General features: G+C 42.5%; 4 protein-coding genes across 7 annotated transcripts; 2 read left to right on the top strand and 2 right to left on the bottom strand.

The window, feature by feature from the left end:
* Positions 1-31,556: 31,556 nt before the first annotated feature.
* On the top strand, positions 31,557-32,561 carry LOC128843771 (P2Y purinoceptor 3-like). The gene has a single exon (XM_054040874.1). It carries the CDS (start codon positions 31,557-31,559, stop codon positions 32,559-32,561), a length of 1,005 nt encoding a protein of 334 aa, XP_053896849.1.
* Positions 32,562-38,814: 6,253 nt separating this feature from the next.
* MFSD1 (major facilitator superfamily domain containing 1) lies at positions 38,815-69,597 on the bottom strand. Of its 3 annotated transcripts, XM_054039543.1 has the most exons (17): positions 69,355-69,596; positions 67,296-67,348; positions 62,555-62,667; positions 58,639-58,681; positions 57,245-57,312; positions 56,240-56,348; positions 54,885-54,987; positions 53,774-53,872; positions 52,379-52,490; positions 51,459-51,515; positions 50,424-50,580; positions 47,783-47,880; positions 47,115-47,227; positions 46,461-46,508; positions 45,132-45,192; positions 40,525-40,636; positions 38,815-40,258 (listed from the first exon to the last, which is right to left on the bottom strand). In XM_054039543.1, the coding sequence occupies exons 1-17, from the start codon at positions 69,503-69,505 to the stop codon at positions 40,199-40,201; spliced, it is 1,557 nt and encodes a 518-aa protein (XP_053895518.1). In that variant the 5' UTR covers positions 69,506-69,596; the 3' UTR covers positions 38,815-40,198. The 3 variants fall into 3 exon arrangements, with proteins under 3 accessions (XP_053895518.1, XP_053895517.1, XP_053895519.1); XM_054039542.1 differs by having other exon boundaries at positions 38,815-40,636; positions 69,355-69,597; XM_054039544.1 differs by lacking the exons at positions 38,815-40,258; positions 40,525-40,636 and adding an exon at positions 40,822-41,724 and having other exon boundaries at positions 69,355-69,593.
* A 17,238-nt stretch (positions 69,598-86,835) lies between these two features.
* On the bottom strand, positions 86,836-119,983 carry LOC128843494 (uncharacterized). 2 transcript variants are annotated; one of them, XM_054040364.1, is made up of 4 exons: positions 119,853-119,983; positions 118,096-118,155; positions 88,333-88,435; positions 86,836-87,456 (listed from the first exon to the last, which is right to left on the bottom strand). In XM_054040364.1, the coding sequence occupies exons 1-4, from the start codon at positions 119,910-119,912 to the stop codon at positions 87,074-87,076; spliced, it is 606 nt and encodes a 201-aa protein (XP_053896339.1). In that variant the 5' UTR covers positions 119,913-119,983; the 3' UTR covers positions 86,836-87,073. The 2 variants fall into 2 exon arrangements, with proteins under 2 accessions (XP_053896339.1, XP_053896340.1); XM_054040365.1 differs by lacking the exon at positions 118,096-118,155.
* Positions 119,984-126,509: 6,526 nt separating this feature from the next.
* RARRES1 (retinoic acid receptor responder 1) lies at positions 126,510-141,488 on the top strand. Its single transcript, XM_054038866.1, has 6 exons — positions 126,510-126,812; positions 135,889-135,951; positions 136,806-136,980; positions 137,686-137,822; positions 140,742-140,804; positions 140,890-141,488. Exons 1-6 carry the CDS (start codon positions 126,588-126,590, stop codon positions 141,052-141,054), a joined length of 828 nt encoding a protein of 275 aa, XP_053894841.1. The 5' UTR covers positions 126,510-126,587; the 3' UTR covers positions 141,055-141,488.
* The last annotated feature ends 2,691 nt before the right edge of the window (positions 141,489-144,179 follow it).

The following is a 144,179-nucleotide window of genomic DNA, read 5'->3' as shown; positions in this document are numbered from 1 at the left end:
TGAGAGATAACTCAGTAATTCAGCACGCTGAATCCTACCACAAGCAGCTCAATCACAGCCATTTGATTCAAGCACTCACAAACGAACTCCACTGGTAGTAAATCCTTAGATCTCCATGCCCCAGAGAAAGGAGTAGGGCTGGTGCTGTGCTCGGGGAAGTTAAAAATGCCAGTGTATGATTTCTGACCTTGTGGCATTAATCTATTTTGTTGCATTATGATAATGGTCAGTGTTGAATAGTGTTCTGCAGTTAGCAAACTTCTGTTACTTTTCCATGATATCAGGTCCACAAGATTATTATGTAAACCATCAGATTGAGAGCATTTCCAGAAAACCATGGCTAAAAATGAGTTAAGTGCAGTGAATTCTAAACATTATCAGTTACAGTTTCTGTGTATAGAGTAGCTTACTTTAAAATCACTACAGCTCTAAATGTAGAAGTGCTGTGTTATCTTTGCAAACCGAAGCAAGGTTTGAACTTTAGTTATGTTCTTTTTTTAAATAAAATGTAGATTTTGTTAAACAAATACTGAGTCATAAGGAAGCACTTTTTAGAGAGACTTGTAAACACACACACACACACACCCTTCCAGGCTCATCAACACCTTTTGGTGTCTTTCCCTTTTATATTTATAGACATCAATGTAGAAAGCTGTAGAGAACACAAGGTTGCTTCATCATGAGTAATATGAGCTCAATACCTTTTACACACAAAAAAATGCAAAAAGAAACATGAAAGCTCTGCACAAACACAAATTTCCAACATCTCCCAAACCTCCAATCATTTATTACTGGTTGTACATTAAAGCAGCAGGCATTTGCCAATCAATCATTCACTTTAGCTTTCACAGGTATTTTTGGATAATTTAAACCTGTTTGCAGTGCTTAATTTGTAGTGAACAAGGTGCTGGGGCTCAAGCAATGTTTTTACTTTCATAACTGATGCACCAAGCCCAGAGGTGCCAGGGCTATGAACTGTCAAGGCTAGAGATGCCAGAGCTCAGCCCTAGGAAGCCCTGGCATAAATTAAGCATTGCCTGTTTGGGATAACAAGCATAGGGTCTGATTTAGTATTCCTAAGGCACCCAAAAGTCCTGCTGAAGTCACTACAATTCGTAATCCTCTGTCCAAGTGTAACCCAGGCAGAATTCCCCCTAAAGGTGGGTGATACTTCCAAGGCTTCTGCTCTCAACTTTGACTGACTCCACTTACAGAGGCCACCCGTGAGATGTACTAATGTTAATGGAAACTTTGCCATTAACTCCAATGAGCACAAGATCAGTCCCTGCCTTGCCTGACCCATCTCCTCTCAATCCAACTATATTCACTGTGGGGGCTGCAGAGGCCAGCTCCACCCCTAACGCCCCCAGACTGTGGTTGTGGTGTGTTTGAGCCACTAAAACCCATGCAGGATCTCTGCAGCTAGTTTTCACCACTGGAATCCATGGAATGAATCAGGCACACTGAATACAGGACTGTGCCTATAAATTATGTGATTTTTAGCATTTTGTGGCAGATAAACAGGAGTCAAGTCAATTTAGACAGATGTTCTCACTAACAAGCAGACATGCTGAGCAATAAGCAATGAATCTGTAGTGACTATGTGCCTAGCAAATGCAAACTAAAAATATTGATGTAACAATAATTCAGTTACCAAGGAAATTTTTATGATTTCTCTGATTTGCCACAGTGATAAATTGTGCCTGATCCTGAAGAGCCTGAGAGGAATTTAAACATTTGGAAATGTTAAGCATATGTGAGTAAAACGGGAAACAGAATGTTGATATAAGATATTGAGAAACCTCCAGAGTGGGAACCTTTATGTGGCCTGTAGATTGCCTGGAACACCTTAGAATACTGTAAAAGTGATAAAATTGACCTATAATATTCATTTGATAGCATTTGTGCCCTATGCTGTAAGAAAAATAAATGAAATTTTTTCAAGTTTCCCTTTTTATAACTAAAGACAACAAATACCAACTACAGATTTTTTTTTTTTAAATCAGCACTCCTAAGAAAGATACTGAATAATTCTGTTTTCTATAAGGAAAATATTTCTGCTTTCTGACACTGCATTTCCTACCACAATTTTGTCAGTCAGAATCACTACAGCAGTACAATATTTGAGGGGGGAAAAAAAAGTCAGTTCCCAGAGGACTTGGAAAGGAGAGCGTTGCTGACCTTACAGTAACTTGATTTCTTCAAGATGTTTTGTCCCTGTGGATGCTCCATCATTGGATGTGTGCACTCCCATGCACACTCACCCAGAAAACACAAAGAAGTCTCTGTGAGCCCATGCCTGCGCAGAGCAGAGCAGCTCCTCATGTTCCCAAATAAGGACATATATCTCTACCCCGATATAACGCTGTCCTCGGGAGCCAAAACAAATCTTACCGCGTTATAGGTGAAACCGCGTTACATTGAACTTGCTTTGATCCGCAGGCGCGCACAGACCCCTTCCTCCCCCCCCCCCCCCCCCCCGGAGCACTGCTTTACCATGTTATATCTGAATTCGTGTTATAGCGGGTCGCGTTATATCGGGGTAGAGGTGTATAAGCAGGTGCAGACCCATCACCACTCAGTTCCTTCTCAACCATGAAGTAGAGCCTCCATAGCTAAGGGAAAGGAAGATAGGAAGTGGAGCAGCTTTAGGGACAAAACAGCTTGAAGATCTCAAAGTAACCTCTCCTTCTTCAAGTATATGTCCCAATGGGTGCTCCAGCATAGGAATTCAGCAAGAAGGTGGGCACTGAAGAGGCAAGTCAAAACACTGTTTGGAGGACTGTGTTACCAAAGCCAGTATCAACCCTGGAAGCATGTAAGATAGCGTAATGCTTGACAAAGGTGTGAATGGAAGATCAAGTTGCAGTCATACAAATTTCTGTTAGGGGGAACATCTTTCAGTAGAACTTCTTCTTGTGTCGTTCCACCGCTGAGGAAGCGTTGTTCCAGGTCAGCCATAAAAATGTTGGCATATTGTGGGGCCATGCGGGTGCCCATAGCGGTGCCACTGGTCTGGAGGTATAAATGGACACAAGTCAGATATCAGGAATGGCAATATACAAAAACCTGTAGGAGAACACTTCAACCTCCCTGGCCACACAATAGCAGATGTAAAGGTTGCCATCTTACAGCAAAAAAACTTCAGGACCAGACTCCAAAGAGAAACTGCTGAGCTCCAGTTCATTTGCAAATTTGACACCATCAGATCAGGATTAAACAAAGACTGTGAATGGCTATCCAACTACAGAAACAGTTTCTCCTCCCTTGGTGTTCACACCTCAACTGCTAGCAGAGCACCTCACCCTCCCTGATTGAACTAACCTCGTTATCTCCACACTGATATATACCTGCCTCTAGAGATTTCCATTACTTGCATCTGAAGAAGTGAGGTTCTTACCCACGAAAGCTTATGCTCCCAATACTTCTGTTAGTCTCAAAGGTGCCACAGGACCCTCTGTTGATATATAATACACACTCAGTAAAGCCCTGCCACTGCACTGGGCTGCACCACCACTCCACCCCTGCTCTGCCTCTTCCAGGGGTGGCAGGTTTGTAGAAATTTTGGTGGTGCCCAAAACCTGCCCCCCCCAAACTCCGCCGCCACCTGCCCAAGTCTCTGGGAGGGAGTTTGGATGGGGAAGGGGGTCTGGGGTGCAGACTCTGGGATGGAGTTTGGGTGCTGGGTGCAGGCTCCGGGATGGAGTTTTGGGATAGGAGGGGGTGCAGGGGTGAGGGCTGTGGGGCTGGGAATGAGGGGTTTGGGGCATTGGAGAGGCTCAGGACTAGGGCAGGGGAAGGGCAGCCTGAACTGACCCTAGTGAAGGGGGGCACTAGGACCCTGCAGCAGCAAGTGATGCCAGAAGCAGGCAGAGCAGAGGGTGAGCTACAGGCTCCGGGGCAGTGAAGGGGCAGCAAGTGAGGCCGGGGGACACTCAGGGGAGGTGCGTGGGGGCAGCAGGCAGGGCCGGAGAAGAGACCCAGCCCCAAACATTGGGGAGCTTAGCTGCCACATAAAATAACTCGGGGGGTGGGGGTGAGGGGAGTTTGGCGGCGACAGGAAGTAACTGGGGGGGCGCCGGGAGCTTGGCGGGCCGCAGGGAAGAGGTCTGCAGGCCGCATGTTTGAGACCCCTGCCCTAGACTGTGGTCCTGTAAAGGGGAGACCGCCATCCAAAAAGAGAAGCATCTGTAGTGAGGATCTTTGAGGGTGGGGTATGTGAGAATGGCACTCTCAGACCTTCAGTGGGTCCTTCCACCACCTAAGAGAGACCAGAACTTTGAGGTATGGTACTGTGATGCATTTGGAGAGATTGTGTCTATTTGGGGTATAAACGGTCCTTAGCCACATATGAAGGCACCTGAGATGCAGTCTTGTGTAAAGTGTGATGAACATGGAGGCAGGCATGTGCCCAGATGTGTCCTTGCAGTTGTTTGAGGGCTGCATGGTGTTGTTGAGCTTAGATTAGACAGAGTAGAAAATCTCTCCTTGGGGAGGTAGGTTTTAGTGGTTAGGCTCCAACATAAGCTATTCTTTGGACTGGGGTCAAAGTAGACTTCCAATTGGCACAGCAGGCTCAGGGACTAAAAGTCTTGGAGATTGCCTACTGGACTTCTAGGGCAGATTGATCCCTAAGGAGCCAGTTGTCCAGGGATGGGAATACTATAATTGATGTAAATATGTCGTCATTGGTGAGAGAAGCTTTGTAAAGACCCTCAAGGCTATGAAATGACTGAAGGGAAGGACTCAGTATTAGTAGTCTTCTGAGCCAATTATGAAATGTAGGACAGTGTTTGCATGATGGGTGGATAGCTACATGAAAGCAGGTGTCCTGAAGTCAAAGGGGACAAAGCAGACTCCCAGATCTAGGGATGGGATTACAGTGGCTAGCATCACCATCCTGAAGTGCTGCAAAAGGATATAGGTGTTTAGGTTTCGGAGATCAGTGATAGGTCTCCATACGCTGCATTTCTTGGGACCGAGGAAATAGTTGGAATAGAACCTTCTTCCGATGAGCTCTGGGGGAACGAGTTCAAATCACCGCCAAGAGGAGGAGAGGCTTGTTTTAAGAGCTCTTTGTGAGAGGGGCCCTTGAAGAGGGGCAGAAATGAGGGGAATAATATGAAAGTAGATGGAATATTGCTCACTTCCAAGATCCATTTGGCACATGTTTCCAGGCAGGGAGGAAATGGACAGAATTGTGCAGTGCAGGATCTCTGAAAGTAGGTTGCTCGAGGTCCTCAACCAAAATGTCAAAGCTGTTTCTTAGAGGGAGGTGCAGATGATGTTGAAGGGGAAGGTCCTCTTTTCTGAGGTCTGAAAGTTTATGTTGGATGGTACTGAAACAGTCTAGAGCACTGTGACATTTGGGACCTACTAAACCATCTCTTTGTTGCAGAGAAATAAATTCCCATAGAATGTAAGGATGACCTTGAGTCCTTCAGGATGTGGAGGAAGGTATCCATGTCAGCACTGAAGGGCTTGGCCCTTAAAAGGGAAGGTCTTCAACCATATTCTGCACCTCCTTTGGGAGACCAGAAGATTGGAACGAGGACTGCAGTCCTCGTAACTGCAGTCATGGTGGCAGTATTGAGGGCAGCCTAGAGGGAGGTTTTTTTGCTATCAACTGATCCTCCAAAATGAGGGCCTGAAACTGTTCCCTCTTATCCTGTGGCAGATTTTCAGTAAAATGTGTGAACTTGGAATAAGTGTTAAAATCATATTTTGCCAACAGGACGTGGTAAATTGCCACCCAAAATTGGAGGGTCCTCGAGTAGCAGCTTTTTCTACCCAGGAGATCTAGATATTTGGACTTGTTATAAAGAGAGGGTCTGGAGTGAGTTTGTCAATCTTTCATGCAGAACTGGGAACAGGGTGGGAAAAGAAATGCTCCATTCCCTTAGCTAGAATGTACTGCTTTTTATCTGTCCACTTAAAAGTAGGCTGAATAGTGGCAGATGTTTTCCAGACTGTGAGAGCAGGTGATAACAGAGCCTAATTGATTGAGGGTGATCAGCCCCTGAGGGTTGATTTAAAAGATGTTCACCAAGGAGTGCTGAGGCTCCTGGATCTTAGAAGACTTTTCTGCACACTGCTTCTTGTGCAGTACTTGTTGCTAGGTACCAGAATCAGAGAATCTCTGCTGTACCCCTTGAGGGACACGGGGTCTCAGAGTGGGATTTATGGGGTTTCTTGTTTCCCTGGAGTGAGAGAGAGGTGACTTCTTCTTAGATGTCCTAACTTCTGAAGGTGCTGCTGGAGCTGCAACAGGCACCAGAGTGGCCTGGAATATTGAGGCCGACGTAGTGGGAGATAAGCAGACCCCGCTGGGGATAGTGAGCATTCCATTAGAAGGAGCTTCAATCTAGACTCTGTCTTTTCAAGACCTGCTTTTAAACCCCATACAGACCTTACACTTTGACAGGTTGTGGGTGTTTCTGAGGCAATTTAAATGTCTGTCGATACAGGGGAAAGACCTGTGGCAGGTTTGTCAGGGCTTAAATCCTGGAGTCTTCAGGCAGAGTGCTAAAGGATCAAAACCAAGGGTCCTAAAGAAAAAGAAATGGGGGTGGGGAATAACCCCCTTTCCAAACAAAACCGTGCTGAAACTAAAAGAGAAATATAGTAATTAAACAAAATAAAGAAAAAAAGAATGAGTTGCTATGTAAAGAAAGACAGGAAGCGGAGAGAGCGAACACACAATTGCTTCATCTCAAGCCCCAGGCGACTGAGAAGGAACTGAGTGGTGGCAGGTCTTCATCTCTTTATTCCCTCTATAGAAGCATGAGGCACTGCTCTGTACAGTGCAGATCCATGGACAATTCTTTGCATTCTCCCTTTGAGAGGGCATGAGCACATCCTATGACGAAGCACCCACAGGGACATGTACTCGAAGATGATGTTTATTGTTGTTTATTGAGTGTTACCTTTGTTTGTTCAAGTTCATTTTCAGTGCCATTTTCTAGCTTTCATGCCCGAGTTCCTTTATGAATTCTTGCAAACCACATATGTTGCCTCTGAGCATGACAATAGTGTGTGACTGGAGGTGGTCCTTGCTCTTTGTTCCTCTCTGCAATGCCACAATCTTTTTTTCCAGTTTGGTGTCTGGGAAATCTTCTCTTGCCAAGCTGTAAAGTAGTTTTATAGACTCCTAGTCTTATTCCTCTCTGAAGTCGAATGAACCATTGTCTATGCCTTGGCTCCACAAACTCTTATTACTGATTTCTCCCCCTCACAATGAAATGTTAGCCTTGTGACAAAAGCCATTGGATGGATGAGACTTTTTAATTTTTTTATTGTTTGTTAATTTATCTCCTGGCAAAAATTCTGTAGGGTTTTTAAAAAGCAATAAAGAGTCCTGTGGCACCTTAAAGACTAACAGATATATTGGAGCATAAGCTTTTGTGGGTGAATGCCCACTTTGTCAGACGCATGTAGGGTTTTTGTGGGTGATTGGATTAAATGTTAGACTCAATCATTTGTTTACACAGTGATGAATCCACTAAAAGATTTAGGTAGAAGACTAAATGTCATGTAATCTGCCTGGTCCTTTTGTCACCTTACTATGTATTGTTGTAGCACCAAGTACCCTAGTCATGGACCAAGCCCCTATTGTGCTAGGTCCCGTACAAAAAGACGGTCCCTCCCCCAAGGAGTTTACAATCTAAGTGAGTTATCAGCATACTCAGAAATCCTGAGAGTACCTTTGGTTTCTTAAGGTATTTTCTGACATCTAGTAGAGGTGGGTGAGTAATTCAAACTCAGCAATGAATAAATGAACAATTTCAAAATTCCCAAATGTATTTGTTATTTAGAACTATTCACCATTTTCTTCTATGATTAATTCCTAGCCTGCAGATAATGAACTGCATGTAAACTATGAATATTCAAAACTGAATATTCAGACTAAGTTGGTTAGCTACCTAATCATATGGTCCTCTTCCTTTTCACCGATTGGGTGATTTACACAATAACTAATTCTAGTGCACAAATCAGCAATTTAAATTACGTGCTGTTGTTAGCTAGTTGTAAAATTCAAAGTTGCTTTCTGATATTTGAATATTCAAGCTTAAGTTTACATTTTGGAATCATTTACAGCAGGAAAGCTTGTTCACTAGAACATTTGCAGGAGGTAAACACAAAAGATGTGCACATAATCAAGCAAACTTGTTTAAAAACTGGAATATTCACAGAATGTATTTTGCTTTATTTTTTCAACTCTAACTCTCAGAGACAGAACAGCATGATGAAGTAAAGTTAGGTGGCTACATGAATTTTACAATAAATTCGGCAGACAGCTCACTGGTATTTAAAATGTAGGTGAAAGCAGGAAAGGAATTTATAAAGTACTGATGTTTTTGGGAATTGGGGAATTATCTTTAATATTTTAAATTAACTAGTAATGCTTGTTACAGGTGTCAGATTGGCAGCCCTGGATTATGAAGTCGTCTCTTTTCCTACTGAACAGGTGCAGCATGGGCAGAGGCACTGTACAAGTTTCCATACAAAGTGGAATTCCAATGTCAGTCTAACTTGAAAGTAGAGCCCACCTTTAAACATGAGAAGGTCTGTTTCCATGACACTTAAGACAGCCAGTTACAGAGGCTGTTAGATAGCGCCAACTGCAATGTGGACATTTGGCCACTAGGAACTAGACTGAGACTAGCCAATTACGGTATTTCATTTACTTCATCTTCTGTCTTCAGGAGAGGGGAAGCCAGGTGGGACCCTTGCTTCCCCCATGTTATGAGTCTTCCGGAACATGTGTTTACCCCACAACCCTCCCTGAAGGAGTTGCAATTCCAGCTCCTGCTACAACACAGTTTGACACTTGTGGCCTGAGGGTCTGATCCAAGACCATTCAATTCAATGGAAAGATTCAATAGACTTTGGGTCAGATTGAGTGACTTGGACCAAAGGGAATCTGTAAAAGAGCTGAGAGACTAATGTTCATGAGTTACCAACTCTTTCTTCTCCATTCAAAGCGCAGAAGTAATTTCAATTAGTCCCTAAAAAACTGACCCTTCTGGCCACAAAATATCTCAAAGTAAGCTGCTTTATTTGCTACATAGAAACAGTTTATTTGTTCCTCCTAACATCTTCACTGGATCAATATAAATATCATTCCCCAAGTCTGCAAGCAAGCAGACCACAGAAAGATGAGTAATGTCTTCCTTATATTGCTCAGCTTTTCATTTCAGTCTCTCTACCTTTTGTGTGTGTTACAAATAAATCCCCATTTCTTGTATAGTTTCATTAATAAGCAGAGTCTTCTCACTTATATTTAGCTTGAGATAAGTGATTGCATTGACGCAGTAAAGTATGTGAGACATTTCTTCTCTTTCTCTCGCTCTCTTGCTCTTTAAACCTTGAAGAAGTCTCCTTTAGGGTAAAGATACTGGCAGCCTTCAAATACCTTAAAGTATAGTATCTGTATATCGCACACACCACTATAATGGCTGAAAAAAAACCCCAAAACACTTCCACATTAAAAGTTCAAATACACTTTAAACAGAGGCCAAAGGCCTTCAGCAGCTGTTAATCTGTCTATGGCTAAGAAAAATCTAGAGTATTTTGTGGCACTGCCTAACAGGCATATGTGCCATCATTCCACTTTCCCCGGAGGTGTTCAACCGCTGCTCCACCCTAGTCCCTACCCTCACTCTACCCTCTCCCCCAAGGCACCACCCTGCCTTTTCCTGCCCCTTCCTGCCCCCGTGCTCCCTGCCCTCACTCCTCCTCTCAGTGCCTCCTGCACACCGCTAAACAACTGATCCACAGCAAGGGGGAGTCACTGATTGGCGGGGCCTACTGGCAGGTGGGAGGACTGGGGGGAGGGAGGAAGGAGCTGATCAGTGTGGCTGCTGGTGGGAGCTCAGCACCCACTCTTTTTCCCCCCCCATGGGTGCTCCAGCCCTGGAACACCCACGGAGTCGGCGCCTATGCTAACAGGTTTGGTCTCCCTTTGCTTCCTACAGTATCTGACCTTCATTTAACTTTCTACAACGTTTTCCTGTTTAAAATCAGATGAAAAATAGCCATTTTCTCAATGTGGTCTGAGAGAAACTGTTTGTAATATGCCTGGTCTGGACTTTCTTCCCAGCATATACACACACTGCATAGTCTTCCAGTTTTATCCACCAATTTCAACAAGTGTTTCACTTTTTCCATTAAAGAGTCTGCTATCAGTGTCAGAATTTCCCACCTTCCACCAATCTAAACCTCAGTATGAAGTTTTATCTTTAACAATGCAATTATCCCCTCCCCCTTTCAGTAGGGCCTCAGGAAGTGCCATGTGGATAACTATATTTATTATTTTACTATTTCCTGTAACATATCTGGCTGTGGCATATACCCTAGGTGGTTTACACAGAAAAATCAAATTGCGAACACAATAAAACAGTTAATCAAATGATAAACACAATAAATGTGTTTTCCATCTTGTCTTGAAGGTTCCCTAGACTCATATGCTGACAGACTGCAAAAGGGAGTGACTCACACTGATGGTGACCCTCACCTGAGAAAGCCCTGACAACGGAGAGGGATATTAAATTGGTCCAAAGAAAGCCCTTCCCTGACATCAAGTCATGGGGTAAAGAGTAAGAGGCAACATCTTAGATCAGTGGCTCTCAACCAGAGGTCCAGGGTCCACTGGAGGTCCACAAGCAGGTTTCAGGAAGTCCACCAAGCCTGGCCAGAGATAGACTTGCTAGGGCCCAGGGCAGAAAGCCAAAGCCCCGCTACAGAAGATTGCAGCCCAGGGCCACAAGCCCCACCATCCGGAGCCGAAGCCAAACCTGAGCAATTTTGCTTCACATGGGAATGGGATCCCAGGCGATTGCTTGCTACCACCTACCACCAGTCCTGGCTTTTATATGCAGAAAAACTCCTGGGACAGGGAGCTTTAATAGCATGTTGCGGGGGCCTCAGAAAGAAAAAGGTTGAGAACCCCTTTCTTAGATCATACAGGTATTTAAAGATCTCCCCCCCCAATTCCATGAATTGCACCCAGTGGCAAACAGAAAGCCAATGCAGAAACTGGTGCAAAAAAGTGCTCTATATTCAACCCAATCCATATCTCTCTGCTCCATTTTCACCTTATTATGTCCATTATATTTTCCTCTGCTGTCCTCCAGTCCTTTTACCACAGTCCCCTCTTACCTGAAGGCTAACCAAATAAATGTTAAAGTGTGAGTTGCACTTTGAAACCAACATTTCAAGCGGATTCAAAATATAGCAAAATAGTTTAGCCTGTCCTGTTTCTCGCATTACCTCTTCTACTGTGTAAATCCAATGGAGATATCCCTGCATGTTTTAAATTCCCATGAAAGTAGTAACAGTTGACAGGGCCAGTGCAAGGAAGTTTCATGCCCTAGGCGAAACTTCCATCTTGTGCCACCGCCCACCTAGCTAACCCCGCCCACCCCGCCCCCCACAGCAGCTACGACCCCCCTGCAGCTAACCCCGCCCGGGGAGCCCCTCCTCCACGGCAGCTAACCCCGCCCACCCTCCCCCCCCTCTGCAGCAGCTAACCCCACCCGGGGACCCCCCCCCCCGTATATAAAAGCCAGAACTGGTGTTAGGTGGAAGCTAACCCCGCCCAGGGAGCCTGCCCCAGCTCACCTCCGCTCCACCTCCTCCACTGAACACGCCGGCGCCGCTCTAACTCTCCTCCCCTCCCAGGCTTGCGGCACCGATTGGAGGAGAATTAGAGCGGGGGCTGTGTTCTCAGTGGAGGAGGCAGAGTGGAGGTGATCTGGGGCGGGGAGCGGTTCCCCTGTGCACCCCCCGCTGTTACTGCGGGCGGCCCTCCCTGCGGCCCCCCCCTCCCACCCCCGCTCACCTCCACTCCACCTCCTCACCTGAGCAGGCTTTTAGGTGCTCTCAACCACTAGGCGCCCACCTAGTTCACCTAGTGGTTGCACCGGCCCTGATGGTTGAGCACTACTGCCCTAAATGTCCCTTCCAAGTGAGGAGAGGATTCTGCTCAGACAGATCTCTCAGAGGTGGAGATTATAAAGAGATATTATGCTCAAAAGGAGTATGACAGAAATATTCAATAACTATGCCGACATGTTGCATGGAGAACCTTCTGTACAATGGTGTGATACTAATGAAGTGTTCTGCTTGCTCAGCAGATGATTCAAATGGCACAATAAGGGCTATCGTTTTCCCTCCCTCCTTTCTTTGTAGAGGTTCCCATCATGTTCTGATTAGACCACTTGATGGTTGTTTTCTAACACCACTGAACCAACAATAGGATGTCAGATGCCCCAGTACAGGTACCAGCCTAGAGCCTAGCCCTTATCCTGGTGAATCAATGGGAGTCTTGCCCTTGACTTCAATGGCATCCTGATACAACTTTAAATAATAGGCAAAATATTCAACTGGGTTCCATAATACAACTTGCTATGTTAGTTAACTTCCTGTTTCTCCACATACAGTAGATCTATTTTTACTCTATGTAACACTAGGTTTATGTGCAGCAGTTAATATTCATTCAGAATTAAGTAGAATGCAATACCGAATGCATGAATATGTTTGTTTATTCATATTTAAAGACTTAAATTAATCTCATTGAAATTACTGCATGCTACCAGGCACAATTACTATAATTTATTAGGTTAATTTCAGTATTTTATTTAATTCTGATGTAACCTTGAAGAAAGTGTATATTGCTTTTGGAATGCACCCATAAAATATTTTTAATGTTATTAATTCAGTATAGCTGTTTAGAATGCAAAGTCTATGGCAATTGTTTAAAAGGCGGCAACTTCATTACAAAGATACAGCCCACAATGTTGTCTGTCATAGATAAAGCGGTCTCATCTAGTCAGAGATTGCTAAAAACTCTCAGCACAGCGAGCTGAGTGGATGGAGGGCTATAGGCGGACAAAGATTCTGAAATCTTGATCCAAAGCACAGCAAGGTAAATGGAAAGATTCACATTGACTTCAGTGGGAGCATGTGCAGGTCCTTGGACCACACTTTTAGTTAGAGAAAATAGTTCAGTATGTCTCATTTTCCCTTTCATTCAGAGCCACCCTCTGGCTGCCACCACCTCTCCTCCAAACTGATATGGGGAAAACTGGAAATGTAAAGGAGAAGCTCGGCTTTATTTTTTTCCCCAAAGGGAAGTTTTTAGTCCTTTTCCTTGCAAATATGAGTGAGTAGTCAGCAGCATGGACCAACCTCAGGACCTCTGCCTGTTACAAGTTTGAGTCTGCTACAGCCTTGAGCTATGTGGTCCAGCCACCAGAAGAAGATAGAGCCACTCTGAAAATGCATGTGTTTCACTAGAATTAAAAGGAATGCACATCTGATCAGGAAGCTAGAGGTGTGGGAGCTAATGATGGGATCCACAAAGAGACTTAGGTGTTCAACACAGTGGGCTGGTCTACACTGGGTGGGGGGGGGGTCGATGTAAGATATGCAACTTCAGCTACGGGAATAGCCTAGCTGAAGTCGACATATCTTATTTCTCGGGTCCTCTCACGGCATGGGATCGACGGACCCAGCTCCCCCGTCGACTCAGCTACCGCCGCTCGCTCTGGTGGAGTTCCGGAATCGACGGGAGCATGTTCGGGGAATCGATATATCGCGTCTAGACGAGACGCGATATACCGATCCCTGATAGATCAATTACTACCCGCCAATTCGGTAGGTAGTCTGGACATACCCAGTGTCATGGCACCTTTTAAGCACCTAGAAAAAAAAAATCACAGGAACAATACTGTGATCTACAAAGTCCAGTTAGGCACCTACACTCCCCATGCAGTGAATAGGGAGAGAGACAGGTGCCTTAAAATGCAAACTACAAAAGTCAGCATGTAGGTATGGAGCTGCCTCAGATGCAGACAAGAGAGGGCATGCTAAACCTTGTCCCTCTCATGCAGATAGGGAAACCCTTATCTCTGCTAGTGATCCACAAATGGGAACTTGCTGCCTGGAGTCATGCAGCTTAGACACTTAAGCCACTTCTTGGGGGAATGAGTTAGGTGCCTGCCTTGCTCCACACAAAAAGAGAGGAGGCAGCAGCTCCATGCAAAACAAGCAAAAACAGTAGATGGTGGTAGTGCCCACATTATAACTTTTAGGCCAGTGGTTCCAGCAAATGCTTAGGATGTGGGAGACCCTGACTCAATTCCCACTATCTGCCGGGGGTCTCCCACCTCTCAGAAGAGGACTCTAACCCTTTAACTATGGGCTATTTTGTTATGGGACTGCCTTAGTCTCTCCTGTTGAAGCTGTTCCACTACAAATAAATAATGAAAGACTGGTTGGAGCAGGGGTACTAGACACAGGGTCTCCCACCTCCCGGGGGGAGCCTTAACTGTTGGACTACGGAATCATATTCTCTCTTTTCAGGCCCAGTAACTTTCTTCTGTGGATAAATACTTAAATAGTCATTGGGAGTGAGAGACACAGAGTAAGGTTTTTAATGGGACCCGGCTCTGGCTTTTTGGCCTCCCCAAGCAAAAAAAAAAAAAAACACCACACACACCTGCGACTGGGGGGGGGGGCGGAGGGGAAGGGAGCGGGCGGGAGAGAGAGAGAAGGGGCGGTCAGGGCCACAGCAGGGGCGCTGCCACGCGGCCCCTCCCGCTGCGCTGCCTCCTGCCATGAGGGCTCCGCTCTGGTTGGCAGGGAGGGAAGGAAGAGGACTGCCCTGCAGGGCGCTCTAGTTCTCTGAGCCACCGCCCCCTACAGGGCGGCCAGAGCGGAACAACAAGAACAAAAAAGCGGCCGTGCCGCCCTAGGATTGGGCAGAATGCCACCTCGAACAATCTGCCACCCCAAGCACAAGCTTGCTCAGCTAGTGCCTGGAGCCGGCCCTGTCTAGGAGTTGTGCTCAGAGGCAGCTTCTGGGTGAGGCCCCACCCATGATTTAGGTGTCTGAACGCCCATCTTTCTCCAGTTCATAAATTGTTCTGGGGCTTAGGTGGGAGATAGGTATCCAGGCACCTAGAGGGAAACAGAAGTGCCCAGGCCTAAAAAAGCTTAGGCACCTAGAGAACTTTTGCCGTAAAAAGTTACATGCAAAGTGAGTTTAGCCTCCTACAGGGTTAGGTGGCAGCCAAGCAGAAGTTTCATGGATCGCAATGGAACTGCTCACAGAGACTTAAGACTAACTCTGGAGTTTAGGCACCTACGTTACTTTGTTGACACACCCGAAGTCCTCCTCCCTTCCACTTACCACACACACTTTGAAATGAGTCATTTCAGTGTAGAGTATGTCCCCAGTAATCACCGCACAACCCTCTGAAAAACCTTTAGGATGCCTCTGGATATTTGGACTGGAGTAGGTTAGCTTGTGGGAGAGTGTAGCAAAGCAACTGTATGGCTGTGATAGCACAGGCAGCAGCAGCACAGCCTAGCCACCCCGTGTACACACCCAAAGAGTCTGGGCAGGTTCGTATCCGGGTGGCTTGACAGTGCCACTGCCTATGCTACTACAGCTACACTACTGTTTTTAGTATGCTAGCTGAAATGAGAGTGAATGTAAGTCTACCTACTCAAGATGGAAATCGCTCACCTAGCTCTAGTTGTAGACATAGCCTGAGTGTAGCTGTGGAGGTGTTACCCACAGCAATAACTAGTTAGTTTCTGGACCTGGATTTTGCTACCAGAGGAAACCTTAGGGAACATCACTAATTCCTTTCTCCAGCTGTTGAGCAAAGAAGGATATTCCCTAACGCTCAGGCAACATAACAGTCTCACTTACAAGATCTGAAAGATGGAAGATGGAACAGAGGACAGACTTCACCATTGTGCTGGGGAGAAATCCGCCCCACTTTTCTTCCAAAAGGAAACCAAACACGTCTGTAACCTTTCTGCCCATCTAAGTTGGCAGCAACAAGGGCCGGGTTCCGTATCTAGGGGTTCCGTTTCAATAACGCAATGCAAAACCGGCTCGAGCCCCAACCCAGTGACCTGGGACAATTACATACCACCCCCTGGGCACCTCTAAGAGGCAATACTTCCCCTCTCACAAGCACGGAGTCTGAGTGTAACAGAAAATGTTTAATAACATGAGGTAAACGACATCAGCATTAAATTGGAAACACACCACAAACAGGATTCATAACACAAACCATGAGCAAAAAACCCACCCCAGCAAACTGGGCTGTGTCCTTTCCCGTTGGTTCTTGAAACCAGCAACCCAAGGATCACCAAAGTCCCAAAAGTCCAACAACCCCCCAAAGTCTCTGTCCCTGGTCCGTGCAGCCCCAGAGTTCAAGGGGGGGAGGCCACACAGGGTGTTAAGGGGCACCTTACGTGATCCGAGGCTGACCGGCTGCCTCTCCGTGGGGTTCCACCGCAGCCTTCGCCACGAGCCGCTCCACTCCACCAGCTGTCCCGTGAGCCGCTCCCGCTGTCCCACGAACTGCTCTGGCAGCTGCTCCGCTCTGTTCTGTTCACCGACCTGTGAGCCGCTCAGCTCCGCTCCAACCATCCCCGCGAGGCTCCACTCTGCTAGCTGCTCTGCCAGCTGCTTAGCAATATAGCTTCAGGCTCCCCCACTAGTTAAACACAGCCTCAGTGATCTCAGCTCTTAATAACTTTAGCTCTTTTGTGATTTCAGCTCTTAGCAATTTCAGCTCATAGTAGGGGAGCCCCAGTCTACCATTGGCACAAAGTGAATTCAGCTCAGCAGCCTGTAACTAGACTCCTAATGGAATCAAAGTTAGCTCTGACATTCAACAGTGGAGAGAGGAGGTAGTGCAATTGGTGTTTCAAACCCTCAGAGAGGGCCCATACCATCAGGTACAAATTCCTGTCCCCATCCTCTCTCTATTCACTGGGTTTTGTAACCCATGCCCCTTGTTAAGCAAGTGCTACTTAGGTAATGGTGAAGGACTCACTCAGTCCTTCTGTCATACAACAGTTCCACTGACCTTGATTCACAGAATCAGGGTAACAAAACTTTATTCTTCCTGCCCCAATAACAGAGAAAACTGGGGATCCCACACCAGCCAAAGTAACCACTTTGAGTTGCTGTTGTTTCATGCCAGGTGAGTGGGTGTGCCTATGCAAACAAGATCAGCCCCTGAAGTTCTTTTCCACACTCGCCATAATTCACCACCAAATGTCAGGGTAGAGCTCATCCTGACTCTGCTTACACGTCCAAAAAGAAACCATATACATATTTGCTTAACAGCAACATTTCTATTACATTTAATTACTACACTGAGGAGTTCCAAATTCAACAAGCTTTTATGAAATTTAATTATCCCCCCCCCAGGATTTGCAGAGTAAAAAGGTACAGCTACTTTAAAATGGCTTCTACTCATGACAGCTTCTATTAAAAACTACATGATGATGGAGCAAGCTGCTAATGAAGGGCAGTTTCAAAGTGAAGACCTGGGATACATATTCTGGTTTTACCTTTAGTTGAGTGTTTTCATTTAGTTGCTCATTTTGTTATACAGAACAAAAATGAAGAGGTTTGACACTGCATAAAGGGTCAACTTTGTCCTGTGTGTAAACCCATCAAGATTACACCAAGAATTTCTTTATTCCATGGTACTGTCCCAGCAGATGCTAGAAAGACAGTGTACACTGCATGTAGTGTCATCTAGTAGTTAGAGAACAAGTCTGGGAGACAGACAGTATGGGTTTTAACTGTACTTATGACATCAGTGACCTTGGGAAAGCCATTTGCCCTCTTTGTAGCAGTTGCAAAAAATGGGGATAATACATACCAAACCTCACAAGGGTGTTGTGAGACTGTCAATCAATGCTTGTAAAGCACTAATTATTTTATTACTTCTGTAAAATACACACTTTCCCTACACATAGAAAAGGCTATCCTACCTTCTGATGCAGGGGGAGGCAGGGGAAGAACATTGCTTTGAAACTGACCCACCAACTGTGCAGCGGTAATAGACTGGAATTCTGGCATCAGTACTACTAATGACGTTTTTTCTAAAATGACTATGCAGCGTAAATTCTTTTGAACTGAACTGCTTAGTCAGAAGAATAAGTGAAGCTGCAAGGATAAAGGACTACTTTTTGTTTTAAAAAAAATCTGCCTTGAATGAAGCGAATTGTTTTTTAAACACAAAGAATACCCTGGAGACAGAAAGACAATGGCTTGTTTTTGATGCTACAAAAGAGTATTTGCGATTAACGGTCATACAGTTAACATTTTACTGAAATTATAATTCTCATAGCAAGTAATTCAATGCAACTTTCATCCTTCCCAATAGGATACTGAATGCTATTGAACTGTAGATATTCTTTGATTATTTTCAAATGAGTTTTAGAACAAAATCATTATCTTTTTTGAATCTTCATGCAAGATAATTTTCAGCATTCCTTTTCTGTGATATCACTTTATACTGTGCCTTTTAAAATAGTACATCTTTATTAACTAAGTGGAAAAGTGTAAATGCAAGATAACTTGAGATCAGAATCTGACCCCCAACACCGGTATATAATAGGGCTGAAATGCTGGCTCCTGTGGGTTTGAAAGGGGTAATTTTAAGTTGTTGGATGCTAAGTAATTTATTTTAAATTTACTACAATATTTAGAGAATCAAGAAATCATAGGCCAGCTCTTACTAATTGATTCTCTCACTAATACCTTAGGGGTGTGTCTCCCACTATTTCGTCACAGGGGCTCTTCACCTACCTTAGAGGGCACCATAACAACACCAAGCAAAATAACCACTACAATTCACCATGACTAATTTATTATTAAAAAAGGAAAAGAAAAAAAACTAAACAAAGACACAAAACAGGAGAATACAAGTGATAAACTGGTAAATTCCATTACAATCTTTTCTGTACGTCTCTCGGTGGAGAGCTTGAACAGGGTTTACACCTTTGGGAGTGAACCACCTCTTGCAGTTGCTTTATTTTTGGTTAGTTAAGACTAAAATATATGGTTTCCCCAAATTACTGTGAATTTTAGTTCTCAACACAGTCTTTTAAAATTAAATTACTTTTAGAAAGCCTTTGGCTTAAGTTGTTGACTGCATGATTTTTTTTTTATTTATTTATTTATTTTTTTTGGCGAGGGAGGGGCTTCCTGGGTTAATTGAGGGTTTGCTTGTGTACTAACAGTAATTAATTCCTCATTAATATATATATTCTATACTTATACAGCTTCTTACACTAGTTTAGCTTAGCATCAAATGACCTTGCTATATTTGTACATAAAACATTTCACTATTCATATAACAATATCAGGCAGTTATTATAGGAAGGCTTGCTTTAAGATGTAAAATGTATATTTACAAATATTTTGTAAGAAGCTTATGCCATCTTCAGCACTGGAGAAACATTAAGTTTAAATATGTTGGGAATAATCAATATTTTCTATAAAATGTTTCCCCACCAGAAATGTTCTCCAAGTTTAAAGAATGAAGATTTATGTTTACAGAAGAAAACAGTTTCAATTAGGATATTTCTCTAATTCTTTTCTGGGTGGAATTATTTAGATTTAAAACCAGTGATGATATGCCTCCGAACTCAGTCCCCAGCTGGCTTAAAAATAAAAAAAACAAAACTACCACACAATTACCTCAGGAGATGAGCCAGACTGCTTGTTGCCAGGCTCATTACGGTACCTGGACCTCTCCTGTCAGACATGGTGCCACCCAAGTTGATCCTTCCCGGCTGGTTGCAGTGGTCACCCACCTAAAAGTGTAGAGGAAGAACTCAGGGTCCAGATGACTCACTTCTTCCCTGAGGGCCCTGTCCAGGTCCAGTAGGATTCCCTGGAGTCCACTTTTTTAGGCATTTCAGAAGCCATTCCTATTGTTGGGGCTCCTGCCACTGCTGTTGACTGGCAAGCTGCACGTCCTGCTGTTTCTGTTGACTCTGCAGGAGAGCTGCCTTGATCTGTTGCTGCTGTTCTGCCAATAGACAAAAAATAAATTTCCTCCATCTTTTTCCTTCATAATAATAATAATAAAAAAAAAAAAAACACAGTGGGATCAGTGGTGGGGCACTACACAAACCCCCACCAGCTATCACATATGCCACTGTCTTTTCTGTAGCTGCTTCAATATTCCCCTAGTTCCAAGGTCCAATTACCTGCCTACATTCTCCACCACATACAGGTTGCTGGTCTGTTTCTCCAGCCCAGGAAAGATTAAAGGCCACACCCTGATTTCTCAGTCTCTTCCTTCAGGGAACTGTTTATTCTTTGGAACAAAAAACTCACTAAATTACACCCAAACAAAGCTACTCCCCTGACCAAGGTAGAGTGCAGGGAGCTCAAAGGCATCTCCCAAACCCTAGTACCCCTCCCTTCAACTAATCCCTTTCAGCCCTTTATTATGATCACCTGGCCCCTTCTCAGATGAGTCTGATAATCTCCTCTACCAGGCCCAAACACTTGTTCTTAAAGGGGGTCTTCCTTTGAATAGGGTTGGTTGCTCCTGACACGAAGGGCCAGATCACCCTATTACAGTGAGTAAAGAAAACTCAAAACATTAAAAAGCTGCCATACAAAGGACAGTAAGTCAACTTTAGCCTCAACTAAATGGCTTCTTTCTTAAGTTTGCAGACCTAATTTCAATTTTTTGATATAACTTAACTCTAGAATATGTCAAAGTTTTCTCCTTTTGGATGTTTGGCCAAGCAATTCCAGAACACATCTAATACATTTGACACCTGGTGGGCTATTATTTTAAACACAGTTTCAATAAACCTCAAAAGTTGATAGTGTAAAGACTTAAAAATATGTGATTTCATTAAAAACTGCTAGAACTTAGAAAGATTACTAGTGGCCGCTCACAACTAGGGGTTGATGTAATTTATAACTTGGGTCCACACAACTAAGCCATTCAATCTAATAATAAACATCATAGATTTTTATTGCAACATTTTGCAGTCTAAGTGGAAAACATTGTTGTTGAGAACAAATTAGGCATCCCAAAGTGACTCTTGCAAGTACATATTAACTGTAATATTCAGTGTTAGAATTCAATTGGATCAGTTTTATTTTTATATAAAGTGCTATTGAAGCTAGAAAAAATTGTAATTACAAAAAAATTCACAGAAAAATTCATGCAGCATAATGGCATCTGGTGACTATGAGATCTGCTTCTCTAGCAGCTTAATGACAATATGTACTTTCATTTATGTCTCCTATAGTTGTTGTCAGAAAGTTAGTGTCCAAATATCCTTTGTGTTGGTCCATAACTCACCATTAAAATGATGCAAGATCCTATTATGTTGACATGCAGACTCTCTCATTGGGACTAATCCACATTCTGCTACTCAACAATGGGAAAAACGTAGTGGTCAGACATAATACACTGCTGGAAAGGCTAATTGCCAGAAATAATGCCATTAAATCGGATGGACCCCATTAATATGGAATGATGCCCACTCTACTATTAATATAGATACTCTTTTAATAGCTTGCTGGGTTTGGAAAAAGTAACTGGAATAATGATTTTCCCCTTCTGTAAATCAAGTATCATCAGTATTTAATTTCAGATTTTGCACTCAATGGAAAAAAGGTATTATTTCAAAGTACATTTTCTTGTGGTTTTCTTGAAACTATTTTTTTCCCCAAGGTACAAAAGTATATGGTAGAAGATGAGTTATTTTAGAGTATTTATAAAAACAAATTTAAAAAAAATCAAAACACAAACACACTATTTAAAGTCCTACAATTTAACATCCACAAGGATGGAACAGTGGTTCAGCAACGGAAGAAATGAATGAACAGATTCAGCAATTTGTTGGGCACATTTGCCCTGGAAACCTAGAAAAACAGGTTACATTTCTGCTGTAGTGGTGTGTGAGGGAAGATGACATTTATGATTCACTACCCAACAATGCATGTGTTAGTGATTAATGGCTCTTTCCAGGGAGTCTTTGTTTTTACTGACCACTTCTCTTAAAAAGGAAAAAAAATGGGGTCTGAAACATTTGTCTTCAGGCAAGTTCCAAGACAGGACCCAAGTGAGACACTGACTTATGCCAGATTTTACTAACTAGCAGTCACATGAGAGTTTGAGAACTTTGATCAAGAGGCAAATTATGCAACCATGTTCTTCCATCAGGTTTCTAGGTCTGTTCCTGAATCAACTAAAGTCAATGGGAGTCTTTCAGTGGACTTCAATGGGCTTTGTATCAGGTACTGAGAGCTCACTCTGGACAGACTTTTGGATACTGAATGAGGTATGGAAGAGGCAGAGTGGCCCTCCGCATTGAAAACAATGTTGGCATCCCTGTAGTTCCAGCAAGCTATGTATGAAGTAGTAAGATTGGGTTTCAAAGTACTAACAGAAAGAATGTTGGGTCATAACCCCCAACCCAGGACAAGAAAAAAAATTCAGATAGACAATAATTGAACCACTATCAAAAATAAAGAATATTTTTATTAGCCATAAGTGGTAGGGATCAAGCCAATAGAAATGCATTGCTAAGGATTTGGGGAATGTGTTCTGAAGTCAAATTACAGTCCACCAGCATATATTGATTTTCTTTAATTACCTCTACAGGGCATACTTTACTCTAAAGAGAATATCCTATATGAAAAATGTATTACCTTTGTGTCAGGCATGTAAAATTTATGAAGGCACTTTCATTCAGACCTTATAGCCTTGCAACTCTATGCACTCATTTTGGTTACTGATGATAAATATCTTAGCTGATCTACTCAAGGTGAAACTAAAAAATTTTCCCAGTAAACTGCCAATTTCGTAGGTAAGGCAGTTTTAATATAGATTCACTCAACTTTGTAAATGTTGCATTACTTTAAATCCAAACAATTGCTATCTTGGGATGGAAAAACACAAATTGTTAGCTCATATTAAAGCAATGGATAAAAGCTTTAAAGCTTCTTTTGCCACTGAAAAGAAAGCACATTCTTTGCTAGACAAGACATCAAGTCAATTTGGTTAATTTTGAGTCCATTTAGTAACTTTATTAGGCATTAGTCAGATGATGAATTTCAAAAGGATATTCACTGTAGCAACATTATTTGCTTCCAAAAATACTAATTAACTTAACATCATGAATAAATTCGTTATCTTCAGCCCAAATAAGGTGACAGTGGGAAAAAATAGGAGAAAATAGGGCCATTAGACAAAACTCTCTCACACAAAAAGTAAATAATAATTTGCACATATATAGCACCCTTCATCTGAGAACCTCAAAGCAACTTACAAACACGAGCACTATGTATGGTACTCTATATTCTCATAATTATCAGTATCCCCATTTTGAAGATGAGTAAATTGAAGCAAGAAGTAGTTAAGGCTAACATTTCTTTACACTGTTCACTAATTTTGGTTGCCCAATTTGAGATACCTAGCACTGATTTTTCAGGGGTGCTTTTGAGCACCTATTACTCCCAAGCATATCAACTACAATAGTAGGTGCTCAGCACCTCAATAAATCAAGCCCCAGATGTCTCAAGATGGGCATACAAAACCTGAGGAACTTACAATTAAATGGCCATTTTGGAAAACTTTGGTTTAAGTGACTTGTCCAAGGTGAAACAGTGATTCATCAGCAGTGTCAAGAATAGAACCTACCAGTAGGACCCCTGCTTCTCAACCCATTGCACTAAACAGTAAGCCATATCAATTTCCATAAATCTATATATTAAGTTTATAGAATAACTTTCTAGGAGAGATGCCTGGGCTGCAGAAGGAAGAGATGAGGAGAATGGAGAGAAGAAAAATAGAAAGGTGGAAACAATTAAAATTAATGCAGTTTGTCTTAGAGGGGATCAAGTTAAGAAAACACTTATTTCTGATCTCTGTCAGCTCCTGTTTTTCTCATGTTTGTTGATATCTTTCCACCACTGTGACCTCCTCGTGCCACTGCTGGTTCTCACCACCACATTAGAAATGTCTTATGGCATCCAGCAACCTCTTGGTCCTTGGCATCACCATTCATTTCCACGTGCTCCTGTGTGCAGTCAAACTCAAATGTCTGTGATACATTAATACAGAGGCCCACAGTCTAGCACAGTCAGCTGAACGCTTCCACGCACTTTTAATGGAGCCCTACTTGGGGTGGGAGGAGAGAAGATACAGAAGATTAGGAGGAAAAGGAAGGCTAGCATATGGGCAGACAGCCAAAAGGAGGTGGGTGGAAAATGGATTGGAGTCTACAGGTTAAATGAGCATCCAGAGATGAGTGGGAAGGGAGAGGTGTAGCCCCCTTTTTGGCAAAATTTTCATCACTTTCCTAATGGCTGGAGCCAACTTGAGTGGAGCATGCATCACTAAGTTCAGGAACAACTAACTTCAAAAAAGTGTCACCACCCAAAACTTGGAGCAGAAAATAAAGAAAAAGGCAGACAAACCAAACCAACAAAGCAAAGACCAGGCACACATTAAAACTCTTAAAATCCTAAGGAAATTCCCAGACTAAATACTTTGTTAAGGTAAGGTTAAGGTTGAGAGTATCTCTCAATATTCTACCAGTAAAATTCCTTACATGAATGCTGTGATAGGGAAAAACACAATTACTAAAAAGCCATGACATTCAGAAGTAAGGAATTAAACTTGCAAGAATTAAACATTTGAAAGTAGCAAATTCACAGCTTTGATACCCTGAGTACCCTACCTCTGTCCTTGGAAACTCAGATTCCTTTATTCATCCGTTCACCCTATAAGTTACCACAAAAACTAGAATGCATCTGAGAGGTACAGAAGTAGCACTTCACATGGGTAACTGAATTGATCAATACATGAGGCTTATTTGGGGACTTTTCAGCCATAAGAGGCTTGTTCATCCTATAGCTCCAGCTGACTTACTGTCACACAAGATATACAGGGGGTAGGGGAGGGAGAAGCTACTTTTCAAATCCTTAATGGACAAATAGCACAATAAAAGGAATTATTCTCTTTCACTCATTAAGGAAGTCCAAGGGTGAAATCCTTACCTCATTGAAGTCAATGGGACTTTTGCCATTAGATTCAATGGGGCCTAGATTTCATCCAAGTCCTTAGATGGGGATGAGGGTGTTCAGTACCTTGAAGGAGGTACTCAGGTTCTATGGTGCTATGTGTCAACAGAAGACTCACTCAGAACCAACTTGCTCTCCAGTGGAGACATGAAACCAGTTACAAACTAGTGCTCAGTTATTGACATTTTCCATGCTTTGCTTGCAAAGTTATATAAGTATATTGGTTAATCAAAATGTAATTGGTAAGATGTGGATTTCTTTAAAACTATAAAGCTAAGGGTTGTACACTTTGTAGCTTGTATAAGAGGAGCTTATTGTACCTTCCATTTCCCCAGCACACACTCCCTATGTAACGCACCCCTATCCTATTCACCTGCATTTCAGAGACTCCCCGCAACTCCTCTGAATCTTTCCATTGATGGGGGTTCTTTGTGCCTCATTCCTCTAATGCAGGGGCTCTGTGCCCCCACCCCCATTACCAGGGTCTCCTACTCCAGTCTCCCCTTCTGCCAGGAGTTCTATGCAGCCCATTCTGTCTGGGTGAAAAGTCATTCATGGTATTGTTGCCGGCACAGAGTGCCCGAGGACAGCAACAGCGGGGTTCATTGCCCGGTGTGCTTCGAGCCAATAAACACACCAGGGGGTGGAGAAACAAACAAAGTTTATTTGGGATCCCAAAGCGGTGCAAGGAGACTGGCAAGTCTCAAATCAAGCACACTAACAGGAACAGTTTTTCTTCTTTTATACATTTTGCAGTTAAGCCTCACCCCTCCCTTTCCCCTCCCTTCCTCCCCTTCTACTCCTCCCTTCTCTGGTAACAGTAACTAAGCAAATAACGATTACATTTAAGCAGTTAAGTCATTCTTGGCAGCTATAAGCCTAGCTTGTTAGTAACTTCTTTAAACCGTTATCTTGTCCTTCTTCCCTTCAGCCAGAAACATGCAGGCCTCATTATTACCGCTTGATACCGGTGTGAGCAGGGCTTTGCACACAGATAACTGGTTGCTTACATATTCCAATTGCACCTGGCTTTTGAGGTTGATTAGAGTTTAAACATGGAAGAAGTTTGGTTCATATAGGCCTAGTGCAGGAAGGCTTCATTGACACTTAGTGGCCTTCCACCCTCCCGAGTTACCTAGGGTTATGCCTAGTGACACCAACATTATCAACATGTTAAATTCTGTGGGAAGGGTAGGCAGAGATGAGATAGAAGTATTGTTATGTTGGAAGTTGTTAATGGATGCCATCAATCAGTTTGATCTACAAACAAGTGCAGAGGAGCATGAAGTTGTGGCTGCTCTAAATAGCTGGAAGAGACTTCATACATCTCCCATTTCCCCCTCTTTCAGTCTTCCAATTTTCCCAAAAAAATCAATAGGGGGATGGACATTGATTTGTAGAACATTTCCTGAAATTTTGGAATTGATCAGATTCAACGTTAAAAAGTTATGTTACGTATATACAGACCGACAAACACAGAAATGTGGTTGAGCTGAATACAAGGCCTTCGCACGTTGGCCAAAAAGCCCTTGAAACAAAAGCATATGTTACAAAATAGGGAAGTTGGAATTACTAAGAGGGCAGAGTTAGGAGAGAGAAGATTCCTTAATTATGAATCCTGAACACTCAAATGTTTGGGTTTCTTGAAAGTTTAACCTTAACTTCAAATATCCTGGTTTTTAATAGTTGTGGGGTTTGTTGTTGGTGGTGTTTTGTTTGCCAACTATAATATTCTTGGAATATTTACCCATACGTTACTAATATGGTGTCTCAATCTTAACTACTTTAAATGAAGGTTTTTGCCTGACAATTAGCTTTATGATGAGCTAGCCTATTTATGATATGCTATAACACTTGAAATCCTTTGACAACTTTAGGATATATGGCTCACAGACCAGAAAAGATCACCTCTATTGTTCATTTTGAATACTGTGAACTCCCTTAAAAATACATTTACAGTGGGTGGGAAGAAAGCAGTTAACTTTTGACCAAATTTTCAAGAGTGTTCTTTCAATGAAAGAGTATATATCCATACTAACAATGAGATTTTTTTTTCTGTAGTCACCTTTAAAATAATGTGACAAACACACTGACCTATGTCAGAACTTATTGGCATAAAAATAAATCAAAGTATAAGCTTTGTATCTAAATTAAGCTCTACAATCCTAGGTCTTTTCTTCATATTTCACTCTGCCTCTCAAATATATCATTTCTGACAGGTTTCACAGATCAGGACATCAAAATCTATTCTTGCTTATAAAGACTGGAAATATGCTCTTTTTCAGCCCTCCTTTACTGATAATATAAATTTCTATTGGCGCTACACTGAAAGTGAAAATTTACAGTTAATCTCAAACTAAAGGGCAAAAACACTTCAGTTTAAGTAGCAGAAAGTTTAATAAATTATAGCCTTGATAAACTCTAAATTTAAAGACAACTTTGAAAAGACCTTTCACATCTTCTGTATTTCTCTGTTAATGCATTTATGCCCATAGGATGGATTCATCTAAATTTACATGGTTGTGGAAGACTATACGGTCTCTTCACAGCTGTAAAGAAATAGGTGACATCTTTATGCAATATACTCTAACAAACGGTACCCACAGCACTTATGTACACCAGTTCGTTTGAATGAACACATGCTCAATATTTGATTAGTAATACTATCATCAGTTCATATAGTGACATTTCTGCTTACCCCAAAAATAAACAACTCAGGGGTTTTCAGATAAACAAGAATCCCTTACCAAACTGATAATTTCATTTAGGAAAAGGTGGGGGAAGATTGTAGAGGCTAATCTGATAAGTTGTAAGTGCCCTCAACAGCCACTGACTTCCAGTCCTGCCCACTGACTTCACCGGTGTGGGCCCTTAATTGTTACATGTCATCATTCAACAATTTGGACTCAGTTCTACCAGCAGCAGAAAGAAGTTAAGAAACACAGCCAGGTAGTCAATGCCTCCTGATGTATACAAAGTACAGTGTTATTGCTAGCCTACACCCCTACTCTTACATATGATCCAGTAAGGAGAAGTAATTAAGCTCCATGCTCAGCTGCCCTGCTGATGGCTAAATGTTAGTTTCACTAATGTTGTCTGCAGGATCAAATCTTGTAAGTGAAAGTAAAGACTTCCGCTATGAAGCAACACTATTAACAAAACTGACAGTGAAACAGAAAGCCGTAGGAAACACTCCTATTCATGCTAAAAGAGATCAAACCATTCTCAGGAGTTCGTTGGTATCATATTCATTGTCCCTTAGCTGGGTATTTTTAGTGAAGTAGAATAAGACGGTAAATAGTAAACGAGAAGTTAAAAAATATTTTATATGCAACATGATTAATAGCAAGTATTGTATTTTACATACATCTTCATGCTTTATTGAAGCAAGTCAGGCAGCTCCAGAAACAATTACAGCTAACAGTCAAGCCTGTGTCCTGGGCCTGGAAATTAGTCAGAACAGATTTAAATTTTCACATCACTAAAATAGTAATTGACTAAACAAGCTCAGAAGCAGCTAGAAGAAGTTTGGTTGGTTTACTGTCCCTCCCTTATTCTCTTTGCATCAGAAGAATTAAAAACCAACAGCTATTGAATATTATTGGTGCTAATACTGAAACTTCAGGACCCCACTTCTGATAACATGTAAAAAAATTACACTGTTTAAGTCTTCATCCATTGCAGCAACTGCAGCTTTAGAAAATGTAACTATTGTTGTAGATTCCAGTATGAATTCTGTCATTAATGCAGAAAAACTATTTTCTGTGTATTAATAGGCCATCAGTGACATCCAGTGGCTAGTCAGTCATAGAACAGATAGGTATACAATAGAATAACCTGCCCCTCTGAGATCTTCTGTTATAATTAAATCTGCTAGTCTCGAAACAGATTCCGTCTCAACTGCCTTATGAAATGGGCAAACTCCATCTGTTAAATCATATGTTTAATTACTGGTCTGTTTGTATTTTATGTTAGGGATAGTAGCAAGGGAATTCTTGTATCATTCAAAATTATGTCTAAGTGGATGGAATATTGGAAGTGATCAGAGGAAAATGTTGGTCTGAAAAAATATGAAAGTTGAGGTTGCAAACGCATTTTGTCACTTAGATTAAAGTGAAGTAAATTATTGATTTCCAATACCCTCTTCATTATGCTGCCATCTCCTTATTATGGTATTTAAGTGGAACAAAGTAACAATGCCAGTCTTAAAGCAAATATTGGAACATCTTTATTGGCAAGTTATTATTTTGGTATATAAAAATTATCAACCAAAGACACATTTATATTATTACATATGGTTGTACCTATTAGGCACTAGCTACTTTCTAGCCATTCAAGAGAGAACAGTCCCTACCTTGAGGATTTACAGTCTAAGGACAGTCAAACAGGGAGAGAGAAGTTAGGGGAAAGAGGAGCAACAAAGAGGGACTTATTATTTAAGTCAGCTACATTTGCTGTGGGCAGATGGCAGAAGTGATTCATTAAGAGGGATTTGAATATATTCAGGTAGGGGCTTTGCAGATGAGCTCACGGAGGTCAATATGATGCATAGAGTAGCGCTCAGAGGAGACTGGGTGAGAAGCTGACAAATAGGCAAAAGAGGGCACAAATAAAACATTAGCAGAATGGAAGGCATACGGGGGCAACGTGAAGCTCACTAAGGAAGTAGAAGTAGGAAGGGGAAGAGTTGTATAGAATTTTGTAGGTGGTGACAAGAAACTTAAATTTGATACTATAGCAGATGAGGATCTAGTAGAGGGCTTCAAAGAGGGGAGCAGCATGATCACATGAATGGGAAAGGAAGATGCCTTGGTGGCTATAATCTGAACAGAGTGGAAGGGGACAATGTTTGTCTGGGACATCAGGGAGGAGGATTATTATTGTTTGTATGGTAGTAGCACTTATCAGTCCAGTCCTGGAGAGGGACTCCATTGTGCTAGTAGCTGTACAAACACAAAACTAAAATGTTGCTATTGTGACAATAGCAGCTTACACGGTTTTGATAATGGCTATGCCCCAAAATGATTGTGTTCATTGTGTAGACGCAGAGCTTAGACAACAGAATAAGTAGGATTTTTAATGACAGAGCAAAATCTAAGAAGCAAAAACTTTTCTGATTAAGGTTCCTACTCAACATTTGATAAACGGATTGTATGGCTCAGCTAGCAATGACAAGAAAATGGATCTGAAGCTGTTTTGCCAATATGTCTGAAAATCCATACGCACTGAAATCATATAAAATGGTTACACAAAACTTTCAAGTGAACGTGCTAAATTTAGCGTAGCTCAAATACAAATACTTGCAGAGTTTAAATGTGTCCCTTTGCTGAGCCCTGTAGAGTGCCAGGCCCTCTATGCAACATTCAGCCCCCCAAAGCCAACATCCCAGACTTACAGAATTAGTGTATATCACATATAGTGTCCACTGTGCACATTAGCAACAAGCCATACCATTCATGCATTGAAACACCACTACCACTGCAAGAAAAAGGATAATTTTGGCCTTACGGATTAGTACTGGAAACTGAATGAGCTTTAGCCTAAACTTTTGAGGAGCTAAAAGGTAATATGTCGTTTCTATTATCTCTCTGCATTGGCTCAATTTCAAATAATGAGGATTGTAAGCATGTCTCCTGGATCATTGGAATTTTTGCTATTTTATGATATTCCACTGCTAATGCTAAATTGGGTATAAAACAAAAGTTTTCTTAATTTTCCTAATTAATCTTGAATAATTTCAAAGATTGACTAAGAGGAAAAAGGAAAGTAGGAATAAGTCTCTTTCCTTCCTTTTGGTAGAAGAACAATTCTATCCTAACATAGATTTCTGAACCATGATGAAACCCTATCCGTCCCTGCGCTCTTTGGACCTATTTCTTCATCAGTAACCACTTCCACCTGTGGCTATCAAATCAGCTTTGTTTTCTTTCTATGTCAAGCTGTTATGATTAGGCTGAAAATTTGCCTCCTATTTAAAATAAACTACTTATAATACAAAACCAAACAAATCAGAAAAATTGCAAGCAGCACTCTATGCAAAAATCTATGCTTCCCCCGTAACAGTTCCATTGTAATGTATTGCAGCAGGGCACCATCACCAGATATCACCACCACCTGGGTGCACTCCAGTCCCAAGTATACCTTCAGCATAGTTAGCTGCATAAAGAATTCCCATCTCTACAGAAAGAAAAGGACTCCTCTTGCCCTCAGAAGAGTTTTGTGACTAGCACTGTAGCTGACTATACTAAATGGACTCTAAGCAGCAGAGGTGATTGTAAGTAAATCCTCAACTCATGCACAAGGTCAAAGCTGAAGACCCTTTCTTCAGTGTTTGCTTCTTGTTTCAATGTCTAGATTTGTTGCAAGTTTTATTTAATTGTCTTGACCTAGTAGTGTCTGCATGTGTCTTGCAAGCTTATTTTGCAGCAGTTGCTGCTTACTTTGAATCCAACTAATAAAGAGAATATGTAGCATTTCCATAGCGTCTTACGTCTTCTAGGAACTTTACAAACAGTAATTAAGACTCTGAAGCCGTTCTGATATGGCGAGAGGCAAGGGTAGCAATTGTGACTGTGTGCACTTGTTTCTATTTCTGGCAGGGGAAGGACATGGTTTTAAAGCAGCAGCAAAGCAGTGAGTGGTGACTGAGGCTGCATCCCCCATGAAGATGCTGAACAAAACAGTGAATTATACATCGGAAGCAGACATATGCCCCCTAGAAGAGAGCTATAAGCACATCTTACTCCCCCTTGCATACAGCATTGTGTTTGTGCTGGGGCTGCTCCTAAACGGTGCCATGCTGTGGCTGTGCTGTTGCCACACCAAGGAATGGACAAGCACCACTATCTACCTGGTGAACCTGGCTGTGGCGGATCTGCTCTACATCTTCTCTCTGCCCTTGCTCATCATTAATTATGCCATGCAGGACATCTGGCTCTTTGGAGAGCTGCTCTGCAAAATGGTACGTTTCTTATTTTACAACAATCTGTATGGCAGCATCTTGCTGCTGACTTGCATAAGTGTCCATCGCTTTCTGGGGATTTGCTACCCCATCCGGTCACTGGCTTATAAAACCAGAAGACTAGCTGTCATTGGCACTGCTGTGTCCTGGATACTGGTATTCATTCAAGTCTTGCCCAGCTTGATCTATGCTCACACTGGCTTCATCAATAACCGTACAGTCTGCTATGACCTGACTAGCCCTGATAACTTCAGCAACTATTACCTTTATGGTATGGTTCTAACCGTGTCTGGTTTCCTCTGTCCTTTTCTTATCATTTTAATCTGCTACTGTTTGATGATCAGAAGCTTGATTCAAACCACTGGCAAGACCAACCTCACGAGCAGCGCTGCCCGGGCTAAATCAATCCGGACCATCCTGCTAGTGTGTGGGCTTTTTGCAGTTTGCTTAGCTCCTTTCCATGTCACTCGTGCCATCTACCTTTACGTCAGAGTCTATCAGAAAGATGACTGCCATCTCTTACAAGGAGCTACCTTATTTTATAAGATTTGGAGGCCGCTGGTGGGCCTTAACAGTTGCTTTTCCCCACTCTTGTATTTTCTTTCTGGCCAAACCAACACAGTCAGACTCATTCTGGAACTGAGGCTGCATAAAGTGGATCCCCTTCCTAAGCCTACAGTGAAGGGTAAAGTATCAGAGGGGTAGCCGTGTTAGTCTGGATCTGTAAAAGCAGCAAAGAGTCCTGGGGCACCTTAGAGGCTAACAGACATATTGGAGCATGAGCTTTCGTGGGTGAATACCCACTTTGTCGGATGCATGGTTATTTCGTGGGTATTCACCCACAAAAGCTCATGCTCCAATACGTCTGTTAGTCTATAAGGTGCCACAGGACTCCTTGCTGCTTTTACAGTGAAGGGTAAGGAGACCGTGGCACCCAGGAGGGCTCCTACCCTTGCTGTAGAATGAAGCCTGAGGAAAGTGATCTCTGAGACTTTCCCTTCATGGCAGATTTACTGCAAAGAGACTGTAGCAGCTTAAATTATTGCATGCACGCCTTTGAGAGGAGCTGTAAAACACTCACCTGCACCGATAAAATAGATCCTGTATAATGGCAATTCCCCTAATGCGGAGACAAGCTTTGGTAAAGAGTGGCTAGGAGTGAAGACTAAATATTTTACAAAGGGCTAGAAGGCAAGTTGTTAGCATTTCATGTCAAGCAACAGCAGCAGCAGTTGAGAAATAAAACTCAACTGCACCACCTCCAAAAACAAACAAACCCCAAATCCCCACTACTCACTATTCTTTTCCCAATGGAAAGGGAAGCCATATACACATATGGAGAGGAAAAAGTATAGCCGAGAGACTCACATTGAAATAGAGAGGAGGTAGAGCTTCCAGTCATTTGTCATGTACCAGTTCATACAATTTTACACACTACATTTCCGAAGCCATTTTCAGGAATCCCTGTTTCTGTTTCAGTGACTGGGCCTACTACTACAGAGTGAGAATGGCCATCTTTTCAGAGACGATTCTGGCTAATCTAGTAGATTTTCATTATTTAACATTTTAATTTTTTCAATGTTCTTTCATTAGAATCTTGATACACAAGTGTTTTGAGATTAAAAGCACTATAGGATAGTTAAGCACCAGAACAGGTTATGTAGGGAGGCTTTGAAATCTCTGTCACGGGAATTTTTAAGGACAGCTCAAACAAACACCGGTCAGGGATGATCTAGTTATACTTGGATCCTGCTTCAGAACATGGGGTAGGGGAAGAAGATTAGGTGACCCCTTGAGGTCCCTTCCAGCCCTACATTACTACAGTTCTGTAAGAACTATTGTTAGCCTTTAAAAAAAATTCCAGCTGCCACTGGAATGCTACTGACTTAAAAAAGGTCACATAGTTGGATGAAAAGGCAGAAAGCACAAGAGCTCTACAGCAGTGGTTCTCAACAAAGGTATGTGTGCCCCCTGGAGGTTTTCCAAGGGGTACATCAAGTCATTTAGACATTTGCCTAGTTTTACAACAGGCTACATAAAAAGCCTAGCGCAGTCAGTACAAACTAAGCTTTAACGGACAAAATGAGAAAGCAAGCAATTTTTCAGTAATAGCGAGCGTACTGTGATACTTTTGAATTTTTATGTCTGATTTTGTTAACAAGTAGTTTAAGTGAGGTGAAACTTGGTGTACACAGGACAAATCAAATCAAACTCCTGAAAGGGCTACAGTAGTCTGGAAATGTTGAGACTCACTGCTATATAGAGCACCATGGGGCTGATTATATTAGACCAAAAATCTGGCCAATCTCTTGGCCAGAGATTATTGATCTATTTGCAGTTGAATGTTGTCCCTGAAAAGCAGTTGCCCTAAAAAGAGGAAATGAACACATTTTATATATTGAAGTTTCATATAATTGCAAGTTAGTGATATACACTGTAAAGCACATGCAGTAATTAAAGTCTTGTTTCCAAACTCTTCAATGCCCCATTGCAAAGACAGCTCTTTGCAATAACCAAGTCACCAAAAAAAGCTTGAAGCGTGGCTAAAAGTTAGATTGTGAGCTCTCTGGGATCGTACAAATGAATAAAACAAAGTTTGTCCCTGTGCATGGTATGAGACTACTCTTATAGGGATCCTTAGTGGGAAATAAAACAGTGATAAGCTTGTCCAGTGCCCTCAGCCCAACATCCTGTTTGTCCATCACAGATGGAAGAGAAACTGTATAGGCATATTGCAGAAAGAATTCATTAGCCAGTAGCACCCATATCATATGACATTCCATATCTCATAACAGACTTTTCATCCCACAACAGACAATTGGGAGTTGTATGTTTGACTCTAAACAGCACATCCGTTACGGAACTGAAAGGGTCCCACCAAACAGAGAACAACAGTTACGCAGGGCTATCAGTTTGAATTTTAACATTATTAGTAGTTTCCCCTCTTGTTTAGATTTAAGTAATTTTAAAAAATAGACACCTATTCACCTGACAACGTTAAAACAAAATAATACGGCCAGAATTGAAACAAACATTTAATTTGAGCAAGTTACTCAACCGGTGAGCGAGTCAGCTACTAAAAAAGCGCCTTTCCATATCCCCATCCTCTATCAACACACCCCCAACATTTACCAAAACACTTACCTAATAAACAGCTTTTGAAATGTGCCTACTTGGAAAAGAACTCTCTGGGGGAATTGCATGTATTCTTACATTACTCATGGAATTGGAAATGAAGATCAAGGGGTTTCCCGTAATTAGGAGACCAACTAGGTTAGACTGTTAGTGTCTGGATTGAGCTATTGAATAAGGAAACACTTAAAGATGTTACTATTTCTTTTTCTCCAGTGTTTAGAAATTGAATGACTCAGGATAAGTAACGGGATATTGAGCCTTTAAACTCCAATATGCTTGTTCAAATTGAGCCCAGGTTGGAAGCAACCTGGAGTTACCACTAGCTGACAGCCATTTAGTGATTTAAGTGAGTTGGTCTCAGTCCAGCTCCTGGTAGATGGTGTCTCTATCAAACAAAACCACCACTCTTGGCATTTTCCATAGAGGCCAAAGATTGAAGGGGCCTGGCGGTTGAAATAGCTTCTTACTGCTAGAGGCACACTTCAAGGCTGAAGTACAAGGTTAAGTGTAAAGAAGTCTTCACTGTTATTCCTATTGTGAATAAAGGCTTCTAATTCTCAGCCGATGGCAAGCATTTTCACTAGCACTCTCTTTCCAGCAAAACCCCTCACACAGCATTATGCGTACTGACCAATGCTTATAGATAACTGCTGGCAGACTCTTCTACTTGGAGAGCAACACAAAGTCTGAAACACTCGAGAAAAATACAAGATACGGGCAGATTAGCCTGCCAGGCTGAAGTTTGATTTCCCAACAAACCAACGACTCAATATTATTTGAATATTTGAAATAGTATACTTCTAAAATATGAAAATGTGTTTAAATATTGACAGAATGTTTGTCTAATCGTGTCAAACATTGATTTTTAAAATGTTTACATGGTACACTATATAAAATATTCAGTAAAGTCTGGGATTGGCCTTTGTCATGCATTGACACTGTTATACTACCCAATGGAGTGCAGCTTATAGTCTAAATGGGATTTTGGTTAGTAATATTACCAATTAGGGAGAAGTTTAGAGATGAGCACACAGAGAACTGGAACTCAGCAAATCTGAAAATTCCTCCCAACTTGACACATAAATTTGCTTTCAAATTTGTAAAATAAGGGGTAGTATTTTAGACACTTAATTTGTAAATATTTGTAAACTACTTAGAAATCAGATAAGAGGCTATGGCAATATTCTAACCCGTATCTAATGATAAAAGCAACTGAAGAAGAAAGGACAACAGAACATCCCCCGCTGGAAAGTAGGGCCACTTATCAAAAAGGAAGGAAGAGTTGCACCTAGAAAAAACAGGTTGGACAGCAGGATAAGAGCTGTACAATCTTACCTGTCCTAAGAAAAAAAAAAGTAAGAGTGGAGACTTTTATAACACTTCTATTAGAAATTGTAGCTCACCAATTTTTTTGTTTGAATTAAACTTGCATTATGCAATAGCAACAAAGACTGTTTGGGGAAATAGTAAAGAACATTGTGAAACATGCATTTAGTTAGTTATTTCTTTACCATGTTAGCTCTTCTATACAGCCTTGCACAGGCATTGTAAACAAGTGTGCTTCTTCACTGATAACTGTTCAAAGTGCAGCACTGCAGCTATGAGGGAAGTCCATGTACTAAAAAGGCCTTAGTACACAAAAAGAATTTCTATGAACAGTTACATGCCACCAGCATAGCCTTTGCTCTTGAGAAAAAAAAAATCTAAAGCAAATACGTATGCAGAGGTACAACTGTTTTAATTTATACAGAACCTTTCAGCTCTATAGCTCAAACAGGAAGTAATTCCAGAAAGTCCTATGGCCAGTTTATACAGGAGGTTAGATTAGATGATCACAACAGTCCTCCCCACCCCCACCCAAAAAAACCCCAAATCATTCCAAGGAATTTTAAACTATATAGATACAAATACTGCCAAAGTACACCCCAACAGCACTTGCTGACTGTAATGATTCTTCTCAGTGGCAGAGGGCTGAAGCCCATTCATTTGTTGCAGCTGCTGGACTATGCCCACCTTGAGAGAGGGAAGATGAAAGCCCCTTGCCTTTGCTGACAAAGGCATCAAATTGTAGCTGGAACAAGCACATACGAACAGTTGAAGCACTCATGCTTCAGCCAGCATGTGAGGTATGTTGTGATAATTGGGCCTACAAAATTAGCCTAATTGTGAACGCAACTGTAAAAAGTGAGTGAATGAGAAGTCACAATAACCTATAACATGTTCATGGGACAAGATGCAAAAAAGATGGAAAGACTGAATTAGTCCAAATGAAAAGGTCTACTGATATAATTTCTACTGTGTTAAGATCATGCCTGGTAAACAAGGAAGGCCTAATTGTTGGACAAAAAAATGCAAGTAGTTAGTGATGTCCTGCATAGCTTGTCTTTTTGCAGTCCTCAAAGAGACTTTGGAGGGAGAAAGCAGGGTACTGCTACACTGGCTAACTGGAAAAAAAAAAAGGGGGGGGGGAGGAGGAGTAAGCTTCACCATCATGGCTGTTACCACCACCCCTACCCCTAAGTCTCCAGGACCTTTCTCCATCCTGATCCTGAGAGAGATCCTGCCCAGACCAGAGGGACCCAGGTGACATCACCACCTCCGCCAGCTCAATCCTGAACACCAATGGGGAGGTCAGACTGGCACACACCACCCATTGTCCTCTTCCTTCACCAGTTTATTTCTTCTTTCCAATCCCTCTTATGAGTTTGGGTTAGCCATCCTAGTCTGCTCTCCACAAAAAGGATAGTTACTACCATTTAAGAGACTGTCAAACAAGGAGGGTTTTTTTGTTTTGTTTTTTAAAGAAAAAAAAACCACACCTTTCCAGCTGAAGGGAACAAGAGATGTTAAAATGAAACACTTAAATGGCTTTTCCTTTTTCTCCCTGTAGCTTAATAAAAGGTTAAAAGAATGTTTAATGCTGTGCTTGACATGGTACTAAGCAGGCGGAGAGCTCTATACTAAGCCCCGAACAGTGTTTACCACTGTTGAATGAGGGGGATACAGAAGCCATATGCACTAATGCTCCATAATAAAGTGATATAGGAAAGCCATTGAACTAAGAACAGAAATAGGAAAGCTGGAGTTTTGAGTTGAGGCAACATTACATAGTGCATGAGAGCACTCTATTGGCATGTCCACACTGCAGTTGAAGGCGTGACTGCATCTAAAGCTAGCACAGGTATGCTGACCTAAATCTAGCTAGCATAACAGTTAAGACCCTGGGCTTTAAGCCTGGGCTTCAGCACAAATTAGCAATGTGATGAAGTGTCCAGGGGGCTGGTGCAGCCCCGTCTGAAGCCTGCCATTTCTTCACTATTTGTAGTCTAGATAATAGCTAGCATGGGTGTGCTTACCCTAGCTGCAATCACACTTGACTGCACTGTAGACATACCCCATGAGGATTAAGGCCTCTGCATACTGATCAGTTCACCCACCGTTTAAATACAGCAAATGTTTAAGACCAGAGGGAATTTGGACAGGATGCCAATATGAACATAAACATTTGTACTGATTACCATGTCATTTGTGAAATTATTTCTTGGCCCATGCTCCACCAGTACAGTACTGCCATGGATAGAGAGCCATGAGATCTGGGGGTTGGGGGAGGAGGGGAGAAGAAGAGGGCAAAAACAAGAATATCTTGTTTCTTTCTTTAGAGGAAAAACACAGCTCTACCCTCCTCAACTAGCAACTGCATAAGTTTCCTCAAGTTATCCTTCCCTGAAGCCCTCCCTCCACAGAAGACAGCAGTCATGTGCACTGACCACTATACAACACTGCTTAAAAAGCAATTAAGCATTAAACACAGAGAGCCAAGTGGCCCTATCCATTTAGTTTTATTTACTAAAAGATCAGCATCTATAAGTATAAGCACAAATCAACTGTACATAATCCATCCATGGATAGTTCATGCTGCTTTCTTCCTGAAGATAGCATTAGTAAAAAACCAAACAAAAAGGTTTAGCACTACCATGTGTAAATGCAGTCTTCAACAGTAACATATAAAAGCACCAAGTTTTATACTATCTTCCTGGATAGATTTCATGAGGCCAGACTATGGCAGTTCTACACAATTCATAAATCTTTGATAAAGTTTGTAGAATATTGAAGAAGTCATAGAAAAGTAACTCACTTAAAAAAAAAAAAAAAGTATATTTGCATATACAAAATTCTTAATAGAACCACAAGTTCCAGATATAAAAGTCAACATTCCTCAAGTTACTTCTGATTTATTAAATTAATATAATTGTTAGGGTAACAAACTATTAGAAAAAAATACTGGCTTCCCTGTGCAGTTAAGACAAATTTTAAGCAATAAAGGTCAGAGTATAATAATTTAGTTCAGATTAAGACCACACTTTAAAAGACTGAAAATTCAGTCAAAGTTAGTCCACTTTTTTAGTTTTCTACTATCCACTTAGCAAGAAATATACATGTTGTATGAGATTTTAGGGTCCAGTTCTGCTTACATTGCAAGCATGGGAGCCCACACATCTTTGGGATAAAATTGGTCCTAAAGCCATTTTTCTCATTGCAGATAATATTAAGACTAGTAGATACTCCACTCTACATTTGTATAAATATGAGGCTGATTGAAAGTTACACATTACAGTTAACAGTTTGATAGTTATAAAACCTGTATCAAGTGTCATTTCCACAGGAAAATAGCTCAGCTTTCATTAACACCATTACCATGTACTAGTGCAACTTCCAAGTCTGGCTTTAATGAATATACTGTGTTTTTTTTTTTTTTAAATAAATAAAACAGCCACGTTTTTGTAAAACTCTCAATTTGACAGAACTTAAAAAGGCAGTCCTATTTCTACTGTTTTTTTCACTATGGAAAATGTAAGTAAAAACTGAATTATTGCAGGAAGTTAACAAGGATGTTACTACATTTTATGCTGATGACCGGACTAATACCTACATCAAGAATATGTAGAATGGCTAACAGACTATTGTTTCCCAAGGCTTTAAAGTTTCAGATTTGGTTTTGTATGGCACACAGAAGTCAAACCTCCCCTAATACTTCAAACCATTTTTTAAGGTAAGGTGGTTGCTGATGACAGCATGTGGATTCAAATATAGAACATGGTGCATTATTCTGCTTTTGTTCTATGTGTAGTTCTTGACTAGTAAGAGCAAGTTTGTCTGCATAAACTTCAGAGCACTTCCATCTCTTGACAAACTTGCGCAGAGTGATGCTATTTCAGCACACTTCTGTGTGCCAATGCAGGTAAGTCGGAAGCGTAATTATCGGGCAGCTGCAAAAAAAGTTTGAAAGAATGATGAATCTTATTGATAACTATTCTTCAGCTTATCTGTCTTGCAAGTTAAAACTATTGATTTATTCTACCCCTTCAGTTTGGTTTTTATTTTTTTAAATTGTAGGCAAGATTCTAATAGCAATGGGATAAATTTAGCTCTTTCATAAAAACCAATATACTGCTTATGTGAAGACATACATTAGATGTAGATTTTTTTTTATTGCACTGTCTTCTTTAGGGAAAAACTGCTTTGCTACTAATACCTGAGCTCCTAGTTTGGAGAGATACCTATTCCTTAAACTAAAGTCATTCTTTGGCTGTAATTTGGCCAAGTTATCTTCGTTTTCACATCTGAGTTTCTCTCGTTTTTCTGCTCTGTAAAACAAAATGGATTAAATTAAGTGATGAGCAAACCAGAATCTCTGTTAATCTGATAGTTACTAGAAGTAAAATTAACAAACAGTTTATAACGTTTACAGGTGTAAAACTGCAAGTTAACAAAAAGCTAAGAGACAAACATTTGGCAAGCCACACTAATTAGATATTCAAGAAAAACAGACTATTTTCTGCAATTTTTTTATTTAGCATTTAGAACTTTATTGGAAAGTTACAACATGCTGACTCATTTTTTAAACAAAATTCAGACTATGCCTTTATCAGTTAAACAAGATTTGATCCCTTAAAATATATTAAGATTATAGCACAAAAAAAAGAGAAGTGACAAACAACCTTACTAAAGAGACTGCTCAGCAGTCTTACAGAGTTAATAGCAATCAGGATTTGGTTTTATCACAGATTAAAGAACCAGTATTTGACCATACAGTACTTGTTAGAGACAGCTCCCCACTCCCACTTATTTTCAACTTCAGCCCTTTCCGTAAAGAGTAAAAAAGTCTTGGAAGACTGAACTGTGTTTTACTGCTACATGTGATAGTGTTTTGCATGAAGAATGTGACAAAAGCCACATTAACAGAGACCTGTTAACAAGTTTTGGAAGGCAATGATCTTTTCAGTACACAAAATACAAAAGTCAAATAATTGCTTAAAACCATTATTAGGCAAAAACTCTTGACACCAACCAAAGAGACACTATTTAAGTGCTGCTCCTGTAAGTGAGATATTTGATCTAGTTTATATTGCAAGAATGTTTGCTTCAGGTTGAAAAGGAAACATTTTGCAATTACATGAAACTTCAGTTCAGTTTAAAATGCTATGACCCAACACAGTGTAACTGCTCTGAGAAAGATGAATGTTTGGTAGCTATTAAAAATTGTTACAAAGCATAAGTGTCATCATAAAATAGTTTACTGTAAAATCCTCAGCATGTTAGTATGTTTTCCAATCAACTGTATTGTCCAGTGCTAAGCATCGAGCTCTAAATACACTATAAATTCTTCAAGCTGATAAATTGCTGATCAAATGCTCCCCACTTCTGGATGATATTTGCTATTCAAATTTCTTTTCTGCAAAAAACATTGTAGTGAGAATTATTGAAAACATGCTACAAGGAACCCTGACATTCAGGGTGTTTTATCAAACACAAAATGTTATCTTTTGAATTATATATTGGAAACACTGCACACATCTTGATTGACAAGAAAAATTGGCAAGTCAAGTAAAAATATATATCTGCTTCTGGTGACGGAATGTGCTCCACGTACTGACAAGAGCCTTATGTAGACTCTTCTTCTGCTCCTTTACCACCCAAAGCAGCTTCACATCTTGGTCACCATCTGTTAGCTCATGTACTATATCTTTTGGAACCAAATTTTCATCAGGTTTCAACACGTTACGTTGCTGAAGTGGGATCTTAGATGCCCTCTTCCCATCTCTGTAGTGCCACCCCACAGGCTGGGAACAGAAACCCAAGCCAAATTTGCCACATGCCAGTATGAAACCACTACCACCAGCTACTGTGGGAGAGATGGTTTTGGTTGAGAGATTTCATTCTGAAGTCACGGGTGTGTAAGATGTTGTAAAATTGTTTTTATATACAGACATACATACAGAAATCTTCTATCTTTCACTTTACAGAAAAAGTGAATTTAGTTCTGTAGCCACTATTTGCAATTCACTACAGACAGGTTACATATGCAAGTTTACTGCCTCACATTTTAGCACTGACAAATTGTCTTCTGCCTAAACTACAATGCTTTTGTTCGTGTAAATTAATTCTGTAACATACAACTATATACCTAAGCAGCAGCACTGAGAGGGTAAAGGTGTTTTACTGTTCACAACAAGAAGTGTATCAAAAAAATATTCATTTGGTTCACTTGTAAGTTATCTGAATGAAATATTCATAATACCTAGCTAGAACACATAATTAAACATTGTGAAATATATTTAAAGATAAATCATCTTTGTGTAAAAAAAAATAAAACACACACAAATGGAAAGAATGGACCTTATAGCTTTATAACTGTACCAGCCTTTAAAGTGTCTGCTTCAAAAATGTGCCTGACCCTAAAGCCAGCTATATCTACTTCTATAGTCATCTCCATATTATCTGATTACTAGATTTTATCCTCGCAACACCCCTGAGACAAGGAAGTATTAACTACCCCATTTTATAGCTGAGGAATTGAGTAACTTGTTCAAGATTACACAGGAAGTCTGTGGTTGAGCCAGAAATTGAACTCAAGGAGATTTTAGTCTTATGTCATTCTAAACAGGATACTAGACTAAGTTTTTAGGAAAAACCTATCTAAAAGCAGGCAGCTTTTTGTTGGTTTTTTTTGGAGTTTACAAGTGGGTTGTATTTTCCAGCCATGCTGGATTTCTACATTTGTAGAATTAAACCCTAAACAAGTTTGTTATATATCAAAGTTCAACTTCACCTTCACTATAGCGTTGTTAATGCCCTTTTGGTCACACACTACTAAGGGCTTGGCTACACTGGCGTTTTACAGCGCTGCAACTTTCTCACTCAAGGGTGTAAAAAAACCACACATCCCCCTGAGCACAGCAGTTACAGTGCTGTAAAGCGCCAGTGTAAACAGTGCCCCAGCGCTGGTAGCCAGCACTGTAAGCTAATCCCCTCATGCAGCGCTTTGAAGTTTTGAGTGTAGCCACGGTCTAAGTCCTAGTCTACACCAGGATATTAGGTCAATATAACTACATTGCTCAAGCGTGTGAAAAATCTACACCCCTGAGAGACACAATTAAGCCTGTGGTATAGACAGTGCTAGGTCAATGGGAGACTTCTCTCGTCGACCTAGCTACCACTTTTTGGGGAGCTGAAGTACCTACATAGACAGGAGAGACTCTCCCATCGGCATCAATAGTGTCTCCACTGAAGCATTACCATGGCCCTGCTGCTGCGGTACAGCCGTAGCTGTGTGTGTGTTGACATACCTTCAGTCGAAATCCTTAAGTTAGGGAAGTTACCTTCCATGAAACTTAGATGTCAGTGACAGTAAAAATAAACTTGAAATAAATCCGGTGTCTTGACAGGAAGCAATTTTTCTTCTAATAACTAGGAGACTTTTCAATGTCCATTGCACTAGATAAGAATGGATATGAATTACAGTAGCGTTTTGATAGCTTCCCATTCACAACTAAAAGCCAAGATTTTCAGAAATAGGACCCTTAAATTCAACTCTTCAGTAACCTGAAGGGCTGTGCAAGCTGTGAGCGCTCAGCACTCTTTAAATTATTAGGCTTCTAAAGCCATATTTATGCACCTGTTTCTATATATGGCTTTAGAAGCCTAACTTTAGGATCCTATTTTGAAAAAATAAAAAAATCAGTCTTCATTTGTCTTGCTTCTGATATTAAACCCAGATAATCTTACTTGACTCATAATTGGCCCCAGATATACTCTGCTCTATATTTTACTTTTACAGTGGCAATTAAAAAGTATGCCATTACCCAAAAGCATGACTAAAGAATATGACAACACGCTACTGGTCTTTTCTTAACTAGTCACACCTACATAAAAAGGTCACCAATAAGCAGTTTTAGTTCAGAAGTGTGAAGTGCTAGTAGTATTATTTTTTTTTTTTTTAAATATACTTGGGCTTGTCTACACTCATTTCAGTGGAAACACTACCTATGACAATGGTAAGGATTCTCCTGTTAGCATAGGTGCTCTAGCTCCCCAATAGGCAGTAGCTAGGTTGACAGGAGTATTCTCTGGGGGTTAAGCGTCACACAGGGGGTGTTTTCTCTCACCTCCCTGAATGATGTACTTATACAAAAGAATTTCCTAGTGCAGGCCAGGCCAGGCCTTAGAACTTTCATTCAGCTGGAAGGAACTCTATTTTCTTCTTTAAATATAAAGGCATGTTTTCAAGAGTTAGGACCAGCAAGATATGATGCCTGGGCAGTAGACATAAGCCAGCTTTTGCTTTACTCAATAACAGGAGGCAGGAGCATATAATTCAGAGACGGAGAAAGCCACGAGCCACACAGCAGACTAAATTTTGACAGGAGTTGGTCCAATAAAAGGTATCCCCACCCAGTCTCTTCAATAGACAACTGCAAATAGGTGTGTATTTTAAAAGGATAACGCCAACACTCACTACAGTGCAAATTTTGGGCACCCAACTTCAGATACTGAGATGGCCTCTTTTTCATAGGTGCTGAGCATCTTCAACTCCAGTTGGCTTCAACTTTTCGCAGAATGAAGTTGTGAAGAGTATTTCTACTGTAGTAAAGTTATTCTTGCCTCATTCATTCCTGATAGTATATTGCAAAATACATTGACTACAAAGGTGTGGTTAAGGGGAGACTGTGCCAAAAGTCTAGAATCAGATATGACATTGAACTACGTGTATGTTTAAAAAAAAAAAAAAAAAAAAAAAATAGATTTCTAAGTTAATAAAGCTTTTAAAAAGGACCCCAATTCTCAGCTTTATATACTTACTCAGCTGCAGCTAGCTTTTGCAGTTTTTCCCTTTTCTTTGCAGACCAGTTAAGATCACCTCCTACAAACAGAAGTTATGGTGATTTAGGAACTTTGTATGGTATACTCCACTAGAAACACCTCTATAACTTGAGAAAATGAAAGTCAACATACATATGGAAAATCAGTAATATTGAGAGACCTTGGGATAAGACAAGACTACAATTCGATATGGCAGCTAAAAGTCAATGCACTTCTAGGCCGCATAAACCAATAGACATGTCATAGAGCAAAGACATAATAGCTATGGGTCTAGAATCTATTAGAGTGAATTCAGTCCTAAGTAACAAGTTGAGTTCAGAGAAGTAGTAATTTCTTCTAGCACTTAAAGATTTTTAGAAAGTTAACTATTTAGCTATCCCCTCACCTAAGCTATAATGTGGTAGGAACAAAAATTTAAAGGGATAATCACCCAAAAAGGAGAGGAATTTAGGATGATAGGGCTAGGATTAACAGCATGTAGTAAAGAAAAAAGTTTCAGGCTGAACATCAGGAACAGCTTTCTTGAGTGAAAAATGTTTTAAACCAAGGAAAGTGGTGGAAGCCCCACACAGCTTGGGGCATTTACACATATACAGGATAAAATGCTAGCATGTCCTTGATAGAAACAACCCAATATTAGCAGCAAAATGGACTGAATGTAGCAGCTTTTCTCCAGCTCTATTGTTATCCAACCCCAATGTTGGAAATACAATTAGACATGCAACAACAGTCAAGGGGGAACGAAGATAATTTGCTTTCTGAAGAGCCAATGCAACTTTTACATATGCGAACACATAGCCCTTCAACAGTTACTATGAGATCTACAAAAGCAATCTGAAATTTTTCCAAAGAGGGATAGGGAAATGGTCAGTGTCTTACTCCAAGCCCAGTATAAATGACCCCAAATCAGATATCCATGTGCAGCTGTACTGTACCCCTTTAATATTAGTTAGTTCAACCTTATTAAGTATCAGGTATGTTAAAACTAGTGCTCAAGTTAGTTCAAAGGATAGGTTCGGAATCCCCTGCTTACCCTACCTATTGGGAGCATTCATATTGATAAGGTTGAGGGAATTTTGATGGTAATCGGCAAAGGAAACTTATACTGAGGTGATTTAAAAATGTCTCCATTATCCTCCATTAAGAGGGTAAAATTTTTAATCGACAAAGAGTCGAGCCAGAACAGCTTCTGTTACCCTGTGTAATACTAGTTACAGAGGAAAAATTTAGATCATTGTTGTAACTAAAATTACTGACTCAAACAGAAGAGAGAAAATATGTAAAGAGACAATATAAACATGCACCTACCAGTGAGGTGATTCACAAAATACAGCATGACTACAGCTATTAGTGACACTAGAAAAACAGAAGAGAGTTATAGTCAGCAAGGTTACTGTGACGGGAGGAAAACCAAACTCTTACCCTAAAGTGCAATTAAGTAACAGTCAAATCTTTTAGGTAGCAGTATTGACAGACGTTGAGATTTAAAAATGAGCTAAGTTAGTTAGGAGCATGTCCTAGTGACTTATGCTCCTAACTCACTTAGCCACTTTGAAAATACCACCTAGAGCGTTTAAAGCAAGATCAGGAAAATGGTCACTTAACATGGGGGGGGAGGGGGAGGAAATCTCTTTCCCTGAAGATCCCCTTTTAGCATAAGTAGTGTGTTTTAGTGTTACCTAAAAAAGTTCTGACTATACTTAATATCCATCTGACCTCATTTTCCCCTTCAAAAATTTCTTCAGTACCCAGTATAAAGTCCATTGAGGGTAAATGATCAATACTCCAGTAAGAATTAATTAATTACTTTCAACATCAGTTTATAAAACAAGCACCCAACTATCAATCTACACAACAAAGTATTCACTGATGTGGCTACAAACACACTGAGCATTAAGGAAAAAGTGTCATGTGAGCTCCCCAATATTCAGGGGCCATCAGTTCCCACAGTAATGTACTTACAGCAAATACAAGCACTGAAGAAGACTTCTAGAAACAGATATCCTCGAGAATCCAGTATCGTACCAGCTGCTATGGCAATAATTGCCAGACCCAGATTTTGGATAGACTGCATACTAAACACAGGGTAAACAATCTTGTTATCCACATTACATGGGGAAATTTTTATTATTATTATTATTTTTAAAGAAGCCAACATGCTTAAGGTATGAAGAGTAACTAGAATTTCCTTATTTGCATTTATAAATACAACTACAAGAAAGACACTGTACACTGGCACAAGTTGCATCATGGCATACAGAGGCCGATATGCAACAAGTACATTCTCTAATTGTACAAACTGCATCCACAAATCTGAGGGCAGAATCAAGTTCTACATCTGTGACCTGTTAATATTGCCAGTAATCCTTTAAATGTGAAAAGCAAAAGCTATTTTGGAGGCAGTAATTTCAGAAGCATGAAAACATATTAGATTTGTTTGATATCAAAACAAGCATATCTTGAAGAATTTGAGGACTGTTCCTAGCTTGAGTAATTTTATAAGATATGTTCATTGCAATGAAACTATTAGCAGCCACTCTGGAATAAGCTACTCAAAATTTAAATAGTGGTTCTGTATTTGGAAGTACCAGCTGTAGACCTCCCCGGGAGACAAATATATGAATACTTACAAGCCATAAGCAGTTCCCAGCTGATGTTCCGGAACAACAAATGCTACCATTGGCCACAAAGCACAGGCAAGCAGTGAATAGGCTACTCCTAACATACACTGTTGAAAACAAGATTAGAATATACATGTTACATTATATATATGCTGGTGTTAAAGTACTAAAATGTAGTACTTGGTATAGAATTTTAATAAAAAGGATGACATTTCTGTCAACCGTTTCCTATGAGCACAAGCCAAGAAGAAGTGTTTTGACAACAAGTTTCTGGGTGAGCTTTGCAGAAGCAGAACCAGCCAGTTAGGGAAAAAAAAATTATGTATATATACACACACACAAAAAAGCCAATTTATTAAAAAACCCACCCACACGCTCAGTGGTTAAATTGTACCAGGTATGATTAGGGATAACCTGGTACCATTGTAGGGATCTTCAACAACTCATGGTGGAAGCTCTGAATTGGAGAATTAATATTAAAAAAAAAAAAAAACCATGGGTTTCTGAACAGTACAATCAAGCACCAATGAAACCTTTACACCAATCGCCACATATGCCATGTTTTACAGGAGGCTTTTAGACTATCTTCATACCAATAAGAAAAGAATTACAAACTCTTCTCTCCTACCACCTGGAAAGCCAGGTGCCTTAGTAAAAGTCCACTGTACAGGCCTTCAGAGGAGTGGACATGTTTTAATGATATCCAAGTTGGATGAAATAGCTTTTTAGCACATAGCAATACTATTTTAAGGCCTGACAGGTATCAAAACAAGTACTGTGTCACACTGGAAAGCAGGAAAACACGCTGCTAGCCCTGATGGGTTGTTAGGTATTGATCTTCAGTCCGTCACTGCTTTAGGACTGACTTTTTTGAGCCTCAAGCAGTACGTCTTGGGAAGGTGGTATGGACAGAAGCTGGGAGTTTTCTGGTTGTCTCTTCACCCACACAGGCCCAAGTCAATAAAATGGGTGCGTGAAGCTATTTAGGGGTTTCAGGTATTTGTACACAACTGCCAGAACAGAAAACAGCCGATCATAGAATTGCAGAACTAGAAGGGACCTCAAGAGGTCATCTAGTCCAGTCCCCTGCACTTGTGGCAGGACTAAATATCTAGACCATTCCTGACAGGTGTTTCTCTAACCTGCTCTTAAAAGTCTCCAATGATGGAGATTCCACAACCTCCCTATGCAATTTATTCCAGTGCTTAACAACCCTGACAGTTAGAAAGATTTTCCTAATGTCTAACCTAAATCTCCCTTGCTGCAATTTAAGCCCATTGCTTCTTGTCCTATCCTCAGAGGTTAAGAAAAACAATTTTTCTTCCTTCTTGTAACAACTTGTTACATACTTGAAAACTTTTGTCCCCTCTCAGTCTTCTCTTTTCCAGACTAAATAAACCCAATTTTTTTTTCCAATCTTCCCTCACAGGTCATGTTCTCTAGACCTTTAATCATTTTTGTTGCTCTTCTCTGGACTCTCTCCAATTTGTCCACATCCTTCCTGAAATGTGGCACCCAGAACTGGACACAATACTCCAGTTGAGGCCTAATCAGCACGGAGTAGAGTGGAAGAATTACTTCTCGTGTCTTGCCTTCAACACTCCTGCCAATACATCCCAGAACGATGTTCACTTTTTTTGCAATAGCATTACATCTAGCCTAGTATCTCATTTACCAGTAGCTAATACCAGAGGAAAATGCAAGTATATTCCAGGGGCAGACTGGGGAAAGCCTCAAACCCTGGGAACTTTTTCCTATAGCCGCCAGCTCAATGCAAGTAGTAGGAGGCTGCTGCAGAACTGCAGTCTTACAACCCACCCTCTGCCCCCTACCAGATTCCAAAGGAGCATAGGAATTACCCTAATGGATCAGACCTGAGATAACAGTTCTAGAATGACCTACCTATAGGGGAAGTGTCCTGCTAACCTCCCACACCCCCAGTGGTTGGCTTGTATCCTGAAGCATAAAGGCTTATAATCTTTATAAAAGTTTGCTTAGCTAATGTAACTGGAGTGCTCATTAGCCAGAAGTGTCTAATCTGGTGTCTAATCCTACTAAGCTGTCTAGGTCTACACTACCGCAGGTGCATCAATCGCAATAGCGTTGATCCGGGGGTCAATTTAGTGGATCTAGTTAAGACCTGCTAAATCGACAGCAGATCGCTCTCCAGTCAACTCCAGTTCTCCACCGGAATGAGATGAGTAAGGTAAGTCAATGGAAGAGCGTCTCCTGTCAACCCAGTGTGATGTAGACACTGCAATAAGTGGACCTAAACTACGTCAACTCCAGCTACGTTATTCATGTAGCTAAAGTAGCATAACTTCGGTCGACTTACCGTGGTAGTGTAGACATAGCCATAACTTCAAGCAGATAATCACATTGTGCAAAATATTCCCTAACTTCACTTTTAATTTCTGTTTCATGTAGCGTTCCCTTGTTCTTGTATTCAAAGAGCGTAAACAGGAGTGCCTGATTAACTTTCTCTATACCATTCATTATTCTCTCTCTCTCATATCTCCATGGTGGTGGACTAGTGGGCACAGTGCCAGCAATATGGTCAAAAGAGCATGATAAATACAATTTATCATATGGCTATCAGATAAGATCACATATGTACACAATTAAAGTCATTATTACTAGTAAGAATTACCATAGCAATCCAAGGGTTCCAGAAAGTAAAGGCCAACATAATGTGAGAAGCAAGGGTTGCCACTACAGCAAACATAACCCAGATAATATTTCTTCCAAGTTTATCCACCAGGAATCCAAAGACAGGGGACATGGGTGCTGATATGATATATACAATGCTACAAAGAAGTGATAAAGAATGTTTGAAAACACATTTATTCTACATTTTAAACCACAAGGCAACTTCTGTCTTTCCATCATGAAGCATCACTATCTATACCACACCAAATTCCCTCTTCACTGTGGAGCCCCCATGCTTGAATTGTTCTGGGACACTTGAGTGCATAACAAATACATCCCCTCTCCAAAAATAAATATCAAAGCAGCATAATTAGTGTCTGGTAGTTGAGGAACAGGGGCAAATTTAGTGTTCACCACCTTGATAATTCAGGGATCAGCCTCAAGAGAAGAAATCTAGCCCACTTGTATTGCAGAAAGGTGATTAGCCATTTGTAGAAGTCAGAAGGGCATCATCCCAGAGACCAAGATGTCTAGGTAGCCAACAGTGTGGTCTACTGGTTAGAACACAGGAATGATTTAGGAGCAATGGATTCTGTTTCTGGCACTAACGGTCACTTGTATGATGTTGAGCAACTCATTCACCCTACCTCACAGATTTGTTATACTTTAGTTCGTTGATTGCCAAGTACTATATAGCTACAAAGCATAATTAGCCTGCTTTAATAAGCTCTGCTTGGGAAAGGAGTGCTTCTCAGTCCATGACTCCTTTAACAGTTGTCACAAGGCAGATCTTTCCTTGTCTAAACAAAGCCCCAGGATCCATTTTTATAGTCTGGACTTTCCACAAAGGAAGGACTGATGCTCCTTGATAAAATAGTCTACCCATGCCCCTGGGAATGCATTAGTCATACAGCACAACACAAATATGTCTGAAGACAAGATTTTTGGGAAAGACTCTCTACTGTCTCCCTAGACTAACATGTGACTGACATGCTCTTACATAAAAGCCTTTAATCAAATAAATTGTCAAGAATACCTGTTAATTGCACTTGCTTCTTGAGAAGAAAATTTGAATTTCTCAATGAAGAAAACCCTAAAGTAAAATCCATAGAGGAGTTTTAGAATTTTTTTACCCATTTAAAATGTTACCATTTTAGCTTAAATTTGAAAGTGAAAATAGGAAAAAAATTCAAATTTACTAAGTTTTTTTTAAAAACAGTTTGACGTAAACATAAAGAATGCATGTTACAGAAAATGAAATCTTCCAGAGAACATAGATACTGCATATAGAATTTCACAAGGTATTTAGGAGATAGATTTCTATAGTAGAAGGTTCTAAAAATGTTTTTTTCTACATCAGAAGTCATCAAAAGCACAACTCACTGGTGGCTAACCTAGTGATGGCACAGCAAGGACCAAGCCTCTGTATTAGACTGGCCAAAGCAGGACCTTTTGGAGATGATGCATAAGCAAAATGGAAAAGCCGGACAACTATCTTAGCTTGGAGAAGTCTGATTGTTAGTGATGCTTAGTCAAATCTCCACTTAACCCAATTCCAAGTTTTGGGTAACAAATGTAACATGCATTACACCAGCTCAACCAATGCTAAAACCTAAAGTGTATTTTTAAGAAAGTGCAACAGATAAGAAAATCCACATCACAACTCTCAAATGGTAAGAGATGGCACAAGCAATGTCACTGAAGAAACATCAAAAGCAGACTAACGGCAGAACTGCTACAAAAACATTTCCTAATGATTTCTTGAAAAATAAAACAGCAATAATTTTTTTATTTTAAATACATCTTTAAAAATGTACATTGTCTCTACAAGGAGTTCTGTCCGTTAACTTTGTGCCAAACTGGTATGGTATGTTAGGAAGTGATGTTTCTGATGCAGCTGTTTATATTTCATTTAAAAAGGAGGGGTGGGGGAAAAAAAAAGAGAGAGACACTTACTTCCCAAGTCCAATGAAAGGAAACACAGCCGCATAATAACAAACACAGATTATAAATATGAGCCACAAGGACAACGAGAAGTCTTTCACATCAGTTAATTTAATCACTTCACCTTCAGAAAGAAAGACAGATATTGGGATCAATGCAAGTTATCTATAGATCATCTTTAAAAAAATTAAACTTAATAAAACTAAATGCATTGTAGAACTGAGCAATCATGTAGTTAGATTTTGTATGATAAATATAATCTCACTATATAATAAATTATGCAAGAGGGAGCGAATGACAAGTTTCAACTAGCATTTTCATTGATCCCATTTTAACGCTATAGAACTGCCAAAACTGAAGACCAAAGTGCAATGTATTCCATGGCAAGCTGGACTTAAATTCTGCAGCACGGTCCCTAGAGTCAGAGACAGTCTGGTTTAGCAGAGTGGAGCATCTGCAATGACTTCTATTTAAATAAAGAAGTTGTCAATTGAAAAGTGAAATTTTGCTGCAACCCCTAACTATGGAGAAGTGATTAAATGTGGGGAGAGAGCAAAACAAATTATTTCCAGTATGCCTCAGATTTTTGTATAGACAACACATCACTACAAATTGTTGGGGGAAGATGTATACTCAGGGCTGCCCGGGGGGAGAGAGGGGGAGACGCAACTGGGGCAATTTGCCCCAGGCCCTGCAGGGGCCCCCACGAGAGAGTTTTTTAGGGCCTCTGGAGCAGGGTCCTTCACTCGCTCCAGGGATCCCGGAAAACTCTTGGGGGGCCTGGGCCCCCGGAGCTTCTTCCGCTCCAGGTCTTCGGCGGCAATTTGGCGGCAGGAGGCCCACCGCCGAAGTGCCCCGAAGACCCGCCGCCGAAGACCCTAGGCCCCTGGAATCCTCTGGGCGGCCCTGTGTATACTGGGTGTAACCTGTGTAAAAGAAAGTTGGACTCTTTACACCTAGAGAGCACAGGAGGCTTTTAAGGTTGCAGGACACATATTAGCTGGATATTTCTATTAATAATAAGCAGTTATTAAATAGCTACGGCTTACATTTATATGGTCTTCATTTCAGCATTAGCCCTGACAGAGTAAAACATAGGACAGTTCATGCCCCTTTTGTAGGCTCTAGAAGAGGACATTGCATCCAGTTTTCACTCATGTTTTCGATCATGACAGCTAGAAGCAGGGTTTATTGTGCAGCAAGGAGAGGATGAGAGGTGGTAAAATCAAAGCACCGGGAGCCTGATATGACTAATGGACAGATAACTGGAATTTAAGTTTAAAGGGTATTTTGTTCTAGAGTGAAAGATATGAATCCAGGTTACATACACACTTCTAAGTAACTGATCTAGTACTATAGATGAACATACTATGCAAATTGAGCGTTTTAACGATTTTTATCACTCACCAGTTTTTCCTTGCTCTTTACAAAGGATTTTTTCGGCTCTCTTGTCCAGATAAGCAAGAATTAGTGCACAGATTAGTGAAAAGATACACGTTACACCACCTGGAAGAAGAGAAGGAGTTCACTGTATAGTAGTAACTCCAGAAAGGACTTAGTTCATGTATGTTTTATCATACACCTCTAAACAGAACAGACCAGTCTAACCATTGCAGTGTTTACTATGACCAAACACCAGCTGCTAGCATTATAAAACTAAGTGGACTAATTCAAAGTCTGAAGAATGTAAAGATATTTTGGCTTACTAAACACTACCTTATACGGACACCACCTCAAAATCTTTTACCTTTTATTTTCAAAAACAAGTGTCGCAAGTACAATTGTGCCTGTATTTGATTACAGATAACTGCACTTTATCTAGAAATATAGTTACGTGACTACACGCACAAAACAGCAGTTACAGGATAGTGAGTGCAATGCATGAGCAATTCTGCACCAAAAGCTAGTTGTACTTGGAATATCAGAAGCAAAGCTCAAGCCCAAATGTAAACAGGAGCAATGTCTTAATGCCCATGGTTTGGTTTTGTGGGGGGGAAGGGAACAAAAACCTCACCCAAGTGGAAATTTTCTCTCTTCAGAGTACAGCTGAATAAACATGTACAAGAACTTTGACATGCTGCCTTTCTGAGGGACAAGGGATGCACATAGTTCAATGGAAGATTAAAAAAAAAAATCCACCCATGATTTCCAAGCATATGCAAGACATGAAAGCCACAATGCATCCCCATAATGAAGACTAACTTTGGTTTCAGTTGCTGGCTATACACAGCCTAATACACCACTAACTGTCAATCAAATGTGGTAACTACCCAGATGTTGACTTTGCTTAAAGTCTTACCTTGCCAGTTATACTGCTACTCTCAGACTGATCTATAGTTTATTTTCAACACTATCAAGCAAATTTTCAGCTGAAGAAAATACAACAACTCACTCATTTAGCTTTTTCTAGTTCATGCATATTCTTTAAAATGTTCAGTGTACGTTGCTTATCTCATGTAGCATTCAGGATTTTCAGACGTGTTATTGATGACTTTTTTAAAAAAAAATATTTACTAACCTATCATGAGTGTAAATCCAAGTGTACTGTGACCTGTAGAGCCCAGTAGATCTTGAACTCTGGAGTATATCCATCCCATGATATTCATATTCACAGTGCTCCCCTAGACAGAAAGGACAGTCATGAAGAATATTGCAGTTTACAATTCTATTATAGTTTTAAAAGGATCAGCTCACGTGAACAGTTTAAGTTTCACCAATTTCCCAATAAATATAAAAGCCATCTAAAAAAGAATAGATCTACAAAATAAGCTTGATTTATGTATCCCAAGGTATAAAATTAAAATTGCAACTAGTACAAGAATTGAATAGGTTCAAGATTACAAAAATAAGAATCCAGTCACATACAAAGTTTCAGAAGAAACCCATATTAGATGTTTCTGCACTAGCAGCAATACCACCATGAAGTCTGTATTATACACTGTAACGACTTATGTGTTCTATGTATGATTTGTTTAACCCATATTTTAAGTAGACTTCAGGAGGACATATCTAACCAGAGCAGAAGATAGTCCTCCCAGAACAAGGGATATTCCAATGCTCTGTTAAGGGAAGGCTGGAAAAGGAAAAAGAAAAAAGGAATTTTTTGCCAGAAGTTGGGAATGGGCAACAGGAGATTGATCACTTTGGGGATTACCTGTTCTGTTCATTCCCTCTGGGGCACCTGGCATTGGCCACTATCGGAAGACAAGATACTGGGCTAGATGGACCTTTGGTCCGACCCAGTATGGCTGTTCTCAATCCTTATTTCCTAGCCCAAACAGGATGAACAGCAGGCCCATCGTTGGATGGCAGGTCAGATATATTTATATAAAGTCCATAAAACACTATTTTAATATTTCTATACTGAACAGTTATGTTGTAGAGTAAGCACAATTAGAAGCTCAGGTCCCAAATCAATTGATGTATACTGCAAATTAAAATTAAAAAAAAAGCGCAAGCAAAACTCAGCCAAGTTGGTGTACACTGCATGGGTAAAGTCTGTTGTACATTTTAAAAATTCACCCTTGAAGGCGGCAGACATTACTGCCATTCCTGTCCTGCCTTTGTAGGCAGTATTAGTTTTCACCAGGGCCTCTTCAGAAGTTTGACAGTTAACACCTCAAGGAACTGCTGTGTCCTGGTGGTTACATCATGCAAACTAATGCACAACATCCACATTGGAGTTTAAAATGCTCTCTTATCAGATTCTTCGTAAATGGAGTTTTGGCAATTTTCCACCAGTGCATCCTGACTTCACCACACAGTTCCCACTTCCAAGGAGTACAAAGTCAAATTTTAAACATATGATTATTTAAATAAACAAACAAATAAATAAATAATAAAAAAATTGCGTTTATAGGTCTTCATACTTACAATTCTGGCCATGCTAAGTTGTAATCCAAACACAAGATTTAATTCCTTGCCTTTAAACCAACTGACAGCATAGGCATTTTGTGCTACTGCTAAGGATTCCCCACCAATTCTAAATGAGGGAAAGAGAAATATATATAAAAATGTTATCTGAACACCTGTTGTGATATAACAATTCAGTACACTGGATTGACTTCAGTTTGTGTAGTGCTGTGTAGGTTCACTTGAATTTTACATGCACACATTCAATGTAACATGAATCATAACCAACAAACGTGTAGGAAAGGCAATGGTTTTGCATTTTGAAGACTATAGCAAAAAAGTGGAAAAGAATAAGCTAAAGTCTATGAAAATGGAATTTGGTTGTGCAAAGAGAGCAATGTGAAGACAGCAGAGGCAAAAGTGAAATAAGTGAGATTGCAGCACCTTCTTAGCTGAGATGGAATAGTGTAAGAGCCAAGGGGTGATGACTAAAGTTAACAGAGCCAGGATTTCACAAAACTAAAGTATGTGTTTATTGTTGCTCATCTACAGTATGTCATGGATTGTCAAATTTTCATACTGTCGATCACACCTTAATAAAGGTATCTTATAGCCCACCTCTTTTCATTTTTGATCCTGCAACACCCCAATTATTTACATGTTAAATTGTATTAAATGCTAAAACACATTACTTTTACAACTGGAGACAAGGAGCACTAGCACCACAGTGCTATTCAGATCTTTACAGATGACTGCTTCGCCTGCTGGTTATGTATGGTTTCGTTATTGTTTAAATTAAGTAAAGACATTAAATACAGCACTGAAACATTAGAAAGTCCTTTCTAATTCTTTAATAAATTTAGGAATGCAATTGCAACCCTTTGCAGACCTCACTGAAGATATATCGAGACCTAAGTATGTAGGCTGTGGGAGCACAACTATGCGAGGCACTTTGCAGAACACAGAAAAAGGTGGTCATGCCTCTAAGTGCATACAATCCGATGTTGACCTTTTACCTAGACTTACCCAAATACAAATCTGCCAGCTTCCATTAGCCAAAAAGCATTAAATAGAGCTCCCATCGCAAAGATCACCTGTAAAATAGTAACATTTAAACAAAAAACAGAACAAATTTTAACAACCCAACTTTAAACTAAAATGATTCTGGAACATCAAATTACACAAATCACATACCACATGAGCTAACAAGCTGTTTTTTGCTTTGTGTTTTTTTTTCCTGAAAGCTAGCAAACATATGGAACTTTGCAATATTTTAATGCTTGATGTGCTGCTAATGAGCATTTAAATACACACATTTGTAAGTATTGACAATACTACCTAGGAAATTTAATCAAATGCCTACTGACGAATATCCAGTTAACTGATGCAAACTGAATTTCTGTTTAAGCATTTAAGTTTAAAAAACTAAAAAGAAAGCAAGTCTCTTTGTAAAAGTATTCTTCATACTAGCTGCTGAAGGCATTCTAAAGTGTGAATGAACATTTGAACCTATGGAAAGGATTTTTTTTTTTTTAAATAAAATTACTAATTATAGTCAGTCCCTGTCACTAATAGGTTATCATGCACAGAATATGGATCAATGCATTACTTAGTTACTATAGTTTCGATCAATATAAACAAGCTAATAAACTTGAAAACTGCTACAAAATCCTTATAAAAATATTGTTTGCAAAGTCTGATTAATTGTACCCAAACCTACAGCAGTTTATGTATATGCAGCATTCCCATAACTAAAAATATAGGAAATATAGAACTGTGAAATAGTTTTTCCTAGCTTAAAAGGAGCTTAATTATTGGCCATGTTATCGGATTACCCCTCCCGGCAGGAAGATGGACACAAGTTACTGCAAGGCCACGTGGGAGGAAGGATGTTTACGGGGCACTGTACTTTACCACTACATAGAGTCAATCAGAACTACTACAAAACAGACGCACCCGATGTGCTCTATGTTTTAAGGCCGTGCAGGTTTCAGGTAGAAGGGAAGAATCAGGACAACTGTTAACAAGGCACATGATTCACTTCAAAAAAATCAAGTACAGGTGAATGCATTAACAATAACCATCCTGGAAAAATGTGGCAACAGCAAGTCTTTATGTAACTCCAGGCCAAAATGGACACTGTATACCATAAATAACTCTGCAATAATAAAGAATCTTAATTTGAACAATATAAGCAGGTATCTTATAAAATACCTCTATGGGTTTCTTAAGGCAATTCCACAATTGTTAATCCTAGCCTGGTTTTTGCCTGAAACCCTCTATCTGAAATGCACAGTTATGGAAGGGTATGATGCATTTTAATTAGCACAGATTAATTATGCTATCTATGCCTTTTGTTCACCAAACCCTTCAACAACAACATGACACAGCCTGTTGTGCCCCCTTTTGTTTGCACTTACTTGTCCAACACAAACAAAGGAGCTGAATATTATGGTGCCCAACCTGTCAATGAAAGTTTGAGATATTTAAAACTTTAAAATAAAGCCAGAGGTATTAGAGTACATTGAAAATATTTAACACTACTACACATTAAAAACAGAAGTGCTTCTGAAGCGTTCTTAGGTTTGGAGATGTAAATCAAACTGCCCAGAAATCTCTTTTCTACCTGTTACTAACCATGTGCCCCAGGATGAGGAAACTGCTATTGCCTATGACCAGCAGAAATGTTATTTGGAAGAGTAAATGTGTTCAGTGTGTGGCTCAGGACTTCTAGCTCTATTTAAGAGAATTTACATCAGAAAGCTCCATATTACATGGACATGCCAGAGCTCTCTCTGGCTAAATATTGCTTATCTGACCATTAGCAGTAAAAAAAAAAAAGTCTGGTACTCTTCATACAAGTTTTCTTTGTGCTAAAGTGATGTATTTGTTATATTCATTGTATTGGAAATACCATACTTCCTTCCCCGAAACTTTAAAATTTAATATGTAAACATATTAAGGGGACTGGACTAGATGATCTCTGGAGGCCCCTTCCAGTCCTATGATTCTTTTATAGTTTACAAACAATACTTGATCCTTTCTTTTGCACTGGTTTGGTGTTCATAGATACACGTCTGAGGTGATAACAGATTTGAGAAACAGGAGTGCATATGTTCTGGTTTTCGAGTACCATGATCAGTTTCCAATTCATTTAAAACCTGTAACTTTAATCTTCATTGTTAGAAGGAAGGCAGTGTAATACATAAAGTGACAACTAGAATACAGTGAAAACATTACAGCATAGGCACTGACTCCATATGTGCTCCAAGGCTAAAGCACAGACTGAAAAAAGTGAGTGGGTGCTTAGCACCCACCAGCAGCCCGCTTCCCTCCCACCCCCTCAGCATCTCCCATCCGCCGGTGGCCCTACTAATCAACTTCTCCCCTTCCCTCCCAGCGCCTCTCGCCTGCCATGATCAGGCAGGGGGAGGAGTGGGGACAGGGCACACACAGAGGAGAGGCAGAACTGGGCAGGAACAGGCAGAGCGGGGGATTGGCCAGTGCCCGGGCCCGGAGGAAACCTCATAGCAAAGGACACACATGCCTCATTTTTATCGTGATTTGGTTAATACTTTTAAAAAAAACTGAAGAAAATGTATTCTTTCCACTTTCCATTTTTATGTTCGAAATGTATTAGCTCCATTCAGCACTTTGTAGTCAAAATCGAATAGTTTGCTCTGTAGTGAGTGCATAACTTAATATTTACTCCAGAGGCTGGAGGAATCAAAGCTCCTATACAGGTTTTTCCACTTCCAGACTCTCATACTATTACATATACAAGAGATTCATATACCCAGCAGTTCAAAAATAGTACTGTGGTGTTTTTTTAAAGTACAGCTGTTAAGACACTATTCCCCTTTAAATAAGCCTGTATTAGATACGTGAATCTATCTGCCTACCCTTGGAACAGTTTCTTAGTAAAAACTTAGTACACAAACCAGACAACTAAAGTTGTGAAATATTTCCTAACAGGATGGATTGATTTAAATCACTGAATTCAAATCATGCTTAAATCAGCAAGCAGGAAACCTTGATTTAAAAATGTTATTCTTGTTTTACATTTGTACTTAGGGTATGTCTACATATAGAGCTGGGGTGTAATTCCCAACCTGAGGAGACATTTGTACTAGCTCTGATCTAGTGTGCTGAGCATAGGTGTGGTAGCGTGAGCTGTGGAAATGGCTAGCCACCCCCCATGTACATGCCTACGGTCTCGGATGGGTACATACTTGGGGAAGCTAGTCCATCCTGCCACTCGCGCCTCCCCAGCCACAATCCATTTCTAAACATGTTAGTTAAATCAGAGCTAACGCAGATGTCTCCCCTTGTGCTGGGAATCACATCCCTAGATTCAAGTGCACACCGTCTATAGTCTAAAGGAAGGTTACACCAAATAATGATAATGAAGCATTAAAACACATTCCTTAGCAACAAATATAACCTTTCCACTAAATTTAGTACTTTGTTAATCTGAAGAATACATTAAATCTATAAACGTTTATTTAAGCAGTTATATAAACTAACATACATTTGTCCAGATTCTTAATTTTTACATTTTTTTATGTTAGAAAATGGCACAACACGTTTCTTATTTGCTAGATTACTGTATTTTACTTACTGTATATACCCGATCATAAGCCAATTCGTTTATAAGCCGACCTCCACAAGATGGATAAGTAAAACTGGAAAATTTTTATGACCCGTTCATAAGCCGACCCTATAGCTCAGGGGTCAGCAAACTTTGGCTCCTGAGGCATCAGGATAAGCCGCTGGTGGGCCGAGATGCTTTGTTTACCTCGAGCGTCCGCGGGCACGGAGGTAAACCTAAGTAAACCTGATGGGCCGGAACAGCAACTGGTGGGGAAATTTGGGGGGGGAGGGAGGGGGAAGAGACAAGCTGGGAATCAGGGGAGTAACCCCTGTGACCACCCCCCACATGACCCCACCCCTAGCCCGGGACCCCCACACTCTCCCCATCCCATCCCTTCACACCTTATCTGGGGAGGATGTCTCTGGCCTGGCTGCAGCTGCTTTGGAGGCTGTGGGGAGAGCAGCGTGGCCAGCAGCGGAGACACTCTGGCCGCACCTCTTCCTTTCTGGCTCTGCTGCCTCTCCTTGCTCCCTCTGTTGGGGGGAGGGGCTGTGTCCCACCTCTCCCTCTCTTTATACCCATTCATAAGCCGACCCCCTTCTCTTGTGCTTCCCTTTTTTACTAAAAAAAATTTGGCTTATGAATGAGTATAGACGGTAGTAATTCTGTCAAGCTGCATTTGGATGGAAATTGGAATTCAGTTAAAAGTGTATTGTAAAATGCATTTTTGTACTTTATGAAGCCACTTTACATGTGCTGATATATAACAAAGTTTCCCAAAACATGTTTTGCATTTAAAACTAAATGTAATTAAGCAGAATAGAAGTATTAGCTGTAGTTCACGAATTGACTGATTGTTTCTGATCACTATGATCCAGAATTTCAAGAGTAAATGTGCTTCGGGAGCTAAGGCACTTTTGAAAAATCCCACTAGGCACCTAAATCTGGCCTTACTTCTCAAAACTAAATCTCATCCTCTCCATAACTAGTTTTTAATCCTAGATTGGATTAGGAAAACAAACTTTCCTGCTTTTTCATCTTCCAGTTAGTTTCTCAACTTTGAATAAAATAGTCCACATGAAGAAAAGTCTCTCCACATTTGCTACTTAAACTGAAACCCAGAAGTAATTAAGGCAAAAGTTTTTCTACACAATAAAAACTGAAAAGTACTTACATTTGGAAAAACAAATACCAGCATTTGCTCCATTGTAATATGAATACTTCATGCAGGACCTGATTTTGGGATTCTTAGAAACCTTGAGTTGACCTCAAAATAAAGATATTTTACCCTGATTCTGTACACAATTTTAAAAAGGTATGCCGCCTTTTAACTCATTAAAATTTGAGGATTACTCAGTGATGCAGCATATTTTTATTTACATAATTGTGCTGTATTAGAGTAAATGTAGGCCTTAACATAAGTTGTCAATTTCAAGTCTCATTTTAAACAGGGTTGTGGGTTTTTTTTTTAAAATACATTTAAGTAAAAAAGACCCTGATTATAAGTCACTTTTTTTTTTTTTTTTTTTTTTAAAGAATCAAAACGTATTATTCACCTTATAGAAAAACATCTGTGAAAGAAACAGATTTTGCAGCTTGTTCAGATTCAAACACTCAAAGAAACTCAGTGAAAGCTAATAGAAGGTCATCTACACTGAAAATGTAGATGAGATTTTTCTGGACGTGCATCTCCCCTTCTAATGACCTGATCCTTAGAAGTGTGACACTGTTGTCATGCTTACCTTATTCCAAATACTCTGTCTATCAGAAAGCCTCCAAAGAAACAGAGAACCACATTGGGCCAGGAATACCAGGCATATAATGCCATGAATGTAGCTGTGTTCACCTTCATATCCTAAGAATATGCAAAATTTACAAAAAGAGTGTCATTTAGCACTATTTTAATTACAGTGACAAGACAGCATCTAATAATTAAAACATTAAAAATGCAGCCTTCCTTTTAAGAGATAAACGGTCATCAGGTGCAGGACCGGCTTTAGGCCAATTCAACCAATTCCCCTGAATCGGGCCCCGCGCCCAAGTCCCGGTACGGCATACTGGCAAGAGCAGTGCACCATACTGGGATGGCCCAGCTTCCCCAGGGGGCAATTTAAAGGGCCCAGGCCCTTTAAATTGCCACCAGAGCCCCTCTGCTGGAGCCCTGGGGGAGGGCTGCGGGGCTCTGGGGGCTATTTAAAAAGTCTGGGGCTCCCACTGCCTCGGCCCTTTAAATAGCCGCTGGAGCCCTGCCGCTTCCCCTGGGCTCCTGCGGCTATTTAAAGGGCTGGGGCGGTAGAAGCAGGGGAGCCCCGGGCCCTTTAAATAAGTCGCCCACGAGCCCCCCGCTATCCCAGGGCTCTGGGGGGGGGCTAAAGGGCTGGGGCTCCAGTTGCCTCTGCTGCACCCCCTGCCCGCACCAGCCCCACACCCCCTGCCCTGCTCGCACCAGCCCTGCACTCCCTGTCCTGCCCGCACCAGCCCCGTGCCCCCTGCCCTGCCCACAGCCAACCCCTGCATCCCCTGCCCACAGCCAACTCCTGCATCCCCTGCCCACAGCCAACTCCTGCTGCACCCTCTGCTCTGTCTCCAGACAACCCCTGCCGCACCCCCCTGCAGCCCTGCCCAAAGCCAGCCAGCCCCATACAACCCCTGCCCACACCAGCCCTGCACCCCCTTCCCTGCCTGCAGCCAGTCCTGCCGCACCCCGTCCTGCTGCACCCCCTGCCCTGTCTCCAGTGAACCACTGCCGCACCCCCCTGCCTGAAGCCAGCCAGTCCCGCACTCCTCTGTCTCCAGCCCTGCCAACCCACGCCGCACCCCCCTGTGGCCCTGCTTGAAGCCAGCCCGCCCCACACACCCGTCTCCAGCCAGCCCCCCACCCCTTGCCCTGCCTGCAGCCAGACCCTACCTCCAGCCAGCCCCTGCCCTGCCTCCAGCCAGCCCCATGTCCACTGGTGCCCTGCAGTTCCCAGGGCAGTAACTCTGCACACCTGCTTCAATGAGGGGGGCAGGGAGCAGCTGGGACCCACACAGGTGCACAACAGGGTGACCAGACAGCAAATGTGAAAAATTGGGACAGGGGGTGGGGGGTAATAGGATCCTATATAAGAAAAAGACCCAAAAATTGGGACTGTCCTTATAAAATCGGAACATCTGGTCACCCTAGCACACCCCTAGAGAGTGGCAGGGACCCACACATGTGAAACGGAGCTCATTAATAACCGATCAACAGCATATATGATGCAATGTACATAATATATAATTTTATTATTTATATAGTTATGGAAAGTAAATAATACATGGAAGAAATGAAAGGGTTTTTTTTTTGTCATCCCTGCCGGGGCCCCGCCAAAAATGTTCAAATTGGGCCACGCACTTCCTAAAGCCGGCCCTGATCAGGTGTTTAGAAATCCAAAGGCAAGTCTTGATAAATCCAATTACCACACGTAAGGAGAAAACTTCCAGGGGCAAAGGGTAAGCCTTGCCTATAAAGCTTCTGTAAAATTTGAATGGGAAGATTTTTAAAAGGCACAAAAGGACACTTAGGCACCCATTAAAAGTCAACGGGAATGTTAGGCCCTTAACTGTCCTTTGTGCCTCCCAAAATCCCCCCAAGTTAGTTTTAAACTGGTTTCTAGCTCTTGGTGTAAAGAAACCATTCCAAATGTGACACAAATGTATCCAATGCAAACAGAGTCTGAAATGAGAGATTTTAACCACCTGAGGTTCAAATTCTAAACCCAGACAGATTGTTCATATGCTGGGGAGCTCATCCAGAAGAAAACAAGGAAAAGAAAAGATAGGAGAGGGGTGGTGGAGAGGATCTCTTCCCGGGAGATACTGTACTCCAGGCTCAGCTAGAAATCCCCAGGTCCTTGCTTTGCCTCCAGAGATGCGCAGAATAGATTCCACCCTGAGCATGGCTCAATGGGATGCAGCAAATGCAAACCTTCTGTATGGGATCCCTGTAGAGACACACAGCTCCCGAATCGCTAGTTCACAGCTGCAGCACACTGCGCCCGTGGCTGCGAGGCCGGAGCGGCCTACACCCCCACGCCTGTGATTAAGAAACTTATTGGCTGACCTAATCATCACCCTCGCTGCTCGCTTTCACGTGCACAAGATATGGGCTTGTTAAGTCATGTTGATGAGTATTGTATGCTCCTCCTATGCGCAAAAATTGAACCACTTCAAGTGTTGTAAACAGAAAAGAAAGATAATAAAAACCCCAGTGAAAAGTCCCTGGGAGGCTTTTTCAGCTACCAAGACCTGGCGCTCTGTCTCCTTCCTTTTTCGTCGCCACAGATCCCCAAATCCTGCCGCCTCCTCATCCCCTGCAGTCTTAGGGCTAGTCTACAGTAGCACGCTATATCAGCACAGCCTGTAGCATGTCTGGTAAAGACACGCTATGCTGACAGGAGAGTGCTCTCCCACTGGCTTAATTACTCTACCTCAACAAGAGACGGAAGCTATGTCAGTGTCTCCCCCCAACTTAAGCACTGTCCACACCAGCACTAGGTCGATGTAACTTGCATCACTTGGAGAAGCGGCTTTTTCACACCCCTGAGCAACGTAAGTTACATTGACTTAAGCAGCAGTGTAGACAAGCCCTTAGATTTGCCCCTAAAACTGCTTTTACATCTACAATTTTTGGAAGATTTCAGTCATACTGCTCCTGCCCACCCCAAACCTTAAGCACAAGTGAAGCCTGGATATAGAGAAGAAGTCTTCTTACTGCTGACGTGCAGAAGAATGGCATCAAGCAACACAAAAGGCAAATACCCTAGAACAGTCAGATGTGAACTGTATTCTTACAGAACGTTAAAAACAAGCTAACCTCCAAGCTGATTTCTATAATCTCTTGAAAAACAACATGGTTCAGTGTTGAAATTAGGGTTAAGATAACACAAGAAATAAGCAAAATTTTGGCAGGTATATAAACAAGTTTAAATAGAGAACCTTCAACATGCAAAATACCGATGAATTTTGCATACCAATTTGTCTTTGAGTAAACTACACTAGTGTAATTATTTCCTCTGGGTTTTGGTTTACAGAGAGCCCAACTATGCAATTTTTACTTGTAATGAGTAGCATGAGTAGCATTTACCCACATGAGTAGCCCCAACTAAGTGAGTGGGATTATTTGTGCACAGATACTACTCAGTAAGGGTCATGGATGTTAATCACACTGTTTAATGCACTACCGGAAGGTGATCAGGTACTATGGTGATAAGCACAGCATAGGAACTTAGATAGAATCAATAGTTACAGAATAATGGCCCAGACTTTTTCCATGTCCTCAACTCCTTCCTTGCAACATAATCAATAAATTTTCAGATGGTCATCGCTTTTCTAGAGTTTGAGAACTTCAATTAGAGAGCAATTTGAAAGCAACATTTCAGTCATTTTCACCCTTGATTTTAAAGCAAGAGGCCGTGCTTACTGCAATCACATAAAGAGAAGAATCTGGTAGATCTTATGCAGCATTATTCCACAAGCTCATCTATAATTAAATGCAGAAAGCTACTCGAATGTTATATAGCAGTTCATTTCAAAAAGCAAGAAGTCATTGAATAAAAATATCGTTCCCAAATCAACTAACTCTGCTACATTCAATATATGCAGTATTTTTGTTTTACTCCTGCACATGACACTAGCCTTAGGCTTTGTCTACACTATCACTTTGTCCACAACATTTTTTTTGTTAGGGGTTGTGGGAGGAAACCACACGCCTTAGCGACATAAGTTTCACCAAGCGACATAAGTTTCACCAAGCGTTGGTGTGGATACCACTAGGTCAGCAGAAGATAGTTTCCGCCACTTGTTGGGCGAGGTTTAATTATGCTAGTAGCAGAACTCTCCCTTGCTTGCATAGAGTGACTACACAGGAGACCTTACAGCAGTACAGCTGTGCCGCTGTAAGGTCCATAGTGTGGACATCGCCTTAATGCCTTTAATACATGCAGCATGGGAGAGTTATGGTTCCTTAGGGAAAAATCAGCACCAAGTCTCAGCCATAGTTCTACCCCCCCAACTCCCTTTTTAAATAAAGAAGGAACTGGCAGGTGTAACTGACCACGGCCAAATGGACATGCAAATGTACTATTCCAGATAGGCAGGTTGCAGCTCATGTAGAGAACACTGTGAAGAGTCACAAGAAGGTCTCACTCATGAGTATCTGGTTATTTGCATGTACACCGAGTGAATTATTCCAGTTCATGAACTCTCATCTTGATAAGGAACGTCAAGTATTGCACATATACAGTAGTTTTAGATTTAAAACCTAAGCTACAGTACTTGACAATGCTCTTGTTATAAAGGTAAGTAGTCAACCCACTGGTTAATTAAATTACATGGCTGATTTCCCCATTCCACTAATGCATGGTTAAAGTCCTCTTTAGGTTATTCAGAAGTACGCTTATTACTAAAAACAATCCCCCCAAAAGAGTCAGTTATTATATGTAAGGAATTTTCACCACTTACCCTTTGAACCTGAGTCTGCAGAGCTGCTGGATTGTCATAGCAAAAATAGCTACCTACGGGGAGAATGAAGATACTAAATAAGCTTAGACAAACTATTTAGAAATACTGAATACAAAACTAAGATTATCTCAGTAAAGACGATCTAGTCACTTTCCATGTGGAAAGTATAACAAATCAAGTTGGATTGCATTTTAAATGACATTTGCAAGAAATCATGCCACAGATAACAGAAGTTGCTTCCATTTCTGCCTATTAAATTCATTTCTCTCAGAACTTAATGAAGAATATTGCAAAAGTTTGTGATAAATTTACAAACAAAAAATGGTGTATTTTATAATGCTATTTTAACAGCTTTAAAACTATTAATCTTTCCAGTTAAAACAAATTTCTTACTAAATGTCAAAAAACACACAAATCCAACCAGTGACATTCATCTTCCGTTTGTTTAACAAACTGCTAGGAAATAAATTAAGCAGACAATATAAAGCATTCACATACTTAAATAGTAACTGGTCTTGTGAATAAAAGCAAGTTCTTGTCCATGTCAATGCAAGATATAACTTTTTGGACAGGTTTTTCGTTTAAATTAGTTTCATACCACAGCATCATTACTAGCCCTTGAACAGAGAAACACTTATCTTAACCATTACTGCCCCTCTGGAACATCTATTCTTCTGCATTTACACTAACCACACCCAAGGTTTGTTACTGCAAAAATACAAGTGCCAGTGCTCATACAGGAGCTATTTTTCTTTGATAACACAAGGCCCTTCCTGCTATCAGGAAAATGCTCATAACTGTACCGAATAAGTAATGAACCTTCAAAAACCACATAAACGGCATTTGATTAAAATGTGGTTCTTTAAACTGAAGATGTCCATGCTTCTGACAGGTTTTACTTTTGTAAAAAGTCTATAAAACCTACTGCAAACATTACTTTAAAAAGCATCAGCGAAAGGGTGTTTGGATTTAAATATTCCTGTGCAGTGTTCACAATTTAAACATTGTAGCACTGCACTAGTGCACCAGAAAGTCAGACTGAAAAATAAGAGTGACTTCTCTTTTTGTACTTTATTTTCCTTGTCCAGGTTGGATGGAGTAAAGTTAATTAAGTTTTTAGTAACTCAAAGAATTAGTAAAGTAAGATTTAACTTGAATGTGTCTCTACATACTGTTTGCATCAAGTTCAGTGCATAATGACCACTATTAACAACACATATCTAAACATGTTTTAGCCCACGATCATTTCAAATTAAACTTCTCAACCCTGAGGACTGTCATATTACAATCACAAGCTGTGAGAGTTTATACTAGCTGAGAGGTAGACAGTGATTTTGGTGTGCAGTGATAACTTCTATGCAGGCAAGCAGACCAGACCCAGCCCTGATTTTCTTGTTCAGAACTTGTGGAGGCTTCAAACTCAAGAAAAGCACATTTGCATCAATAATGGGTTTGTATGTTTTGCCACAGTGTGGTAAAATACAAAGAAGGCCAAAAGAAAATAAACTTAGCGCCTGCCTATACAGCATAATTCAAGTCAGGGAACCACATCTCAAATTTGAAAGAAAATAAAACAAGAGGGAAGGTTTATATAGAATAATTTTTAAAACTTAAGATGGAAGAAATAAGAACAGATACTAAACCTATCAGCCTCCCAACCTTTAACAAGCCCTGCCATAAAATGTAAATGTTCATCTCCAGGAGGACTCTTAATCCTACCTGTGGCAACAGACCTGTGCAGACGGGACACGGCTGTAGGATTAGCGTTTACAGCCCCGGACACGGTTTGGCCCCAGGAACAAAGACAGAACAAAGCCAGGCGATAACAGGGACCCGGTCCCAGGACCTTGTTGAGGGGACAGGACGCAAGGTTGGGGGAACTGCGCGGGGCTGGGTGGGGCAGTGTGAGGCTCTGCCGCCCTCCTAACCATGGGCAGATGAGGAGCCCGGTCGCAGTCCTGCCGCTAAGGAACTGGGCATGGGGGGACAAGGGGGCTGGGGCAGAGGGGATCCGCGAGGCTCGCTGCCGCTGGAGCGGCTCCGGAGAGGCGGGACTTACCGAAGCCCAGGAAGCACATGAAGGCCAGGACCAGCAGCCGGTGGGCCAGCCGCCGCGGGTCGCACAGGGCCGGCAGCGCCTTGCGCTGGGGACAGTCATTGTGCGCCGAGTCCAGCAGCGGCCGCGCCTCCTCACCGCCCGGCTCCACCATCGCGGCGCGGCCCCGGCTTCCCGGAGTAGGATCCGAGAAGCTGTAGCAGGTCACGTGAGAACAAGTCAGCTGATCCCCGTCCACTGGCTGTCACGTGGGAAAAATAACAGCCCATGGTGCCCGCCTCTTAGGCCAGCTGACGTTGCCCATAATGCAGCGCGGCCTAGCAGGACCCCGCCCTCTTCGTCGCAGGCGTTCACGTCACTTGCTGTGGCGCTGCTGAGCCCAGGAGAACACCCTTGGCTCTGCCCCTTCCCTGTGCCCCGCCCCCACTCTCCCCAGCCTCCCTTGCTCGTTTTCACTGGGCTGGGGCAGGAGTCCTGACTTAAGAAAAGCTGACACTGGTGTTATTTTACCAGGTGATGTCACTCTGTGACTGCATAAGAACATGCACATAAAGTAGGTTGAACGCCCAGTAGAAGTGATCATAGAATCATAGGACTGGAACAGCAACATCTCCTTAACTTCATCTAAGACTGAGGGGCTCATTCTGATCTCATATACACCAATTTCATACCAGTGTAATATCATGGACTTCAGTGGAGGTATTACTCCTGGTTTCCAGAGGTATGAGATCAGAATTAGGCCCTAAGTGCTATACAATCACTTGTTCTGTGCACATGCTATTATTTACATAACGTGGGCTAGATCACAGCTGTATGGCCAAAAAGGCGCAGTGGCGCATAGCAAGCTATATAATAGTTAATAAAAGGCAGCATCTGCTGAACGTGTTAGGTGTTTGATGTTCCTTTGTCCATGAGGAAGATCATTGGCCCTCTTTCTACTTAACAACACTGTTCCTCCTGTTGCGCTACTCATAGCGTTAGCGTGGCATATCTGATTCTGTACATGGCTGCACATTTTGTGGTACCAGAAATCATACCTGCACCAATGTATATCAATGAATGTAAGCATCTTAAGTATTCCTACTGCTTCAGCAAGGACAAAATTGTGTCCTATACATGCAACTGGAAACAGACTATTTTGTTATTTAGCAAATCTTGGTTTTGACTCGAAAGAATTTTCTATCAAAAGACCAAATATGATCAGAGCAACAATGAATCCTTCAGAAGACTAGCTCTTTTTGTTTCCCCCTTTTTTTTTTTTTACCTAGAAAGCCCAGGCAAAACTTAATTTCTCCCTCAAACAGGTTTGCCTTGTTTACATACTATCTGCCTTGATCTGAAGTTGCTAAGTAACAAACACAGCCAGCAATTCTTTGCCCCTAATCTATTCACTTCTCCTTTGCCGTGGAGTTAGCCAAACTTTCCCTCCATATGGTCAGATTTGATTTTTAATTTTAAATATTTTTCTTGAATGTTTTCTTTACCCCTCTTTCCAGTAATTACACAGTGAAAAAAAGAAATATTAAGGGCCAAACTGTGACAAGGGAGTGAAAGGACATGTAACATTTGCCCAGAGCCCTCATTTAAAAGCAATAAAAGTACCGATGTGTCATAATAGTGTATTACATTTCAGTATTATAACCATTTTACTAAGGCTGATTGCTTCCCAAAATGTACTACCCATAACAGTCCAACTTTTGGCCACATGTAACAGGGTGCCCCTCTCTTGGCTTTACTGAAGTTTCACTTTCTTCTTACACCAGCAGTAAACTGGGATCTATGTGTATAGCACTAAGTGACAGATGTTATTCTAGAGCCATTTAATTAAAAATTTGTTTTTATATTGGCAGAAATGCTTATGCCAAAGTCTTCAACTACCTTTTCAGCGTGATGGAATTAAAGGTGCTGAATTTGCGGTGTACACAGTGAACAAAGATTACTAAAAGTTCACTTTCAGATTATTCTTCCCCGCCTACCTTGTCTCTTTCATTAACTTGGTCAGCAGCCATTCAAGAAAATTGAGATAGACTTTCAAATAATTCTGGAATCAACAAAGAGGCTGAAATTTCATCCACTGAAATTCTGTAGGTTGAAATATTAGTTGATCCGCCTGTCTAGTCCTCATGACTGTTGTTTCAGCAGTCTTTGAATTAAGTAGCAGATTGTGATGGATAACCTTGTTATGTGCCTTTGCCAAGTTTAAAAGGAGTGGAAACTTGCCCATTGAGGATTATTGCAGATGACTGAAAAAAACAAGATCATATTACAGAACTGTGAATGGAGGCTGGATTTCAGTAAGATCAGTTTGAAATATTTCTACTAGACCCTCACAAATGCTTCTGTCCACAGAGAGATATTGTTATTGCAAGTCTGGTTAATTTGTTAGTTACTGGCATAGTATTTTTTTTTAACATTTTTGACATAAAAACAGAAGATAGGGGAACAGGCCCGGAGTGATTAAGTGATTTATTTGAATTCACAAAGAAATCTTTGCAGAAACGGGACTGAATCGAGCTCTCCTGAGTCACAATCCAGTACAATAACCAGAATTCCTTCCTTCCTACTGAAGGAGGAAATAATATGGTAATAATAGCTTTTGACAATACCTTCACAAATTATCTATTAGTTTATAGACAGAAAACTAAGAATAAGGGCATTTCCTACAATTTGGCACAGTTTATGTGGAGGACAAATCTGGAACTTCCTGTCTCCTAAAAACACATTTTATTTATATTTACTGTTTGTTAAATATACTCAACTGTACACTGCCTGTGCTGTATCTGTTCTGTCAATAAATATTGGACAAACATTTCCAGCTGTCGATCTGCCAAATTCTAAGAGTACTAAAATTTCACTTAAAACAATCTCTATTTTTGAATTACATATGCTAAGAGAAAACTGGTTTGTCTAATACATAAGTGCAAGACACAGTAATGAAAAGAACAAAGTTTCTGAGCCAGATATTCAGCTGTTGTAAATCAGCTTAGCTCCCTCAAACGCAATGCAACTATGTCAATTTACATGAGCTGAGGATCTGATCTTTAATGTGCACTATTTCATAGAAAAAGCAACATAAAAAGCTTTCTAGCTTAATGGTCCACTTGGGGGAGCTAGAGGGTAATTTGTGGCCAGGCAGATTAGGATACGGGATTTAGGTAACAAGATTAATTGTTACAGAGCAAAGAGCATCTGCACGGCTCCTTGTCCATCTGACAGAATGATGGGGACAAACTCCTTGAGGGGATCCTCATTGTATTTTCCTCCCCTAACTCCTCTCCTGTAGGTTTTACTGCAGGAGGGAGGAAGCAGCCTATTGACACTCAAAAATATAATGCAGATTAATCCCTAATACCTTTTTAAATTTATTTTAATGTGAATGTAGGTTCAGGATAGACAACTGCAGAAACTAAAGCTGTCTATCTATTCACAGAGTTTCTGTTTCTTCTTTGTGTCTTTGAGGGAGCCTGAGTAAGCCTGAAATGAATGTAATTTGACTAAGTCCATTTAAAAAATGTCAATGTTTTTATGCTATTGTCATGGTCACATTTTTAAGATTATTATCAATGGCATTGCAATGATACTGTTTTAAATAGAACACGGACACTTTATAATATAATTTAATATAGAAACTATGCTATTTAAATTATTTATTAAGAGAAATATAGGATATTTTTCCACCTTTAAGTGCAAAATTGTTGCCATATTACTTGTGCTTCCCTCTTCCCCCTACCCCAACCATAACTACAGTCTTCACCTTGGGGATGACCTTGATGTGTCTGAAGCGTAATATCTTTAATGTACAGTATCAGTTAAATCTAAGATGATTCTCAAATGCATTTCAGGTAAGTGTTTATGTCACAAATAAATACAGTAGATTACTCTTAAACCCATACTTTGGAATGTTTATTACAGATGCAATTGCTGTGTTAACATAAATCAAAACACTTAAAATGCCATATGATACCAAATGTTTAGTTTAACAGAATAAAATTGAGCAAAAACTGTATACAGAACTTTATAGATGCTATAAAATTCTAGTGCTTGTGGACTCACTGTTTTGCGTTACCCTGATCAATCAAGTCCACTGAACATTCTGGATAGTAAATACTCAAGTGAATCAATGATTAGCTTTCACATTTTAGGTTTTTTTTTTAAAATTACTACTGTCTCTAGTGAAAATGTTTCAAAATATGACAACATAGCACTGAGGCAGGGGCTGTATTTAACGTTATTGAATACACATCTCCTTTATTAGGCTTTCTGTTGTTATTCTTTCTCTGGTAAAAGGCTCTTGTACTTCGGATCCTATCTGCATTCACACCCCATTATGAAAACTCTTTTTATACAATGAAACAAACACTTTATTAGCCATCCCATTAGAATAAGGAATGCTTTATTATATAGCTCTCTGATTGTGGTGTGTCCTCCTTCTTCTGTCTGAAATGTAGTGGTTTTATATACCAGCTCTGGAGGATATATCAATTTTTTTTTCTTATACAGCAGGGGTGACCGAAATACAGCCCATGAGGTACTAGAATGCAGCACAGTCTGTCTCAACTTTACTATAGTGTGCAGCCCACAGAGACTTCAAATTACTGTATGCAGAACCCTAACATGATCCAAGAAAGAAGGCAGCCCAAGTCATGGTGAAAGATTGTACACTGGCCCTTCAGTCTCTATAGGCTGCATTTCCATATTGAAGATCAAAGTGGCTGCATTCTGCTCCATTTCATGCACACTGAATGAAATGCTCCCCTAGGCAGAGGGCTAGCGCAAGGTATATGCCCCACTTAAGTCCCATTTAAACCCTGTTATTATTTTATGAGTGTCTTAGCTAAGGCACAGAAAGGTTAAGTCACCTGTCTCGAGCCACTGTAATAACTCCAGTGTCAGAGCTGGAGATAGAAACCAGATGTTCTGGCTCCAGGTACTGTGCTCGTATCACTTGGCCATACTTCTATTGCTTAACATACCTCTTTTCTTACCTAGTATCTACAGAAGTTTTCCCCAAAATATGCATGTTTCTGTAGAATAGTACTTAACATATTTATTTATTATTATTTGTATTACCATAGTGCCTTGGAGCTGTAGGCACAGATCTTATTGTGCTTGGTGCTGTACAACCACAGAACAATAAGACAACAATGATCAATTTTTAAAAATGTTTTGCGGGCATCTGGTGAATCAAAAATGTTAATAGGGATATAATTGAAATATTGGAGGACTGTGGATCACTGAGTAGCATTATGTTAATGTGTACACTGAATCTAAACATTTATATGGCAATTAGTCTGTGAAAAGAAGCATTTTGGTAACATTTAAAATTGTTTTTAAAGGTTTACTGTCTATTTAATGACATCTAGTGACTGCAGAAGGAAATTTTGATTTTGAATAAGCATGCTCAAAGGTTAGTTCCTCATCACACTGCTATGCTTTGGACTAAATGCTCTGGGAATGAGGGAAATTCTCATCCCTGTCAATGCCATTGTTTTATTCAGTCTGGCTGAAGACCAACTGAAAACAGTCTAAAAGCTGTCTTTGTAACCAGGCCTAGACGGTTCATTCATTTTAAATGAAAGCATATGGAAACATAGAAACGGATGGATGAAAGAAACTGTGAGCCCAGTGACACTATTACTTGCCTTACAGTGCAGCCCTTGACATCACTGTAAAGGTATAATGTATACAGCTCTTCATACAGATAGCCATTCTGTTCTTAAATTAATTTCTATTAATACCATCCAGTAACTGCAATAGTAGATTATCATGCATTAGGAGTTCAAAAGGAATTGCCCCATCTTCATGGTTTCCCTCTCTAAAGCTTTATTTACCCCCCTTCGTTACTTGTATACCAAAAGCAATTCTCTTTCAATCTTCTTTTTTTTCCTTCATGGCTGAGCATTTTATGCACATTTAGCAGTTTCACATAACACATTCCTTCCACTCACAAGTTATTGTTGTTGCTCTTTTCTGGAGTGTTTCCAAGACGCTGATGCAAGTTTTTTTTTTTTCTAGAATTGAGCCCAGGACTGAAAAGAGTTTTCCATGTGAGTCCTGACAAGAGCCTTATTCAGTGGCAGCAGTATTTCCTGAGCTTTGTGACTAATTCATTTGTCTATACATCTGAGCATTTTATTTGCTTTCCTTGCAGCTACTATGCATTGTACCTTTGCACCTTTATGCTATTGTTCACCACCACCATTAGGCATGGGCATAGTTTGGGGGGTCAAACTGCAAGCCACGGGCAGCTGCAGAATTTGCCTCCCTCCCCACATGCAGCCCTGTTAGCCTAATTGGAGCTCCCTGCCCCGCAAATATAGAAGTCAAACTACGTCTGTGCCCTTAGGACCCATCCTTCAGTAGGTTCTTTCAGTTCTTTACCTTAATTATACTTGCTCTCCTGAATCTTTCTTCTTGAGATCCTATCTGTCTAGATACTTATGTGGCCCTGATCACTGTAGTATCTGAGTGTAGACCTAGCCTGTGGGGGGGGGTATCGATTTAAGATATGCAAATTCAGCTATGCGAATAGACTTACTCCGCTGTGAGGACGGCAGCAAATCAACTTCCACGGCTCCCCCGTCGACAGCGCTTACTCCTCCTGATGAGGTGGGAGTACGCACGTTGATTTGGGAATTGATTTATCCGATCTGGGCGGGTAGTGTAGACTAGCCCTGAGTGTCTCATAATCATGAAGGGAATTTGTCATTACAGCACCCCATGAGGCAGGAAATTATCATTCCCATTTTGCAGATACACCTCTACCTCGATATAACACTGTCCTCGGGAGCCAAAAAAATCTTACCGCGTTATAGGTGAAACTGCATTATATTGAACTTGCTTTGTTCCACCCGAGTGCCCCCCCATCTCCGCCCCCGCCGGAGCACTGCTTTACCACATTATATCTGAATTCATGTTATATCAAGTCGCGTTATATCAGGGTAGAGGTGTATATTATTCCCTTATCATTAGCAAATCCGCTGTCCCAGAACATACATCTGTATCCATTCCTATTGTTTGCTAATTTACATGTACTGCTTTACCCTCATCTGTATATTTTTATACTATTTTGAGCAATTCTAGCAGGTTAGCCTGTGACCTTTCAGAATATAGCACAGAGCAACAATCAGTGCCACCTGGTTTCAGCTATTCCTATGCTGAATTGTCTCTTTGTATCGAATTTGAGTATCTGACTGTACAATACAAAGCTTTTCTTGTAATAGAGTACATTTGCTGGCACCTTTGAAAGGTTTCATGTGCTAAAATATGTGACCTCATGAAAGTCAGAGCACCAGGGAATCACAGAATAAACAAGTTGGAAATTCAGACAAAAGAGTTTAATTGTTTCCTTATTGAGCAATGAAATGAACACTAGCAGTAAATACACCTGGAGGAGGGGGTGAGACTTGACAAAAGAAAATATTGCTCAAATGTTAAATAAGGGACAAGCATTGAGACTAAATTATTAAGGAGGGGTAGAGGAGGAATTACAATTTTGCAGTATACAATTTTCACTTTTGCTTTCCATGAAAGAATAAATGAAAAATTCTCTTACCACGCAACAAAATCACTTGTAGTATGTCACAAAATATATTATGTCCCTTAAAAACATCCTGCTCAGCAGCTGATTTCAAAATTTCATTCCTTAGAGAGTACAGTGCTTTGCATTTTTACACCTTCATGTTCATCACCCTGTGGTTTAGGAGTACAAATAAATCCATAAGAATTACTCACAGCATTAGCAAAAAAACAGATGTATATCCAAGTTTTTCTATTGAAAAGAAAAAGTTAATAAATACAAGTCATACCGGTAAATGAACAATGATGAGAGACTAGCATTTCCTGATATTATGAAAGTAACACTATTGACGTACACAAAGGAGGTAATTAATATTGAGTAATAAAGTGCTGCTTTCATGAGAGCTGTGTATTAGGCCTGGTCTACACTAGGCGTTTATGTCGAAGTTAGCGCCGTTACATCGAATTAACCCTGCACCCGTCCACACCGCGAAGGTATTTAGTTCGACATAGAGGTCTCTTTAATTCGACTTCTGTACTCCTCCCCGACGAGGGGAGTAGCGCTAAATTCGACATGGCCATGTCGAATTAGGCTAGGTGTGGATGGAAATCGACGCTAATAGCTCCGGGAGCTATCCCACAGTGCACCACTCTGTTGACGCTCTGGACAGCAGTACGAGCTCGGATGCTCTGAACTGCCACACAGGAAAAGCCCCGGGAAAATTTGAATTTGAATTCCTTTTCCTGTCTGGCCAGTTTGAATCTCATTTCCTGTCTGGACATCGTGGCGAGCTCAGCAGCACTGGCAACGATGCAGAGCTCTCCAGCAGTGATGGCCGTGCAATCTCAGAATAGAAAGAGGGCCCCAGCATGGACTGATCGGGAAGTCTTGGATCTCATCGCTGTGTGGGGCGATGAGTCCGTGCTTTCCGAGCTGCGATCCAAAAGACGGAATGCAAAGATCTACGAGAAGATCTCTAAAGACATGGCAGAGAGAGGATACAGCCGGGATGTAACGCAGTGCCGCGTGAAAATCAAGGAGCTGAGACAAGGCTACCAGAAGACCAAAGAGGCAAACGGACGCTCCGGATCCCATCCCCAGACATCCCGTTTCTACGAGGCACTGCATTCCATCCTCGGTGCGGCCGCCACCACTACCCCACCAGTGACCGTGGACTCTGAGGATGGGATAGTGTCCACGGCTGGATCCTCGGACATGTTAGCGGACGGGGAAGATGAGGAAGGAGATGAGGAGGACGAGGCAGTCGACAGCGCTCACAACGCTGATTTCCCCGACAGCCAGGATCTCTTCATCACCCTTACAGAGATCCCCTACCAACCCTCCCTAGCCGTTACCCTGGACACAGAATCTGGGGAAGGATCAGCCAGTAAGTGTTGTAAAAATCTAAACATTTATTTGTAACAGAACAGGAATATTAACAATTTAAAAAATGGGTTTCTCATGATTAGTTTGATTAGCTTAACGGTTCAGTCATGGGCAGTGCAACTATTGAAAAAAAATCTAGCAATGTCCGGTTTTGCATGATTGTCCTGCCCAAGCCGCTCTACTGGTTAGTCACTGCTACAGCAGCTACAGTAAAATGCGGTCTATATGTCCGGGGATGGAGCAGAAATCCTCCTGTGACATCTCGAGGAAGCTCTCCTGGAGGTAATTGGAAATCCGCTGCATTAGGTTCTTGGGGAGAGCGGCCTTATTGGGTCCTCCGTAGTAGGACACGTTGCCACGCCACGAGACTATCAAGTACTCTGGAATCATTGCTCTGCACAGCATGGCGGCATACGGCCCTGGTCTTTGCAGGCTTTCCCGGAGCATTCTCTCTTTCTCGCTGTCAGAGATCCTCATGAGGGTGATGTCGCTCATGGTGATCTGCTTTGAATGAGGTAGGGGAATGTTAGTGTTGGGACTGCTTTACCGTTCCTTTACAGAACTGTAACCGCTGGTTTGCAGCCACGCGGTGGAGGCGGGAGAGGGGCAGCCGAAAGGGATCGTTCCCGGGGACAGCCGCGAGGGTGTGGGACAGGAGCAGACTTCCTGCTTGCCGAATTGCTGGCAGCAGGGACCGACATTGATTTCAATGTGAAATGAGGCCATTGCTAATATTAAAGTTTTAAGCTGCCACAAGTCTACGGCTTACCATGTCTGCCTGCAACAGAAATTCCGTTCTCCTGAGAGGCTTCTCAAATGTGCTGTAGAAGACCCCAGGCACTGAATGCGAAGGCCGAGAATTCGACCTTGTGCTGAGTGCGCATGTGATAGGTGCTGTGCATGGTCTTGTTAACAGAGAAAGACTATGTTCTTTGTTCACAACTACATTTATCTTTCTGAGGAATTCACTCCCTTTTTCCCATTCCCACAGCCCCATCTGCGACTGTCTCACAACCTAGCCTGTCATCACACTCCCAGAGGCTAGCGCGGATTAGGCATAAGAAGAAGAGGACACGGGAGGACATGTTCTCGGAGCTTATAGCCTGCTCCAGAGCCCAGGCAGCACAGCAGACCCAGTGGCGGGAGAACTTGACCCGAATGCACCAAGCCAACATGGATCGGGAGGAGAGGTGGCGTCAGGAAGACCAGCAGGCGACTCAAACCCTGCTTGGACTAATGAGGGAGCAAACGGACACGCTCCGGCGCCTTGTGGATGTTCTGCAGGAACGGAGGCAGGAGGACAGAGCCCCGCTGCAGTCCATCTCTAACCGCCCTCCCCCGCCACCAAGTCCCATACTCCCCTCACCCAAAGTGCACAGAAGGAGAGGCGGCAGAGTCCCTGCTAACTCTCACTCCACCCCTGCAGAGAGCTCGAGCAGCAGAAGGCTCTCATTCCCCAAAATTTGACAAGTTCTTTCCTTCCCGCCTGACACAAGCCCCCGTCCAAGTTTCACTTTCCCAGTTCCATGTTTGGTTGATAATAAAAAATACGTTTCTGTTAACTACTGTTTCCATCATGTTCTTTTGGAGGAGGGGGGGATAGGGGGTTGGTAATTCGACAGGACAGTCACCTTTGGCAGGGTATATAGTCGGGGGCAGGCACAGCAGCAGGGCACATACATAGTGCAGTGATGCAGTGACTAGTTACCCTGGTTAGTCTGGGAGGTTGTTTTCATGTTATGTGGTGGGGGGTGGGTTGCTCTGTGACTTTGTGGCAGGGGAGGGCAGTTACAGATCTTAAGCGGCGGTCCTTAGGCAGGATCACAGAGCCACACAGCAGGGGATCTGTAACCGTCCTCCCCCTGCCACAAAGTCACATAGACCCCCCCATACACACAGTCCCTATCAGGAGGGGTGACAGGCTCCGTTGAAACAACCATCCCACCGCAGCGGAGCCTGTCAATCCTTGAGTTTAGAAGCTGCATTCGCGCCACTACAGTACACCCGCTCCGCACCACAGTCTGCGTCCCAGTTTTAAAAAATTCCCGCGAATACAGTATTAAAGAAAACGGTGTGCTTTAACAAAGTAGAACTATTTTTATTTTGAAACGTGTGTTGGAAGTGGGGTGAAGGGGGTATGTAACTGGATAGGATAGTCAACATTAACTGGGCAAAGAAACGGGGGCAGGTTTAGCTTCTCAATACACAAACTTTAAAGTCACAGGTTACCCTGCTCACTCAGGAACTTTGCTTTCAAAGCCTTCCGGATGCACAGCGCTTCCCGCTGGTCTCTTCTAATCGCCCGGCTGTCTGGCTGTGAGTAATCAGCAGCCAGGCTATTTTCCTCAACCTCCCACCCCGCCATAAAGGTCTCCCCCTTGCTCTCACAGAGATTGTGGAGCACACAGCAAGCTGCAATAACAATGGGGATATTGGTTTCGCTGAGATCACAGCGAGTCAGTAAGCTTCTCCATCTCCCCTTGAGACGGCCAAAAGCACACTCCACCACCATTCTGCACTTGCTCAGCCGGTAGTTGAAGAGTTCTTTTTCAGTGTCCAGGGCGCCAGTATAGGGCTTCATGAGCCAGGGCATTAGCGGGTAGGCTGGGTCCCCGAGGATGACTATAGGCATCTCCACATCCCCAAGAGTTATTTTGTGGTCCGGGAAGTAAATACCTTGCTGCAGCCGTCTAAACAGACCAGAGTTCCTGAAAACACGAGCGTCATGAACCTTGCCCGGCCATCCCACGTAGATGTTGGTAAAACGTCCCCTGTGGTCCACCAGTGCTTGCAGCACCATGGAAAAGTAGCCCTTTCTGTTAATGTACTGGCTGGCCTGGTGTTCCGGTGCCAGGATAGGGATGTGAGTTCCATCTATGGCCCCACCGCAGTTTGGGAATCCCATCGCTGCGAAGCCATCTATGATCGCCTCCACGTTTCCCAGGGTCACTACCTTTGGCAGCAGTACATCAACGATTGCCTTGGCTACTTGCATCACAACAACCCCCACGGTAGATTTGCCCACCCCAAACTGGTTCGCGACTGACCGGTAGCTGTCTGGCGTTGCAAGCTTCCACAGGGCTATGGCCACTCACTTCTGGACAGTCAGGGCTGCTCGCATCCGGGTGTCATTGCGCTTCAGGGCAGGGGACAGCAACTCACAAAGTTCCAGGAAAGTTCCCTTCCGCATGCGAAAGTTTCGCAGCCACTGGGATTCATCCCAGACCTGCAGCACTATGCGGTCCCACCACTCAGTGCTTGTTTCCCGTGCCCAGAATCGCCATTCCACGGCATCAACATGACCCATTGCCACCGTGATGTTCTCGGCGCTGGGTCCCCTGCTTTCTGAGAGGTCTGTGCTACTCTCAGACTTCAGGCCATCACCGCGTTGACGTAGCCTCCTCGCCTGACTTTTCTGCATCTGCCTCAGGGAAAGGTGTATGATAAGTTGCGAGGCGTTGAGAGCGGCCACAACTGCAGTGATGGTTGCAGCAGGCTCCATGCTCGCAGTGCTGTGGCGTCCGCGCTGTCACTGACTAGAAAAGTGCGCGAACTGATTTCCCGCCGGCGCTTTCAGGGAGGGAGGGCGGGAGTGATGGACGGATGACGACAGTTACCCAAAAGCACCCTGGACACATTTTTTTTACCCAGAAGGCATTTGCGGCTCCACCCAGAATTCCAATGGGCAGCGGGGACTCCGGGAACTGTGGGATAGCTGACCACAGTGCACCACTTCCAATGTCGACGCTTTCCCCGTTAGTGTGGACTCACAAAGTCGAATTACTGTCCTTAGTGTGGACACACACGTTCGACTTTGCAATATCGATTCCAAAAATTCGATTTAAGTAAAATCGAACTACTCTCGTAGTGTAGACAAGGCCTTAAAGCCAACATTAACACTGTGCTATGACTAGATTTAGGTCATGTTACCCTTCTGTAGCTTCTATAAAAATGACTACATTATGTTATTATTATTTGTATGAGACCTACAGATTTCAGCCCTCTTGTAGCATACTGGGGGCGGGGGGGGGGGCACTCAAGTTAGAGAAGTTTATGAATGTGGATCCTGTATAATTTAATGCCTGACCACATCAGCTGCTTTTCATTCACACTTTTCTATATTGAAAATATGACTCGTATGTTCAATCAATCAATGACATTCTTCACATTGCCTATGAAAGACTTACATTCAGGGGTCAGATGGGGTGAGGGAAGTGGTGGTATTTTTCCGTGCTGTGCTGCTAAAATCAGACACCACTCACCATAGACTGTGTCGATATTCAACTTATGATCATGTGTGTCACTTGGCTTCAGGAACAGATTTACCATGAAACAAACTGTGCAGCGGCCACGAGGCCCCCAACAGGGGGCCCCCCAAAATGCAGGACAAATCTCATCTAGGGTGACCAGATGTCCCGATTTTATAGGGACAGTCCTGATATCTGGGGCTTTGTCTGATATAGGTGCCTATTACTCCCCATCCGCTGTCCTGATTTTTCACACTTGCTGTCTGGTCAGCCTAATCTCATCTGACAACCTACCCCTGAGTCCCGGCCGGCAGTGGAGCAAGGCTCAGGCAGGCAGGCTGCCTGCATGCCGTGGCCAGTAGTCCCATGCTGCTCCCGGAAGCAGCCGGCTGCTGGCATGTCTCTGCGTGCCCCTGGCGGGGGGGGCAGGGAAGGGGCCGTGCATCGAGACCTGTTGCCCCACTCCCACCAAGGGGCACGCAGAGAGGTGCCAGGAACAGGGTTAAGGCAGCTCCCTGCCCGCTCTGCCTCCTTCCCTCCTTGTGCTCCTGGAAGCGGGGGGGGAGGGATGTCTCCATGCGCTGCCCCCGCCACGAGCACCAACTCCACAGGAACTGCGGCCAGTGGGAGCTCTGGGGGCAGTGCCTGCAGGCAGCGGCGTGTGGAGACCCCCTGATTCACCCTGACTAGGAGCTGCTGCCAGTGGGGTGTGTGGGCCAGTCGCTTTGGGAGCCAGCTGCCCGAGGTAAGCTCTGCCCCCCTCCCATACCCCAACCCCCTGCCCCAGCCCAGAGCCTGCACCCAGCACCCAAACTTCCTCCTAGAGCCTGACTTCCGTACCCCGTCCTGCACCCCAACCCCCTGCCCCTATCAATGTACCTCACTTTATTTTCATTTACTTCCCATTACTTATAATATAGAAGGAGGATGAAGAAAAAAGAATGAAAAACAGGAGGGCGATAAGAGAATGTTCTTTTTCTTGTCTGGGTCCCAGGGGAGGCAGGAGGCCTGAAAATGAAGCTGCGCACAGGGCCCCAACAACTCTAAATCTTCCAATGCTTGGCTCCACTGGCTCAGTGAGCTGTGTAGGGTGACCAGATCACAAGAGTAAAATATCGGGATACACTAAGGTGCCATCAGACCCGCCCACAGTCCACCCCCACTCCTCCCAGGCTCTGCCCCCACTCTGCCGCAGGTCCCACCCCCTCCCTGCTCAGGCCCCCGACCACCACACCCTTCCTCATCCCTGGGCCTGCCACTGGCTTGCGTCCCTCCTCAGTCCCCCACTCACCACTCGCCTCTTCACCCCGGCCGCTCGCCACTCGTCCTATGGCATCGACTTCTTCTCGGCCTGGTAGGTGCTCGCCTGGCCCCACACCTCTTCCTGCCCCTGTACCGCCCTCGCCCCACCCCCATTCCACCCACTTCCCCCAAGTTCCCGTCCCTGTGCTGCCTCTTCTCTGCCTCCTCCCCTGAGCACGCCGCGTCCCCGCTCCTCCCCCCCCTCCCGGAAAATCCTAAGTGCCGTCAAGCAGCCGTTAGGTGGCGCTTAGGACTTTCCGGGAGAGAGGGGGAGGAGCAGGGACACGGCGCGCTCGGGGGAGGGGAGAAGGAGGCAAGCGCTTGGCTGCCGGTGGGTGCAGAGCACCCACTAATTTTTCTCCGGAGCACCCATGGAGTCAGTCCCTCCCTCCCGTTTGCCTCCTTACCTTAATATTTGTCCCGCGTAGATTGATTGGGACGCAGGACAAAGGGTTAAATATTGGGACATCTGGTTACCCTACACCGGTGGCCTCTGCTACACTTCTTGGATTTAGCTTCTTAACTGAGGAAAAAATAGCAAGGACTTGGTTGCAGACGCAAGTTATGCCAGTAAAGCTAAGGTGCAAATTTAAACTGACATAGTTATACCAGTCTAACTCCTCATGTGGACTCTCGTAGGGTATGTCTACACTATGAAATTAGGTCTAATTTATAGAAGTTGGTTTTATACAGTTGATTGTGTGTGTCCCCACACAAAATGCTCTAAGTGCATTAAGTTGGCGGACTGCGTCCACAGTACCGAGGCTAGCGTCGACTTCCGGAGCATTGCACTGTGGGTAGCTATCCCACAGTTCCCGCAGTCTCCAACGCCCATTGGAATTCTGGGTTGAGATCCCAATGCCTGATGGGGCAAAAACAGTGTCGCGGGTGTTCTGGGTACATGTCGTCAGGCCCCCCCCCTTCCTCCCTCCCTCCATCAAAGCAACGGCAGACAATCGTTTCGCACCTTTTTTCCTGGGTTACGTGTGCAAACGCCATACCATGGCAAGCATGGAGCCCGCTCATCTCACTGTCACCATATGTCTCCTGCGTGCTGGCAGATGTGGGACTGCATTGCTACACAGCAGCAGCTCATTGCCTTTTGGCAGCAGACAGTGCATTACGACTGGTAGCCATCGTCGTCGTACTCCTGGGTGCTCTTTTAGCGGACCCTGGTGAGGTCGGTCAGAGGCACCTGGGCAGACATGGGAGTGACTCAAGACAAGTCATTCCCACCTTCTGCCGAGCATCCAGGAGATGAGGATGGCTAGCAGTCATACTGCACCATCTGCTGCCAGCCTAAGATGTAAAAGATAGATGGCATGAATCAAAACAAGAAAGAGACCCAATTTGTTTTGTATGCATTTGCTCCCCCTTCCCTCCGTGAAATCAACGGCCTGCTAAACCCAGGGTTTTGAGTTCAATCCTTGAGGGGGCCATTCTGTGTGACAGTTGTTTGTGTTTGTTCTTGATGCAAAGCCACCCCCTTTGTTGATTTTAATTCCCTGTAAGCCACGTTGTCAGTCACCCCTCCCTCCATCAGAGGAGCAGCAGACAATCGTTTCGCCCCTTTTTTCAGCACAGACGCCATAGCACTGGGATCATGGAGCCCGCTCAGATCACCGCCACAATTATGAGTACTGTAAACACCACGTGCATTATCCAGCAGGATATGCAGAACCAGAACCTGCAAAAGTGAAACTAGGCAAGGAGGCGACAGCAGCGCAGTGACGAGAGTGATGAGGATATAGACGTGGACTTCTCACAAAGTATGGGCCCCGGCAATGTGCACATCATGGTGTTAATGGGGCACGTTCATGCCGTGGAATGCCGATTCTGGGCCCGGGAAACAAGCACAGACTGGTGGGACCATATAGTGTTACAGGTCTGGGATGATTCCCAGTGGCTGCAAAACTTTTGCACGCATAAGGGCACTTTCATGGAACTTTGTGACTTGCTTTCCCCTGCCCTGAAGCGCCAGAATACCAAGATGAGAGCAGCCCTCACAGTTGAGAAGCGAGTGGTGACAGCCCTGTGGAAACTTGCAACGGCAGACAGCTACCAGTCAGTTGGGCATCAATTCGGAGTGGGTAAATCTACTGTGGGGACTGCTGTGATCCAAGTAGCCAACGCAATCAAAGAGCTGCTGATATCAAGGGTAGTGACTCTGGGAAATGTGCAGGTCACAGTGGATGGCTTTGCTGCAATGCGATTCCCCAGCTGTGGTGGGGCAATAGACGGAACCCATATCCCTATCTTGACATCGGAGCACCAAGCCAGCGAGTACATAAACCGAAAGAAGAGGTACTTTTCAATGGTGCTGCAAGCCCTGGTGGATCACAAGGGATGTTTCACCAACATCAACGTGGGATGGCTGGGAAAGGTAGATGACGCTCACATCTTCAGGAACTCTGGTCTGTTTCAAAAACTGGAGGAAGGGACTTTCTTCCCAGACCAGAAAATAACCATTGGGGATGCTGAAATGCCTATAGTTATCCTTGGGGACCCAGCCTACCCCTTAATAGCATGACTCATGAAGCCATACACAGGCAGCCTGGACAGTAGTCAGGAGCTGTTCAACTATAGGCTGAGCAAGTGCAGAATGGTGGTAGAATGTGCATTTGGACACTTGAAAGCGCACTGACAGTTTACTGAGTGGGATAGACCTCAGCAAAACCAATATTCCCATTGTTATTACTGCTTGCTGTGCACTTCACAATATCTGTGAGAGTAAAGGGGAGATGTTTATGACAGGGTGGGAGGTTGAGGCAAATCGCCTGGCTGCTGACTACGCGCAGCCAGACACCAGGGCGCTTAGAAGAGTACAGGAGTGTGCGGTGCGCATCAGAGAAGCTTTGAAAACCAGTTTCTTGACTGGCCAGGCTACGGTGTGAAAGTTCTGTTTGTTTCTCCTTGATGAAACCCTCCCCCTGCCCTTGGTTCACTCTACTTCCCTGTAAGCTAGCCATCCTTCCCTCCCCCCCTTCGATCACCACTTACAGAGGCAATAAAGTCATTGTTGCTTCACATTCATGCATTCTTTATTCATTCATCACACAAATAGGGGGATAACTGTCAAGGTAGCCCGGGAGGGGTTGGGGAGGAGGGAAGCACCAGGTGGGGTAGGGGAGGAGGGAAGGACAAGGCCACTCTGCACTTTAAAACTTATTGAATACCAGCCTTCTGTTGCTTGGGCAATCCTCTGGGGTGGAGTTGCTGGGTGCTGGGAGGCCCCCCCACTGCGTTCTTGGGCATCTGGGTGAGGAGGCTATGGAACTTGGGGAGGAGGGCTGTTGGTTACACAGGAGCTGTAGCAGCGGTCTGTGCTCCTGCTGCCTTTCCTGCAGCTCAACCATACGCTGGAGCATCTGAGTTTGAACCTCCAGCAGTCTGAGCATTGACTCCTGCCTTCTGTCAACAAGCTGATGCCACCGATCATCTTCAGCCTGCCACTTACTCTCTTCAGCCCAGCACTCTCCTTGCGTTCATATTGTGCTTTCCTGCACTCCGACATTGTCTGCCTCCATGCATTCTGCTGTGCTCTGTCAGTGTGGGAGGACAGCATGAGCTCAGAGAACATTTCATCCCGCGTGCGGGTTTTTTTTTGCCTTCTAATCTTCGCTAGCCTCTGGGAAGGAGAAACATATGCAGCTGGTGGAGGGGAGGGAAAAAAAAAAAAAAAAGGGAGAGTGGTAGTTAAAAAGACATTTTATAGAACAATGGTACACTCTTTCACAGTAAACTTTGCTGTTAACATTACATAGCACATGTGCTTTCGTTACAAGGTCGCATTTTGCCTCTTATTGAGGGAGGGCCTGCCGGTTTGGTGTGAGAGATCACTCATGCTGGGCCGGGCAACAGAATTCGGCTTGCCGGCAGCCATGGTAAGCCACAGTCTTTTGGCTTCTTTAACCTTCATAACATGTGGGAATGGTTTTAAACAGCAGCGCCCTTATTTCCCATACCAAGCGGCCGTTGGGTTGGCCATTTAAAATGCGTTAGCAATTTAAAAGGAGGAGCTGCAGTTTGCAGGTTAGCATGCAGCACAAACCCAACTAACCCCCCCCCCCCCACACACACACACACAATTCTCTGGGATGATTGCTTCACCCCTCCCCCCACCGCGTGGCTAACAGCAGGGAACATTTCTGTTCAGCCACAGGCAAACAGCCCAGCAGGAATGGGCACCTCTGAATGCCCCCTTAATAAAAATCACCCTATTTCAACCACATGACCATGAATGATATCACTCTCCCGAGGATAACACAGAGAGATAAGGAACGAATGTTTGAATGCCAGCAAACATCGGGACCATACACTGTGTTATGCAATGATTTCAGACTACGTGCTACTGGCCTGGCGTGGTAAAGTGACCTACCATGGAGGACGGAATAAGGCTGCCCTCCCCAGAAACCTTTTGCAAAGGCTTTGGAAGTACATCCAGGAGAGCTTTATGGCATTTCGTTTACTGGAACGGAGTTCAGCTAGCACGGATTCATTTCCCCATACAGCAATCAGATACTGTACCTCCCGTTCGGTCCATGCTGGAGCTCTTTTGTGATTCTGGGACTTCATGGTCACCTCTGCTGATGAGCTCTGCATGGTCATCTGTGCTGATCAGCTCGCAACGCTGGCCAAACAGGAAATGAAATTAAAAAGTTAGTGGGCCTTTTCCTGTCTACCTGGCCAGTGCATCTGAGTTGAGAGCACTGTCCAGAGACGTCACAATGGTGCACTGAGGGATAGCTCCCAGAGGCCAATACCGTTGAATTGCGTCCACACTACCCCAAATTCGACCCTACAAGGCCGATTTCAGAGCTAATCCCCTCGTCGGAGGTGGAGTAAAGAAATCAATTTTAAGAGCCCTTTAAGTCAGAAAAAAGGGCTTCGTCGTGTGGACGGCTCTCGGGTTAAATTGAGGTAACGCTGCTAAATTTGACCTAAAATCATAGTCTAGACTAGGCCTTAGTTTGGTATAAGAGTACCCTTTTTTGGTTTACCTTATGTCCTATTATCTTATTTATTCCTTATATTGGAATAAGCATCCTGTAACTGTGTCAGTAAAACTAAAGACATGTGCAGCCTCTGGGTGCTACAGCTGTAGCACGGCCGCTGTAGTGGAGATGCTTCCTACATTGACGGAAGGGGTTTTTCTGCTGATGTAGGTGGTAATCCATCAACCTAACAGCCTTTGCACCAGGGGTTAGGTCAGCTTAACTACTGTGCTCAGTTAGGTTGATATAAATTTTAAGTGTAGATGAGGGCTATTAATAATATACTGGTAACGCTTCCTCATGCAGACAAGCCCTAAGTGGTGGCAGCTCCCAAACATCACCCACTTGGGGCGCCAAAATAAGATATTACTCTCAGTAAAATGTGCAGATCTGTGACCCTCCCTTTCCTTTCTTACATGAGAAATTAAATAGTTAATGTTTACATTTAAATGGTCATAACTGAGATGAATGGGACATTTCACACCTCTCAGAATTCTTGTCCCAGGCTCTCTGCAGATTCATCTCTGCTTTGGCTACACTTGGTTTACATTTTTGATACTTTCTTCACAAACATAACAGCAAGAGAGAGTTGCTGTTTTTCATTAAAACTAAGTCTCTGGAACACAAAGTAGTTCCTTCCAAGAAGTGTTGGTTTTGTGTAAGGGTATGCATTGGCTGTTTCTGAGCCCTTCTGTTTGTGTCTTGGAGAGTCCCTCGTGTTCATGACTGTATAAAACAACTACTGCAAAATACATATGGATCAAAACATTGTAGCATGCCACTACACATAGACCCATATATTTTTCACTAAGGGAAAATATATTCAAAAACACACAATGCCCAATCCCACTCTTACTGAACTCCAGAAAAACTTCCGGAGACTTCAGTGGGAGTTGGCTTGTACCAAGTAAGAGGTGGAATAGGGTTTATTTAAGGTGACAAAGCTCTGTCCTTGTCTCCGTGGGTCCTGCGTTTCTTGATGGATTTCACTAGCTCAGAGGCTCACTGTGTCCCTTCTCTCTTTCTAGAGACAAGGGTCAGTGTCTACTGAGCCATTTTCATCATAAGCCAGCGAGGGAGGTAAGGAGACGCTATCCTCCCTTGCACAGTCTCTGTTGTCTCCCCGTCTTAGGTCTGGTCTATGCTACCCGCCTGAATCGGCGGGTAGAAATCGACCTCTCGGGGATCGATTTATCGCGTCCCATTGGGACGCGACAATCGATCCCCGAATCGGCGCTCTAACTCCACCAACAGAGGTGGTAGTAAGCGCCGCCGACAAAAAGCGGCAGAAGTCGATTTTGCCGCCGTCCTCACAACGGGGTAAGTCGGCTGCAATACGTCGAATTCAGCTACGCTATTCACGTAGCTGAATTTGCGTATCTTAAATCGACTCCCCGCTGTAGTGTAGATGTACCCTCAGTGATTAATCGGGGGGGGGGGTGTAGGAAGCCCAGGCCTGCCCTCTACTCCAGGCTCCAGCCCAGGGACCCTAATAGTATCAGCTATGGTAGCTGACCTTTAAGGAACAGGACATGTACAATTCCCTGGGCTACTTCCCCACATCAGCCCCCACTTCCTCAAGCTCCACTTCACCCTTACCTCGGGGCCTCCTTCCTTGTACCTAGTATGGTGTATACAGCTCAGCCTCTCCAACAGCACAACTTCTTATAGCTCCTGACATATGCACCCACCTGACTAACTGGGAGGCTTTTTAACTAGTTTCAACCAGCCCCTGATTGGCTTCAGGTGTCCCAATCAACCTAGCAATCTCCACTGCCTTCTGGAAAGATCTTAATTGGCCCCAGGTGTCTTAATTGACCTGGAGCAGCTGCCATTTACTTATCCTGGTACCAGGGATTTGTTTAACCTGGGGCTAATATATCTATCTCCCATTACTTTTCTATAGCCATCTGGCCTTGCCCTGTCACAGTAAGCTAAAGAAATTGAGACAAGGCTTTGTTGTCCCCTGCAAACTCCTTACAGTTACACCTGTGGGTTCTCCAACAGTCATGTTAAGGGTGAAACAAATTTAAAATACAAATCAGATCAGGGAAACAAAGATTAAAGTTAAACGTTGAACTTGTGAACCTTCCTCTCTGCAACGTACACGTGCCAGTGTGGCCCGTGAGCAGCCTTTCAGCTTCTCTAGTCATTTACACCTGGGCAAAGTAAGTGCAGTGTATCTGTAAAATGCTACCAAGTCAGAGCAGTGGCATTTCAAACCCATGTTGCACAGGTGTAAATAAACGCACGAGGGGCAAGGCAGTGGGGAAGCAGGCTTGGGATCTGGCAGGCTCTGATGATGGCTAAAGTGTCTAGAAAGCAGTGATGTCAAGATGCATTTCTGCATCTATTTTTGAAGAAATGAAATAAATAACAGCTCTACTCCATTTATCTGCTAGCAGCTATATTTAAAATGTATAAAATGACCTTCGCTATTGCAAATACAGACTTCGCTGCAGCAGAACGTGGCAGTGTTCTTTCAGTGTTGATGTTCCACTGGAATGAAAGCAGGCCTGCAATGATTTGTCTGGTACAGGGCCGGCTCCAGGCACCAGCTAAGGAAGCAGGTGCTTGGGGTAGCCAATACAAAGGGGCGGCACGTCCGGGTCTTTGGCAGGAATTCGGCGGCGGGTCCCTCAGTCCCTCTCCTCCTCTTTGAGCTGCCGCCAAAGTGCTGCTGAAGAGGAAGAGAGGGAGTGAAGGACCCACCGCCGACTAGCGCCGAAGAGTGGACCGGTGCCTTTTTTTTTTTTTTTTTCCTGCTTAGGGTGTCAGAAAACCTGGAGCCGGCCCTGGTCTGGTACATGGTGTGGTATGTTATGTGGTTATTTTTCTTGCATATAGCAGTTATTGCAGTATCAAGTCCTTTGTTAACAGGAAGTGAAAGAGAGAAGATGACCTCTCAGTGCAAAATTTTGCCATGGAAACATTTTTGTATTGGGCAGGTGATGTAACAACAATGAGGTCAGGGCCGGCTCCAGACACCAGCCGACCAAGCACGTGCTTGGGGCGGCACCTTGTGGCGGGGCGGTGCTCAGGTTTTTATTTAATTTATTTATTTATTGGGGCAGCACTGGAGGGTTTTTTTTTTGTTTGTTTCCGCAGCGCTCGGGGGGGCGGGGGCTTGGCGCAGCGCTGGGGGGGCGGGGGCTTCAGGCGGCGCAGTGCTCGGAGGGGGGCGGGGGCATCGGGCGGAACTGGGGGGGGGTTCGGCTGCGCGGCGCTCGCGGGTGGGGGTCCAGCGGCGCAGTGCTCGTGGGGGGGGACTCTTCTTTTTTGCCTGGGGCAGCAAAAAAGTTAGAGCCGGCCCTGAATGAGGTCAACAACCTCAAGACATTTGAAGGCTTGAAATTACCATTGAAATAAAAGGCAGGAATAAAATTAAGTGTCATTACATTTTTATTTCAGATATGTATAACCTAACAGAGGATGCCAGGCATACTCACTAGTAAGCAGAGAAGTATGAGGGATTTATAAATGGATTCTGGAATTTAATTTTCTGTTTCTTTCCTTTTCCAGCCACCCTGTTTGGTAGTATATTTGATGCTTATGATGCTGTGGATTTCAAACCCATTTGATTATACTTAGGGTTTGATATTTGAACCCCAAGTATCATTTAGGGTTCACATCCTAGTGAAAGAAGGGTGAACTCAAGGAAAGGAAGCTGATGAACATCCTAGTTTTGAGAATGATACCAAATAAGAACATCCTTTCTTGCCCCCCCCCCTTCACCCCTCATTGCAAGCTCTAGAGAATTTGCTTTTCTTGGGAAATTGTGAAAAATCAGAGCTTCTTCCAGCTCAGAGTTCCTCACATCCTAAATAACCACTGAGCATTTTTCTGTCTTGTGTAGCCATCTGTCCTGTCTTTGGGATAAACCCATCTCTGAGAGCGCCAATCAAATAGTAGGTATAGTGCTATCCAGTTGGATGTGAGTAACTCAAGCTGTATCAGGGGTAGCCGTGTTAGTCTGTATCCACAAAAACAACAAGGAGTCCAGTGGCATCTTAAAGACTAACAGATTTATTTGGGCATAAGCTTTCGTGGTAAAAAACCATGCATCTGAAGAAATGGTTTTTTACCCACGAAAGCTTATGCCCAAATAAATCTGTTAGTTTTTATGGTGCCACCGGACTCCTTGTTGTTCAAGCTGTATGCAGATGAAGTGGATGTCACTCATTAGGTTTTGTGAAATCTACAATGGAATACTAAAACCACTTGATAATGAGATGACCCTTTGAGAACGCTTCTGCACATTAGACTGTAAGCAGCTGGTACTCCCAACACAGTACACATACGCTGGATCTGTCCCAAACTTAACTACTTCCTAGGGTTTGCCTTAAATAACAGCAAAATAAAACATACAGCTAAGCATGAGTTGTCTCCTGAACCTGTCTGTTTCTAGGAATTATCCTTGCAGGACCCTTCTGGTCTTGCCCCTAACTCTCCTTGCCTCATTTCTGCTTCTGAGCTGCAGCTATAGTAATAGCATCCAGTCTGACTGGATGATGCATCAGCAGCCACAACTGCAGTTTGGTGCAGGGTCCTGTGACCTTACACCTTGTTACATTTGTGGTGCCATGATGTTTAGTTCTTCTAGCACTGTTCTACTGTTGTTTTACTGACCAGTCTGTCCCACAAGCAAAGCCAAAAACTGTTTTATATGCTTCCAGTGCTGTAAATACCATGTATATAAAAAAAAATGATACTAAGACTAAACACAACAGACTCTTTTCAGCAAACTTACGACTTTGTGTACTTGTGGATATTGTCCACAAACATCCAGATGTCCAAAGTTTTCCCAGTGCATTGCTCATTATTACTACTTATACTATGTCGAAACATGTGACTGGTGCCTTACTGAAAGTGTTTTAAAATAAAGGGTGCTGCTCTAGGGACCTTACAGTCTAAATACATAACCCAAAATTAAGATTCTGACTAAGCCCAAGTTTGTTTAAAAAGTTTGTTTGTTTTATTACTGGCAGAAGCATTTAATGACCATAAGTGAAAATGATAAAATAACTCCATGAAGAAGATAGACGAGAGGATTTGAGCTGTTTTGATACAGAAAAAAATTGGTGAGTGACATTTTCTGCACCATTCTACATGTAATTTCTATTGTTACTGCATCTATACCTTAAGTGGAAAAGTTACTCCTTAACTGCTAAATTCAGTGACAAAAAAATGAAGTATTATGATTTTTAGAATGATGAACAGGAGTACTTGTGGCACCTTAGAGACTAACAGATTTATTAGAGCATAAGCTTTCGTCCACGAAAGCTTATGCTCTAATAAATCTGTTAGTCTCTAAGGTGCCACAAGTACTCCTGTTCTTTTTGCGGATACAGACTAACACGGCTGCTACTCTGAAACCTTTAGAATGATGGTTTCTTCTGGCTTTAGTATCTATGAATCTATTTCACAATCTAGATTTTGATCTAGATAAGACAGGCCACAGAATTTCACCCAGACCACAGAATTTCACCCATTGATTCTAAGGTGTAGCCCAATAACCTGCCGTACATGAGTTCTTTCGAGGGCCAGGGCGGGGGAAGGAAATACTGCAGTTTGTAACAACCCTTTCACAACTCCATCAGAATGTGCATGACTCAAGGATGTGTACGGTAATTGTCCTTCAAGGAAATAAATAGAAAAATAAACTTGCTAAATAAGGACACTAAAAAAAACCCTCAAAATCGCACAGGGTTTTGGCCTGCAGCCAAACCTCCTAGGGCTGGGACGTAAGTAATGACATATGTGGTCAAAGCTTGGATTGGGGACTCTCCAAGGAACACCCAGGTTGCAAAAGTGTTGATTATTCAGAAGTTGGAACAGAGGGCATTTTTCCATACCGTATATACTTGTCACAATTTCTCTCCCACTGTCTATGCTTCACATGAGCACAGTTTTTTAAGCAAGCTGTCAAGATATTGTTATAGCATGAAATGTTCTTCCTGCACAAGTTTTATATTCTGCACCACTCATCTATATTTGCCTTGCTACACCTTCACAGAAAGGGGATACCTTCTATAAAAACAAATCGGGTATGTGATTTCCTCTAGCTCAGCAATGAGCGAATGCCTGAGCATGATGTTAGTTGGCACTACTATCCTAAAGACTGCACCTGACGTTGCGAACAGAGGTCTTGACTGCAGCTGTGCAAAATTTGACAGGAAAACCAAATCCAGAGCTCATGCAAAATTGAAACACTTAAAAAAACCAAGTCAGGATTAATAATTTGAGGACCTTGTGAATAGCAAAGACGGCTAAACAGGAAGACTCCATTCTTCAAATCATGGCTACTAAATCTCCAGAGGAGGGGGATGGTATTCAAAAATGGACCCTTTATGCATAGACTATGCATAGCACATTCCCAAATACAGGCAGGGAAAATCTGTTACTAGCACACAGCCTGGCAGAGCAATTATCTACACTGTGGATTTAATGGGCAAACGAAGGTCTTTTTTTCCCTGGATCACAAACAAAAGAAATTATAATAAGAGAATCATAAAATTCTCATCTTCACAGATGTAGTCCCAAGCATACAAACAAAACTGCGGGAGCTGCTTCTCATTCATAAGCTTCTTTACCTTATGCTGCCAACTAAGGATCAAATATGTGACAAAGGCGTGCATCTTCTGGGACACTGAAAGTGCAATGCCCTTGCTAAACCAAATCAAAAGTGAAAAGAACACTGAAATTTTCCAAGATGGATTCAAAGAGGAGGAGAAATACTACTAACATATTTAAAAAGTTAGTTTGTTGCATACAGTATATGTTGTTACTACTCCCTAATGCCAAACTACATTCTTTCCCCTGTTTCCCAATATAGGCCCCTAACCAACCCACTGGATCTTGGCAATCTCCTAAAGAACCTCAGCAACATCTCCAAAACCACTCAGTGGTGGATTAATGAATTACACAGGTCCAAAGTCCATGGCTTGCTCCAATATTTTATGTTAAATCTTGGATTAGTGCCAGAATTGCACTGCTTGTCTGAGGGGTAGCAAAATAATAATAATACTTAGCACTTACAGTGCTTTGCAACCATCTATCTCAAAGTGCTTTTTCAAGAAGGATAAGCATCTTTATCTCTATTTTACATCTGGGCAAATGAAGGCACAGAGAGGCAAATTAACTTGCCTAAGGTCACATGCCAGTCAGTGGCACAAAGGTAATAGAACCCAGATCTCCAGACTTCAGAGGCCATTTTAATTTCCACTATCTTGAAACACCAGGGTCAGAAATCACAACTTTCCAAGGATATAGCATTCAGATTTAACCCTACTGATTCATGGGATACTGGGCCTTAAATAAAATCATTCTGATTACAATCTTGCCTTTCCCCTCCACATCCTCTTCTTCAATTCTAACCTGATTTGCACAGCCTGGAATCAGTGCTGTCCACTATCTGAAAGCCTGCAACCCCAGCTTTCAGATGATGAAAGTCATTAATCTCTAGCTCCCAACATTCAGGAGACTATCACTGTTAAAACCATATAATTCAAGGATGGGGGTGGGGGAGAAATTGAGAAGTTAATTCTTGTACTTCCATTGTGGTTTCTTCAGCAATGCCTATGAAATTGCTTAAGACTCAACCAGCTGCTGACTTCATAATCAGCTCTTATTTCCAAACTCAAGAGAAGCTACAATCCAATTAAGTGAAACAGAGAAAGTATCAATTTTTTAAAGTCCAGTATTTTTTTCATGTAATTAGACCCATAATGATGCATTAAGCATGGAAACTGGAACTGCTTAAGAAGTCAGCACTAGCATCATGGACTCAACCTTCCCCTTAACTTTGCTAGGAGAGCAAACCACAGCAGAAGAACAATGTTTTTCCTAATGTTTTGCAAACTATTGAAAAGTTTTATATAGTTGACTTTCAATACACAATACAAATATTTTAATAAATGAAGGTCAGATCCAGCAATAGAATCAGGAGGAAAATCAGAAAAAAATGTTACTGTTATCATTCAAAATTATGTTAGTCAAGTGCAGATATCTGGCTGTTCAGTTCCTTTCCAGTATGATGCGACTGTGCAATTGGCTATGAGATTAATTTCCCGCATTTACACTGTATAGATTCTTAACAGGAAGGTTGAGGAAGAAGCTGGATGGATTCCATTGAAGGCCTACAGAAGTTATTAGATATATAGGAAAAGAAAAAAATCCAGAAGGCCTGAATTTTGGGACATTCCATTCAAAAGCCCAGTCCTGCAAGGTTCCGAACATCCTAAACTATCATTGAATCCCATGGGAGTTAAGGTTGTTTGGCATCTTGCAGGACTGGGCCCCAAATAAAAAGACATGACCTCAAGTATTTCATAGTGGGTTCCATGTGTCTTTGTACAATTCAAGGATGCTGGATTGGGGATTTTGGCTTGACTCTATAAAGACAGGAACTATTTAAGATCTAGATCCTGATTCAGATTTCAGTTGAAAGGCTCTGAGAGGGTGTGGAGTAGTCACATTGATGTGAAATCCTTGCTACACTGAAGTCAATAGGAGTTTTGCCATTTACTTCAATGGAGACAGGATTGCATTCTAGGAGTCTGGGTTTCACAGCACTTTTAATATTTTCCTGATGTTCCTCCTCCATAGTTTTTCTATTTACTAAACATTCCTATATCTATATAGTCTTTTCAAACTACTATATATAGCTAGAAAGCTTTCAAATAAAAATAAACTTACCAATCAAGGTTTGTTTCTTTTCTTAGTAGAACAGTGTACCAGTTGATTGCATTGTTACAGCAAGGGTATTTTGACAGAAATATAACAAGGTATTCTCTTACATTTGCAGAAAATACAAGGCACAGATACCTTAGCAAAATAATATTTCTATAGTATAAGCAATAGTTCAATGCAATTCTGTTTTTTCTCTATGCCCTAAACACAGAAATAATACTTTGTCCTAACATGAAGTTTCAGCAGCATTCACTTGGGGTTGAGGGAGGGGAGAAGAAAAGGGAACAGCAGGAGAAAGCTAAAAGTAAACTTATGACCCCAGATACAGTGATATTCCAGACCTTTATTACAACATCCAGTCAGGTGCAACGGAAATGCATATGCAGCTGCACAGATTCCGTGAAAGCTGCTTGTTTATAAAAAAAATATGTCCCACCAGGATCTTAAATCTTATTAAAACATGTGATTCAATTTTTGTTTTCAAAGACAAAAAATAAATCTAAATGTCACAATCCATGTGATCACCCACTTTCATACTTTTCCAAGCACACGTAGCTCCTGCTCTACCAATTTTAACTGTTTCCTTCTATTGAAAAATCTAACTCATGTTGATTTTGTGGGGGGAAGGTTTAAATCAAGACTCAACTACTGAAAGAAATGTAATTTGTCCTCCAGGACATTTCAAGGTTGAACAGCTCTTGTCTTATATTTAATTTTGAAGGAGAGTCTGGGAGATCTGTTGTTTGTAATCTTGCAGCCTTGTAAGTAGCTGAACTTCAGCAAACCATTAACACTATGGCACATAATCAAACATCTGGGTTGGAGAACAGGCTACCAGTTTTCAGCCCTTGGTTGTTTCCCCCCGTAGCAGGGTGCTGGTGCAAAAGCACCTAATTAGCCCCTGCCCAGTCACCTCCAATCAGAGGAAACAGATTGGGGCTGATGGAAAAGGCCTGATGATTGGTAACACCTGCTGGCCTGACAAAAGAGCTATAAAGGCTGGGAAGGAGGCAGAAGGTGAGGGTTAGATAGTCAGTGAACTCAAGGCTTCCTAGCTGAAGGCTGCTTCTGCCTGTAAAGGAGGTGACTAATCCTGCAAGACTTGTATATAGACAGACACTGATGGTGGGAGAACCTTATATAAATAAAGACAACCCTGAAGCCTCTCTGAGCCTTATTGGGGGCAGCAAGCAGGCCCCAGGAACTGGAACCATGTTACACTGCCATGTCCAAAGTATTACTCACAATATGAACCCTCTTCTTCCTGTTTTTCCTAGCTGTACTAATGGGCCTGATTCCAACTTTTTTTTTGGGGGGGGGGGGTGTTGTTTGTTTGTGCTAACTTTAGACACAACCCAAAGTCCACTCTGAAACCAAAGGAAAGACTCCCATTGACTTCAATAGGTTTTGGATGAGGCCCTATTTCTGCTTTTGAATTGTTAATAGCCACTTAACACATTTTCATGAAATATCAATGATCCTGCAACTTATAGCATGCAGGAGCACAGATGTGTCCAGTAAGGACACCACTGGGGGGTATGGATCTGGATTCATAGTGTGCTCCCAGCCAGTACCTGGCTCGGGCTGGAAAAGCTAATGATCCAACCAGTGGACCAAATTCAGTGATGAATCCCGGTCACGTGCCACCTGAGGCACGCTGGGCATATGCTAGGAAGAAAGATCCCACTGAAGTTAATGGGGATCTGGGGCGTGGTGGCAGTTCACCTGTGTGCCATCAATTGAAGGATTAGGGACTAAACCATTTGTTATTAACTAAAATTATATAGCTTTTGCCAGGACAAAGCCATGACTTTTCCCATGACAAACAACCAGCCTCGACCATAATCAATTAATGTGTTAATCTGCTACCACATCATGTTTTACTAATTAAATGGCAGATTTCTGTCCCCTTCTCACTTGTTTGCTTTTTAATGTTCTTTAATTTATTTCATTTCCATGTATCTCATTTCATGAAGTGTTATTTTATTTTATTTTCTACATTGTTTGTATTAAGAAAATGATTTTTCCACCAGTGCCTGTCATGAACTGTTAGATAATTCCTGGGAAGAAATGCTTAGTGAGGAGAAAGTCCTCGGGGCTCTTTGACGAGCATCCAGCCATCTCTTTCTTGGATCAATAATAGTCTGCCTCCATAGTCCTAAACTATTGATTAGTGTCAAAACTGTTTCAAGTCTCTCATTTTGATTTATGGCATTTGCCTCATTCCTAACACGCACTATTTCAGGCATGAGTAAAATCAGCTTTGCTTTTCCTGCTCTAAGCTGCAGCCCTGCACTCACAAAAGTGTGAAGTTGCTTCTTAGAATCCAGGTGGTTAGCACAAACAAATGCAGTTTATTAAAACGTATATAAATAAAAGATATAGCCATGTAATCTGAGGCAAAAGCTATCTAGTTTCTGTGAGATTTGGTGCATCTTATATAAGCAGAGGTGCACATTGAAAATAGCTCACTTAAAAATATTTGTATTTGTCAATACAGCTCTTGAAAGTCAGTAAGTGATACCTGGCTATTAGGAGCAGTCATACAAATAAAATGGTGGCGTTTCTTTTTGTGTGGAACTTGCCTCTCTGTTTTATTTTATTCCCAAAACCTCAAAGCAGATTAATTTAAACAGTCACAGATCAGAGAACTGCTCGTCAAATTTGAGAGGCAGCTGACAGGAGGGAGTCGCTGCAGGTTCTGTGCTTGGAGGTAGCGGGACTTAATGAGGGATGCGTTTGATCCCTCTGTGGGTTAGTTGTTGATTGTTTGTTCTCTGTGTATGGGCTGAGTAGCTGAGCCGTGGGCCCCTGAGTAAGCACAGTACCCTGCTAAAGGCCACAAGGCTCTAACCTTGGGAACTTCGATTAGTGCCTTGCTAAAGCCTGTGAGGCTCTAACCCTTGGACCTGTGAGGCTATTTGAAGCCTCTCAGTTGCGAGGGGACAGAGTTGAGTAGAGCAAAGCAGGCAAGACTTGGTTTAAAAAGTCACTTGCTAGGCAAACTTGAGAGCCACAAACAAGAGGCAGCCAACAGGAGAGTTTCAGAGGGAGCTCAGAAAGGGAGTGTGAGTGATTTTCCTTCCATGTTCAGCACTACACATGATATCAAGATGCCCAGCAGTAGACACTGGTGGTGATTTGCAATGGTTGTATCATGTTCTCTTTCCTAACTAATGTCAGAAGGGATTTCCTGTGCACTAAGTGCAAATTGGTGGCTCTACTGGAGGAAAAGATTCTTGCATTGGAGGGGCAAGTGGAGATGCTACCGAGAATCAGAGAAGCTGAGGAGTTCCTAGAAAGCCAGGTTCAGGAAACACCAGTATCCCAGGAATAATGGGGCTGGCTGCCAAGGAATTGGAGAGGGAGGAGGCCTGACAGTTCATAACCACCAGATACAAGAGGTCACGGTGGCATTCTACACAGCTGGAGAGGATGAGGACAGGCAGGCTGTGGCCACTAGAGAGAAGAGAAGCAGGAAGAATTCCACATAGCTAGAAGTTTCAAAGCAATACCAGATCCTCAACATAGAAACTATGAAAGATACCTCTCAAGATCCAGTAGGTCCAAGGAAATGTAGAGATGCAAGGGACAAATATGTGAATGGCAGCTTGGCTCAACTGTAAATAAATCAAGCTTGCCCTCAAAGAGTTCTCTCATCATCCAAGAGAGACAGATGATCTGTGTTGGAGATTCAATACTCAGAAGAATCAAAAGAACATTCTTCAAGGGACAGGTGGACAACAGGACAGTGTGCTGCCTTCCCAGAGCAAAGACACATGTCATCACTCTAAGACAGAACAGGCTTCTGAAGTCAACCGGCAAGGATCCATTGGTGATGATTCGCAAGATATCTCACAGATAACAGATGACTTCAGGGAACTCAGAAGTGTGCTGAAGAAGAACGTTCAAGCGCTCTTTCTTGAGATGCTTCCTGTCCCATGAGCAAAGGAAGACAGAAGGCAGAAGATTCTGGAAATGGCTAGGTAAAGCATAGGCGCTGGCTTCCCCTCTTTCCCGTGGGTTCTCAACCCCTCCCCCCGTCTGCCTCCGGCCCTGCCCCCACTCCACCCCTTCCATGAGGCCCCGCCTCTGCTCCCATTCCAACCCTTTCCCCAAAGTCCCTGCCCCAACTCTGCCCCCTCTCTGCCCCTATTCCAACTCCTTCCCCAAATCCCTGCCCCGGCGCCCCCCTTTTCCCCGCCTCCTCCTCTGAGCGCACCATGTTCCTGCTCCTCCCCATCCCTCCCAGAGCATGCTAATGCTACCAAACAGCTGTTTGGCGGCGGCCGAGAAGCACAGGGAGGTAGGCGGAGGAGCAGGGACACGGCGTGCTCAGCGGAGGAAGAGGAGGTGGGGCGGAGGGTGAGGGGAGGTTGGCTGCCAGTGGGTGCAGAGCACCGACTAATTTTTCCCCGTGGAAAATTTTTCCCCGTGGAGCACCCACAGAGTTGGCACCTATGAGGTAAAAAGCAAAGGATTTCATTTTAGTGAAACATTGGTCCACCTTCTGTGGGGAGAGCGGGCTGTACAGTTTGGATGGCCTCCACCTCAGCAGAAGGGGAGCCAATCTCCATGGGGACAGGCTGACTAGAGTAATCAGGAGGGCGTTAAACTAATAGAAAAAGGGAGGGGAAAAAGAAGAATGATATGAACACTCAGCATAAAATTGAGAAGTTGAGAATCAAATTAATCAAGGAACCAAAGGACATGAAGAGAAGAGATTCTTGAATTGCCTATACACCAGTGCTAGGAGCCTGGGTTACAAACAAGATGAACTGGGATTGCTCAGTTATGAGCAGAAAATGTGATTTAGTTGGCATTACTGAAACCTGGTAGGATGATGCCTATGATTGGAATGTTAAAATAAATGGTTATCGTCTATTTAGGAAGGATCAAGTGAGCAAAAGGAGAGAGGGAGTGGCATTACCTGTTTCCCAGTCACTGATAACTCAGAAGAAAGCAATCTTGAATGCTTATAGATTAATGTCCTAACACATAAAGCACAAGATGGGGTATTACAGTACAGACCCGTTTAAGCGCGAGTCCGCTTAATGCGTGGTAGCACCATGCCTCCCAGTGCTACCTATTTAACACGCGAGACTCGTTAACACGCGCTACAGATTTGCTCACTAACTCAGTGCCATAGAAATCGACAGGAAGTGCAGAATGGAAACGTGTTGTACATCTTTACCGCCGACGGGGGTGGGGGGTGGGGAAGGGGCAGCAACATTAAAGCGCAGCCGTGGCAGGGCTTTAAGGATCCTCAAAGCACTGCCGCTTGCGCTTCCCTTCCCCCCCCTCCCCCCCGTCGGTGGCCCTGCTGGTAGGGACCCTTTAAGGGACCGCTTTAAGGATGGTCCTTTGCCGCGGCAGTGCTGGGCCGCCGACGGGGGGGGGGGGGGGCGCAGCAACATTAAAGCGCTGCCGCAGCAAAGGACCCTGCAGCGCTTTAATGTCCCTGCCCCTTTTGCCCCCCCTCGGCCGCCGACGGGCAGTGGGAGGGCAAAGGGAGCAGCTGGCCCGGGGCCAGCAATTTAAAAGAGCCCGGGGCTCCAGATGCCACTACCGCAACAGCGGCATCCGGAGCCCTGGGCCCTTTAAATCGCCACGGGAACCCTGGGCGGCACGGACCAGGCGGCCTGGAAGGGCTGGCTGGGGGGGTGCTGACCCCTAACCCCGCCCCTTCTGCCCGAGGCCCCGCCCCTTCCGAGGGTCAGAGCCGCCTCCGTACCGGTAAGTGTCCTGAGTCACTTTCACCCCTGTGTAGTAATAATAATGTTTTAATTAGATTACACCTTTGATTTTATATTCTTGCAAAGTGCCATTAACAGATAGGCCTGCAGTATTTGGGACACTGTGAATATGTATGTAATCCTAGATAATTATACATGTATATATAGATATCTTAAGATATTTCAGCATGGCCCTCTTAACCCGGGGTCTGTTAACACGCGGTCGTGACGGCTTGACTCCCGACATCCGTGTGTAAACGGGTCTGTACTGTAGTTGATGTCTGCTAGAGACCACCAAATCACACTAGGGAACAAGATGACCAGCTCCTTACACACCTATCTATAATGTGTAGGAAAAAAAGCTGTGTGATCACTGGGGACTTCAATTTGAGTGACATATGCTGGAGGTCTCATGTTGCCAGTATTAAAACATCCTTCGAATTTCTAAACATACATGACAATTTCCTAACTCAAAAAATGATGCAGCCAACTCAGGGGAATTCTTTATTAAACCTTGTTTTAGCAGATAAAGAGGAACTGATCACAGAACTAAAAATCAATGATGGCTTAGGTACAAGTGATAGTGGCTTGATCACATTTATAATGTGCAAGTCCAATCAGCTTAGCTTGGAGGAAGAATGTAATAAAAAATATTAATGATAAATGGGATAATTTAAGAACATCTTACTAGATACCTAAAAAAACATAATTCCACAATCAAGGAAGAAGGCTGTACTGGTTAAAAAATAAACTACCTGCATTAGCAGGGAACTGAAGGCAGCTATAAAAAACAAACAAAAATATATATAACAAATGGAAGAAAGGGGAAGTTGATATAAATGAATATAAGTTCAGAATTGTAGAAAAATGATAAGGGAAGCAAAGGGACACTAAGAGAAATCTATGGCCAGCAAAGTTAACAACAAAAAAGCGTTTTAAAAACATATTAGAATTAAAGAATCCTGACTATGGTATTGGTCCCTTACTAGATGGAAAAGGTAGAATTATCAATAATAATGCGGAAAAGGCAGAAGTGTTAAATAAATATTTCTGTTCTGTAATGGGGTGGGAGGACAGATGATATAGTTTCATCATACGGTGGTGATACCACTCTTTCCATTCCACTAGTATTTCAGGAGGATGTCAAAGAGCAGCTACTAAAGTTAAACATTTTTAAAACAGCAGGTCCAGATAACTTGCATCCAAGACTTTAAAAGAGCTTGCTTAGGAATGCACTGGACAATGAATGTTGATTTTCAATAAGTCTTAAAGCACTGGGGAAGTTTCAGAAGACTGAAAGAAAGCTAATGTTGTGCCAATTTTTAAAAGGGGGAAATGGGATGACCCAAGTAATTATAGGCCCATCAATCTGACTTTGATCCTGGGCCAAGATAATGGAGCTGCTGATATGTGACTCGATTAATAAAGAATTTAAGGAGGGTAATGTAAATTAATGCAAATCAACATGGGTTTATAGAAAATAGAGTTTATCAAATTAACTTGATATCCTTTTTGATAAGACTACAAATGTGGTTGATAAAGGTAATAGTGATGACATAACATACTTAAGACTTCTGTAAGATATTTGACTTGGTATCTCATGACATTTTGATTAAAAAACTAGAATGTATAAAATTAACATAGTATACATTAAATGGATTAAAAATTGGATAGCTGATAAATCTCAAAATGTAATCATAAATGGGGAATCATCATAAAGTGGGCATGGTTCCAGTGGGGTCCTTCAGGGATCAGTTCTTGGCCCTACACTATTTAACATTTTTATCAAATGACCTGGAAGAAAACAGAAACTCACCACTGACACAGTCTGCAGATGACACAAAAATTGGGCAAGTGGTAAATAATAAATTGATTCCTTGATTCAGCATGATCTGCATGACTTGATAAACGGGGGACAAGCAAGCAGTATGAATTTTAATACAGCTAAATGTAAATGCATACATCTGGGAGCAAAGGACATAGGTCATATTGACAGGATGGGAGACTCAATCTGGGGAGCAGTGACTGGAAAAGATTTGGGGGGATAATCAGCTGAACATGAGCTCCCAATGTGACACTAGAAAGAGCTAATGCAATCCTGGGATGCATAAACAGGGGAATCTTGAGTAGGAGTAGAGAGATTATTTTACCTCTATATTTGGCACTGGTGCGACCACTGCTAGAATACTGTATTCAGTTCTGGTGCCCATAGGCAAGAAGGATGTTAATAAATTGGAAAGTGTCAGAGAAGAGACAAAAGAATGATTAAAGGATTGGAAAACGTGTCCTTTAGTGACAGACTTAAGGAAATTAGTCTATTTAGTTCTACAAAGAGAAGGTTAAGGAGTGACTTGATTTAATAATTGGCTCTTCAGTCTAGCAGAGAAAGGTATAACACAATCCAATGACTGGAAGTTGAGGCGTAAATTCTTAACGATGAAAGCAATGAACCATTGGAACAATTTGCCAAGGTTTGTGGTGGATTCTCAATCACTGACCATTTTTAAATCAAGATTGGATGTTTTTCTAAAAGATCTACTCTAAGAATTATGTTGGGAAAGTTCTATGAGCTGTGTTGTACAGGCGGTCAGACTAGATGATCACAGTGATCCATTCTGGCCTGGAATCTGTGAATTTGTCCCCAGTCTACAACTGGCTTTGCATGGGCAGACCCTTGTACGTACAACAACAACAATTGCAGAATTGGAGCTTTTTTTAAAACAAAAAACCAAGGATGCACTTCAGCTGAAAGTTGCAACAGGGCACAACAAAGTTGTTGAGCTCCACCTCAAGTGGGATTGAAAGCTATGCATAAGTGCTGTAAGGTTAAAATTGTTGTCTTCTGCATTAGGCAGTACTAGGTCTCAAATCTCCTGCTTGCCTGCTCCCTTTCTGGCATATACTCAGGGTGCAGAATGGTTAGCTGTGGGTGGGAAATGGCTTGATGAGGAGACATCGGTTTAAAAACAATCCACCCCTCCCCCCCACTTCAACGCTAGATATTTTCTTCTTTGGCCTTACTCTACTCCTAGGCAAAAAAGTAATTTGCTCCCACAAATGCAGGATTCACTCCATTGCTCTCTCTTTCTTGCCCATCATCACTTTTTATCTTGCATTTGTATATGTGCAATACTGCACCTGCAACTTACATAGGCTCAAGCTTTATGTGGAAAAAGGGCACAATCAGTATTCAGCCATTTTAACTTCCTCCTTCTCCTCTCTGGTTGCCTCATTTGGTAAAGTTTTAAAAAGTTAGTAACCATGTTTAACTTTTTAATTAAATTCTTCAAAAATATGGCAATGCAGAATGCAAGTGAATATGAGATTGTGTTGAACTTCTGTTTCTCATTTAAAATTATGCCTAAGCTCTTGCCAAAGTACTTTTGAAAACAATTCCACAATAATTTGCTCTTGCCAGATGAACACAACAATTAGAATAGTTAAAGTTTCAACTGATTTATTATTTTTAAGAGAAACAGATTTTATAATATTTAGTCTAACTCCAAAAAACATGAATAGAAAATTGAAATGAGGGTAGACACTGTCAGTGATACTGCTATTCACAAAATGAATATTAACTACACCTAATCCGTGTTCCGTGATAAACTGAGTCAGAACACTAAATTACTGGAAAAAATCCTCTGCTGTAGGAAATGTCTCTCTCAAGACAGAAGCTGGGAGTAGTGACATCAGCATGCACTTAATAAAAAAAAATTACTTTAGTCTTTTGTCAGAACATTTCATGGCTCTAAAAATGTTGCCAGAAAAATATTCTGGGTTTTGTTTTGTTTTTTTGAAAATCCTATCTTACTGTATAGGCTCAGAGAGTATGAGGCCGGTAGATTAGTGAGTGGCGATGATTAGAGATATTGGGAGGGGGATATAGGTTTTGCAAGGGACATGTGTGTGGATGGGAGCAGGATGACTCAGAAGGAAATTGAAGGTTCTTAGGACTTTCCATTATTGGGAACTCATTCTCTAACCGCTGTTCTTCACATTTGGTCTTGGAAGTACTTCTCACTGAAGACTATTTAAAGCTGAATTCTGAAACTTAGCATGTAGTTTGAGCTAACTGCATCAAAAACTGTATGGCAATAACTTCTTATACTGGAAAGAGTGCAATTTTGTTCAGTCTCTCATAAATTGAAAAAGGGTTAAATTGATTGTGCTTAAATCTTCATGGAGATTTTTTTCACCTTTGGGCCACAATCAAGCATGGAAAACTTCAACCACAAAGAAAAGCCCTCCAGAAAGTTTTGAAATCATGGAGTTATAAATTAAATTTTACGTATAGCATTCACTGCAATCATATATTACACTGTTGTCAATATGAATCATGTTGACATTGCACCTTGCATTCCTAAAGATATTACATATTGAGGCCAGATCCTAAACCCATTTAAGGCAATGCGAGTCTTGCCATTAACTTCAGTTGGAGTAGTACCAGGCTCTTGAAGTGATATACCCATGCCATTGATCATTTCATTCACTATGGTGAAGCAGCTACCTCAATACCCAGCAACACTATATAATAAGCACAATACACCAAGAAGGTAATGGAAAACTGGAATTCCCCACACTGAAATTTGGACAGGATGTAGGGATAATGCCACTACCAAGAGTCATCTTCTTCTAGTCCTAGTCCTATCTGTATGGGCTTGGCTCTGAGTCCCTCTTCTCCATTTCAGTCTGTCTTGAAGCAGTTCTTTGGAAAGTCAGAAGTTAATCAGATTCTTTTGTATGACATCCATCCAGCTACCTTTTGGTCTTCCAACTCCTCTTAACCTAAAAGTAGAGGGTAACACCCTCTTTCCTACATATTCTTTCAATCTTCTTTTCACATCTTTTCTCTAACACTGCTCTACAGCCAAAATGCTTCTGAAATAAATGTAGTCAAACTTTACTAATTCTGGGTCACTGAGAATGAAAATGATGCTTAAAATTGTTGATTGGCTCTAGTTCTTGCTTAATAAAAATAACAACTGCAAACAATCCAGACCTCAAATATACATTTTACCTCAAAAACCACCTCTCAGTAAGCATAATGAGTCCTGTCACGTGCAGGGAGGGTGTTTCCATACTCAGGAAAATGCCCAGTAATACTTCTTGGAACAACTTCTCTGGTGGTCTCTCATCCAAGTATTGATCAGGCCCAAGCCTATATGGAATGTGAATACTTATATGCCAAGATTTTTCCGTGAGGTAGATTTCACTGTAGTAATAAACACCATGAAAACTCTGCCACACTGAATGGCAACATGAGAAGAGGTGACACTGATGTGATTTGGGAGCGGGTAGAAAGAAGAAACATTTCCTGCAAAACTTCAGTTCATTGTAGACATTCTGATTCTGTTGAGCTTTTAAAAGCAAAAGAGACGTTTGTATACAGCTGAAGCTCGTTGCCACTGAGTGATGTAAACTTGAGAGCAGAAGAGCCAAAAAGAAATGGAAAATGGCTTTTGCTATTGGGAGAGTTTGTAAAACATGTTCAGACATAGCTTCATTCCATGGACCACATATAAAGATTGATCAGAAAACCCTCTGATCAGAAATGGTTCTGAGCCCACATTAAGACACGGGCTTTCATTGTTAATGTATTAGTGTCAGCATGAGAAACAAAGATCTGCCAACTTAAAATGTCAAATTTGCCTCTCTGAACTATAAAATATTAATCTGGTTCCTGCTGTAGTTGTATGTCGTTAAAGACTCCCGAGGGTATCAAACCCAAATCCTTCACATTTCAGTTTTATTTAGTGAAACAGCAGAACAATTTTTCAGACCACATTGTATCCTCCGTTGAAAGGAACTTAACTAATGAATTAGCTGCATTTTGTTGGTGATAGCACCAACCAATGTTTGGAAGGGCTGCTTGCCAGGTTAAAAATAATGTGTTCTACTAATTGCAGGAGGAACCTGGCGACAACCAACGTGCACTGGCTGCAGTGCACAGATTGTGCACAATGTTGTTTGGCTGGGGCCAAGGCCTGCCAAAGAAAATGTAGACGCAACTGTCAACAAGATTTACAGTGATGCTTCCATTTATGCAGCAGTAATGGGAGTTCTGTGATTTTTGTTGAAGGTTGGCACAAACAACTACCGATCCATAGCAACATGCTGATCATTGCCAGAGAAAAAAATTTACATTGATTTAACATCATCCTTCCCGACAGTAAAATGCCCAAACCTAGCAACTCTCTGGCATGTAAAATGAGAGATCAGTACACAGACACACACAAAAAATCTGAAAAATGAGAAACGTATGAACACATTGGAGCTTATGCTTAATTTACATGTTTGATACACAATCTTGCTCCAGACAAGAACTAAAGCACAGTGTCTATATGGCATTAAACAATTCCCATTTTTACCTATAAAGAGCAAATGTTAAAAGCATGCAAACACTAGTTTTGATTCTATCATGTTCTGGACAGCACATATGACACATTATATTAATTATTGCACATGGCAAAAAGTGTTCAGATTTGCAGCTGGGATATACAATTTAGACATAGGCTACAGACTGGTATTTCTCTTATCATGACTCACTCTATTGAAAATCTAATACATTTGGTTCTGATTATATTATTAGTTAGGTTGCGATTTAATCATGGAGGTCATGGAAATCACGGAATCCATGACTTCCAAAGACCTCTGTGACTTCAGCTAGCGCCAGCTGGGAGCTGCAGGGTCCCCTGCTGCTTGTGGAGGCAGGGAGCTGCGGGGAGGTACCCCCGCTGCAGCTCCTGGCCGCCACAGGTGGCAGGCGGACCCCCACAGCTCCTGGCCACCGCAGGCAGCAGGGGGACCCCTGCAGCTCCAGGCCACTGCAGGTGGCAGTAGGGGAACCCCACAGCTCGGAGCCATCAGCAGAGGGGGACCCTGGAGCTCCCAGCCCACCAGCAGATGTCCAGGCTCCCTATTTTGTCATGGATATTTTTAGTAAAAGTTAGGGACAGGTCACGGGCTTCTGTGAATTTTTCATTATTGCCTGTGATCTGTCCGTGACTTTTACTAAAAAATATCCGTGACAAAAATCTTAGCCTTAATTAGTAGGAATAATTCTCTCTCTGTTAATGCCTGCACTAGCACAAATTCTCAACACTTCTAGGGTGGAATATTTCTTACTAGCCTAGTCTTCCTGTTTGTTTCCAGTCATCTGCTGCTGGGTACAGTTTTTACTCATCATCAGCACTTTCACATTTAAGAACTGCACATGTTCGCCTCTTCCTGTTGCACAATTTGGCCAAATCAGAGAAGCTGTGGAGTGAAGAATAATGGTGGAATAGGGAAGTGGCACTACTTACTATACATGTTCTATGATCAAACAGAACTTCAGAGCTGCCATTATGACACTTTTTGTGAGCATTATAGTCACTTAAATGTAAAAAAATCCAAGTCAAAATGCTGGGATCGCAGCAGCCAATTTGATCTCATATTAAGGTTCTGTGAGTGAAAGAGTCTTATTTGTTTGTGCAACAAACAAATGTAGAGCCCAGAGCTTGGAAGAATGGCAGAAGACCGTTCCATCCTTGTAAATCTCAACAATGCTAATTTCATTGCAAGTCAGTGGATTGTTTTCTCACTTCCTCAGAACTAGCTGGGTGTTTCATACTTAATTTTGGTGTATTAATCAGTGGTGATTTATGTCTTATTCAGGCATTCAAAAGATTTGTTTGTGTAAGCTGGTCTATAAATTGAGATTTCCCTGAAGTGTATCCAAACCACCTGGAAGAAAACTAAAGGTCCTCAACATTTTCCAAATACACAGCTGTTACATGACCAAGAACAAAATTATCTAAGAACTAGTTAGTGAGATATTCTATGCTGCTTTTAGTGCTAGGAAGAACAACTGTTAGCAACAATTTGCGCTTCCTTTGTATAACATGGAATTTCATATATCAGCTGCAGATAATTTAATATTTTAATTTTCACCAGTGGCATAGTATCATTTTAGGAGTTATCATCTGTTTCCTGCAACTTGCTTCTTTCTGAGAAGGGTTTAAGCTCCTAAAATGAGATGTGGAATTGTACTGTCCTCAATGATTTTCATAAGGTAATCATGAATTAGAGATGATCCCAAGTGGAATAATGTTAGCATGTCTTTGGCCTCTTAAGAAAGCACACTCTTCAGACATTGCTCTAGCTTGTTTCTCTTTGCATTGTAAACAGACATTCTATTATTAGTGCCTTATGTTTTAGAGATCTCTGGTATAAACTCACTCACTTTTACAAATTTAATCTTCTACCTACAAGCCAAGGATATACCATGACTGTATCCACTCTGAGTATTTCAGACCAGCACACAGCGAAGCTCTCCTTTCTGCTGCAGGAAACAAGAGATGGTCGCATCTTACCATGTCTTCCATCAGTGTGTACACCTGATATTGTACACGTATTAAGAAACTAATGAGAGTTGTAAAGATGGTGGTTCTTAATTTGTGACCATTTACTAAGGCAGATAGCTGTAAATGTGGCACTGATATTAAATATACCCCCACAAAAAAGAATCTTTTAAAACTCCAGGTTAGTGCGTGTACTGAATTAGTAATCTGGAAACAGTACATATGCTGTCAAATGGTATACAAACAGTTTCATTCTGAATTCCCCCACTAGGATATGGTCTCATTATTAAACAAACAGGAAAACTGACCCCAAATTACATACATATAGCATAACTAGAACTGACACTAAAATGGTGTGGTGTTTAGATGCTGCATGTGATTATTAGAACTGGGAGCACTGGCTGTTGGTAGTCTGAAAGGACAGGAAACAGGAAGGAGAGGGGAGGAGTTGAGGAGGCTGGGAGAGTTACAGAGTGTGCAGCTACAGCTTGGAAAAGAGACTTCCACTGTAAATAAAGTTCTGTTGAAGTTGTTAATACTTTGCTTGGTGGATAGAACAAATGGCTTATATTGGGATCACTGTTTAATATATGTATTAACTTTTTGGAGGATGAAAGGAAACACTGAGTTTGTTAAGTCAGCTGACTCCACTAAAGCTCTGATCCTGTGTGAATAACTTTTTGCATGCTAGTAGTCTCCTTGAGTTCACACAGTTACTCATGGGCTTCAGTGTTTGCAGGCTCAGGACCACTGTTTTTATTCATCAGAACTAAAGTAGATTGGACAGCACAAGGGCAGATTAAAAGTTATGCACACTGGCAAATATAGTTAGATTTCTTATCGATACTGAGTGCCTCTGAACTAGCAGGATCCTCTGAGGAAAAAAGGTCATAAATTCTCATGGATTATTCAATGGAGAGGTTTGCCCAATGTACAGCAGCAGTTAAAAGACTTCTCTGAAGCGTAATCATGACATTTTCAATTTCACTGAAAGCTGGAGTAATTTTAAAAGGGATATAAAATACAGAAAATATTGTAATGAGATAGCCATCAATGGTATATCTTCATATGAATGACTGTGTCTAATTTTGGTCCACTCACCACTAACACACAGCAGAAGCTGAAAAGGTCTCTCTTAGCCTGTCCATTAAGACAAGAGGAAGGGGAAGCACAATTATATTAAAGGGCAGTAAATTTAGAGCCAATAAAAAGTTAAATAATTATTTATGCAATATATGTTCAACCTGTGGGATTCACTACTGCAAGAGATCATTGAGACACAGTACTGAAGTTGAGTTTTTTCTTCAGACCAAAAAAGTTTTTATTGGCATAGAAGATACTGACAGTTTACATAAACTTATATCCAAGTTTACATTACATATAATTTATACACACATGGTATCTTGGCTGATACAGAAGTATCATCCATACAGCATTATAAGCTCCCTGAACTTACAAAGAAAATTTCAAAATCCTGTTCCTGCTCATTGCCTGACAACCTTTCCATAACATATTAGTTACAGAGACCGAGAGGGCATTTACTGGAAGTCTATTTGCAAATCTATTCCCAGATTTCTTGAAGCAGGAAATGCACTTAAGCTCATATTACACAGTGTTATTTTGTGAATAGATTCAAAAATATTTTTGCTTTATGCTTCAAAATCAGGAAGGTAGTGTACTGTCTCACATGCCAGAAACAGTTTCTTTCTGCCAAAATGGTGGGTAACAAAGGGTGGGCCTTGGATTTTCTTGTGCAGTCACTGGTACAGCTGGATTTTAACAGTTATCTGTTTTCTTTGTTCCCAAAGCCCTTTAAGGAGAAGTAGCTGGATCTCAAAACAGATAGAGCTATGAATAATAAAAAAGGGAACCTCTATTGCATTGCATTGGCTTATTGCATTGCTCTTTGTTTTGTTTTGTTGGCATAGATCACCCTGTGAGTGGAATGAATAGGTCTGAATTAGAAAACTGAAAGTTTTTCTGCCTCCTTGTAACCCAAGCAGATTCAAAAGCATCTTCATAGTATATACCCAAGTGTTAAGCTCAGCTACACAAATTTTCAGTTCACTATAATGCATTTTACAGTGCTATCAAACTAGGGTTACCATATTTTGTGCCTCCCAAAGGAGGACACTCCACAGGCCCGCCCCCGCCCCAACTCCGCCCCCTCCCCAAAGTCTCCGTCCCCTCCCCTGCTTCCCGCGAACATTTGAGTCGCGGGAAGCCTGAAGCAGGTAAGGGGGAGTGTGGGGGGAGGAGGCGCGGCCCAGGCTGGCCCCGGCCCTGGGGTGCCGGCCCCGGGCCCGGCCCACCACCCCCGGCCCGCCCAGCACTGCGGTCCCTGGCCCGGCCCCCCGGCACCGCACTGCCGGTCCCCAGCCTGGCCGGCCCGTCCCCCGAGCCCCCGGCCCGGCCTGGCACTGCCGGAGCCCCCGGCCGAGCCCCGGCACTGCTGGAGCCCCCGGCCGAGCCCCGCCGGAGCCCCCGGCCGAGCCCCGCCGGAGCCCCCGAGCCCCGGGCCCGGCCCCGCCGGAGCCCCCGAGCCCCCGCCGGAGTCCCCGAGCCCCGGGCCCAGCCCCGCCGGAGCCCCCGAGCCCCCGTCGGAGTCCCCGAGCCCCGGGCCCGGCCCCGCCGGAGCCCCCGAGCCCCCGCCGGAGTTCCCGAGCCCCCGGCCCAGCCCTGCCGGAGCCCCCGAGCCAGGCACCGCACCGCCAGCCGGCCCCGGAGCCCCCGGTCCGGCCCCGCTCCGCCAGCCCGTCCCGGCCCCCAAGCCCCCGGCCCGTCCCGGCCCCCGGCCCCCCCGATTTTCCCGGACATGTCCAGCTTTTTGGGCTTTCCCCCCGGACGGGGATTTGGAGCCCAAAAAGCCGGACATGTCCGGGAAAATCCGGACGTATGGTAACCCTAATCAAACTCACCACCACTTTCTTTCTTCAGAAGCCGGAGCTAGTGCTGTTCTGCCCTACTCACTGGGCATTAAACCCAATGGATTAGGTGCAGACTGTCATTATATAACTGTCAAAGGGAAATGAAGTGTTCCTGGTTGGATTTAATAATTAACTGGACAGTTTTCTGAGCACTAACATTTATAGCTATAAAAGCTATTGCAAATGTACAATCAAATCTCATGTTTTAGGGCCTAATCTGACCAATGCAGATGTAAGGGGACTGTTGCCCCCTTACTAACACTCAGTGGGGGTGTTTTGGTTGGCTAGCTCCCAGCACTAAAAGGGGAAGGGTCGATGGCAAATCAGGAGCCTGAGACTGACAGTCCCCGGGAACAATGGGGAGAGGCCAATGCTCCAGATCAGCCTGATTGACAAGGCAGGCAGGCTAATCAGGGAGTCAGGAGGCCAGGGGGGGTCCCGTCCTCTGTGTGAACTGGAATTGCCTGAGTCAGACAAATGGGGGGCTGAGTTAAGGAGAGAGCAGGGGCCCGAGCTAAGCTGCTGGAAGCAGAGCTGCAGCGCCAAAGCCAGAGCACAGCCCAGAGAGAGCAGAGCTGCCCTGGGAAGAGAGCTGCAGCAGCCAGAGCCAGAGGGGAGTCCTCAAGGGCAGGGAGGCCTCTGGGTAAAGGAAGTGGGAGCGAGGACTCAGATCCTTTCACCAGCCCACTTCACCGGGGTAGTGCAGAAGCCAGGAAAGTTCCCCACAATAGCGGGACCATTCCCCCGCTTACACAGAGGTCAAGTAGGAATTTCTCCCCTTCTCTGTGTACAAACACTGCATGACTAACTAGGTGCATTATAGAGGTCATTAGTAAATAAGGTTTGCAGTTGCCTAAAGCAGCAGTTCTCAACCAGGGGGTTGCGAGCAGGTTCCAGGGGGTCCGCCAAGCAGGGATGGCATTAGACTTGCTGGGACCCAGGGTAGAAAGCCAAAGCCAGAGCCCCACCGCTGAAGTCCTAGCCCCAAGCTGCGGTGGGGCTGAGGCAAGCCCTGCCACACTGGGGCTGAAAAACAGTTGTTGTGGCACAGGTGGACTGCAGAGTTTTTATAGCATGTTGATAGGAGGACTCAGAAAGAAAACAGTTAAGAACCCCTGCCCTAAAGGATAGTATATTGACCATTGATCTGATCTAATACTGTAAATTTCATGTACAGTACTACTATTAAGCAGGATTCAGTATCTCAAAAATCATCAGCATTTCATAAATCCCTCTGTATTTCTCCCTCATGGACCACTGACATATTTTGTGATATAAAAGATATAAAACATACACACTGTCACAGTTGTAGAACTAGCTGCACTTCTGTCCCCTTTGTGGTCTGAGTGCACCTCTCAAGTGTCAGGCCTAGGCCGATTCCCCGGAATTGGGCCCCATGCCTAAGAGGGTCCCGCGCCCAGCCAGAGCGCAGCAAGCCCATGGCCCCTCTCCCCTGGCTGGAGCTCCAAAGCCCCGCTCCCCCGGCTGCAGCTCCAAAGCCCCGCGGCCCTGCTCTCCCGGTTGGAGCACGGCAAGCCCGGCGGCACCCCTCCCTGGGCCGGAGTGCGGCAATACAAAGTGCCACCGAAGACTTGGAGCACTGCCCGGTGAGTATAAGCCCCACGAATCGGGCCCCGCACTTGCTAAAGCTAGCCCTGGCCTGTACCTGTCCTGGGTAGAATTCCACAGTTCTTCCACTCTTGGAACAGGCCCTGGGCTGCAGCACCCTGTGTGTCAATTGCACTTACCCAAGTCTGACTGCGTTCACACACCTGCGGTTCTTCCCTTTGGAAGTCTGTGACCAGTGGTACTGTATATGGTGATCAGACATCCTTCTTACATCAGGGCATTGTTTATTTGAACAGTAGGAACAACGAATTTAGAAAAGAAGGATTTTAAGTCTACACACATTTATCTCACCTAAAGGCTTACCATCTCCAGATATTAACCTACATAGGCCTATCTTCTTCAGACACCTCAGCTGGCCAGCAGGCACCTCTGTCTCAACCTGGTTCCCCCAAACAGCTCCACCTTCTCTTGAGAGAGAGACCTTTTTAAAGCTACTACAGTCCTTCTTTTTCTTAAGCTTTGTCCCTTCTGCACAAAACCAGTCCTATAAGCTCAGCAAGATAGTGAACCAGAGTCCACAGAGACAATGAATGGTTCTGCCATTGTCCCTTAACAGCCCTCTAATGTTTGCTGGATGGTGGCTCATCTTGAACCATTCTTTCTTTTCCTGTTTCTTTTTTCCCAACAGCCCTCATATTAAACCTCACAATAACCACATCAGCACACAGTATTCAAAAACTATTTCAGAGCATCTGCACTTCTGTAATACATACTCTTAAAACATTAAAAGCCTAATTTATGCTTTAATACAGCCTCCTTTTGCATGCAAGCACACCAAACAAACATTTTTAGATCACTATCACCTGCATGATAAAGCAAGATGGTTTACATGCACAATATCCATTTTGACAAATATGTTTTGTGAATGAGAAGTCTATCACCTATGTGTGCAAGGAATGGAATCTGTCCTCAGTGGTACAAGATGTGTGCATGTGTACAAGCTGCCTTTTAAAAAATCTAACCCAAAAAGGTTTAAAAATGGTAAAACTCAGTCTAATGGTAAATACGTTAAAAAAAAATCTGAATTTACCCTGAGCAAGTTCAGCCTTGAAATAATTAAAAAGATCAATTCTTCAGAACTTGATTTATCCAACAACAAATTTTGGAGACTATAAAAAAAATGTAAAACTCCCTCTATGAGTAATTGTTGAAAATAAAAATAAGCAGGCCATAGTTATTGATGGATAAAACAAAATGCCATGCATGATTTACCTGAAAACATGTGATGGGGCCATAAAGAACTTGTTTTGTAAACTACTGTGAGATGCCAAAGTCAGAACTTAACTGTAAAAGTTGCAAAAGAAAATAAACACAATTTTGTCCAAATTCATTCCATTCCATTGCAAAGGCATCTGTTAGTGATTATGAGCCAGTATGGTCTGTTGTAAAAGCTTTATACAGGTTATAGCCAATATTCTTCAAATATGACATAACTTAAAATAACTGGTTGCTAAACAAATATTTGATGCATGAGAAACAGCTGTAAGAAAAAGAAAATCTCAGATTGCTTTGTACACTAACAGTTCAATAAGTCCAAAACCCTTCCTGCTTCCATTTCAATTGTAAGAAACCCTAAGGGGACAGAGTCAAAGATTATATAAATTGTAAAAAGCAACAGAGGGTCCGGTGGCACCTTTGAGACTAACAGAAGTATTGGGAGCATAAGCTTTCGTGGGTAAGAACCTCACTTCTTCAGATGCAAGTCTGAAGAATTGTAGTGTAACTTGTACAATGGTAGATGGAGGGTAAATCTGTGGAATTTACAGGTTGTAGAAGGAAAGTGGTCAATAGAAGGGTGAAAACAAAACAGGCCATGAGCCCCCACCTTTATCTTAGACTTTCTCACACCATCCTGATGTCTGTTTTTCAACACTCCCTTGGCTTATAAATTATCCTTGTTTCAGTGTCCTGGAAGGTTCTCTGCCTTGTTATATAACACACACTTACTCCCATTTATTAGCATGTAACTTACCTCACCATTTATGTCACCTCTACATTTGGCCAAAGTTGTGTGAACCAAGGTAAACGTACTCTAAAAAGATACAAAATCGCATATTCCAGCCTCTGATCATCTTGTATAAATATGTAAAGGGATTTTTTTTATTTAGACAACTAATCTTTTTCCTACTATCAGTCATTAGACATTAAACAGATTTCCTTTTTATCTCCACCAAATGACCAGAGTGTAGGTACCTTCAGAACCTGCTGCTACAGAATGCTCCCTCAGTTCTCAAGGGCCACTCACTGGCAACCGGATTTTAAGTGAGTATATTTGTCTAAGTCTCCAGGAAGGTGCAGATGCCTTTGCTTTGATATATGAAAGGGGCCTCCCCTAACCAAGACCAGTGAATGAGCTCAGCATTCAAGCTTTGTATTCCCCAAATTACAACACTTGGTTAATTTAGAATCAAGATTGCTCAAGTGCAAATGTCACCTTCGTAATCTCTAAACATCTAGGAAATCAGCACTGCAAGTCCTCCTTCTTTCCACTTCACGATATAGGTTCTCTGTCCTTGTCATACTCACCCATAACCATCCACTACTCACAATGTACATACCTTCTCCACCATACTTGGGAGCAAGTGTGCAGCCTTAACTCTGACAATGCTGATGGTAAAGAGAGATGGGGCAGCGGAAGAGCACAGTAGCGTGTAGTGGGCAAGGGCTGAACAGGGTGCTTGGGTGGAGGTGAGCCTAGTGGCATCAATGAGTGTAGGACTTCCCAGTGTTGGTGATTTAGAGCCTCTGGTGTACTAGGCAGCTGCACTATGGGGAACCCTTGATGCATCAATATCCTGGACTGGGACTCCAGGGTCCCTGCAAAGCACTGATTCCCCACCACTCTAGGGTCTCCCTTACACAAATCCTCTTCCCATCAGACCATCCCTGCTCAGTCTCCCTTCCTGACCGAAACCTTCCTCAACCCCTAATGCCCTTATTGCCTTGACTTCCTTCACCTGCTTGGCTTTGCACAGCCCTTCTCCTTAGCTGCTGCAGCCCATCCTGCCTCCAAGGGTGTCTGTGCAGAGTGGAGCAGGTGAGGCAAGAAGGTAGCATCAGGAAACACCTGGCATAGCTCAGACCACTTACACCAGATAAGGGGGAATCACTTTTTGTATTTAATTTTTAAAGTGGCCTATATCGAGATGTTATCAGAGTGTGCACGTGAGAGAGAAAGTTGGAGTTTGTGGGACTGTGGCTGTTTAACTAGAGGAAATCAAAGGGAATGTGAGACAAACATCAACAACATTTAAAAGAGAGCATTTTAGAATAAAAACCTACATGGAAGACTCCATTGTTCCCTGAAAAATTATGATGCCAATTTAGACAGAAATTTAATAAGTGATTAGGTTGTGAAACAGAGGGACTTTAGTCAAATATCCAGTCACTACTGACACCTCCAGAAGTGTAAACTTTCCATCCAGTTTATTTACATAACTCCAGGGTTAGCTGAGAGGTTTGACCCTTGTAACAGATGCAAGGGACTTAGTCCACTGCATGGGTTAATAAACAAACATGCATAAAATTCAAAGATATTCTTAATGGAACATAGTAACTTTGAAGCCTAATGGCAAAATACTGCTGTAATCTGTAGCTTCTAGAATGAAGCTTTGCTTTACCAAAAGTAATAGAAATAAAATGGTGGAGTGTCTTCATTTAAAACAGGCATTTTCATAAGCTACAATTCACCTACTTGCAATGACTGGAAAAGGCTTAAATGTATCTTACCTGCTCAGTTGGGATAACTGGGTTACTATCAGGTAGGCAAGGCGAGTTCCCGTTCCCCATTACTCTCTTAAAAGGATTCTGCACATAATTAAAAAGAATAGTAAGATCATGATGATAACTGGAAATATATACAAGCCGCATAATTATCCTTTACCACTGACTGAAGTCTCACAGCAGAGTTAATAATTGGTGTCAAATTAACTTTTCCTGATAAATGTACAAGCTCTGGTTGGGGTGGGAGAATCCACAGAGATAGCTGGGCATTTGAGGGGTAGGGTGACCAAAGCAGAACTCGGCTTTTTTTGTTTTGTTTTTTGTTTTTGCTCTGCTGGCGGGCACTCCCCCCCCCCCCCCCATGTGTCCCGATAGTTTCTTCCCCTCATCTGGTCACCCTATTGAGGGGGTATCAGAATGGGTAAAGGTGAGAAGCTGGACACATCAAAGAGGGGAGGCAAAGTGAGAAGAGAGCAGAACAGTTCATTGTTTGTGTGTGGAGTAGACCATGATTTTCAGAGGAAGGGCCGTAGCTGGAAGAGGGGACAGGCTAGGGATCAGAAGGGAAGGCAGAGTGAGAAAGGGATGGAACAATGCAATGTTTGTGGGTTTTATTTGTCTGAATTCCACATGCTGCCATTTTGCATAGTGTCATTTCACACACACACACACACACACACACACACCTCTCACTTTAGCACGATTTTGATAAAATGACTGTTCTTGCACCAAAAACATGCAAAAGTGCACATTTTTGCAGGTTTGGATTATAAAAGCCATTTTTGCTGATAAAATATCCCCCCAGGAACATACCGGTTTGGTTTTGGGGAAAAAAGTGCTATTTTCTTAAAAAACATCCCCATTTTTGAGTTTGTAACAAAATATTTGCAGGAGATGTACTTGTAGGGGGACGCAGCGGTGAGAAGAAGAGATGCAGGAAATGGAATTAGGAAGGCTACAAAGAACATATAGATTTCCCATTGCCAAATAAAAATAAAATGCTGAAAAGTCCTCATACTTGGGACATACTTGCCACAAGCCATCTAAGTGACTTTCCACAGGATCAGAGCCACTTCTATTTGGCTTTGGAAGATGCAGATCTAATGCTTATCTGTTGTTGGGTTTTTTTGGTCTATTTGCTATCTTGTGATTATTTATATCTACTGTGGTCTTTGACATTAGTTTTGAGCAAGGCAATTGATCACCTCTGCAACAGCATTTGCCCTTTTGAGTCACATTCTCATATTGAAGGATTTCTATATTCCACGGTATTTCTTCTAAGTCGCCTCTTATGCACAGGAGGACCTACCCATAAACATTTGCAAAACCACCTCATTGTTCTCTTGCTAATCACTCGTAAAGACTTTGCTGTGATGCTTACAAAAAACTCAACAAGGGTTAGGCATTGGGTGTTAATGACTGCCACTTCTCATGCTGACTAGACTTGTCTCATTGTTACCTGGTGCTCTCCCCACCGGTTTGTTATAGTCACCTGTTGTCTCCTATTTTATACTAAGGCCTGGTCTGCACTATGAGTTTAGGTCGAATTTAGCAGCATTAAATCGAATTAACCCTGCACCCGTCCACAGAATGAAGCCATTTACTTCGAAATAAAGGACTCTTAAAATCGATTTCTGTACTCCTCCCCGATGAAGGGAGTAGCACCAAAATCGACATTGCCATTTTGAATTAGGGTTAGCGTGGCCGCAATTCAACGGTATTGGCCTCCGGGAGCTATCCCACAGTGCACCATTGTGACCGCTCTGGTCAGCAATCTGAACTCGGATGCACTGGCCAGGTAGACAGGAAAAGCCCTGTGAACTTTTGAATTTCATTTCCTGTTTGCCCAGCATGGAGAGCACAGGTGACCATGCAGAGCTCATCAGCACAGGTAACTATGCAGTCCGAGAATCGAAAAAGAGCACCAGCATGGACCGTACGGGAGGTACTGGATCTGATCACTATATGGGGAGAGGATTCTGTGCTAGCAGAACTATGTTCCAAAAGACGAAATGCCAAAACATCTGAAAAAATCTCCAAGGGCAGGATGGAGAGAGGCCACAATAGGGACTCATATCAATGCTGCGTGAAAGTTAAGGAGCTCAGACAAGCCTATCAAAAAACAAAGGAGGCAAACGGTCGCTCTGGGTCCGCAGACATGCCGCTTCTACGCTAAGCTGCATGCAATTCTAGGGGGGGTCGCCACCACTACCCCACCTCTGACCATGGATTCTGAGGAGGGGGTAATCTCAGCCATGCCTAAGGATTCTGCAGACAGGGAAAATGATGAGGAGGAGGACAACGACAAGCTTGCCGAGAGCACACAGCACTCCGTTCTCCCCAACAGCCAGGATCTTTTTCTCAGCCTGACTGAAGTACCCTCCCAAGGCAACAAGGAGTCTGGTGGCACCTTCTTCAGATGCAGAAGTGAGGTTTTTACTCACGAAAGCTTAAATAAATCTGTTAGTCTTTAAGGTGCCACCAGACTCCTTGTTGTTTTTGTAGATACAGACTAACACGGCTACCCCCTGATACTTGGCTCCCAAGGCAGTATCCCAGACAATGAGGCCATGGAAGGGACCTCTGGTGAGTTTACCTTTTAAAATATAAAACATGGTTTAAAAGCAAGCATTTTTTAATGATTAATTTGCCCTGAGGACTTGGGATGCATTCGCGGCCAGTGCAGCTACTGGAAAAGTCTGTTAACGTGTCTGGGGATGGAGCGGAAATCCTCCAGGGACATCTCCATAAAGCTCTGCTGGAGGTACTCCAAAAGCCTTTGCAGAAGGTTTCTGGGCAGTGCAGCCTTATTCTGTCCTCCATAGTAGGACACTTTACCACGCCAGGCCAGTCTCTGAGCAAAGCTTGTACTCCACCAGGTCTTCCAGAGAGGCTTGCAGCTCCATCAAATGCACAAGCAGCCATCCGTTTGGGGTCCAACTGACAAGCATTTAACTCTTCTAAGATGTGGGTTGTTACAGATGCAGCCGATGTGTCTTCTATAACAAACATCTAGAAATGCAACTACTGGCCTACCACTGACATCAAGATAATGTATACAGTGACTTATTTGCATCGGTGCATTCATCAGCCATGTATGTAAATTTTTTGAACGTGGTGAAAGAGTTATTCGCTTTTTCAACTGTTGAGTCTTTCACTGTTGCACAGTATGCTTCTAGCCAGTCAGTTGAGTTTCTTGCAGAAAGATAGTGAGCATTTGCTGGTCTTGTTCGGAACCAGTGTTCAACTTCAGGTGAACAAGTGACAATGCACTTAACATTGGCCTCCAGTTTGTAGTGTGTGGTATCTCTTGCTTAAATAGAAAGTATGATGCTACAGCCACGTTTGTTCGCATGAACTGTGTTGTGTCTCGAGCATTCTTAACAGCCTCATTAAGTACTTCTAAAATTGGCTTTGAAAATGGGCTTATAAGGCTTTCTGCATGTTGATGCACTCCAGAGACGTGGTGTTTTGCAGCCTTTTCACATAGTTTGTCAGCATTGGCTTTGCTGATCGGTCTGACAAACCAAGCACCTCCACTTCTACCAATTATAGCACTGGAAAGCTTTCCTTCTTCGTAAGCTTTTTTGCAAGAGGTGCACCAGTAGCCATCTTTTGTAACTTCAATAATGGGAACACATTGACTGACAAGCATCAGGAACTGCCTTTAGGTTTTGGAGACACTGTTGCTTCAGTAGGTAGCTGTATTTGTGCTTCAGGCTGGTCGGATGTAGATACGCCACTTGAACCTTCAGCTGACATGTATATTCTTGGTTCATGATGTGTTCTTCATCTAGGCTGGTTTTTGAGGCCTTTGAGTGGAAAAATTGTTGCATTGTTTTTTGTCTTTTCATTTTCACTTTGACCTGCAACATATAAAAGAGATATGAATAAATTAAATGTTTTGTTAGGTTAATGCAAATTTAACATAAGGATAATGCAAATTACACCAAAACACATAACAGTCTGGATTTCTAAAACAAACAAATATAATTTTATATATAGTTTAAATTGACTTTTGAAAAGTAAGCCATCATGGGATAAGATGAGGGAAGTCCTCTTATGGATCCGTAACTGGTTAAAAGATGGAAAACAAAGGGTAGGAATAAATTATCAGTTTTCAGAATGGAGAGAGATAAATAGTGGTATCCTTGAGGGGTTAGTACTGGGACCATTTCTGTTCAACATATTCATAAATGATCTGGAAAAATGGGTAAACAGTGAGCTGGCAAAATTTGCAGATGATACAACTATTCAAGATAGTTAAGTCCAAAGTTACAAAGGGATCTTACAAAACTGGGTGACAGGGCAACAAAATGGCAGATGAAATTCAATGTTGATAAATGCAAAGTAATGCACATTGGAAAACATAATCTCAACTATATATACAAAATGACGGGATCTAAATTAGCTGTTAACACTCAAGAAAAAGAGATGTTGGAGTCCTGTGGATGGTTCTCTGAAAATAGCCACTCAATGTGCAGCGGCAGTCAAAAAAGCAAACAGAATGTTGGGAATCATTAAGAAAGGGATAGATAATAAGACAGAAAATACCATATTGCCTCTATATAAATCCATGGTACACGCACCATCTTGAATACTGTGTGCAGATCTGGTCACCACATCCCAAAAAAGATATGTTGGAATTAGAAAAGGTACAGAGATGGGCAACTAAAATGATTAGGGGTATGAAACAGGAGGAAAGATTAAAATGACTGGGACTTTTCAGCTTAGAAAAGAGACGACTAAGGGGGATATGATAGAAGTTTATAAAATCTTGACTGGTGTGAAGAAAGTGAATAAGGAAATGTTCTTTAATCCTTCACATAACATAAGAACTAGCAGTCACCCAATGAAATTAATAGGCAGCAGGTTTAAAAAAAAACAAAAGGAAGTACTTCTTCACACAACATAAAGTCAACCCATGGAACTCTTTGTCAGGGAATGCTGTAAAGACCAAAACTATAACAGATTTAAAAAAAGAAGTAGATAAATTCCTGGAAAATAGGTCCATCAGTATCTATTAGGCAGGATGGGGAGGGATGCAATACCATGCTCTGAGTGTCCCTAGCCTGTTTGCCAGAAGCTGGGAAATGGGCAATAGGAGATGGATCACTTGATGATTACCTGTTCTGTTCATTCCCTCTCAAGCACCTGGCCTTGACCACTGTCGGAAGACAGGATACTGGGCTATATGGACCATTGATCTGACCCAGTATGGCCGTTCTTATGTAAAAATTAATTATAATAATAAAAATGTTTAGTACAGAAACTCCCCAATATAATGACCTCTCAGGATAGCAACAATGTGAGATAACAACCTTGACAAATGCATTTTAAAAATCTTGGCCTACTAGGAAACATTTATGTAAGTTTCCATTCCCAGTCACAAATCTAGCATACTGGAGCAAAGTCACTAAAATATAGTCCAACAAACAAATGTTTATTTAATGTGCCCCTCACTTTTCCTTCCACTGCACCACATTCACCAGTGTTGTCCTTGCTAAATGGAGACTCAGAGTTCAGAGGTGCTTTCATGAGTTCACCTCCCAGGTCAGGGGGCAAGGAGGCACCTTGCTCATTCCTCCAGCTGCTCATTGTTAACTCTGCCACTGTTGTTCGTTGTGCCACCGTTCACTGCATTGCTCTGTTACCAATGGCCCTGCGCCGTCACCGTCTGCTGCCACCTGCCACTGTGACCTCTGCAAATTGGTCTCTTGAGGTTCCACCCAGCTCTCAGTGATTTCAGCTGAGCTCTCAGTGTGGGAACCTCACTGCTAGTGCAGACTGGGCCATCTCTTCCACAGAAACACCATCCCACAGCAGTTCTAAGCACTTAGACCTGATTATCAGTGAGTTCAGCTGTAGTGGTCACTTAACAGAACAAAAGACTATCTATGGAGCCTAATCAGCTCTGTCTTTAAACAGTGGAGAAGGGCAGGTCAAATAGTACTTGTGACTCAGGCAGACCATCAAACACCTGTCCCCACCCTCTCTCAATGCCCTCAGTCAGCACAGGCTAAGTACAGTTCTACTCATACAATAACAACATTTCATTCCCCTGGCATTCCAGTGATTTGTAACCCAACCCCAGCCAAAATCTATCACTTGGCCACACAGCTCCGTTTGCTGGATACCTAGGTAGATTAGGTACAATCTGGTCCTGAAGCCTTTCCCCCCAGCCCATCACTAGCTGTCAGGGAGAGCTCATTTAGACTTTGCTTACAAATCATCATTTGGCCAACATCACTGAAAGGAATGCACTGACATCGTCATAAAAACAACAGCTGTATAAGGAAGCTAGCCTATGTTCATACTTTTCAAATCTATTCGACTTTTTCAGATACACGTATTTTATCATACACTGTGTATGTTTTAAAATGTGAATTAATGTTTCAATTTCAATTCAAATGTCCAAACAATCACTAAATTGGCAACACTCCATGTAACTAGTTCACAAAAGGGGGTGTGGGAAAATTGGGGGGTGTAGGGAAATCCCTGGGGGAGCCAAGGGAAGGAGCTCGGGCAGGAGGGAAGGAAAGCGGGGGAGGGACAAGGGGAAGGCAAGAAGTCGCCACCGGAGACTGGACGGAGCCTCCTTGGTGGTGCTCGATCGCTTCCCGGCACTGACAGGAGGGGCGGGGAGCCGGCCCGACCCTTGCTATTTGTACTGGCGCTTGCGGGCTCAGTGCAGAGCCGCCTCTGGACGCGCAGCACCTCGAGCACCCGGCATCGCTGAACATGCAGCGGCGAAGCGCAGCCCGGCTCGGCCCCCTTCTGCTCCTGCTCCTACTGCCTCTGGCGTGGGGTGAGGGCCCCGAGCCGCCCCGAGCCGACGGAGAGCTGCAAGTCTCCAACCGCCTGGCCGGGCAGGCGGCCCGGGTGGCGCTGCACTATCTCAACTACCGCATGGGGACGCCTAGCGCGCTGCGGGCGCTGGGACAGGTCCGGAAAGCCACGGTCAAGGTAAGGGACAGCTGGGCAGCGCGGTGCCCCGAGCCGGGGAGTGCCCGGGGACCGCACCGAGCACAGGGCAGCGCGGTGCCCCGAGCCGGGGAGTGCCCGGGGACCGCACCGAGCACAGGGCAGCGCTCCGAGCCCTCTTGTTCCCTGGGTACCGCATCGAGAAAAGGGCAACTCCAGGGCCCGCTGCTGCCCGGGTACCGCACCAAGCAAAGGGCAGAGCCCTGAGCCGGGGGAGTGCCTGGGTACTGCACCAAGCAAAGGGTAACGCACCGAGCCCACTGGTGCCCGGGTACCGAGCAAAGGGTGGTGCCTGGGGCAACGCAGAGAGCAAAGGGCAATGCCTGGCCCCGGAGCCCACTTGTTCCCTGGTAACGCACAGAGTAAAGGGCATTGCACAGAGTGCGCTGGTGCCCGGGGTAACACACACAGCAAAGGGGAAGGTACCTAGCCAGCTGGTGCTCAGGGTAACACACAGAGCAAAAGGCAATGCCCCTAACTCACTTGTTTCCCGGTAACACAGAACAAAGGGCATTGCACCGAGTGTGTGGTACTGGGGTAACGCACACAGCAAAGAGTAATACACTGAGCCCGCTTGCAAATAGCACAATGCGCAAGTTTCAGACGCTCTAGGGAGACGATAGAGAAAGACATGGATTTAGTGTTCTTGTGTGTCAGCAGCTGGATGGTGTAAAAGAGACAAGCAAAGGGGGACAGGAGGGCTGGAGGAACCATTTCCAAAGGAAAGGTGAAAGAAGGCTTGTGAGAGGGACCAATAGACCCCTTCCCCCACTAATGTGCCCGATGGTGCTCCCAAGCAGCAAATCTTCTAATAAATTAGGAAGGCTCCTGAACAAGCTGGTAGAGTAGCAGCCATTTCCCAAATGGGCAGTGCTTGCCCCTAGAGTTCTTCAATAGCCAGTACATACAGAGTTAAACTATTCATCAACTCTCTGCCACCAAACCAGCCCAGAAAAACAAAGGCAGGCGGTCTGAACTACACACTTCATTAACATTAAAACAGCTTTTAAAATGCCCTGGTCACTAGTGAAATAGTCTATTTGTCATGGCAACTGTGAATTCTCTTCAGATTTAGCAGACCTCATGCTAATTTTTCTGCTGACACTTAATTTTCAACAAAAAAAAATACCTAAACTGCTTCCAAACTCCATGTTTCCAAAGAATTTTCTGCTGAAAAGTACAATGGCCTCTTTTGTTGCCTTAATCTTCAGCTTGCAAACATAGAGTACCAAGGCTGCTAAATGAGTAACCTCACTGGCAGAAAGGGTTTACAGTGTATATATACTGGAATTGGAAAAGGTTCAGAAAAGGGCAACAAAAATCATTAGGGGTATGGAACGGCTTCCGTATGAGGAGAGATTGATAAGACTGGGACTTCTCAGCTTGGAAAAGAGACGACTAAGGGGAGATATGATTGAGGTCTATAAAATCATGACTGGTGTAGAGAAAATAGATATGAAAAGTAGTAAACAACACTTCCTTAACACAAGAATTAGGGGCACCAAATGAAATTAATAGGCAGCAGGTTTAAAACAAATAAAAGGAAGTATTTCTTCACACAGCCCACAGTCAACCAGCCAGAGGATGTTGTGAAGGCCAAGACCATAACAGGGTTCAAAAAAGAACTAGATAAATTTATGGAGGATAGATCCATCAATGGCTACTAGCCAGGATGGGCAGGAATGGCGTCCCTAGCTTCTGTTTGCCAGAAGCTGGGAATGAGCGACAGGGGATGGATCACTTGATGATTACCTGTTCTGTTCATTCCCTCTGGGGCACCTGGCATTGGCTACTGTTGGAAGACAGGAAACTGGGCTATATGGACCATTGGTCTGACCCAGTAGGGCCATTCTTATGTTCTTATGTGTATGTGATTATAATATCTTTTGCTATGACTGCAAGAGAGAAAAATCATCTACTTCCTTAAACTTGTAGAGTTTAGATTACATTTTGGATTAAATTAACAATTTCAGTGTCCTGTAAGAGAATAAAATCTGCAGCAAAGGAGAACACCTATTGCCCTATGGCATTAATTGTACTGAAATCAATGGTGTCTGATAGAAATGGGCATAGCCACTGAGTGTGCTTTTACATTTTAGCATGTTATGGGCTAACCAAGAAATCTAGGTCAGTGCTTCTAGCCTTAGCTCTTATTTCTCCATATATGGTAAACAGATATTACCTTGGTGTCAGCCTCTTCTGAAACATACATAAAATGACATTTTGCACACAACGAAAGTCCTATGCTTAAAGCTAGTGGAAGGCAAGCAGAGTGACTCTTCAATGTAACATGTTTGTGCCTTGAAAGAAATCTGAAGTCATGAGGGGGGGATGTGGTAGGATTTTAGATAATCTGAAATTAAATGAAAGCTGCCAAGAAACAGCACCAAAGACTTTGTAAATAGGCTGGGACAATCCTCAAGCTATCATAGCTCAAAACACTAAGTGTCCCAAGTGCCTTACATTTTTACTTCTTGATGCTGTTTCTTAGTTGCCAATCATAAAACAGACAGACCTAAGAGAGCATGCAGACAGGTTAAAGGTTCTAGCTCTGGGACTTTGTCAAAAGCAAGGTTTTGAAATTGACAAAGTTTGATCTGAGGCCACTATGTTGAGAGAAACCAGTGCTTTGAAAACACAGGTATGTTTCATTCCCCTGGGTGGGTCATCTTTTCCTTCCTAGAGGCTGGCCACAGCCTGAATCACTTCAGGTTTAAAATTCTGCCCTCACGACCCACCATATCAGGTACAGCAATGAAGCAATACCCAAAAAACTGACACTCAGGAGCAGCTTTGAGTGGATTTTACAGAGAATCACACTAGCCCGCCTGGCCAGAGAAAAGCAAATTAATAAGGAGACATGTAAACAGGGCTAAATAATCTCCATTCTAATACACTTCATTAAATGACCCTGCTTCTTTAGATAGCAATATTTGTAACAGAATTTGATATGGATACACTAAGGGCTTGTCTACATTACCTGCTGGATCCACGAGCAGCGATCGATCCAGCGGGGCTCGATTTATCGCATCTAGTTTAGACACAATAAATCGACCGCCAAGCACTCTCCTGTCGACTCCGGTACTCCACCGGGGTGAGAGGCGCAGGCAGAGTATCAATGGGAGAGTGTCAGCCGTTGACTTACCGCGGTGTCTTCACTGTGGTAAGTGGATCCAAGTATGTCGACTTCAGCTGTTATTCATGTAACATAACTTAGATCGATTTTCCCCCCTCTCCCCCAGTGTAGACCAGGCCTAAGTGTATGTTATGAATTAATTGATTTCCTACTTAAAAACCTTGAAATCTTCTCTCTATTTCATTTTGTGCTCCTTGCTTAAACAAACACTTAAGTAGTTTATGTCCAAAATATAGTTGAAAAAAGTTTTATAAAACCTATTATTAGATTCCACTCCCGCCCCATAATTTTAGAAAGTGTATTTGAATGAGAAAAGGGAAACTGTCAACAAAGGTAAAACTTCCTAATCTTTTGACCAAGCAGCAGCACTTGCATTATTAGAGTGTCTAGTTCTAGGGGTTGAGTTCTCTCTTCACAAATTTATCACGATGCTGAACAGTATAATTTCCTGTTAGAAATCTCTACTCTAAATGAAAGACAAGAGAAGGAAAGTTAACTCTTTAGGGACTACAAAGAAATATAAATTTCCTGGCCCGAGGTGAACAAGTGTTTTTTTAAATTTTCTTATAATTATAAGAATGATGATCATTGTGTACGACTGATACTTTGTTTTAATTAAGTCACTCTGGGTCTGATCCAGAGCCCACTGAAGTCAGTGCAAAGATTGGGGGAAACCTGGGGCCAGTATTATGCCCCTCTCACTTTTTGTTCCCATAGTTGCTGCTGCCATTACTGCTGGCTGCTCCTTCCCACCAGGGAGCCATGGGAGCAGCGTGACAGAGCCAGGAGTAACAGTTGCTGGCTATCCCCACAGCCCAGCAGAACGCTTGACATCTCCGTTAGTTTGCAGGGATAATGACAGGGCTGCTAGGTGTATGAGTGTCACTCAAGGTGCATATACTTGGTAGCCCTGTCTAGAACCTTTCTAAAGCAGCTATTCTAGTATACTGAGAACTGAAAATCTATCATGGAAGTTGGATGAACTTTATCCCAACAATAAGCTAAGTATCTATCAGCTCAGACATTCAGCAGAGACATGTCAACATAACCCGTTCAATTATTTTCTTTCCTGTTCTGAAATCCTCCAGACACTTCCTGGTTGGCTGACAATAACCCAGCATCCATTGTTTGATGTGCTATATACCAGAGGTCTCATTTTGACCCAGGGACTTGGGGTCATGTAGTAATGCATTCTGGGATATCATCAGCTAACCTTGAAGTGAGAGTGAAAGTGAAGACATGAAAATCTTTTCCCAGAAGGCAGGAAAGGAAGAATTTTACAAAGGCTAGTTAAAATAAAAACTTATTTCTGTGCCAGCTGCTGCCCCCATTGTGTAGATAGGGAAATCTTTCAACATTATCTTTCTATACTTAAGTCAGTTTGTACTTTAGCTTTGCAGCTCAGCCTTGAAAATTTTCTAAATACCCATGTACCAGATGGTGTAGTTACAAATAAGGAGACTACATCCATTTCAAGAAGCACATAATTCTATACTTACATGATAACAGATATATACAAAATTATGATAGCTTTTATTTCCTTCATTAATATTTATTTTAAACAAATAAAATGAAACTACTGCCGTGTTTTGTCATGAAATTTGATTGTCATTCTTAAAGTTATTTCAGCAATAATAATAAAATGAAAATGTTTCCTAAGAGGCAGAAAGGGATGAGGCCACCATTAAGGATAAGCTTCATGGAAGGAAAAACACAGCATTTATTATATGACTTCGGACATTTCTGATAGGGAAGTTTTGGCTTAACTACTCAGTGGCTTAAGCCACTTAAGTATGTTAAGCCCCAAAGCCCCGATGCTGCACTTAATAGTCTACGGGCAGACTGCTGCATCTCTGCAAGGCTGCAGTGACTTTAACGAGGCTCCCCAAGGGTTCAGAAGTCCGTCCCCCCCACTCCCTCTCAGTAGCAGTCTCAAACCCACATTTCTTCTATTATAAAAGTGTTATAATCCCCTTGGTGGTAATTATTTCATGTTATCTATGTAAACACAGGACCTTAGAATTTTTTTTTTCTGCTATGCAATATATGGAAATAATTCCTTGTGTCCCTTTAAGGCTAAATTGCAAGCTGACATAGGGACCATCTCTCCTTCGTTCTGAATGCCTCCTGGGGTGCTCAATCCCTCACAATATTGGGTCTTGGTTTCTATGCCATGAACACTTACAACACTTTCATGAGTCGCTCATAAAACTCCAGGCAGCTACTTTGTTACTATACTAAGAATGCCTGTTCATTTAATAGCCTTTGTCATTTTAACTTGACAGTTGAGTAGATCAAAAGGACAACACATTTTTAGCCAGGGCTCAAAGTGGAAGGGAAAAATAAAAGAAAAGCAGATTATGAGGGTCAACATTCAGTCTCCCTGCCCTTCCCGAAGTGATCTGAGGCCAAACTCTCCTGTTTGTAAAGGTACAGGCTATTTTAAAGCTGTGCAAGTGGCTAATCCACTGTTGCCTCTTATCTGGAATATGTAACCAAGTGTATATACATAGGGCAGGTGACAGGCCCACAGCTTTGCTCTCCTAGTAAAATTTTACAAACATTTGGTAGTAATAGCTGCCTGGAGAAAAATGTGTGTGTGTAAGGAGAGCCAAGTTTGGATAAGTAAAGTATGTGCACATCTGCTCAAGGTTCTAACCTCTAACATTGTACAAACAGCCAGAAATCTTTTCGCTGTTCACTTGGAGAGGATCTCATGCAAAAGAAATGTAAGATTAACAAATTGTATTTGTAACACAGTTTTGCTATCATACAGTAATTACCCTTTCATTTAAACACACACATTTGGTAAACAACTAGCACTCTCAAATAAAATACGTAGGCACTGCAATATAGACAACCCCTTAAGGGAAAATCTGTATGACAACATCCAAATAGATTCATTTGGTTTGATTTTCTTATCATTGATTTTATCAAAGAAAAATGTGCAAACATCCCAGCCATTTAACTGATGTAAAATATTAATTTACAAACAAAAGCCTTCAATAGATAAATAACTCATTTATAAACACCCTTTACCTGTATATGTTCATTAGCTCCCAAACCACTCAAACTCCCTGCTTGCAAAAAATGAAAAATACAAAAGTTAGTGAGAAGATAAGTGAGAGACTAGCAAAGGAAGGAGCAGATCCTGCAAATACTTATCAGGCTTAGTGCTTACTAATTTGAGTGGTACAATGGGACTTGTGTTTTTCAGAATCTGACCCTAACATATTAGTTTCTGTGCAACTTGAGTGCACTTTATACCAGGATATTCTGTGGTTACGCAGACCACTTCAGAATTAGAGTTGTTAGTTGAAGTGTTTCTGTAAAGATCCACTGAGGAATCTTACTGAACCATTTCAGTCAGCAATCATCATCATGAAGGACTGCAATGTTAAACCATAGTGACAAGATTTGCAGATCTGAAAAATGCCACATTTCAAATTTGCATGCTCAGACGTAGGTGCTAGAAGTAGGGGTACTGGGGTGCTGCAGCACCCCTTGGCTTGAAGTGGTTTCTATCATATACAGGATTTACAGTTTGGTTCAATGGCTCTTAGTATGCCCACTATACAAATTGTTCCAGCACCTCTGTGCTCAGATTTTCCAGTTTCCAAAAGTCTCCTGAACTTGTCTGCTAACTGTGGTGCCATTGATTTCCACTCAGCAAGAATTGAATCTTTTTCGTTTGAGTCATAGCTTTTAGGAACTGAAACTTCTGATGAGATGTGAGGGTCTCTTACCTGCTAGCATCTTCAGGGATGACAGACTCAGTCTTCACTTGTAAATCAGTGTGCAACATGAGACAACTAAACTGTATGTAATTAAGGGAACTCCTGTAGGCTATGTTCAAAAATACTACCTTGTCTTTCCAGCACTGATCTGAAGAGGTGAGTTTCATTCTTTTGAATCTAGACTATCATCCTCTTCAGTACAGAATCTTAAACTGTACTACCCTGGCTTTAAAACATTCCTTAATATAAGCTCCACATTTCGGGCTGGAATGCTGTGCCCAGTATTGTACTCCTATACCATCTTCAGACCAGTGTTTTCTTTTTTCTAACTTTTCAGTAAAATATATAAACTACAGGATACATGTTCTGAATTAATTCTGGAGACTACACACAGCCAGGCAGAATGATTCGTGGACATACTTGCATGTTTCTTCATCACCTCTCTAAGGCCCAGATCCTGCAAAGACTTACTTATACATGTGCTTAATTTTATGCACTGTGAGTAGAATCCAGTTGAAGTCAATGAGACTACTCGTGGCCCTGTAGGTGCATAAAGTTAAGCACATACACAAGTCTTTGCAGGACTGCTGCAAAGACAGCTCTTAGGCTGTGCACTTTCAACGTGAATCAGCTTGAGGTCCATATCTAACAGTGGTTTTGGAAGGTTTCTGCCTTTATCTTCTTTGTCAAACATGTCCTTTTTTACTTATCTATCACATGAAAAACCACAATCGAACGGAAGTTTGGGTTACATTTTTAGACAACATTATTTCTGATAAAGTGAAGGAAGTAGCCTTTGCACACTCTACTTTGCTACTCTGTGATAGCAGCATTATCAGTAACAATTAATTATTATTCAGAGTGGACTCACACTAATTTGGCATTCAGTATAATGAGGAGGGAAGAATCTTCTGTCCAGTGGGCCCTGATCATCACTTCTTCCTGACAGAGATCCCATCTGAAAGTTGGCCAAGGAAGAACTCACCTGGTTTCTAGGTCATTGGGAATGCAGCGACCATGTATGACTGTGCCCTGGGAACAGAATAGACAAAGGCAGACACAAAGTTGAAATTGGTTTCCATGGACCTTCAGAAGAAGCAGCAGAATCTATGACTATGTAGTTTAGCAGAAACATTTACAGACTTGCAGGGCCTTTGCAGACTTGAAGCTGCATAGATAGATGTCTTTGAGCTGGATAGGGTCCTTGGTAGTAATTTGTATTGTTCTGTAACAAATGCATATACATATTTGTGCTCCCCTGACTGCATTTGGTTTTCATTGCTCATAGCTGGGACTAAAATAGATCCTATTTTCATAGTAGCTGTGGTGCTACTATTAAGTTTTGCCTTTGATAGATTGAACAAATTGAATGGAGAAAGAACAGCAGAGTTTAGTTTTACACTATGCTGATTTTTAAAGCTGGCTCAATTGGCACAATTTTGCTTCAAGTAGAAATGGGGCATAAACTAAATTTCTGAAGCACCTCGGGAGACTCAAACATCTTTCTAAAAGTATATGCACCAAATTACAACCCTTTCAATTGGTGGTAAAGCTAAACTACCACCTCCTTGTTTAAAAAAAAAGCTCCTTGTTTTTTTTTTTTAAAAAAAGGGTCTTATGAACAGTTTCTGGGTATTGGTGTTAGTAATGTAGATGGTGCCTTTCTCTGTAATGCTTTGTATCCAAATCTCTTAAAGAGCTGGGCGTGGTAGAATAGTTATGATATAAGCACATAAAACAGCCATTTATGGATCAGCTCCTGCTGCTATTGAAGTCAATGGAACTCTTTCCATTTCCATTCCTGGGAGCTGGATCAGGCCCTGTGTGCTTATTCGTAGCCTTGGACATTATAAAACTGGTTTTAATAAGAACAGGACTAGTCAGTAGGGCACTAAGGTTATCCCCTCATCTTTTCAAGTAGTACCATACGATCTTTAATTTCAGGTTGGACAGCCAAAGCAAGGCAAAAGTGACCCCAGACACCACCTCTAATAATGCATCGCTGTCTCGTCCCTAATATCACACTGTAGTGCGCACACTGGATACAAGGGAAAGCCACAGCGTGGGTTTCCGTGCTATCACCTGACTATTTTAATGATGATGTTCCTAGGCAGCCAGAACAATATGTGCTAAAATACAATCTGAACTTCCCCTTTTATAAAGATCTTGTTTCTCTCACTTCCAGACTATCCCAGGAATTGGACATAAGTACTACCTGCAGTTCACTACAGAAGACTACAAAAGCAGCGTAAGTTTGTAATGTAAGATGGTCCTTCCTACAAAAAGTACAATACTTACCCCTAAAAACACAGGTCATTTCAATGCTTTTGTGAGTGGCTCCTTCATAAGGTTTATTTTGCTCAATGCCTGAGGAGGATAATCCTGACCTGGAGCTATATTGTCCCATCAAGCTTTTAAGTCAAACTTCCTATTGATGTAAAAATCAATGGCACAGTATGGCCCTCATTATTCAAATGTATCTCCTGTGGTGTCCACACTCCAAAATCTGAATAAGTACTTGATGAATTTGTTGGAATTATAACCCTCACTGCACTTACACTCTACTGGGGATTTATCATTACTGATTTCACCATATGCATCTGGGCTTCCATTACAGGCAGATGTACCACATATAGAATGATTTTTAAAATGAATCTGTAGCTCTTCTCTGAATAAAGTCCATATTTATTATACAGTGAAAACTTGTCCAAGAGACCTCTCTTGTCAGTTAATCTCCTGTCCTGAGAGAGACTATCCCAAAGTGAACCATGGACAGCTCTGCTCCCCTGTACTAGAAGACCAGCTCTGTTAAGCAACTTAATTTTTGTCTGTTGCTCAGGACAGACAGGTTTGACTGTATTTTTTCTGAACACTGTTTACTTCAAGAGAAGTGCAAAAGCAATAACTGACAAAACATAAGTGTTTGCCCCAATCCTCCTAACCCTACACAAATACTGTATAGTTTCACATAACGTGCCTACTATATATGCTGTGCCTCCAAGATTAACACAATGGAGTTTTTTTGGTTTTGTTTTTAAAACGTGGTGCATGCACATAAAGACATGGAGTGAAATATAATCGCTTTGATATTTATGTTTTTAGCAAAACGTTGGGACCTGCCTTGCTACAGTGCTCTACCTGAAGAGGAAACCTCGACCTGCTGTTAATATAAACTGCACATATACCAAAGATCAGAAGCAAACCCGAGAAGATGACTACAGCTTTTACAAAAAAATGAGGCAACAAACCAAACCAATCACTGGAAATGATATTCCTGGTACATTCCCTTTCAGTCATTATTTTTATTTTGTACTAAGCAGTTTTTGTAACCACTACAAAACCAAGCAAATATGGACAAACAATAGCAGCTTTAAAACAAAAAGCTTTAAAAAAGGGGCCAACATTCCTGAAGATTCCTGAAAAAATGTTCTGGGCTTCGCAGGATGAAGACAACATGATAGACTAGAGATAGCTGTATGATTAGACTACAAATAATTCTGTGCAAAATTCTGCAATGAAAGACCCACTCTAACTGTTTTTAGGGAAATCATATGGTAGTAACAAGTGTCTTTTAGGCCACTGGTGTTCCCTCAACTGAGAGGAGGCACATAGGGGACTGACTAGCAGAATATTTGTATACTGGAAATAGAGTGATAATGTGCCTCAGTCATTCATCCACTCTGGATTGGCTTATTATAACTCTGTCATCACGGAGATTGGGTTTCTTCATTGTGGGGACCCAGTGGATAGTGTTGCTTGCTAAACTCAATTCCATCAGGGTCAGCCCATGCTTTTGTATTTCTGTAACTACAATAAGCTTCTTATCAGTTCATTACCCTCCCCATTCAATATTGCAACACAGACTTTGAGGAAACAGTTACTTCCTGGGAGTAATCCAATGTCAGTGCAAAAGTGGTTTCTTGTGTATCTGATCTAAACACAGAATTATTTTTACATCACTGTCTTTTACTTCCCCTTTCAGACAGCTATGGAAATATTGAACCAGCCTTGGAGCCAGCCTGGGCTTTGGCAGTTGCTGGCAGCAGTTACCTAATGTGGGAAAAGTCAACAGAGAACTTAGGCTATTTCATGGCACAAGTCAAGAATGTGAAGCAGTGGGTAAGTGAAGCTGAAATTAAATCTGCATTACAAGGTTAACACATCATCTCACAATAAGCAGTGCACAATAAACCAGCAATCAGCAGCTCATAGTCACTGTCAAATATCAGATTCATACAGGATCTCAGTATCCGAAGTGCAAGTATTTCAATCAAAAATGACTTATTTTGTCCAAGAATGTATAGCAAAAAACGTTCGTACAAAGTGTGAGCCAAATCCTGCTTGTCTCACTTATGCAAGTACCTCCATTGATTTCCGTAGGACTAAACATGAGAGTGAGGATTTGACCCCGTGTTACTATAATATACTGACTTTATACTGGGGTGGGCAAACTTTTTGGCCTAAGGGCCACATCGGGGTTGCGCAACTGTATGGAGGGCCGGGTAGGGAAGGCTGTGCCTCCCCAAACACCTGGCCCCCGCCCCCTATGCAGCCCCTCCCACTTCCCGCCCTCTGACTGCCCCCTTCAGAACCTCCAACCCATCCAACTCCCCCGCTCCCTGTCCCCTGACTGCCCCGACCCCTATCCACACCCCCACCCCCTGACAGCCCCCCATGGGACTCCCACCCCCTATCCAACTGCCCTCTGCTCCTCGTCCCCTGACCACCCCCCTCCCCTAACTGCCCCCCAGGATCCCACCCCCTTATCCAACCCCCCCGTTCCCTGTCTGCCCTCCTGACCCCATCCACATCCCTGCCCCCTGACAGGCCCCCCAACAGGCCCCCGGGACTCTCACTCCCAACCCTCCCTGTTCCCCATCCTGTGACCACCCTCACAGAACCTCCACCCCATCCAACTGTCCCTTCCTCCCTGACTGCCCCCCAGGACCTCCTGCTCCCTTACCCAACCCCCCCACTCCCCACCCCCTTACCAGCAGCAGGAGCTCCCAGCCGCGACACCCGGCCAGAGCCAGCTGCGCTCCCCAAGCTGCCCAGTGGGAGCGGCGGGCCAGAGTGCGGCCTGTGCGGCGGCGTGGCTGCAGGGGGTGGGACACAACGGGGAAGGGGCGGGGGACTAGGCTCCCCAGCTGGGAGCTCAGGGGCTGGGCAGGACGGTCCTGTGGGCCGTAGTTTGCCCACGTCTGCTTTATACTAACCCATTCCAGTTGTCTTTTGGCCTTTTAGCTAAGCTTAAGTATAATGCCAGTTGAATATTTGAGCTGCCCTCTCTCAGGGGACTATATCTTGTATCTGGAGGGTATGGAATCAGTGATTGAATAGGTTTTTACCATCTCTAACTTCCATGATCGATACGCACAATGTGTTTAGTTTTTGCTCTTGGTGTTTAGGGCCAGATTTTCAGAAGAAAAGGTTGATATTCAAACTATGGGAAGATGAAAGATCCTTTTCTCAGTGGCACCCTCTAGTAGTTGATGAGGTAGGATTCTTGAACCTGGGATAAGTCTTCATTGCCCAGTTAACTCAGGTGAACAGCATCCAGCTCTGAGCATCTTGGGTTCACCTAGCCCAGGTGTGATCAGCCAAACTGCAAAGCCATATCCAAGTTACTATGTCCTCACTGGTGCTGCACTCCGCTGTATATATCACTAGGAGTTCTTGGGGCACATCCCATGGTTCTTTCAGCTGAAGTAAGTTGAGCTGCCGTGGTTCTTTCCCAGTGAATTGTGGGAGAAACTGTCATTCGTTCTGGTTACATGGGAGAAATTGTGGGCGTGCACTAGAGGACTATCAGCATTAGAGTGATTTAGCTGATGCCATCATTTCAAAGTGAGGTTACTAGCTCAAGCAAAAGCAGCATCTGAGCTTTAACCGACAGTCCCAGCAGAGCCAGCTAGCTCAGGCTGAAAACACACCACTACACTTGGGTGAGAGGGTTTTGTGTGTGGATGGAGGAGAGTTAGAGTCGAACCCCATGTTAACTCTGTAGTGAAGACATAGCCTTCGGCATCTATGGCCATGTTTAGCCATTTCAATAAGTGGTATTTGGTGCCTACAGCTCCAGAGGTGATCCTGGCAATTACAGAACAGTAAGCCTAACAGTAAGCTTAACTCCAGTACCAGGCAAATTGGTTGATACTATAGTAAAGAACAGAATTATCAGACACATTTATTGGGGAGGGGTCAACACAGCTTTTGTAAAGGGAAATCATGCCTCACCAATCGATTAGGATTCTCTGAGAGGGTCAATAAACATGTGGACAAGAGTGACCCAGTGGATACAGTGTACTTGGACTTTCAGAAAGCCTTTGAGAAGGTCCCCCACAAAAGGCTCTTAAGCAAGGTAAGCAGTCACGGGATAAGAAGAAAGGTCCTCTCATGGAGTGGTAACTGGTTAAAAGACAGGAAATGAAAGATAGGAATAAATGGTCAGTTTTCAGAATGGGGAGGGGTAAATAGTAGTGTTTCCCAGGGATCTGTACTGGGTCCAGTGCTCTTCAACATATTCAAAAATGATGTGGAAAAAGGGGTAAATAGTGAGGTGGCAAAATTTGCAGAACATACAAAATTACTCATGATAGTTAAGTCCAGAGCAGACTGTGAAGAGTTACAAAAGGATCTCACAAGCTGGGATCTAAATTAGCTTTTGCCATGCAAGAAATAGATCTCGGAATTGTGGATAGTTCTCTGAAAAGTCCGCTGAATGTGCGTCAGCGGTCAAAAAAGCTAACAATGTTCCGAACCATTAGGAAAAGGATAGATGATAAAACAGAAAATATTATAATGCCACTATATAAATCCATCGTATGCCTACACCTGGAATACTGCATACAATTCTGATTGCCTCATCTCAAAAGAGATACAGAGAAGGGCAACAAAAATTATTTAGTGTATGGAATCAAAAAGCTACAGCATGTATTAAATATCCAACTGGTCTTACTAATGGTGCCAGGAAGAATTGCTTCTGAACATTAGTCTAATTTTGATTGACCCTCTTCATTGTCTTTTGTGTGCATCCAGATAACTAAAGATGATTCGATTGACTTTGACTACTCGGTTGTACTACATGAAATGCCAACACAGGTACAAAAACACATATTGTCTGAAATCTCTTTTCATCAACAAAAAAGACAATGTAGAGATAACCTTGATTTTGTTTGCTCTCCAGGAAATGATTTCATGCCACCTCCGTGTCATTTGGACTCCTGGTCGTCCCCTGAAAGTGAAGTACTTCTGCTTGTCAGAGAATCAGCGATCAGAATCTGGGGAAGGGTCTGGAACAGAATCTGGGTCTACTAATGGAATTTTCAATGAGGAAGAAGCAAATTTTTAAAAAGATTAATGTTGGCTTTTATATAAAGATTTGAAATGGAAAAATATCTTGCATTAATAGTTCCAATTGGTATTGTGATAACTCTTCTACACAAATTGTATTGCAATGAATTTGAAGCCTTTTAACTAGTCAACTTTCACCAAAAATAAATCTCTGTAGAATTTCTTAAATGAAAGAAATCACACATTCTATATAGCTACCTAAAAATGTCCTTATAAAATATATACACACACCCTTGATTTTATTTCACTAAATTACTTAGCTGTAACTCAGAATGTGAACAAAGTTAATATATGTGGATAAAAGTCTTGAGAAAAGTATTAATTTTCCATCTCCATAAGAAAAATATTTGTCTACCAATTTTTTTACATTTTTGACGAGAAATATTATGTTAGCTTTTAACTTATATCAACAGTAAAACAAATACCATTACATTTGGAGGAAATTGTGTTTTATTTTTTGCATGACACTGCTGATTCATTCCTTATCCTCAGCAACTCCCAGCAATCTCCATTGTGGGCATTGGTTCCAAATCCATGGCCATTACAGGCTGCAGACTAGCCTAGGCAATACTTCTGTAAAGTAAACAGGCAAGGCAGAGAAAACATTCTCTATCACAAACTAAAATAAACATAAGCCAAGAAGAAAAATCTGGTGTATTCCACTGTTCTGTGACAACATCTTTAGTGCACAAGCTACTCGACACAATATTGTGCTCCATTATCTAAGCTTTCATTTAAAAAAAAAAAAAAAAAAAAAGTTTCTAGCCCTCCTTGCTATGAAGGCAACTGTGAAAATATGGCCAGAGCAAAAAATTGATGTAGTGTCATCTTCCTCAGCGTGCAGACAGCCTGGAACAATTTGCTTGGAGAAGTACAAATTTGTCAGAAGAAAAATGAGGACAAAGACCCAGGATGGTCATTCCTAGTCTATTTTTGTTTACAATATGCACAGAGATCATGTTATTACCTTGAACAAAGATGGATAGAACAGAAAAAGCTTTGTATAGATGTAGCCCCACAGCAGGGCTCCAGCAAAACACAGCTGTTTTCAAGTTACCCAACTAGTACTCCCAGACTGTCTTTCCTACTGCTGCCTTTTTGCCCCATCCCAAACATATTAAAGTCCTTTTGTAAGAACATTCAGTTTTTCACTCAAAATTCCTTGCCCTAAGCCATGTGTTCTAGGTTTAGGGCAAGTGGGGTGTCCCCTCACCTCCCACTCTTAAATCTATGCCCATCTAGCTGGGGTTGTCTTAATAGCAGGGAAAACAGCATTTTTACTTATAACAAGTTAAGGGAATGCCTTGCAACAGGTGAAATACTATGGTCTACATTCAGGGCCGGCTTTATGAACAGTGGGGCCCAATTGGAATACTTGGTGATGGTCTGGGGCTTCGGCAGCACTTCGGTGGTGGGGGGGTCCGATCCGGGTTTTCTGCGGCACCGAAGGACCCCCCGCCGTCAAAATGCCGCCGAAGACCCCTGGAGCGGGGCCCCCTTAGGTGCGGGGCCCGATTCCGGGGAATCGGGTGAATCGGCTTAAAGCCGGCCCTGTCTACATTATTGGCTAAATTCTCCCAAATGTTTTAATCAGAGTCATCAAGCTCAGGCTGTATGGAGATAGGGGTAAATTAAATAATGGTATTTCAATAAGTAAGCCCAGATTCAACAAAATATTTATTTTCAAAGCTTTGCCACTTTGTTAGAATGTTTCGGTCCTTTCTGTTCTTTCTCCTTGAGAGGACAGCTGCCTCACAAACCTATGAACAGCTGAAATTCACCCACCTGATGCAATGGACTAGTCATTTACTGAAAGTGTAGGAGCACTGCCTCTTTTTCCATAAAAATTGAGATTGGTGAACCCTAAAAATTCCTTGAACAAACTAATGGTTACTATTCAAACAGAAAACAATGGAGTGGTCTGAACGGTTACCTAAACTCCTTACACAGACTGTGTTACCATGTTACGGAGCCAACAAAACCTGTGCAAGACAACATCCTTGTTAGGTAACCTCTTGTCTTAAAAGAAACTTCTCCCACCAAACAACTCAGAAATGTCTAGGGTCTGATTCTTATTCACTCATGTGGGTTTATATTGGTGTAATTCCACTGACTAACATGGAATTTCTCCAATTAACACTAGTGTGAGATCAGAATTAGGGCCTAAATTCTGAGTGTTATTCTAAGGCCACGTATATTGAGCAACCGGCTTTTGTCAGTCCCTTCAATAACCACATAACACTGTATCCCTGTAGAGGGATTTTTAACCTAAATTCAGGAAACACTTGTGACCTTTAGATTGATAAATCTGTGTCTGTGTAAACTATTTGTTAAAAAAAGTGATCCTCTGATAAGAGGACAAAATGAGAGCCACAAATATATGGAAAAAGTGACAATTACCCAGTTATTACTTCCTTAAATATATCATTACTTTTATGAGGAGGTTTATCTGTTTGTGGTAAAGGAAGTTCCTGCTAGAACATTTATTTTACTTGATTAAAAAAGAATAAGCAATGTGTGGGGCATTTTTAAAGGCCAAATCCAGTTGATCTTGTTCACAAGACTACTCCAGGTGAGAATAGCTACATACATGAGCAGGGCAAGCAGGATTTGATCTTATGAGGTTTAGTGTGCATGGAGATAGATGCATCTATTTTGTGTCTATGTGCACCTGGCAAATCCTTGAAATTGTATTTGTTTACAATAGTTATTTAAAAATAACCATCTTCGCTATCTTTTTGTGAATGCTGATGCAAAGAACGTCACCACAGTTCTGTTCTGTGTCTGGACAACTAGAACAAGGCGCCGGGAACGTTGTCCCAAAACGATTTTGAGCTTCACACCCCATCCCCAACCCATGGCCTGTTAACTGAAAATCTGCAGAGAATGTTGTAGCATAGCAGGAGTTGGAGTGGTCAGGGACAAACACGTGTGCATGTGAAAATCTAAGTTATTCTTTTGTCTAGGTCAGGGGTCGGCAACCTTTCACAAGTGCTGTGCTGAGTCTTCGTTTAGTCACTCTGATTTCAGGTTTTGCATGCCAGTAATACATTTTAACGCTTTTAGAAGGTCTCTTTCTATAAGTCTATAATATATAACAAAACTATTGTTGTATGTAAAGTA

The sequence above is a fragment of the Malaclemys terrapin genome, chromosome 9, assembly GCF_027887155.1.
Source record: "Malaclemys terrapin pileata isolate rMalTer1 chromosome 9, rMalTer1.hap1, whole genome shotgun sequence".
NCBI lineage: Eukaryota > Metazoa > Chordata > Testudines > Emydidae > Malaclemys > Malaclemys terrapin.
This window is presented reverse-complemented; position numbering and strand designations above follow the sequence as displayed.

Bases quoted from the DNA above. Each gene is read 5' to 3' on its own strand.
- LOC128843771 (XM_054040874.1), top strand. From the start codon at position 31,557: ATGAAGATGCTGAACAAAACAGTGAATTATACATCGGAAGCAGACATA.
- MFSD1 (XM_054039542.1), bottom strand. From the start codon at position 69,505: ATGGTGGAGCCGGGCGGTGAGGAGGCGCGGCCGCTGCTGGACTCGGCG. The intron at 58,682-62,554 runs GTAAGCATGACA...TTTCATTGACAG, and splicing joins GACAGAGTATTTGGAATAAG to GTTGGGCACCATAATATTCA. The intron at 52,491-53,773 runs GTGAGTGATAAA...TTCTTTCTGAAG, and splicing joins TAAAGAGCAAGGAAAAACTG to GTGAAGTGATTAAATTAACT.
- LOC128843494 (XM_054040364.1), bottom strand. From the start codon at position 119,912: ATGGGGAACGGGAACTCGCCTTGCCTACCTGATAGTAACCCAGTTATC. The intron at 118,156-119,852 runs GTAAGATACATT...GTATCTTTTTAG, and splicing joins CAGTTATCCCAACTGAGCAG to AGTACGTTTACCTTGGTTCA. The intron at 87,457-88,332 runs GTACAGTATCTG...CCCCTCCACCAG, and splicing joins CAGCATGGACCGAACGGGAG to CTGCATATGTTTCTCCTTCC.
- RARRES1 (XM_054038866.1), top strand. From the start codon at position 126,588: ATGCAGCGGCGAAGCGCAGCCCGGCTCGGCCCCCTTCTGCTCCTGCTC. The intron at 135,952-136,805 runs GTAAGTTTGTAA...TTATGTTTTTAG, and splicing joins CAGAAGACTACAAAAGCAGC to CAAAACGTTGGGACCTGCCT. The intron at 137,823-140,741 runs GTAAGTGAAGCT...GTGTGCATCCAG, and splicing joins TCAAGAATGTGAAGCAGTGG to ATAACTAAAGATGATTCGAT.